The 143,263-nt window shown below is 44.1% G+C and overlaps 8 protein-coding genes and 1 long non-coding RNA gene across 12 annotated transcripts in view; 5 read left to right on the forward strand and 4 right to left on the reverse strand.

Annotated features, from left to right (window-relative positions):
- The first annotated feature begins 18,224 nt into the window (after positions 1-18,224).
- LOC115104246 (sphingosine 1-phosphate receptor 2-like) lies at positions 18,225-50,527 on the forward strand. 3 transcript variants are annotated; one of them, XM_029625575.2, is made up of 2 exons: positions 18,225-18,938; positions 47,002-50,527. In XM_029625575.2, the coding sequence occupies exon 2, from the start codon at positions 47,169-47,171 to the stop codon at positions 48,288-48,290; it is 1,122 nt and encodes a 373-aa protein (XP_029481435.1). In that variant the 5' UTR covers positions 18,225-18,938; positions 47,002-47,168; the 3' UTR covers positions 48,291-50,527. The 3 variants fall into 3 exon arrangements, with proteins under 3 accessions (XP_029481435.1, XP_029481436.1, XP_029481437.1); XM_029625576.2 differs by lacking the exon at positions 18,225-18,938 and adding an exon at positions 34,799-34,970; XM_029625577.2 differs by lacking the exon at positions 18,225-18,938 and adding an exon at positions 44,775-46,080.
- A 150-nt stretch (positions 50,528-50,677) lies between these two features.
- On the reverse strand, positions 50,678-63,386 carry LOC115104248 (uncharacterized). The gene is made up of 2 exons (XR_003859703.1): positions 63,170-63,386; positions 50,678-51,431 (listed from the first exon to the last, which is right to left on the reverse strand). It is a non-coding gene; the product is annotated as an uncharacterized LOC115104248 (long non-coding RNA).
- Positions 63,387-65,659: 2,273 nt separating this feature from the next.
- On the forward strand, positions 65,660-79,007 carry LOC115104249 (DNA (cytosine-5)-methyltransferase 1-like). Of its 2 annotated transcripts, XM_029625578.2 has the most exons (35): positions 65,660-65,848; positions 66,590-66,632; positions 67,214-67,321; positions 67,471-67,720; positions 67,970-68,045; positions 68,127-68,232; positions 68,324-68,364; positions 68,453-68,507; positions 68,596-68,679; positions 68,887-68,996; positions 69,104-69,222; positions 69,372-69,464; positions 69,596-69,747; positions 69,960-70,147; positions 70,508-70,522; positions 70,777-70,960; positions 71,935-72,032; positions 72,404-72,557; positions 72,698-72,813; positions 72,907-73,108; positions 73,276-73,412; positions 74,004-74,183; positions 74,895-75,119; positions 75,317-75,509; positions 75,643-75,733; positions 75,877-76,011; positions 76,152-76,434; positions 76,535-76,676; positions 76,787-76,953; positions 77,052-77,229; positions 77,505-77,700; positions 77,977-78,140; positions 78,318-78,434; positions 78,524-78,617; positions 78,754-79,007. In XM_029625578.2, the coding sequence occupies exons 1-35, from the start codon at positions 65,802-65,804 to the stop codon at positions 78,789-78,791; spliced, it is 4,581 nt and encodes a 1,526-aa protein (XP_029481438.1). In that variant the 5' UTR covers positions 65,660-65,801; the 3' UTR covers positions 78,792-79,007. The 2 variants fall into 2 exon arrangements, with proteins under 2 accessions (XP_029481438.1, XP_029481440.1); XM_029625580.2 differs by lacking the exon at positions 70,508-70,522.
- Positions 79,008-79,373: 366 nt separating this feature from the next.
- LOC115104250 (eukaryotic translation initiation factor 3 subunit G) lies at positions 79,374-83,529 on the reverse strand. The gene is made up of 10 exons (XM_029625581.2): positions 83,449-83,529; positions 83,319-83,365; positions 82,863-82,951; positions 82,671-82,730; positions 80,959-81,063; positions 80,577-80,769; positions 80,331-80,450; positions 79,838-79,974; positions 79,580-79,686; positions 79,374-79,462 (listed from the first exon to the last, which is right to left on the reverse strand). Exons 1-10 carry the CDS (start codon positions 83,469-83,471, stop codon positions 79,447-79,449), a joined length of 897 nt encoding a protein of 298 aa, XP_029481441.1. The 5' UTR covers positions 83,472-83,529; the 3' UTR covers positions 79,374-79,446.
- Positions 83,530-87,370: 3,841 nt separating this feature from the next.
- LOC115104252 (P2Y purinoceptor 11-like) lies at positions 87,371-91,056 on the reverse strand. The gene is made up of 2 exons (XM_029625583.2): positions 90,818-91,056; positions 87,371-90,235 (listed from the first exon to the last, which is right to left on the reverse strand). The coding sequence occupies exon 2, from the start codon at positions 90,142-90,144 to the stop codon at positions 89,203-89,205; it is 942 nt and encodes a 313-aa protein (XP_029481443.1). The 5' UTR covers positions 90,145-90,235; positions 90,818-91,056; the 3' UTR covers positions 87,371-89,202.
- A 96-nt stretch (positions 91,057-91,152) lies between these two features.
- On the reverse strand, positions 91,153-95,701 carry ppan (peter pan homolog). The gene is made up of 12 exons (XM_029625582.2): positions 95,550-95,701; positions 95,113-95,283; positions 94,809-94,910; positions 94,278-94,328; positions 93,922-94,092; positions 93,651-93,727; positions 93,320-93,427; positions 92,955-93,078; positions 92,558-92,636; positions 92,234-92,363; positions 91,991-92,151; positions 91,153-91,874 (listed from the first exon to the last, which is right to left on the reverse strand). Exons 1-12 carry the CDS (start codon positions 95,562-95,564, stop codon positions 91,426-91,428), a joined length of 1,638 nt encoding a protein of 545 aa, XP_029481442.1. The 5' UTR covers positions 95,565-95,701; the 3' UTR covers positions 91,153-91,425.
- Positions 95,702-106,276: 10,575 nt separating this feature from the next.
- Positions 106,277-112,566, forward strand: angptl6 (angiopoietin-like 6). Its single transcript, XM_065006501.1, has 7 exons — positions 106,277-107,321; positions 108,082-108,563; positions 108,763-108,903; positions 109,051-109,255; positions 110,676-110,869; positions 111,244-111,514; positions 111,637-112,566. The coding sequence occupies exons 2-7, from the start codon at positions 108,102-108,104 to the stop codon at positions 111,819-111,821; spliced, it is 1,458 nt and encodes a 485-aa protein (XP_064862573.1). The 5' UTR covers positions 106,277-107,321; positions 108,082-108,101; the 3' UTR covers positions 111,822-112,566.
- A 369-nt stretch (positions 112,567-112,935) lies between these two features.
- Positions 112,936-121,429, forward strand: LOC115104255 (vascular cell adhesion protein 1-like). Its single transcript, XM_065006502.1, has 11 exons — positions 112,936-113,171; positions 115,095-115,358; positions 115,454-115,783; positions 116,140-116,469; positions 116,594-116,857; positions 116,954-117,274; positions 117,643-117,993; positions 118,118-118,381; positions 118,478-118,807; positions 119,176-119,442; positions 119,696-121,429. The coding sequence occupies exons 1-11, from the start codon at positions 113,120-113,122 to the stop codon at positions 119,908-119,910; spliced, it is 2,988 nt and encodes a 995-aa protein (XP_064862574.1). The 5' UTR covers positions 112,936-113,119; the 3' UTR covers positions 119,911-121,429.
- A 75-nt stretch (positions 121,430-121,504) lies between these two features.
- The window catches only part of trip10a (thyroid hormone receptor interactor 10a), a 26,546-nt gene continuing 4,787 nt past the window's right edge, over positions 121,505-143,263 (forward strand). Inside the window, 11 exon segments of the mRNA XM_029625584.2 lie at positions 121,505-121,772; positions 135,510-135,625; positions 136,897-136,953; positions 137,380-137,527; positions 138,001-138,063; positions 138,703-138,807; positions 139,005-139,133; positions 139,337-139,483; positions 139,669-139,866; positions 141,743-141,785; positions 141,788-141,912. Coding sequence (XP_029481444.2) covers positions 121,749-121,772; positions 135,510-135,625; positions 136,897-136,953; positions 137,380-137,527; positions 138,001-138,063; positions 138,703-138,807; positions 139,005-139,133; positions 139,337-139,483; positions 139,669-139,866; positions 141,743-141,785; positions 141,788-141,912 — 1,155 coding nt within the window. The 5' untranslated portion in view covers positions 121,505-121,748.

Genomic DNA, 143,263 nt, shown 5'->3' on the forward strand with positions numbered 1-143,263 from the left:
AGCAACAGCCTCAGGCACAGAGGGATGAATGGAAGGCACCGCCGTTGATTGCGGCCTATGAAGGAGCAACAAGGACACTATGACGAACACGCAGCAGCGTTAATAGGTTAATAAGGCCTGTAGGGTCTGATTGGAGCAGCATGACTCTGACTCAACTATGGTGCAACAGACAGACGGGACCAGAAACAGTTGTGGTTAGAGCAGAGACAGAAGAGGAAGCAAGACATCCCACTCCCTCAATTTTCTGTTTCAATGTGATTCACTGAACTAGGCAGACCAGACCCAGCTGCTATCGAATTGGTGTCTATGGGAGAGCAAACCCTTAAGCTCCCGAGTGGCGCAGCGGTCTGAGGCACTGCATCTCAGTGCAAGAGGTGTCACTACAGTCCCTTGTTCAAATCCAGGCTGCATCAGATCTGGCTGTGATTGGGAGTCCCATAGGGTGGTGCTCAATTGACCCAGCGTCCAGGTTTGGCCGGGGTAGGTTGTCATTGTAAATATAAATTTGTTCTTAACTGACTTGCCTAGTTAAATAAAGGTTCAATAAAAAAAGTAGACCTGTACTGACCATTTTCTCCAATGGTAAACGGCCTGAGTGAACTATCTTTATTTATCCACCATCTTAGGTTAGAGTGTCTGAATCAACACTGAACAGACACCTGGTTAGGTTAGGGTTAAGGAGTGGTTGAGGAAATCGTCTCAACTGGAGCTCACTACAACGTCACATATGGTTGAACGGGGGAAAGTAGGGGGATGTGGAGGGAGTCGTGATGTTTCACTCCTGGTCCCACTGAAACAAGGTCCGGTTCGGTAATGTAGCACTGATTTTATAGAGCCCAGACCAGACCTTCACTCCAACTTTTCCTGGAATTGGAGGCCTTTTGGTGGGAGAGGGAGCAGGGTGTTAAGGGGGGGAGTGTGGTTCGAAGGCCAGGGAAGGAGCTATATGTCACCCGTGGCCGTTACATCAATTCTCCTCCAGATGGGTTTCAGGAGGTTGAAAGCTAATGAACGATCTCTTCCCCCTGCCTGTCCATTGCATTGAGTTACACACTTCACCCTGTCTATCCCTATAGGGTAGATCTGTTTCTCAAAGATGGAACCCTACAGTTCAACTTTGTTATTTGAGCTAAGGGGTCAACACTGCACATGATTAGGTAACTAGCATTTCCCTGGCTCAAGTAGTCAGCTGAAGACCGTAGAGGATAAGTGAACTGGTTTGTAACAGTCCAACTGATTACAATAGTTCAGACTGAACAGTAGGCACATTGAGACAGTGAATCAGCCACACTGTTGTTCTGTTGGCTGTGGATGCACATGCACGTAGAGACAAGCATGTGTAACCTTATACGTATATAGAGTCCGTTGAGCAACTGCATATGAGATTTTGTGTGTGTTGTGTGTATGACTTGTGTGTTTGTGTGTGTGCGTGTTTGTGCATGCACCTGTAGGTGTGTGTGTTAGTGTGATAATAAAAAGGACCCGTGTGTATCTCTATTACTGTACTGTTCTGCCCTTTGAACCAGTTTCTCAATGAGCCACACCAGCGGCCTAATAAGTTATTGTCAGCAACAATGCCTCTTATGCAACAGAAAGAGGACAAACCCTCCAGCAAGTTACCAACACCCACACAGACCCACAGCGTAATAGCATTATAAGCCTGTTGCTGTTATAGTTTCACCATCATCAGAACTATCTCAACCAATCTGCTTCAATTTAACATGATCACTGATAGCCCTGGAAGAAGGGTTCGTGTGAGCCTTTAATTTAAGCCTGCTCTCTTTTGTGTTAGCTAGCAGCGATGGTCGTCACTTTATGGAGCATTCTTCAGGACAGTTGCACTGTTGCCAAACGCTGACTTTCAAGATAAACACTGGATGTTTTCCAGCATTACAGCTCGGTCCATGGTCACAAAACACTTCCATACCACCACAGCTTGTTAATCTCTCTCTCTCACACACACACACACACACACACACACACACACACACACACATACACACACCTCCCGCTCATGGGGTAGTGTAGTAGGAATCTGAGGCTGAACAGGCTTGGTTCTAACAGGGATCTAATGTGGCCCCCGTCTCTTACATTTCCCATAGGCCACCCCTAATTCCTAGCGAGGGAAGATTCCATAATTCCTTGGAGGGACGACTGCTCTGCTTGGCCTGCCCTCCTCACAATGAACTCTGTCCCATGAGTCAACTCCTCTCTTCTCATTAACAAACCAGTCTTCCTGGTGTGTGTGTGTTGCAGTGAGTGTTCTATCTGTTGCCTTAGATTAGCTTTGACTTTTGTTTGCCATGGATAAAATGGCATGACTCCCATCATACTACCCAGTGAGTCCATCTGGCAGGCCTGGAGGCTGAAAGTGGGTTCACAAATGAAACTACTTACAGTCTTCATCATGTGGAAACCTCAGTCAGTCTCAGTGTATGCCAGTCAGGCAGCTGTGTTTGACACCGTGACTCCCATCATATTATTCAATAAGAAATCCAATATATGGCAACACACTCCACTCATCTGTCATCATCGACTTAAGCTGGAAAAGTGTCTGTCACGCCCTGACCTTAGAGAGACGTTTTATTTCTCTATTTGGTTAGGTCAGGGTGTGATGTGGGGTGGGTTTTGTTTTTCTATGATTTTGTATTTCTATGTTTTGGACGGGTATGGTTCTCAATCAGGGACAGCTGTCTATCGTTGTCTCTGATTGGGAACCATACTTAGGTAGCCCTTTCCCTCCTTTCTTTGTGGGAAGTTAACTTTGGTTGGGGCACATTGCCCTTAAGCTTCACGGGTGTTTTGGATTGTTTATTGTTTTTGTCGGCGTTATTTCTAAATAAAAGGAATATGTACGCTCACCACGCTACGTCTACTACATTCGACGGCCGTGACAGTGTCGGCTCGGTCTGGGCTTCAGCTGGGAAAAATCGACGTATTAATGCAATATGGCCAGAGTCAGGTTTCCTCATCAATGTTCAGTATGATTGTGAGACGGCCAGGGTGTTAGTTTTGATTATAAACTGGGTTGTTCGAGCCCTGAATGCTGATTGCCTGACAGCAGTGGTATATCAGACCATATATCACGGGTACGACAAAACATTTATTTTTACTGGTGGTTGATGCTTATTTATAAAACCCTCTCAGGCCTCACTCCCCCCTACCTGAGATATCTACTGCAGCCCTCATCCTCCACATACAACACCCGTTCTGCCAGTCATATTCTGTTAAAGGTCCCCAAAGCACACACAACCCTGGGTCGCTCGTCTTTTCAGTTCGCTGCAGTTAGCGACTGGAAGGAGCTACAACAAACACTCAAACTGGACAGTTTTATCTCAGTCTCTTCATTCAAAGACTCAATCATGGACCCTCTTACTGACAGTTGTGGTTGCTTTGTGGATGTATTGTTGTCTCTAGCTTTTTGCCCTTTGCCCTTTGTGCTGTTGTCTGTGCCCAATAATGTTTGTACCATGATTTGTGCTGCTACCATGTTGAGCTGCTACCATGTTGTTGTCATGTTGTGTTGCTACCATGCTGTGTTGTCATGTGTTGCTGCCTTGCTATGTTGTTGTCTTTATGTCTCTCTTTATGTAGTGTTGTGTTGTCTATCTTGTCGTGATGTGTGTTTTGTCCTATATTTATATTGTATTTATTTATTTTAATCCCAGGCCCCCGTCCCCGCAGGAGGCCTTTTGCCTTTTGGTAGGCCGTCATATTTAAATCAAAGTTAAATCAATACAAAAAATGTCTTGACTATATTTCCTATTAATTTTGCAACTCATTTCATGTGTGTTTTCATGGAAAACAAGGAAATATCTAAGTGATCCCAAACTTTTGAACGGTAGTGTATATAATTACGTTGGTTTATAAAAGCAATAAGGCACCTCGGGTGTTAATGGAATATGGCCAATATACCACGGCTAAGGGCTGTGTCCAGGCACTCCGAACAGCCCTTAGCATGGGATGTATATTGGCCATATATCACACCTCCTCGGGCCTTATTGCTTAAGTAGACCATGTGTGGGTGGAATCTTAGCTTTGAGGATTTAGAGCACACTGTGTAATAGGTGAGTGTTTACAGTTAACATAGTGTTTATACAGTGGTGTCTATAGTGTATTTAATAAGGGTGCTGGCGTTCAATTTTCTATTCTCTTTGGGCTCCTAGTCTTTCACTCCTTTTCTTTGAATTGCCAATGTGTTTGCCGTTTTGATTGGCTGTGGCCGCCGTGTTATTTCAGTTTTGATTGGATGTGACCGGTGAGGTCATAATGTAATTACGGCACAGCTGTATCAACATCACCAAACTCTGCCAAACTCTCCTTCCCCTCCTCCATCCATCCCCCTCATCCATCCTCCACTCTGGTCTCCCCTTCCATGGCCTGGCCTGTTCTGGTCTGCAGCCTTCCTGCTCCCTGCTCACTGGCTCAAAACCCAGTTACCAGGTCATGGGAACGAAAGAGGAGTGGAGGCAGCAGCAGGAACCAGAAGGAGAATTAACACAACAGACCCAACCTGATGACGACTGTGGAGATAAGGTGGAGAGAGAGAGAGAGTGCAGGAGAGAGAGAGGGGAGAGAGAGAGTACATGAGAGAGAGGGGGGGAGAGAGAGAGAGAGAGAGGGGGGGGAAGAGAGAAAGAGAGAGAGAGAGAGAGAGAAAAGAGTGCAGGAGAGAGAGAGGGGAGAGAGAGAGTACTGGAGAGAGAGTACATGAGAGAGAGAGGGAGGGAGAGAGAGAGATTGCAGGAGTGAGAGAGAGAGGGGAGAGAGAAAAAGAGAGAGGGGGAGAGACAGAGAGAGAGAGAGGGAGCGAGAGAGAGGGAGCGAGAGAGAGAGAAAGAGTGCAGGAGAGAGAGAGAGAGGAGAGAGTACTGGAGAGAGAGTACAGGAGAGAGAGAGAGAGAGAGAGAGATTGCAGGAGAGGGGAGACAGAGAGGGAGACAGAGAGAGAGAGAGAGGAGACAGAGAGAGAGAGGGAGACAGAGAGGGAGACAGAGAGAGAGAGAGAGAGCGAGAGAGAGAGAGAGCGAGAGAGAGAGAGGGAGACAGAAAGAGAGAGGGAGAGAGGGAGACAGAGAGGGAGACAGAGAGAGAGAGAGAGGGAGGGAGGGAGAAAGAGAGAGAGAGGGAGAGAGGGAGACAGAGAGAGAGGGAGAGAGGGAGACAGAGAGAGAGAGGGAGACAGAGAGAGAGGGAGTGAGGGAGACAGCGAGAGAGAGAGAGAGAGAGCGAGAGAGAGAGAGAGAGAGAGAGAGAGAGAGAGAGTGGGAGAAGGAGACAGAGAGAGAGAGAGGGAGAGAGGGAGAGAGAGAGAGAGAGAGAGAGAGAGAGAGAGAGAGAGAGAGAGAGAGGGAGAGAGGGGGAGAGGAAGAGAGAGAGAGAGAGAGAGAGAAAGAGTGCAGGAGAGAGAGAGGGGAGAGAGAGAGTACTGGAGAGAGAGAGTACAGGAGAGAGAGGGGGAGAGAGAGAGATTGCAGGAGTGAGAGAGAGAGGGGGAGAGAGAAAAAGAGAGAGGGGGAGACAGAGAGAGAGAGAGGGAGCGAGAGAGAGAGAGGAGCGAGAGAGAGAGAAAGAGTGCAGGAGAGAGAGAGAGAGGAGAGAGTACTGAAGAGAGAGTACAGGAGAGAGAGAGAGAGAGAGAGAGAGAGAGAGATTGCAGGAGAGAGGGAGAGGGGAGACAGAGAGGGAGACAGAGAGAGAGAGAGGGAGACAGAGAGAGAGAGGAAGACAGAGAGGGAGACAGAGAGACAGAGAGAGAGAGAGAGAGAGAGAGAGAGAGAGAGAGAGAGAGAGAGAGAGAGAGAGGGAGACAGAAAGAGAGAGGGAGACAGAGAGGGAGACAGAGAGAGAGAGAGAGAGAGGGAGGGAGGGAGAAGAGAGAGAGGGAGAGAGGGAGACAGAGAGAGAGGGAGACAGAGAGAGAGAGGGAGAGAGGGAGAGTGAGAGAGGGAGACAGAGAGAGAGAGAGACAGAGAGAGAGGGAGTGAGGGAAACAGCGAGACAGCGAGAGAGAGAGAGAGAGAGAGAGAGAGAGAGAGAGAGGGAGAGGGAGACAGAGAGAGAGAGAGGGAGAGAGGGAGACAGAGAGAGGGAGAGAGGGAGGGAGAGAGGGAGACAGAGAGAGGGAGACAGAGAGAGAGAGAGAGGGGGAGACAGAGAGAGAGAGAGAGAGAGAGAGAGGAGAGAGGGAGACAGAGAGAGAGGGAGAGAGGGAGGGAGAGAGGGAGACAGAGAGAGAGAGAGAGGGGGAGAGGGAGACAGAGAGAGAGAAGGGGGGGAGAGGGAGACAGAGAGAGAGGGAGAGAGGGAGACAGAGAGAGAGAGAGGGAGAGAGGGAGACAGAGAGAGGGAGAGAGGGAGAGAGAGAGATGATCTCCCACTGTCCCATGCTATAAAAACTCCTGACCTTCGTGCAACAAATAAACAGTGCCATTATTGACTATGAAAATAGCCACTATCTCATGTGAGCATTTACAATGCTGTGTGATGATTCCAATGTTGAGCAATACGTTCCCTCCTTCCCTCCCTCCTATGATTGTGTAAAGGAGTGAAATGAAAACGAGAGTCGGAAAAGATCATCACTTTTTTGGCCAACAGCAGCGGTGGTTTGTCAGGGTGACCGTTGTGGTGACCTTGGTGACCGTGAAGACAGAGGTCTGGGCAACTGGACCAGTGTTCAGTTCCTGTCTGCCAGCTCCTCATAAACATGGGAGAGGGAAGTGAAGTGACATGGGAGAAGGGAAGAATGTGTAGAGTGTGTAGGAGATCAAAGCACCAGACCTCAGGGTGGTAGTGATGGTGTGTTGTGGTGCAGAGGGGAGCTACCGCTGCACAGTCAGTAAATCTCTGCTCAATTTCCAGTGTGTTTCAACTGTGATTTACAATAACAACACCACTCCCAGATCCCTGCTGGAGTCTAGCTAACACCATGGTCCCTTTCATGGTAAACTGCTGAGTGCCGAGACCTGCACATCAAAAGACCAATCTGCACTGAAAAGAAGGCAAAATTGTATTTTATATATCAACTGATCATGAACATGGATGGTAAAACTGAAATAGCTGTGTCATGGATGAACTCAGCTGGAGAATTGGTGTCCTTTGTGGCCATTTTATTGTCTAGGTGATTGTGAATGTCTGGCGTTGTGTTCCGCCCCTGCAGTGTGTCTGAGCTGTCTGTAGACTGCACTGCTCCAGGCTGTCGGCAGAGTGTGAGATCTAGACCCTCACTGTCTCCCTGTCATCTCCTCTCACAGCCTTTGTTATTTTACGATACGCACATTCCACCACCCTGTCACTCTGTCTGTCACACAGGCAAACATAGACACACACACTCATAGATATCCCTTAGTCATCTTCACATTCATTTTCCCTCTTAACTGAAGTACTCTTTTTAACCTACTGAGCCGAGCTGTACTTCACTGGCCTGGTTACCATCCATCACAGTTGCTGGAACTGTGCTGGAACGGACAGAGTGGAAAGGAAATATCCGAGCCAGCACAGTGCAGGACGGCATAATAGTGTGAAAAGGACCAGGGTGTGAAGGAGAGTGCATGGGGGCCATAGAGGGGGTTTGTCTAGTCTGGACAGCAGAGAGAGAGAGAGATTAAAGCTGTGCTCTTGTTATGGCCTGACCCTGATCCTTGTTATCTGATGACCCCAACATTGACCCCTGCAGACAACCAGCCAATCCTGCCCGGAGAGAATAGAAGATAAGGAAGTGGAGAGGGGAGAGATGTGTGTGTTTGACACGTGTCGGGGCAAACACTCTTTTGTAAACTCACTTATATAAACAAATCCTGCATGCAGTCATCCCTGTCACATATGCACAAAGTGAGAAAGACACACACACACACACACACACACACACACACACACACACACACACACACACACACACACACACACACACACACACACACACACACACACACACACACACACACACACACACACACACACAGATCCTCTGCTCTATCTCTCAGGTAAACAACCCAGCAGTGTGCGTGTAATCTCCTAGAAGGGATATTCTAATAGGTCAAATAATCTTACTGGAAGCTTATTTTACACTCTACTGACCCACTTCTTTCAACTCCTCTGCATCCATCCATCCATCCATCCATCCTTCCTCTATTTCCTTACCCTATTTTCACCTTTTTCACCCAACTCCCTCAGCTCCCCCATTCTCACACATCATTTACTATCTTCCAAAACACCACCCTCCACCCTCTCCTTCCCAAAATCTTCAGGGTAGCAACAGTCTGCATGAGTGCATTTGGGAGCCCAAGCGTTTCTTTCTTCGGGTGTCCTGCTGAGCTGTGCCAATGCTGTGAAACCTCTGTGCTCCAATTTCTTTCTCTTTTATCTGAGTACGCATGTACAGTTGAAGTCAGAAGTTCACATACACTTAGGTTGGAGTCATTAAAACTAGTTTTTCAAACACTCCACAAAGTTCTTGTTAACAAACTATAGTTTTGGCAAGTCGGTTAGGACATATACTTTGTGCATGACACAAGTAATTTTTCCAACAATTGTTTACAGACAGACTATTTCACTTATAATTCACTGTATCACAATTCCAGTTGGTCAGACGTTTACATACACTAAGTTGACTGTGCCTTTAAACAGCTTGGAAAATTCCAGAAAATAATGTGATGGCTGTAGAAGCTTCTGATAGGCTAATTGTCATCATTTGAGTCAATTGGAGGTGTACCTGTGGATGTATTTCAAGGCCTACCTTCAGACTCAGTGTCTCTTTGGTGCTAAAATTGCAAATCAATCCCAGAACAACAGCAAAGGACCTTGTGAAGATGCTGGAGGAAACAGGTACAAAAGTATCTATATCCACAGTAAAACGAGTCCTATATCGACATAACCTGAAAGGCCACTCAGTAAAGAAGAAGCCACTGCTCCAAAACCGCCATAAAAAAGCCAGACTACCGTTTGCAACTGCACATGGGGACAAAGATCATAATTTTTGGAGAAATGTCCTCTGGTCTGATGAAACAAAAATAGAACTGTTTGGCCATAATGACCATCGTTATGTTTGGAGGAAAAAGGGGGAGGCTTGCAAGCCGAAGAACACCATCCCAACCGTGGTAGCATCATGTTGTGGGTGTGTTTTGCTGCAGGAGGGACTGGTGCATTTCACAAAATAGATGGCATCATGAGAAAATAAAATTATGTGGATATGTTGAAACAATATCTCAAGACATCAGTCAGGAAGTTAAAGCTTGGTCGCAAATGGGTCTTCCAAATGGACAATGACCCCAAGCATACTTCCAAAGTTGTGGCAAAATGGCTTAAGGACAACAAAGTCAAGGTATTGGAGTGGCCATCACAAAGCCCTGACCTCAATCCTATAGAACATTTGTGGGCAGAACTGAAAAAGCGTGTGTGAACAAGGAGGCATAAAAAACCTGACTCAGTTACACCAGCTCTGTCAGGAGGAATGGGCCAAAATTCACCCAACTTATTGTGGGAAGCTTGTGGAAGGCTACCCGAAACGTTTGACCCAAGTTAAACAATTTAAAGGCAATGCTACCAAATACTAATTGAGTGTATGTAAACTTCTGACCCACTGGGAATGTGATAAAATAAATAAACACACACACACACACAAACACACACCCACCCACACGTGCACAAACATACACACACCCACAGGGGAGAGAAAGGCACACCGCCATAACCATTGATCTAAACCGGCGAGTATATTAAGCATTTGAACTCACACACAGGTCAAATAATTAGCTGGAAATGTCAGTGTCGGGTTTCTCTACCAATGACAAGGGGAGACGCTGATGGCTGCCATGTGGTTTCAGATTTTGCCCTTGTCCTCTCTGATGCTTCGGAATATAATAGAGCCCCATCCATGACTGTCACCTCTCACACTTAACTGACTCCTAAACTCATTCTGTTGTTCCTGTTTATCTGTGCTTGCTGACTTGAGAAGTTGAGGAGGACAGGTGAAAATGACTGGGGAAATACATCTATTATTATTCCAGTTGTTAGGAATGATTTGTTTACATCTCGTACGTAAGGCCCTGGACCAGAGCTGGCTAGTAGATAGCTGACAAGCTCATGTGTGTATAGTGTCACCCCAATTAAAAACACAAAGGCTTGCCTTTTGGTAGTTCATTTAATAACTCTAATGTGAAACATGCTTGCTATAGCATCCTTAGCTGGCCTTGAAAATGTTAATCAGTTCTTCATTAAAATCTCCAGAATCACACATTCCTACAGTATGAGAGTTTATTTAATCCTTTGATTGGATGGGAAGAATGTCTATTGCTACTGCAAGATATCTGATTGGTTATCTGTTCATTTGTCCTATGTGGTATGCCATACTTATAGGCTGTCTATTGACGTTGTTTACAAAACAAAAAAAATTAAACAGAGCTGGGTGTGTTTTCTAGAGGAGGACTAAAAATAGCCGTCCTCACATGAGGGGGGTGCTATTGAGATTAGACCATTTCAGAACAGAGTTTTTAAACAGATATTTCTCATAGATGTATCTAAACATGTTAAATGTTTCCAATGACCAGCCTCCTCCGCTATGTACATTTACTTATGTTTCAACCAGACACACACAGAGAAGGAGAATCTAAGCTGATTGACAAGAGGTGTATGACAGCACAAATGACAGGTCCTGTTTTGGAAAACATTATCCCTGAGTTATCATGTTCATAGAGCCTAGTTTAATAATGTATGTGCGGATGAGAAGGTGTTTTCCTACTGGTACTTCCGCAAGGCTCTGTAAACACAGGGCCTAAGCTCCAGGAAGCCCCCAAAACCCATGCCCCCCAACCCCTACCTCATGTCCCTCATCTCCCAATCCCCATGTCCATACCGTCCCTCACCATGGAGCGCTCTGGACCTCCCTGCCCTCCTCGTTTCTTTCTCCACCCTGTCAGAGGGAGAGAGGTGATGGCAGAGTCACACACACTGAAATGGTTCCATAATAGATATGACCCAATACAACAGTAGAGTAACCAACACACAGACCCACAACAACACATCCACACACTCACACACATGAATAAAGTGGAACAATCTATTGAGTCCAGGCTATAATAATGGAGGTAACTCTATACTCCTGTGAGAGATTCCTGGGCAGAAGGGGTGGAGCCCTTTAACATTGACTACACACTGAGATCCACTGCACCACGGAAACATCTCACTCATACCCACAGAGAGCTCTGCTAGGAAAATAAATAGACAGATCATATACGTTCAGAGAGACTCCCCTCACACAGCCACACACAGAGAAAACACTAACAAAGGACACACAGGAGGCAAACAGACGATGGCTACAACAAGGCCTGGCAGTTGTCAAATATGTCTAATAATAATGTGGCTGTAATGACATCTGGTGTTATAAGTGGCTTCACATGGCTTCATGTACACATCATGTTTAATTTGATTTGATTTCACCTTTATTTAACCAGGTAGGCAAGTTGAGAACAAGTTCTCATTTACAATTGCGACCTGGCCAAGATAAAGCAAAGCAGTTCGACAGACACAACGACACAGAGTTACACATGGAGTAAAACAAAACATACAGTCAATAATACAGTATAAACAAGTCTATATACAATGTGAGCAAATGAGGTGAGAAGGAAGGTAAAGGCAAAAAAGGCCATGGTGGCAAAGTAAATACAATATAGCAAGTAAAACACTGGAATGGTAGTTTTGCAATGGAAGAATGTGCAAAGTAGAAATAAAAATAATGGGGTGCAAAGGAGCAAAATAAATAAATAAATAAAATACAGTTGGGAAAGAGGTTGTTGTTTGGGCTAAATTATAGGTGGGCTATGTACAGGTGCAGTAATCTGTGAGCTGCTCTGACAGTTGGTGCTTAAAGCTAGTGAGGGAGATAAGTGTTTCCAGTTTCAGAGATTTTTGTAGTTCGTTCCAGTCATTGGCAGCAGAGAACTGGAAGGAGAGGCGGCCAAAGAAAGAATTGGTTTTGGGGGTGACTAGAGAGATATACCTGCTGGAGCGTGTGCTACAGGTGGGAGATGCTATGGTGACCAGCGAGCTGAGATAAGGGGGGACTTTACCTAGCAGGGTCTTGTACATGACATGGAGCCAGTGGGTTTGGCGACGAGTATGAAGCGAGGGCCAGCCAACGAGAGCGTACAGGTCGCAATGGTGGGTAGTATATGGGGCTTTGGTGACAAAACGGATTGCACTGTGATAGACTGCATCCAATTTGTTGAGTAGGGTATTGGAGGCTATTTTGTAAATGACATCGCCAAAGTCGAGGATTGGTAGGATGGTCAGTTTTACAAGGGTATGTTTGGCAGCATGAGTGAAGGATGCTTTGTTGCGAAATAGGAAGCCAATTCTAGATTTAACTTTGGATTGGAGATGTTTGATATGGGTCTGGAAGGAGAGTTTACAGTCTAACCAGACACCTAAGTATTTGTAGTTGTCCACGTATTCTAAGTCAGAGCCGTCCAGAGTAGTGATGTTAGACAGGCGGGTAGGTGCAGGTAGCGATCGGTTGAAGAGCATGCATTTAGTTTTACTTGTATTTAAGAGCAATTGGAGGCCACAGAAGGAGAGTTGTATGGCATTGAAGCTTGCCTGGAGGGTTGTTAACACAGTGTCCAAAGAAGGGCCGGAAGTATACAGAATGGTGTCGTCTGCGTAGAGGTGGATCAGAGACTCACCAGCAGCAAGAGCGACCTCATTGATGTATACAGAGAAGAGAGTCGGTCCAAGAATTGAACCCTGTGGCACCCCCATAGAGACTGCCAGAGGTCCGGACAGCAGACCCTCCGATTTGACACACTGAACTCTATCAGAGAAGTAGTTGGTGAACCAGGCGAGGCAATCATTTGAGAAACCAAGGCTGTCGAGTCTGCCGATGAGGATGTGGTGATTGACAGAGTCGAAAGCCTTGGCCAGATCAATGAATACGGCTGCACAGTAATGTACACAATGTACACAACTAACAAAAGCACATACGGGTTCATGTGGGGGGAAACAAAGCGCCCTCCATGTGGTGTGGACAATGAGGTGAACCTCAACCCACAACGAAGAGATCAAATGTTTCTAACAACTACAAGTCTACTGTGTAGGTAAGAGAACACTAGATGCTCAGGTTCGAGATAAGAGGGGAAGTTAAACACTTGAGGTATTTATGGAGGAGGGGGAGCAGGGGGACCTGTTTTACCACATAACCTGTGAACAACAGACAGACAGAGACAGAGAGAGAGGGGGAGAGAGAGAGAGACATGTGGCATGACCAACACTTAAGCCGCTAATGGGTGATTTGGAGAAAGGAGAAGATCAGCAGATGTCCAACCGACAATGTTTACTCTGTCTGTTAAGGGGTATGGGGGAACAAAAACACCTGGCAATGACACACACACCTCCTCCACAACCAGCAGCACACACAGCCTGCTGTCTTTATTTTTCTTATTTAAGCTTTATTTAACTAGGCAAGTCAGTTCAGAACAAATTCTTATTTATATTGACGGCCTACCCCGGCCAAACCCGGACGACGCTGGGCCAATTGTGCGCCGCGCTATGGGACTCCCGATCACGGCCGGTTGTGATACAGCCGGGATCAAACCCGGGTCTGTAGTGACACCTCTAGCACTCGTGCCTTAGACTGCTGCGCCACTCGGTCCCATTGCTCCATTGATTGAATCACACAGCACCTCAGGATACTTACTGATGGTTAATGGCACAGGTTTTAGTGATTTTTCATAGAGGCTGGAAGCAGCTGTAGCTGAGGCCTCTGGCTGGGATGCCTGTTCATCTACAGTAACACTATTGATTTGAACATCCAGAACTCATATTGACAATTCTCAGAACATGCCCTATGCTGTATTCATAAAATAGAGTGTAGAATATGGCGCTGAACCACGATCACATGCAAGCATGCAAAACCCCTTCAGTTGTGTCCTGTTCTCTCATGTTCTGACTGTTTGCAGCACTACCCTAGTACCAAGGTAGAACCAAAAATAGGAGTATTGTATGTAGTATAACTGTTTTGTGGTAAAGCATATTTGCGCTAGAAAAGTTACTGGTGAACCTAAACTAAAATGAGGCCATGAGCTAAGACAAAAATTCCCACATCATTTGACCTGAATGTGAATACTCAGAGTATCATTATTCATGTCATTGTGACCATCAGGTCTCATTGTATCACAAGAATGGATTACAGATGTACATGACTTAAGGAACATTCACAGTGCTCAAAATATAAAGGCTAACTTTGGGTACTTTGGAGCATCTGTGGCAGAAAGAGGAAGGCTTTTGTCCAGGCTTTGTGGAGCTGCTCTCTGACTTCAGAAGAGGAAGTGATGTAAGAGATCCTTCCCCTGCATTTCTCTTTAGATCTCTATTTCAAATCAAAACAAGGTACTATTAACAGGAATATACAGTGGATTTCACCCAGCAATCCTCATGCAGAAAAGAACAGTAACGGAATATTTTCTTAGTATTGTCTCGCCTGCTCTTTGTGCAGACCAGTTTAACCCGAATTGAAATTCCCATGCACGATGTTGACAACATCCTTGCATCTGTAAACACCGTAGAAAATAGGTTCAATGTATATAATTTAGCCATGGAAAGTCCCCTTTCACTGAAATAGAGCATGAGAACAGTTACGCTTGACTGCTGTGATGACTTCCCTAGTGAAGGCTGGCCAGCATCTAAAAGTAGAAACAAAGGAAATTCAGATCATCAGATCCTCTAATACCACTCTGCCTTGTTGGGTCTGAGAGGAGGAATGGAGATGAGTTGAGGAGTCACAATATCTGCTCTTACTCAATGGGACATTTTGCTTGCTAGTTTTAAATATGCTAACTCCATTAATTAAGGCCTAATTCATTCATTTCAATTGACTGATTTCTTTATATAAACTAACTCAGTAAAATTGTTGGATGTTGCATTTATATTTTTGTTCAGTATACAGTTGAAGTCGGAAGTTTACATACAGTTCACCTTAGCCAAATACATTTAAACTCAGTTTTCACAATTCCTGACATTTAATCCAAGTAAAAATGCCCTGTTTTAGGTCAGCTAGATCACCACATTATTTTAAGAATGTGAAATGTCAGAATAATAGTTGAGAGAATGATTTATTTCAGCTTTTATTTCTTTCATCACATTCCCAGTGGGTCAGAAGTTTACATGCACTCAATTGGTATTTGGTAGCATTGCCTTTAAATTGTTTAACTTGGGTCAAACATTTTGGGTAGCCTTCCACAAGCTTCCCACAATAAGTTGGGTGAATTTTGGTCCATTCCTCCTGACAGAGCTGGTGTAACTGAGTCAGGTTTATAGGCCTCCTTGCTTGCACACGCTTTTTCAGTTCTGCCCACACATTTTCTATAAGATTGAGGTCAGGGCTTTGTGATGGCCACTCCAATACCTTGACTTTGTTGTCCTTAAGCCATTGTGCCACAACTTTGGAAGTATGCTTGGGGTCATTGTCCATTTGGAAGACCCATTTGCGACCAAGCTTTAACTTTCTGACTGATGTCTTGAGATGTTGCTTCAACATATCCACATAATTTTATTTTCTCATGATGCCATCTATTTTGTGAAGTGCACCAGTCCCTCCTGCAGCAAAGCACCGCCACAACATGATGCTGCCAGTCCCGTGCTTTACGGTTGGGATGGTGTTCTTCGGCTTGCAAGCCTCCCCCTTTTTCCTCCAAACATAACGATGGTCATTATGGCCAAACAGTTATATTTTTGTTTCATCAGACCAGAGGACATTTCTCCAAAAAGTATGATCTTTGTCCCCATGTGCAGTTGCAAACCGTAGTCTGTTTTTGTTATGGCGGTTTTGGAGCAGTGGCTCCTTCCTCGCTGAGTGGCCTTTCAGGTTATGTCGATATAGGACTTGTTTTACTGTGGATAAAGATACCTTTGTACCTGTTTCCTCCAGCATCTTCACAAGGTTGATTTGCACTTTTCGCACCAAAGTGCATTCATCTCGAGGAGACAGAACGCGTCTCATTTCTGAGTGGTATGACGGCTGCGTGGTCCCATGATGTTTATACTTGAGTACTATTGTTTGTACAGATGAATGTGGTACCTTCAGGCGTTTGGAAATTGCTCCCAAGGATGAACCAGACTTGTGGAGGTCTACAATTATTTTTCTGAGGTCTTGGCTGATTTCTTTTGATTTTCCCATAATGTCAAGCAAAGAGGCACTGAGTTTGAAGGTAGGCCTTGAAATACATCCACAGGTACACCTCCAATTGACTTAAATGATGTCAATTAGCCTATCAGAAGCTTTCTAAGCCATGACATCATTTTCTGGAATTTCCCAAGCTGTTTAAAGGCACAGTCAACGTAGTGTATGTAAACTTCTGACCCACTGGAATTGTGATACAATGAATTATAAGTGATATAATCTCTCTGTAAACAATTGTTGGAAAAATTACTTGTGTCATACACAAAGTAGATGTCCTAACCGACTTGCCAAAACTATAGTTTGTTAGCAATACATTTTGTGGAGTGGCTGAAAAACGAGTTTTAATGACTCCAACCTAAGTGTATGTAAACTTCCGACTTCAATTGTATATATTTTAATAACTTGCACATAAAATACCTTAAAATAGTATGTGTTTTTCTGAGAGGTATTCAAAATAGTTTCAAATGTGATTTGTTTTTCTGAGACCTATATTTGAATATCAAAGGAAATAATTGCCTGTATCTGACTACTGTTGGACTACCTCAAGTATTTGAAAAGTTGGTATTTTCTAGTAAACTACAAAATACAACTTTTTCTGCCCAGGTCTGCTTGCTAGACATTATGAGAAATGGTTTTGTTTCTCTAAATGACTGTCTGTCTCTCGCTCTCTCTCACTTTCACATAACTACATAGGTCTAGAGACAAGTCAGGTAACCACAGACTGCGTCACAACAATCCATGTTCACTTACCAGAAAGACACTTTATATTTACATTTATTTTGTCATTTAGCAGACATTCTTATCCAAAGTGACTTTCAGGAGAAATTAGGATTGAGCTTTGCTCAAGGGCACATCGACAGATGTTTCACCATGCTGGGGCCGTAATAACAGCTGCCAGATGTGGGGAGTCTCAAGATTCCACTCACATTCTCACAGACAATGGAATGCTTGTGAGTAGCCCCAACAGGAAGTGAGGTCAGGGCTCTTGACCACTACCTTGAGCTAAGTTGGGGGTTCCTCTCTCCTCTGTGAGGCTCTGCTGGGCACTCTCTCTCAAACATCTTGTCCCATCATAAACTCCCTGTCGATGTGCAGTCAGTCCATAATGAGTGCTTGCTAGACATCCAGCTTACTCTCGGCCCATTCAAACTGCCAACTCTTAAGTGGAGGACGTCATTGACATGGAGGTACGAAAAGTATTGGCACCTTAGAGGGTAGGTATGCCCACATGTTGAAGAACCTTTCTCAGTTTCCAGAGAAACAGAACGTTTACTTTGAGTTTCTTTTTGAATTCTCCCAAATATACAGTGTGTTTCTATTCAAGATAATGTCACAATTTCCCCAACTTCTGAGAGAACACCTCCCACGCAGCTGGTGGAGAAGGAGAGGTGGAAGGAAGAAAGGTAGGAAGGATGACTACAGTTGGTGGGTGGGGGGGTTGCCCAATCACTGCCTGTCTCCTCTTACTATGCAGCTCTATTCACTCTCAACTCACTCACCAACACAGGGAGAGAAAGCAGACAGTTTATGGACTATATGTTTAATCTGTGTGAGTTTCATTGCCTAATTTCATTTGCCACCAAGATGTGTGTAATGTGTCATGTGGTCTCTGGTCTGCCGTATATGACACCATTACATTGATGTCACTCTTCATCACCTTACAGTAGCTAGGCTAGACCTCTGGCTTGATAATGGCTGATAGAACATGCCCATACTCACCTCTCGCCTACCTTCTTGACTGACAGCAGACCAAATGTGTGATGTATTGATTCAAAACAAAAACAAGAATGAGTCAACATGTACAACTGACTCAACTCGTATTTACATGTTTTGCCATGAGACATATCAAAGTGGAAATGCAAATGCATTTCCCCCCAAAAACCTTCCCTTATAGTAAAATCGAATAAAAATAAATGTGCGGGAAACACTGAACTTCTTCAGTATATGAATAGGCTGTATGCCAGAGACAGTATTTCTAGTACTGTAGTCAGTCAGAAGACTCCTGCGATTTCAGGCTAGTTTAGATTTGGAGGAGCACTGGACTCACGTTCATCCAGGGTGCGTGAGGGCTCCGGAAGTGAGGTGGTGGAAGATTAAAGACTAAAACATCTGGACTTCATTTGTCCACTGGACAGAGAAAAATTCACAATGGAAATGCTATCTGATATCCTGTAAGTCTAATTAGTGACTATGAATAAAGGTAGAGGGTTTAGCTGAACATTACAAGTGTTAACCATTAGCCGAAAAACGGGACTGGTGTTCATATTATGTAGTAGGACGTTTCGACAGTGGTTTTGAGTTGGGAAATATGTGTGTGACCGGCGCGTAATGTGCGCGCGCCTCCCTGTTGTTCCATAGCCTGTGGAGCTGTTGTTCTCAGAGTTAGAGAAGGAACAACTACACGGACACTGGGAATAGAGCAACAAAGGAGAACGTATGAGCCTAACGAGAAGTCTCAGGCATTGTCTTTAAAGTATTTTGTATTGGGAATCATTCAGTCTTCGCAGTATATCATTTTTTTGAGACAGAGTAGTTCCAGCTATGGATTTATCTATGACCAGAAGAGCAACACTGTCCAGTCGTCATCCGAACTTTTGATTGTCCTCATTACCCTCGACCCAGAAGAAGACATCGCTCACAAATCAAGTGAACTTTTGAATATGCATTTGATTCGGAGATAGGTAGCCACATTATACAACTTTTGTCGACAACAGCCACAACTACATCGGCCTACGTTGGTTTCGCTGCACCCGCCGACTTCGCACATGGGGTAAGTGGTTTCATGTGTAGACCTACCAGTCAAATTGTACAATTGTGGCAAGTGTACACTCTAATCGTGCCGTTTGTTGAAAAACCAAGACACTATCAATCAATGAACAATGTGCAGCGAGTCTGCAACACACGAGGGCGGTTATGAACTTCGCCCACTTTGGGAAGATATAGCTTATTATTTTATATGAATAAACCTACCCAAAGACCAATTGCACGTATTTAGTGGCAACCACTGACGTCTAATCACACAGGATTGTTTAAGTAACCTTAATGACAGCATGAATGATTACCAGGATGCAGTCAAACGTGTTGAGAGGTATATCAGTATATAACGTAAAAGGAAACCACACACAACTTCTAAGAGAAGCGTATGGGTGTTTTGGGTGATACCTTATCTGTGTTCCTCAAGGTTGTACATTATATGGTTAATCAAACAACCAGAAAATGATCCGTCAATAAATGTATTGTTACTTAAACAGATGTTTTGTAACGTTCTGTTTAATGAGTAACATGATCCATTAAATATTAACAAGCCACGGTGCCCGCTGCTGGCGGATCCACTACTGCTCTATGTGTATTGTAGTTTGTCGAGGGGGTGGTGCTGTGGTCCCCTGGCTTTAGCTTCGCAGGGGGCTTCTATACGTCTTGTAGCGGTTCCGAGACCCGCTGTTCCCCCCTCGGGTGTTGTCAAGGTCCGCTCATCCGTCACTGTAAAGAGCGCATTGTCCTGAAAGGATGTTTTAATAAAACAAAAGGCTCCATTATACCATCTCACCGGAGCGGAGCTGCTTGGTGGGCATTCGCGGGATCGGGGACCCCAGCGCCTGGTGGATTCAACCTGATTTCCATTCGAACATGTTTTCAAGTGTTCCAAAATGACTTAACTGACTACAAAATCAAATCAAAGTTTATTTGTCACATGCTTTTTAAACGACAGGTGTATTCTACGGGCCCTTTCCAACAATGAAGAGAGAAACATGTCAAAATGATAGGAAAAAATGATAACACAAGGAAAAAATAGACAAGTTATCGATACTCATTGTCTATCTACACTGGGTACCAGGACTGAGTTGAGGTGCAGGGGTACGAGGTAATTGAGGTAGATATGTATTATAGGTAGTTGTGAAGTGACTAGGCAACAAGATAGATAATAAACAGTAGCAGCAGTGTGTGTAATGAGTCAGAAGAGAGGGGAAAAAGGTTCAATGTAGATATTTGTTTAAATATTTAGCCGTCTTATGGCTTGGGTGTAGAAGCTGTTTTGGTTCCGGACTTGGTGCATCGGTACTGCTTGCCGGGCGGTAGCAGAGAGAACAGTCTATGACTTGGGTGGCTGGAGTCTTTGACAGTTTTTAGGGCCTTCGTCAGACACTGCTTGACATTACAGTTCAGCGTGTTGAATATGTGGATTAAGATGTGTGGAACAGGATATGTCATAATTGTCTGGGTTGTATGGATTTAGGTGACTGCTGTGTTGTGTGTTTATGACCTTTCTGCACCTTGGCCAAGATGAATGAAATGGTGTTTGTTAGGGGCACAGTTTTGGGTCACACTGACAATGAAAAGCATAATGCACCCTGCATGTTTCTGCTCTTTCAAAGAATAGCATTATGCAAAAACACCTTATACAGACACACCCACACAGAATGAGGGTGTCGGTAATCTATTCATGGTAAGAGAAACACCAAGATAAGCTGATAAGGAGGAGGAACTAGTGTTTTATTACCTGATAAAAACACCCATCCATCATTCTCTCGCTCTCTCTCTCGCTCTCTCGCTCTCTCTCTCTCCTCAGCTCCCCCCCCCCCCCTCTCTCTTTCTTTCTTTCTTTTTTCAGTGTGCTGGTCATTAAGCCTCTCTAAAATGTTAAAAGCTCCTGATGACATTAGCTCATGCTTAACCAATGGCAACAGAGTGCAAAACTAACGGAATGCTCTGATGCACATGGGAGCCACTACAGACAAAAAGCCCCAAATAAAGACGAGCAAACATTTCTCCATGATAACATCATTTGAGAGGGGTGGTGGGTGGGAGAGGGACATACACTGAGTGTACGAAACGTTATGAACACCTGCTCTTTCCATGACATCGACTGACCAGGTGAATCCAGGTGAAAGCTATGATCCCTTATTGATGTCACTTGTTAAATGGCACTTCAATCAGTGTAGATGAAGGGGAGGAGACAGGTTAAAGATGAAGGGGAGGAGACAGGTTAAAGAAGGAATTTTCAGCCTTGAGACAGTTGAGACATGGATTGTGTATGTGTGCCATTCAGAGGGTGACTGGGAAAGACAAAAGATTGAAGTGCCTTTGAACAGGGTCTGGTAGTAGGTGCCAGACACACTGGTTTGTGTCAAAGAACGACAACACTGCTGGGTTTTTAAGGCTCAACAATTTCCTGTGTGTATCAAGAATGGTCCACCACCCAAAGGACATCCAGCCAACTTGACACAACTGTGGGAAGCAGTGGAGTCAACATGGGACAGCATCCCTGTGGAACACTTTCGACACCTTGTAGAGTCCATGCCCCGACGAATTGAGGCTGTTCTGAGGGTAAAGGTGGGGAAGTGTTCTTAATGTTTGGTATACTCAGTGTATGTAGGTGGAGAATAATATCAGGTGTGAGATGAGGATGTTGTGGTGGTGCTGTGGGTTGTTTCGGGTGTGGATGGGACGCCTGTGCTAGAGGGAGGGGGGGGGGGGCTGGCCGACAGGCTGGAGATAGATATAACCTGATCCAGGCGACTGGCCGTCTGCTTTGGGACCATGTGACCTCACGGCTCATTACACTAGAACAAAACCCGCCACGCCGCAGCCACCACTGACCTCTGCCAACCCTCTTCACACACGTTCACTTCACACACTCTCATCTCTGGCCCAAGTGACAGAGTCCTGGAGTGCTGCTGTTAACAGCTCCAACACACCGGCAGTCAACCATCCACACAGTGTAACCAGGCAGACATGAGAGCAGCAACCACACAGTGTAACCAGGCAGACATGACAGCAGCAACCACACAGTGTAACCAGGCAGACATCACAGCAGCAACCGCACAGTGTAACCAGGCAGACATCACAGCAGCAACCACACAGTGTAACCAGGCGGACATGACAGCAGCAACCGCACAGTGTAACCAGGCAGACATCACAGCAGCAACCACACAGTTTAACCAGGCAGACATCACAGCAGCAACCACACAGTGTAACCAGGCGGACATGACAGCAGCAACCGCACAGTGTAACCAGGCAGACATCATAGCAGCAACCACACAGTGTAACCAGGCAGACATCACAGCAGCAACCACACAGTGTAACCAGGCGGACATGACAGCAGCAACCGCACAGTGTAACCAGGCAGACATCATAGCAGCAACCACACAGTGTAACCAGGTGGACATGACAGCAGCAACCGCACAGTGTAACCAGGCGGACATGACAGCAGCAACCACACAGTGTAACCAGGTGGACATGACAGCAGCAACCGCACAGTGTAACCAGGTGGACATGACAGCAGCAACCGCACAGTGTAACCAGGCGGACATGACAGCAGCAACCGCACAGTGTAACCAGGCGGACATGACAGCAGCATCCACGCAGTGTAACCAGGTGGACATGACAGCAGCAACCGCACAGTGTAACCAGCAACCACACAGTGTAACCAGGCGGACTTACTGTTAAAGACCCCGTGAGCCCCAGGGTCACCAAAGCCTACTGAATGGAGGAAGACTGCGAGGAGCAGTAGCGCGTGAGAAATGCAAGTGAAATCAATGGACGAATAAATAAACCAATGTTGAAAGTAAACAGATGGATAAATAAATGGATGATAATTCAGCAGTGGGACCTGGATGTGTGGGTTTATTTCTAGGCCAGGTCGGAAGCCGGGTCACATGGGGGTTAAAGTCGGAGGGAGATGTGGGTGGGGTTGTCCCTAAAGGATGCTCATGTTTCAGCTCCAATCCTGGGAGAGCGAGGCCGCTAATACGAAGCAGTGAGAAGGCTTTATCCTTAGGGACGCTGAAGCCTCTTGTTGTCCACTACACACAACCACTTTACTTTAGTCAGCCATTTCTAAAGGGGTACGAACATCGGAAAGATCAGAGAAGGGAACAACGGGTGCAACAACGTTCTGGCTTGTACAGGCAGGGTTAAAAGGAAACAGTCACGTGTCAATCCCCTACTTACAGATAAGAGCTGCAGCACTGACTAACAATGTATCCTACAACCAATGTGTGTAATGCCTTTACAGGGGTGGATCCCCAAATAAATGTATAAAGTGATCAAAACAAATGTAGTTAGTGCAATATTCTAGATAAAAGGATAAGTAGCATATCATTTATAAATGTGTGCATGCTCTTCTCCTTCGGGAAAACATCAGCTGACTCAAAGGGGGTGTGGCGGTATTAAAACACTTCTGCGCTACCTGCCGTGAGGATCAGTGCAGGCTGCTGAGGGGAGGACGGCTCATAATAATGGCCGGAATGGAGCGAATGGAATGGCAACAAACACATGGAATCACCATGTGTTTGATGTATTTGAGACCATTCCCCTCCAGCCATTACGATTGCATCCTTCCCAATTAAGGTACCACCAACCTCCTGTGGTGTGGATACTCTTGTGCTTCCTCTGTCGAAGTTGGTAATCGAGGAGGGGAGCAGCCTTCTTCCTTCGCCTACTAACGAATTGACACTCGACTACTTATCGGTTTTACTGGGTCATGGAGGAGAGAGGAAGGTGAAGTCAATGAGAGGACGGTCTTTTGCCCAAATGAGAATCTCCGCTAGCCTGAAAAACACTTTTCCTGGGTGTGGCAGCTGTAGCAAAATAAGTGCCTTCTGTTCGCAGGCTGCAGAAGTACAAGCTGCAACAAACAGCTGACAGCATGTAGCTTTCTGATACACAGCCAAGAACTGGGAGTGTCTCCGATCAGGAAATATATGGCCTGCTCTGCTTTTTTCCCCCATTCCCAACATCTTACACAGACACATGAAACTATATCAAAACATAATATGTCTAACTCAGACGTGCCCTCGGGAATACTTTATAAATATTTAGTTGAGCTGACATTTGGAGGAGGGAAAAGGTTTGGTGTATTTCAGTCCAGGATGATGTTTAAACTCCTTAAGCAAATCCAACAGCTTTAAAAGGTCCTGTACATCTCCCGTCTTCTCTAGTCACTTAACCATAAAAGTATCCATGGCTACGCACCCTAATACCCTCACCAACATACCAGCATGCCTGACATATCATTAAAGGGATTTGGTTCAAATCATCCTTCACAGTTGTGATAAAGGCATGTCTGTATCATACAGTATTGTTAACTTGGACCACCCATATACTTAGAGAAACCTTCTGCCAGTCTAAGTAATTAGGCTAAGAAAGGTGATTGGATTGCAGTATTGGATCTTTCATCCATGGCACATGAAACCGTAACAAACCACCTCAACATTTTAATTTTGGCTTTGTGGCTTTCGAAGAAGGCGACAACTCTTTGAAAACTGTACAGTGTACGAACACTATTCTACTGTGATTTACGTTAGGGAGGGAGTATGGTTAATCAATGTGGTCAGATAGTGGATTCTTGGTGTCTGGTCAAACCCAGCCAGTGGTCATGTCTCAGTGATGTTGGAGCAGGTACACATGGAGATGTGTGGTTTGGACCCCTCCCCACCCCACCCTCCTCATCCCTCCATTCTGGCAGCCATTGTAATTCTGAGCTGGCTTTGTTTGTGCAGCTGGAAGAAAAGCTGGGCTTCTTCAACCCCCAGGGAAAAGGAGGGAGACAAGGAGTTGGAGTCAGGCCTCTCAGATTAAGGTTCTTCGAGCAGTGTTGGACCCGCTTACTGAGACTTAGAACTCTGAAAGAAGGTCTGTTCCATTAACAACATATTGGAGATACATCTCTAATGTGTGATTATGAATAAAGATGGATGTGGCAGACTGACAGACTCTGTATTGGCTGGCCTACTTCCTCTCATTATTAACAGACTGACATACTGAAATGGGATTTTAAGTGAACTGCACAAATTAAAACACACCACGAGTAACTGAACTGGATTGAGGTCATGCAACAGTTCAGAATGATTTATAGGAGTCGGCAGATCAATTGGAAATGGACGATGTTTGTCTCAACCAAATGTGACAACAGGTCAAATGTTGTAACTATTGTGAGATCTTCTCTCTGCTCCCGGTCAAAGTCAAGTAGCCGTTCTCTCACTGCCCTCAACCATACCCCCACAGCATGACAGAGTACTTTCAGACCTGCTCATAATATTATACCATGCATACACAAATGTATACACATACAACTGTTCCATCAAGGGACTTTTAGAGAGGTTGCAAGGCAGTGAAATAGTTGTAGCATGGCCCAAAATCCCCCAAACTCCCAAATATTTTCAGCTGTTATTGTGACTGCTGTATACATACCACCTCAGGCCAATCAAAATAATAAACTGGCGCTTAACAAACTGTACAAGGCTATAAACAAGCAGGAAACCCTACACCCAGCGGCCACCTTTCTGGTTTCCGGCGATTTTAATTCGACATCACTAAGACACGCGATGGCCCACTTCCATCAACACGTCTCCAACGCCACTAGGGGAGAAAGTCCTAGACCACTGCTATTCTACCCATAAGAAAGCATACAATGTCCTCCCTCGTCTGCCATTCGGCAAATCACATACTCTTGCTTCCTGTTTACAAGCGGAAGCTGAAACAGGAAGTACCCGTGATTTGCTCTGTTGATAAATAGTCACCAGAATCAGAAGATATGCTTCAGGACTGCTTTGCTAGCCCTGGTTGGAATGTGTTCTGAGACTCCACCGATTAACGTTGATGATCTTACCACCTCCGTCAATGGCTTCATTAGAAAATGCATCAGCAATGTTGTACCCACAGTCAGGGTTCGCTGCTTCCTCAATTAAAAGCCCTGGATTAACACTGGGGTTGGCGCTACTACACACAGCGCTATCGCAGACAACCCTGATGCTACGGCCGAAGACAGGCAACCCTGATGCTACGGCCGAAGACGGGCAACCCTGATGCTACGGCCGAAGACGGGCAACCCTGATGCTACGGCCGAAGACGGGCAACCCTGATGCTACGGCCGAAGACGGGCAACCCTGATGCTACGGCCGAAGACGGGCAACCCTGATGCTACGGCCGAAGACGGGCAACCCTGATGCTACGGCCGAAGACGGGCAACCCTGATGCTACGGCCGAAGACGGGCAACCCTGATGCTACGGCCGAAGACTGGAATAAGTACAAGAAGGCCCGCTATGACGTCCGCAGAGTCAAACGAGCAAAATGACAATATAGGAATAAGGTGGAATTATATTACATAGGCTCTGACGCCCGCCGCATGTGGCAAGGGCTACAGTCTATGACGGATTACAAAGGAAGACCCAACAGTGATCTGCTCAACAATGTCTTTCTACCAGATGAACTCAATGCATGTTATGCACGCTTTGACAACAACAACATTGACCCGGGAGTGAGGGCCGTCACCGACCCAGAGGACTGGTGGATCTCACTCTCTGAGGCCGACGTGAGAAGGGTTTTTAATCAGGTCAACACCCTCAAGTCCGCGGGCCCTGACGGTATTCCAGGGTTTGTTCTCAAGAGCATGCTCAGAAGAGCTGGCAGGCATGTTCACAGTCATTTTCAATCTCTCTTCGTCCCAGCCTGTAATTCCCCACGTTTTAATCATCCCTCTTCCTAAGAACTCTAAGGCTTCATGCTACAATGATTACCGCACTGTAGCACTCACTTCTGTAATCATTTGAGAGGATGGTTATGGCACACATTAACTGCACCATCCTAGACCCACTCCAATTGGCATCCTGCCCCAACAGATCCATAGATGACTCGATCTCAATTGCTCTCCACACTGCCCTCCCCCACCTAGATAAGAGGAATACCTACGTGAGAATGCGGTTCATTGACTACAGCTCAACACTATTATCCTCTACAAACTCGTCACCAAGCTTAGGACTCTGGGTCTGAACACTATTGCAACTGGATTGTTTCTGATTATTGAGGACACAACATCACCTCCATGTATTGTATATACACGTTGACCCTTCACTAGGACTGTATTCCCGGTTCAGCCACGACTGTGCGGTCACGCATGACTCCAACACCATTATCAGTTTGCTGATGACACGATGGTGGTAGGTCTGATGACCGCCGACGATGCGTCAGCATACAGGGAGGAGGTCATTGACTTGAGAGTGTGGTGTTTGAGCAACAATCTCTCCCTCAATGTCAGCAAGACCAAGGAGCTCATCGTGTACTACAGGAAATGGGAGGCAGGGTTGACCACGCCTCCATCCATATCGACAGGCCGGCAGTGGAGCAGGTAGACAGCTTTAAGTTCCTCATTGTCCAAATCACTAAAGACTTAAAATGGTCTAAACGCACAGTCGTGAAGAAGGCTCAACCTCGCCTCTGCCCCCTCAGGTGGTTTGAAAAAGTTTGGCATGGGCCCTCATCCTCAAAATGTTCTACAGGTGTACCATTGAGAGCATATTGAATGGCTGCATCACCGCTTGGTATAGTAATAGCACCATCCTCGATCGCATGGCACTACAGAGGGTTGTGCGGACAGCCTATTACATTACTGGCTCCGAGCTCCCTGCCATCCAGAACCTCTATATTAGGAAGTGTGAAAAGAAAGCCTGGAAAATCATCAAAGATCCCAACCTCCGAAGTCATAGACAATTGATAAGGGTATTTACATGCTTAAAGGTAATGATTAAAGAATTCCACCCTGAAACGTAACTATTAGTGATTATTAGTTTATGTAGCATGTATAATGAATCATTAAAGTACTAAACGTAAGTCCAATAAGGTTCGGTAGAGACATGTGAGGGAGAGAAATGTGTGAGTGTGTGTGTGACTAAGGAGATACCGAGAACAATTGAACTATGCATGACCCGACCTGGCTAGAACTCTGAGAAACTTACGATAGGACAGGGAGTCCTTTCAAGGTTCCTCTAATCTCGGGGGAATGGAACTGTCGGCTTGGTAGTGATAAACAATGGATACAACTCACCTACTGTTCGTATGTATGTGCGTAGGATATCTACTGTTTGTGTGGAGGTATGTGCGTAAGTAGGGAGTGAATTATAAAATGGACGTCTTTGTATAATGGTCTTCAGAGCGCTCTCATGAATAAACTGTACGAACCTTTTGCATAAGATGAGTCTTTGCCTAATTATCATTAAACCCAGGGTCTTACTAACCTCGGGGATTGGTCAAAGCTTGTTGATTGTTAGTTATTATCATTGGGATTGAAGATTCTCATGACAACAATTTTCTCAGCTGCCGCACGACATGAGGTACTGGAGTATCAAGTCTGACACCAACAGGCTCTTGAACAGCTTCTATGCCCAAGCAATACGACTGATAAATAGCTAACAAAATAGCTACACGGACCGAGTTTAACTTGTATCTTTATTTACCTTTTATTTCAGTATTTGCACTGTCTATGCACACTCACAGAGCCCTTCACACCCACTGTCACTCCAACACACACACACACAAACACTCACTCTATCATTCGCTCACTCACACATAATATGCACATACATTTATACTGACTCTACACACCCGCACACCCACTCACATGCAAGCTGCTCCGACTCTGTTGATCTTGTATCCTAGTCACCTTATCCCTATACATATCTACCTCCATCACTCCAGTGTCCCTGCACATGTAAATATGGTATTGGAATGGACTTTTTAAATATTTGCTGTATATAGAATGCTTGCTTACTTTATTGTGTATTTCATATTTATTATTCTTCTAGTAATAAATTGTTAGTGATTATTGCAAGAAAGGCATTTCACTGTACTTGTGCGTGTGCCTTGAAACTGAACCTCTTGGGTTGTTTCCGTACAGCTCACTGTGCCTCTGTATGTGGTCTGCTTTTATCATGTACTGTAACTGTATGTTACATGAGTACTTCAGTTCGTGTCCCGTCTCAGGGGGGGATTGGCTCTCTTTTTATGTCAGTGCTCGGGAGGTCTCTGGATGTCGAAATATCCTCGTTGTTTTTCAGGAGACACATTGGCTAGCTCTGGTTAGTTTTTTAAAGATCATCCTGTCTAAAACTTTGTTGAATGTTTGTAGAGTGTTCTCTCACTAGGCAACCATGTGTTTTTCTGACGTCAAAGCTCTGAATACAGGTCTGTGTTAATAAAATACGGAAGGTCTCAATGCAGCGTCTAAATAGAGGCTGAAAGCAATCAGAACCAATTTGTAAGTCGCTCTGGATAAGAGCGTCTGCTAAATGACTTAAATGTAAATGTAAATGTAACTGCGTTGTCCCCCTCTGTTCGCACCTATAGATGCTACCATATTCTTTTTAAATACATTTCACATCTCTTTCATTCGCACCATCCCCCTCCATTGTGGCCTCCCAGCTCTCTGTCCCGTGACAGTCTGCTGTTATTGATGCATAGAAAGACCACGGGAACATCAGAGGAACAAGCATGCAGTTTGTAGTGTCACAGTCACTGCTTGCACCCTCACCACCAATTTGTGTACACACACACACACACACACAAACACAACTAATATTGCACACACATACAGAGATGCCTCAAAGCATTTGGAATCCGCTTCTATAGTGCTTACATTCATTAACATGATGCATACACACACATGCAAGATCACACCTCCGGGCTGAGTGTAAATATTCCGAGCCTTGCCTCTGTGGTTTACCAGTAATGTGACTAGTGTGTACGTGTCTTAGTGCCGTGAGAACATTAGCATGCCGTTAGCTCTCACCACCACGCTTCCTTTGTGACACTAACCACGTTTCCGTCCACAGTTTTTATGCAAGCAAAGTCATACCTTTTATAAAAATAAATCACGACAGCTAGGATGGAAACAAAGTGTAGGTACATTTAAAAAAAAAATAAATGCAGACAGATCAATTGTTCCTTTGACATGGTGGGATCTTTTTGTGTCTGTAAAATGTATTATGCGAGAAATGGAGGTGGAAACACCTTTTTATGTGCAAATATTGATATAATAACCATCATATCGAAGTAAACTGAGTCACGCAATGATATGGTGTGTGGTCCTCCCATTAAGACTCAGGAAATCATTCAGTTTATTAGGCTACAGATGAAATAAGGTATGGCAAACTTCACAGGATGGTGAAAGTGCATGGTGATCTTGATGCTCCTTTCCAATAAATATCGAGGGTCTTATTCTGGTGACATGATTGATGATCGGTGCTTGACTGCCATTTGACAAATACAAATATTCTCTCTCTTGTCCATAATCTCATCATGTAGGCTACCTTACCCTCACTGTATCTGGGAGCTGTTGGCTAGAGTCCACGTGCCAAGACTAGAGTAGGAACATTTGCTATTTAACAAAACATTTTGTGACAAAACTATCGGTAGAGTTGAAAAATGTAATGGAAACCCATTTAACTGTTTGTTTTTTGCTTGTACCAAATAAAAATCTAATGTCATCGCACTGCTTTTTTTTTTATCCGCGACAAGTACGTTTGGTTGAAACACGCTACTGGTGAGAAAATGAACATATTTTCTTTATGCTGATGTTAGACTATTCGCATGAACATCTGTCACCAATTGGATGGAAACCTACGGTAGTTACTGTGATCTCTTGAGCAACGTAGAACTGCTCAGGTTGTTGCGAACTTTTCACGTGAAATGAGTGTTGGTAAGATGTGGGGTTAAGATAGCTCAGTGCGTCCAATTGAAACAGTTTCTGCATGGTGCTGCTGGTAAGACTCATGAACGGGCTCAAACCAGTGGTTCCTTTTAAATAGAATAAGGAGTAATGAGGCCTTAATACGTAACTATAAGAACATGTCTGCTCCAGATGTGTTCTAAATCAACCCTTCCTGATGGGGGTTTTAATCACCTCTTCGTGCCCTTGTGCTTTGATCTCTGTGGTAAGTGTAAAGTATACCAGAGGAGGAGGGGGAACACAGAGGGAAATGTGGTCCCTTTAAATCAGGACGCCGGATGAAAGAGAAATATGCAGAATAGTGCGACGTAAGAATATGAATAATTTTGGCAGTGTGCCCCGTGGGACAGGGGTTGACAGGAATGGTCTGAGGGTGAATGTATTACAGTAATTGCCTCAAAGGCACCACCCCCTCTGATGCCTGGCCCCTCCCGTTGGGCAGATTGGGGGGGCTGTCGATCATGTGGGTTACCAATCGCTGCCGGGGGGCTCCTCTGCACGATGCTCCTCTTCACTTGTCCCTTTGTTCCGAGGGAGCGAGCGAAAGCGCGAACGAATGCCTGGCATGATGCACACACCCAGTGAAAGTGAACATTGCTTCTTGACCGAACTGTGCAGACAGAAATTAGACCCCCAAAAGAGGCTGTGCTCAAACTGTCATCTGCTGATGAGGGGAAGGTTAATCCCTAATGACAAGATTATCCGTCATTCAGTGTTTTAAAAAAAAAGAATACAAAAATTACACTTCCTAAATAATCTGCCAGCTTCAGCAAGATTTTAACAAGCCTCCCAGAATGATGAAATCCCCACACCATACGACAAAGGGGGAGAGGAAGACACGTTCTGTCTTTGAAGCTAAAAAAACATGTGTGCCTTTCCAAGGAAGTAGTCAGCATCTCTGCAAATTTAGAGTTCTGTAACAAAAAAACAGAAGGGGGTGTCTAGTCACAGTATGTAACCAAATGTATTTCTGCATCAGTAGAAGTTATGCCTGTCTGACTCTGTACTACTATAGCTATATAGCTACGCAGTGATAACGCATTCATGTCAATATTGATTCAATGATCATTACTGGACTAATATTTCACTACAACTAATCTAAACAATACGTCCCAGTGAAGAGCCAGAGGAATGTGAATGTGTATGTCTGGGTCCTGGTTTGGCAAGTTTACACAAATCAAGCAACAAAGACATTTTTTCAGCATGTTTTTTTTTTTTTCATCTTTCTCCGAATGTGCATTAAGTTCCCCTGTGGAATTCCTCTTAACGCTTAAAACTGAGATATTGCAGGCTTCCATCTCATATCTCTGGTCCGTCCGGCCTCTCTACAATACAAGTCACAGTGTGACACAGAAACAGCCTCTCACCCCCCCCCCCACACACACACACATACACACAAAACCACCCCCTCTTTCTCCCCTTTCTGTTTTTTTTTAAATTTAGCTGCCTGCTGGTCATATGAACAGTGCAAGTCTCTCAACGACAGAGCCTCTTCTCTCTTGAGCCTGAGTTTCACTCCCCCACAATCAGTCAACCCACGTTGTAGCCAGCTCCACAAGGCCCAGTGCTACTGAACTGTATGTCAAAGGTCAAATCACAGACAGACCAAGTGATTCACTCTCCAGTCCAAAGTCCAGAGACTGCTCGTGGAGATTTCACCATAGCCATTTCCTTTGTTTAGGAAATTGAGCTCTAAACATTTGTGAATATCAGTGTCAAAGTGGTATGCATATAGATAAGATTATGCTGGTGTGTCTTTGCGAGTGATAGTATTGTTCTTTTGGCATTTTGTAGGTGTCTGTGTGTATCTCTGTCTGGTCCGCTAGCACACGTGTGTTGTTGTGTCGTTTCAGTTTTGCATCTGTGTTTTTTTCTCTTGGTGTGGCTTTCAGCCCTGTCTGCATGGCTGAGGGGTTGTGGGTATTATCAGCCTGCCTGTCAATACTGAGCCTATCTAGAGGAGAGAACACCAGACAGGAAGAAGGCCAGGGGAGGTTCACTGAAATCTCTCACTCACTCACTCACTCACTCACACTCACTCACTCACTCACTCACTCACTCACTCACTCACTCACTCACTCACTCACTCACTCACAGATCATCACTGATACCAACAACCGACCTCATGACTGTTGCCCTGAAGACTTACCCTGGGTTAATGCAGCAGTTAGTGTTATTTCATTTACGCCTCACAATTGGATTGTTAATGTTGTCTGTATTTTCCATATGGAACCCCCACCCCCTCGAGATAAAAACCCTTCTGTTTGTGACTGCAGATGGAACTCAAAGACCGATCTATCTATACAGTGACCGCGGTTAGGGTTTATGATGAGTCCTGCTCGTGTCTCTTCTGCTCTGTGTTATTTGGATAGTCCATCTGTACATGCTCTACGGAGGATCATACTATCTGTTGATAAGCGACTGCTTGCTAGGGTTAGGTTTAGAATAAGGGCTAGGGTTAGAATAAGGGCTAGGGTTAGGTTTAGAATAAGGGCTAGGGTTAGAATAAGGGCTAGGGTTAGGGTTAGAATAAGGGCTAGGGTTAGAATAAGGGCTAGGGTTAGGGTTAGAATAAGGGCTAGGGTTAGAATAAGGGCTAGGGTTAGAATAAGGGCTAGGGTTAGGGTTAGAATAAGGGCTAGGGTTAGAATAAGGGCTAGGGTTAGAATAAGGGCTAGGGTTAGAATAAGGGCTAGGGTTAGGGTTAGAATAAGGGCTAGGGTTAGAATAAGGGCTAGGGTTAGGGTTAGAATAAGGGTTAGGGTTAGAATAAGGGTTAGGGTTAGGTTTAGAATAAGGGTTAGGGTTAGAATAAGGGTTAGGGTTAGAATAAGGGCTAGGGTTAGGTTTAGAATAAGGGTTAGGGTTAGAATAAGGGCTAGGGTTAGGGTTAGAATAAGGGTTAGGGTTAGAATAAGGGCTAGGGTTAGGTTTAGAATAAGGGTTAGGGTTAGAATAAGGGCTAGGGTTAGGGTTAGAATAAGGGCTAGGGTTAGGGTTAGAATAAGGGCTAGGGTTATGGTTAGTAGATAGTTTAAATGTTGCTGATTGTCTGTAGAGCATCTACAGATAGACTATCCAAATAGTGTTTCTGCCCCCTTTGCCCCTGGTCCTGCTGGTTCTGTGAACTTGAATGCTCTGCCTCTGCTTCTGCCTTGCTCTGGGAACTGACTGAGGGTGATCAATGCTGCAGTGATGGCTGTGAAATCACTTCATGTCATGGATGGAGCCCTGGGGCTCAGGGATGTGGATAGAGAGCAGAGACACACTGCTGCCACCTACTATCAACAGCAAATTCAGTCCCACTATAGCCTGATTCAGTCCCACTATAGCCTGACTTCTTGATCACCTCCTTAACCAAGGCCCTTCTCCCCCCGGTTGCTCAGAAAGGTTCCAAACTTCTTCCTTTTAAGAATGATGGTGGCCACTGTGTTCTTGGGGACCTTCAATGCTGCATAAATGTTTTGGTACCCTTCCCCAGATCTGTGCCTCGACACAATCCTGTCTCGTAGCTCTACTGACAATTCCTTCGATCTCATGGCTTCTTGTTTTTTTCTCTGACATGCCTTTCCAAATCATGTCCAATCAATTGACTTTACCACAGATGGACTCCAATCAAGTTGTAGAAACATCTCATGGATGATCAATGGAAACAGGAAACACCTGAGCTCAATTTCGAGTCTCATAGCAAAGGGTCTGAATACTTGTGCAAATCAGGTATTTCTGTTTTTGCTGAGGAATTGTGTTTATTTCGTCCATTTTAGAATAAGGCTGTAACGTGACAAAATGTGGAAAAAGTCAAGGAGTCTGAATACTTTCCAAAGGCACTGTATGTTGTACGTCTGTTATCATGCATGTTTCAAGCCCTATTGCTTCTTGACTTTATACACTGCATTGTGTGTCACGGTGCTGCTGATGATGTAAATCTCTCTTCCTTCCTGCACTGACATCTTTAATGCTCAATCTCACTGCATTTGTGTTGATCCCTTCGAGACACTATGGCACTTGGCATCAAGAGTGAGAACCTGTGGTCAGGGACCGGGGTGGGGGAGGAGGCGTTAAGGGGAGGGAGTGCAGAATGGAACAGTCCTCCTGACAGCTAGCAGAGCTCTCAACGAGTATGCTCACAACACCATTAGACGGGCCAAAAATGGAACCCGACAAGGCATCCAATCACAGCAGAGAGCGTTCCTATCCAGCGTGGGACTATGATGGATAATGATAACCCATAACCCTCTGGCTGCTCTAAAAGTCTGAGAGAGATTAGCTAGGAGGAGGAGAGAGATTACTCTACCACAGAGGTAAGATTGCATCTGTCTGGTGCTTTGATGATAACACAACAGCTTTAATGTGATAGAGAGGTAGTGTGAAGTAGAGGTCATCTCAGATCTGGAAATGTAGATCCAAATCGAATTGGATTTGTGATATTCCCATCTGACATTTTTTCAAAATCAATTCCCCATCCGATTCGGATCCGAGGTGGACCAGATATGACCCAAAATATGTCAGAGAATGGGATCCAAATTGGGTCAGGTCTGTATCGGATGCAAATGGAGCCGAAAGATGAAAAGAATGCAGCTTTATTACTGCGATGCCAGCAGAATGTCTTTGACTTCACAGGCAGGCAGTGAACATTAACACTCGGCGTCATTCTGACCATTTGATATTTCAATTGTTTAAATATTCCAGAATAAATAATTAATTGCTAAATGAATGCATTTATTATGTTAAAATATCTCATAAGAAACATCAGGACACCAAATGCAAATTAGAATCAGAAAATGTATTTCTTGATCCAGAAGCACGTAGACTGTAAATACAACCAAAAAAAATGATAGTGTATTTTCTGACTGTAAGACAAGTTGCCTGCCCACTAGGCCCATCCAAACTAGACCTAAACTATATTGAAACTACACCATCTAGCCTACAGGAACATACACTAATGAAAATGTTATGTTCTTTCAAGTATTTACATTTTGTATTGTTACCGAACACCTTCATAAACACAACCATATTACATTTGCACGAAGGGGGGGTTCTATGAGGCCAGGCTTTTCTAGTTCAATGGATTTATTAGACTGGTGGCTATTGGTACTCCTAGAGGCCCCGCTATTCTACTGTTAAATATGATATGGTCATTTTGACCGTCATGGCGCTTTTAGGATGAGATGCTCAAAAGTTTTTGTCTTTTATGACATTTGCCTGTGAGTACTGCTCGAGTGTAAAATACACGTTTTGGAAGAGTCAAGTGTAAAAGGTTCATATTGAAATGATAAAACTGAAATGTTAATGTTTCACATGCATTTTCTGTTGTAGGCCTACATCTAAAAGAATTGAGTTGTGGTCTACACACTACAGCCTAGTATTTTCATAAATGACATCCCTAATTAAAAATGTCGACACAAGAAGGGAATGGGTTTGTGGCAAAAACGCACTATAGGCGCGTCCCCCTCTCCAGAATAAGCGCTCTGTTTCCCGTTAATTTGTGCGCATTCATTGTTTCATTATGTGACTTGTTTTTTATGTTTGTATATTTAGCTTGAACATGCGTAGAAGTACATGGCCTGTGCACAAATGTAGGCCTATAAAAGTTACCATTTGGGAATGTCTGATAGTAGGCCATTTCTGATTGTCTTAACTCGCCACGACTTATGAGCTGCGGAGCTTCTCAAAGTAGTTTTGTTCATCACCTCACACAGAAAGCCAACAGAGTGTTGTACATTCATTGGGAATGACCATAGTTCCTCACTATATTTGAAAATCTTTTCCAACACTCTCCTTCTTGAGCTTAAGTAACCTCGGTGTGAAATAGCAACATATTGCTGATCCCAGTGGCGGATTTAGGTATAGGCAACATGGGCAGCCGCCGGGGGCGCCACTTGGGTGGTCGCGCATAAAAATGAGGAATGGTGACATTTGCGTGATTGGTTTTCTATTGCTCATTTGCAAGGCACGTCAATGATATCATGTCACCGTGTGGGACTGTGGGTCAATTAACCTTGTCGGAGTGGGCGCCCTGATTCTAGTTTGTGAGCTAGGCAGGCTACTGCCTGGGTAGGTCTCCCACTCAGAAGTACGAGATGGGGAGGGAGGCGGGGGTAGGTTGACCTCAGGTCTCCCCATTGGAAGCCCGAGGTAGGGGGAGCAGGGGAATCTATCAAATAGAGCGCCTCTAACATTTTACACTACTAATGCAATTAGTCAAATCAGTCACACTACGAAATGCTACCAAATAAACCACAATTCATTCATAGTACTGTGAATATATAGTTTCACAGACATATTGTTGCATTTTTTGTCTGGTTTGTGTGAAATGGTTCAGAATAATATAAAACCAGTCTGCACACCACCAAGGTGAACTGGTTTAGTCTTGGTTGACAGTGTTGGGGGATGGGTGACGTATTGATGCTCGAGTGCCAAATCAACACACGTGTTTCTATTTGTCTTTATTACTTATTTTTGATATTTGAGTCATATTTTTATATTTATATAGTTTTAAATGTTATTATTATTTGTGTGTTTTTTTTTTTTTTGCTGGGGGGGGGCGGTTCGCCCTGTGAGCCATAAAAGCTAGAAGCGCCACTGGCTGATCCCATGAAATAGGCTACCTCTGTTGTGAAAATACAGCTGTTTCTATTCCAAGCTCATTGGTGAGGGCCCAGTTGAAACAAGTTAGTCAACATGTGTCAGCATCCCATTTCGACACCTTGTAGTCCTTGACCCGACGAACTGAGGAAGTTCTGGGGACAAATGGGGGTGCAACTCAATATTGGTGTTCCTAATGTTTTGACCCCTCAGGGTACTGTATATGTATGTACGTCTCCGTGTGTCCATGTGACTGAGTACAGTTATACAAGACAATGTTGTGTCTGAGGAATCTCAAACACTGATGTCTAGGTTCACTGGTTTCCCCTGCAGCAGGAGAAAGTGGAGCTGGGTAGCTGTGAGTGCTGCAGTGACAGCAGGTGGGTAATGGAACAGCTATCTGGGAGGGGAGCAGCAGGCACACACAGACACACTGCTAATTGGGGCTTATCAGGTGTTGCTGGGAAAGGGAAAACACCACCTGGGGCTTTTGTGAGAGCAGAGCAGGGAGCTATCAGTTGGTCACATGACCACAGTGTGAGGAGGGGGTTTGTCTCAGTGTGGGGTTAGGAACCACATAATTTTGTCTATCAGCCGGCTCTCTGTCGAACCGTCTGGTTTTACAGCGCCTCAGAACGGGTCTCGAAACAACCACTGGTTTTAATTGGCTGATCTCTCAGTAATAATTGGCGGATCTCTCTGTCCATCATCATCATTTGGATAACCCTTAGAACATCCCCTCTACATTGTGGACTTCAAAGTGTGAGCAACGCAGGTGAGTTTGGAAAATCTGAAAGTGCGCATCTTAGAAATAGTTTTCACATTTTTAAAATGTATGTGCCTGAACTCAGAATCACTTGGGCTGGTTAATGAGAGAGAACATTTATTTTTCTAAGTCCCATCTACTACAACCCCCTTTCAAGTCCCACTTTGTTGCACAGTGTTACCAGGCTCTATGTACCAGTCGAACCCGAGGTCCCAGAGGATAACGTTTCAGAAGATCTTTACTATTCGGACTCGTCAATATTCAGCATGGTTCATTTGAATATCGTACGAAATACACATTGCGTGATAAACTTTGAGCAGCTATGATTATGTAAAACAGATTTTTATCTGGTTGTTTTAGTTCTGATCATTTGTGGATGTAAAACAACCTTGGTGTTGGAGACAAACAAGATGGGCTACATGGTGACAATATAAACTCAGCAAAAAAAGAAATGTCCTCTTACTGTCAACTGCGTTTATTTTCAGCAAACAACGTGTAAATATTTGTATGTACATAAGATTCAACAACTGAGATATAAACTGAACAAGTTCCACAGACATGTGACTAACAGAAATGGAATAATGTGTCCCTGAACAAAGGGGGGGTCAAAATCAAAAGTAACAGTCAGTATCTGGTGTGGCCACCAGCTGCATTAAGTACTGCAGTGCATCTCCTCCTCATGGACTGCACCAGATTTGCCAGTTCTTGCTGTGAGATGTTACCCCACTCTTCCACCAAGGCACCTGAAAGTTCCCGGACATTTCAAGTGGGAATGGCCCTAGCCCTCACCCTCCAATCCAACAGGTCCCAGACGTGCTCAATGGGATTGAGATCCAGGCTGAACACTGACATTCCTGTCTTGCAGGAAATCATGCACAGAACGAGCAGTATGGCTGATGGCATTGTCATGCTGGAGGGTCATGGCAGGTTGAGCCTGCAGGAAGGGTACCACATGAGGGAGGAGGATGTCTTCCCTGTAACGCACAACGTTGAGATTGCCTGCAATGACAACAAGCTCAGTCCGATGATGCTGTGACACACCACCCCAGACCATGACGGACCCTCCACCTCCAAATCGATCCCTGCTCCAGAGTATAGGCCTCGGTGTAACGCTCATTCCTTCAACGATAAACCCGAATCCGACCATCACACCTGGTTGGCAACTGACAAAAGTCAGTGAAGAGCACTTTTTTCCAGTTCTTTTTTCCAGTACCGATCCTGTGCAGTTGTTGTTACACTTGGTCTGCCACTGCGAGGACGATCAGCTGTCCGTCTTGTCTCCCTGTAGCGCTGTCTTAGGCGTCTCACAGTATGGACATTTCAATTTATTGCCCTGGCCACATCTGCAGTCCTCATGCCTCCTTGCAGCATGCCTAAGGCACGTTCACACAGATGAGCAGGGACCCTGGGCATCTTCCTTTTGGTGTTTTTCAGAGTCAGTAGAAAGGCCTCTTTTAGTGTCAAGTTTTTGTAATTGTGGCCTTAATTGCCTACCATCTGTAAGCTGTTAGTGTCTTAACGACCGTTCAACAGGTGCATGTTCATTAATTGTTTATGGTTCATTGAATAATTCTCAAAATGGTGCCGGAAGAATTCTTTGTGTTATTTGTAACTTATTTTGTAGATAATGTTTCTGCAACCGTATCTTACGGGCAAAAAAGAGCTTTGGGATATCAGGACAGCGATCACTCGCCTCGGATTAGACAAAAAAAAAAATTCTACAACAAGCAGGACGCACAGGACATTCTCCAAGCACCCGACTGGGACTGGGTATTTGCAAGAGGAAGCGATGCAGGTACAGAGGACAAAGATCCGGATCCCTCTTCAGGACCCGCAGAAGGTGAGTGGGAAAGCTGCCGTTACCGTCAATACTACTCGCCAACGTGGAATCATTGGACAATAAATTAGACGAGGTACGATCACGAATATCCTACCAACTGGACATCAAAAACTGTAATATCCTTTTTCACGGAATCGTGGCTGAATGACGACATGGATATTAAGTTAGCAGGATATATTCTGCACCGGCAAGATAGAACAGCACACTCTGGTAAGACGAGGGTTGGGCGGTCTATGCATATTTGTAAACAGCTGGTGCACGAAATCTAAGGAAGTCTCTAGATTTTGCTCGCCTGAAGTAGAGTATATTGTGATAAATTGCAGGCCACACTACTTGCCTAGAGAGTTTTCAGCTATACTTTTCGTGGCTGTTTATTTACCACCACAGACGGATGATGGCACTAAGACCACACTCAGTCAGCTGTATAAGGAAATAAGCAAACAGGAAACCACTCACCCAGATGCAGGGAAACTTAAATCAGTTCTACCAAATGTTAAATGTGTTAAATGTGCAACCAGAGGGGGAACACTTCTAGATCACCTGTACTCCACGCATACAAAAATTCTAGATCACCTATACTTCACACACAAAGACGCGTACAAAGCTCTCCCTCATCCTCCATTTGGTAAATCTGACAAACTCTATCCTCCTGATTCCTGCTTACAAGCAAAAAATTAAAGCAGGAAGCACCAGTGACTCTGTGTATAAAAAAGTGGTCAGATGAAGCAGATGCTAAACTACAGGGCTGTTTTGCTATCACAGACTGGAACATGTTCCGGGACTCTTCCGATGGCATTGAGGAGTACACCACATCAGTCACTGGCTTTATCAATAAGTGCATTGAGGACGTCGTCCCCACAGTGACTGTACGTACATACCCCAACCAGAGGCCATGGATTACAGGCAACATTCGCACTGAGCTAAAGGGTAGAGCAGCCGCTTTCAAGGTGCAGGACTCTAACCCACAAGCTTAGAAGAACTCCCGCTATGCCCTGCGACGAACCATCAAACAGGCAAAGTGTCAATACAGGGCTAAGATTGAATCATACTACACCTGTTCCGACGCTCGTCTTATGTGTCAGGGCTTACAAACTATTACAGACTACAAAGGGATGCACAGCCGCGAGCTGTCCAGTGACACGAGCCTACCAGAAGAGCTAAGAACACATATATGCTCGCCTCGAGGCAAACAACACTGAGGCATGCATGAGAGCATCAGCTGTTCCGGACGACTGTGTGATCACGCTCTCCGTAGCTGACGTAAGTAAGACCTTTAAACAGGTCAACATACACAAGGCTGCGGGGCCAGACGGATTATCAGGACGTGTGCTCCAGGCATGTGCTGACCAACTGGCAGGTGTCTTCACTGACATTTTCAACGTGTCCCTGATTTGAGTCTGTAATACCAACATGTTTCAAGCAGACCACCATAGTCCCTGAGCCCAAGAACACAAAGGCAACCTGCCTAAATGACTACAGACCCTTAGCACTCACGTCCGTAGCCATGAAGTGCTTTGAAAGGCTGGTAATGGCTCACATCAACACAATTATCCTAGAAACCCTAGACCCACTCCAATTTGCATACCGCCCAAACAGATCCACAGATGATGCAATCTCTATTGCACTCCACACTGCCCTTTCCCACCTGGACAAAAGGAACACTTATGTGAGAATGCTATTCATTGACTACAGCTCAGCGTTCCATACCACAGTACCCTCAAAGCTCATCACTGAGCTAAGCATCCTGGGACTAAACACCTCCCTCTGCAACTGGATCCTGGACTTCCTGATGGGCCGTACCCAGGTGGTAAGGGTAGGTAGCAACACATCTGCCACGCTGATCCTCAACACTGGAGCTCCCCAGGTGTGCATGCTCAGTCCCCTCCTGTACTCCCTGTTCACCCATAACTGCATGGCCAGGCACGACTCCAACACCATCATTAAGTTTGCAGACGACACAACACAACAGCCTGATCACCAACAACGACGAGACAGCCTATAGGGAGGAGGTCAGAGACCTGGCCGGGTGGTGCCAGAATAACAACCTATCCCTCAACGTAACCAAGACTAAGGAGATGATTGTGGACTACAGGAAAATGAGGACCGACCATGCCCCCATTCTCATTGACGGGGCTGTAGTGGAGAAGGTTGAGAGCTTCAAGTTCCTTGGTGTCCACATCAACAACAAACTAGAATGGTCCAAACATACCTAGACAGTGGTGAAGAGGGCACAACAAAGCCTATTCCCCCTCAGGAAACTAAAAAGATTTGGCATGGGTCCTGAGATCCTCAAAAGGTTCTACAGCTGCAACATCGAGAGCATCCTGACTGGTTGCATCACTGCCTGGTACGGCAATTGCTCAGCCTCTGACCGCAAGGCACTACAGAGGGTAGTGCGTACGGCCCAGTACATCACTGGGGCTAAGCTGCCTGCCATCCAGGACCTCTACACCAGGTGGTGTCAGAGGAAGGCCCTAAAAATTGTCAAAGACCCCAGCCACCCCAGTCATAGACTGTTTCTCTACTACGGCATGGCAAGCGGTACCAGAATGCCAAGTCTAGGACAAAAAGGCTTCTCAACAGTTTTTACCCCCAAGCCATAAGACTCCTGAACAGGTAATCAAAATAGCTACCCGGACTATTTGCATTTTGTGCCCCCCACCCCTCTTTTTAAGCTGCTGCTACTCTCTGTTTATCATATATACATAGTCACTTTAACTATACATTCATGTACATACTACCTCAATTGGGCCGACCAACCAGTGCTCCCGCACATTGGCTATCTGCATTGTGTCCCACCCACCACCCGCCAACCCCTCTTTTACGCTACTGCTACTCTCTGTTCATCATATATGCATAGTCACTTTAACCATATCTACTGTATATGTACATACTACCTCAATCAGCCTGACTAACTGGTGTCTGTATGTAGCCTCGCTACTGTTATAGCCTCGCTACTGTATATAGCCTCGCTACTGTTATAGCCTCGCTACTGTATATAGCCTCACTACTGTATATAGCCTCGCTACTGTATATAGCCTCGCTACTGTTATAGCCTCGCTACTGTTATAGCCTCGCTACTGTATGTAGCCTCGCTACTGTTATTTTTCACTTTCTTTTTACTGTTGTTTTATTTCTTTACTTACCTATTGTTCACCTTCTTTGCACTATTGGTTAGAGCCTGTAAGTAAGCATTTCACTGTAAGGTCTACACCTGTTTTATTCGGCTCACGTGACAAATACACTTGGATTTGAAGCATGGGAATCAGTGTTTAAACCCTTTACAATGAAGATCTGTGAAGTTAGTTCGTAAAAATCCAAATATCTTAGAAAGACAGGGTCCTGAAAAAGGGACGTTTCTTTTTTTTGCTGAGTTTACATAGCTTTGATAATGACCCTATATCTAGGCTATGCAGAATGAGCATACACGTTTGGTGATTCGTCTTCGGCTCCTATCTTGATGTAAATGTGCTCCCTGAAGCGTTTTTTGATTTCCTGTCTCTCTGAATGACACCTGAGAAATGTATGTCTGGTGCTTGTCTTCCTGTCTCTCACTGCTGCCTTTTATCTCTTATTTCCTCTCACTCTTTCCATCCATCCATCTCTCCCTCTCTCTCTCTCTCTCTCTTGCTCTCGCTCTCTCTCTCTTGCTCTCGCTCTCTCGCTCTCTCTCTTGCTCTCTCGCTCTCTCTCTCTCTTGCTCTCTCGCTCGCTCTCTCTCTCTTGCTCTCTCTCGCTCTCTCTCGCTCTCTCTTTTTACACACTCACAATGGAGACACGATTCTCCAGCCTGTACTGTTTGACCAAGGTTCCTGGTCCTGCAGTAGACCATTGAACACTAATGTGGGTTAGAGTAGGGCCTTCAGCCATGGAAATACAGAAGCCTCAGGCTTTAGCTTCTTGCACCAGAGTAAAACCTGCCAGTGGAGCCACATGAATCTCACATGGCACACAGACTTGTTCTCTCATTGGATCTAGGCCTACCTCTGTGTAATCGATAAACTCATAGTCACTCTCATCACACCCTGTTGTTGAAGGTAGGGGAGAGAGGGAGGGAAGGAAGGTGTGTCTTGGTGCTGAGCATGTGTTTATCTGTTAGGGCTCCAGCAGCAGGGATATGACAGTGATGTGTGATGTATGAGGGGTCAACACAGTGCACAGCTTTGTCTCGTGCCATATGATGTTCGGGACTACAGAGCAGTGGAGCAGGAAGTCTGCTGCTCGCTTGTCCTGTCTGTCAGCTAGTTGCCTTGGAGACGTCTGGGCCTGTGTGGCACAGGGCAGATCAAGGGACGAGACAACAGCACTGCAGGTAAACCAGCCCATCAGGTTTCACACGCTGTCAAATCCCCTGATCACGGAGATGTCACGTGGCACGCCAAGGTCTCCACGGCGATGCACAGTCTGACGGGGACTTGAGCTGCTGTCTACGAGCCAAGTCGGAAAACAGTCTGGGAAACTCTCCTTAGAAATCTGAAGAGAACTAACTGAAAGATGAGCTGAGAGGAAAGAAGAAGCTGCTTCCAAAACACCACATGTCCTCTTTGCTCTGTTCAATCTCAGCCGTTTTTAGAGAGCTGGTTTATATTGACTCCTCCAATAACAACATCATTACCGTCTGCAGTAGTAATGTAACCTGATGTAATTACACTGGTGCGGCTGGCAGAGGCACTCAGCCTCAAGTCCTGATTTCTCTCTACTTATGGACACAGGAAACCGGGGGGGGGGGGGGGGGAGACCTGATGCTATGAATCCGATAAGGAAATAGGAATATATTAATTGAATTGAATCAACTGTATTGTTCCACAGAGGGGACATTGGATTTGACCCCAGCATAAAATGGGCATACATCAGCACACGTCCAACGGATAATACAGTTGCAGCAGCCCTATTGGGAGTAGTCTGACCGGGAGGGAGTGACTCCAGCATGGCTTGGTGTGGCTGTGTTATTCAGGCTGGAAGGCAGAGCTCTTCCACACCGAAGGAGACTATTGTTCTTTTGTTCCTGCTTGAGGAAACAGCAGAGCATGCTGGTTATTATTGGTAGCCAAGAGCAGCTGTGTGTGTGTTCAACCTATGTGTGTGTGTGCGCAGCTGGACTCGTGTGCTGCTCTCCTCCGCTCTCTGTGTCGAGTGTATATACTCTTAGGTGTGTATGTGAAAGAGTGTATAGGGCTATGTTCACATGACGTTGAAAGCCTTCCATGACGGCTTATATGTGGGGGACTGTGTGTGCTGGTATCAGTGTGTGTGTGGGTGTGTGTGCACGAGTGCATGAGGGTTTTGTATGCGTCACAGCGACGTCTCAGATTCCTGCCTTTGTGTCCAGATACCATTCCACATGGGCACGCCGCTCATTCCACTCTCCCCAGCCCCTCTCTCCACCCTCACTGAGGTTTGTCACAGCCCAGTAGACAGGACGGCAGTTAGACTACCTAGCTAGCTACCTAAACAGCAGTAAAACCGTTTAGATTAGGGAAATGAAGCAGGCAGCAGCAGCTCAGGCTGTAGAGAGGAGGCGTGCAGTGAAAGCATCAGGATCAGGTTACTATGAGCTGCTCTCCAGAGGCATCTTGTTACCGTCAACGTATTTAAGAGCTCAGACTCTAATCAGCTTTCCAGAACCTCTTTACTGCTGGACAGCTTCTTTTTTTTAAATTTTACAGACCCTCCTTTTGCTTTCAACACTGTTTTGACTTTTGACTACTGATTCCAAGCTTTCTTTGTGGACCAGTGTGTTATTTGCATGCATTTGTTTGAAAGTTATTTTTTAAACTGTACCATTCAAATGAACAAACGGCTTAATTTTTAATTAATTATTGAATGTAAATGTTTAAGGGTAGAGTGGATCTGAAAACCAGTGACACACATCTGCTAATTAAAATGTTATGACCCAACTGTGGCTTTTTACAACTATCTTAACCAATGATCATGAGAATAGATTTTTTCTTTCACTTTAGATTGGTTAATAATATACTTCCCACAAGTCTGGGAAGTCCCCATCTTTCTGTTGTTTACTTACTGGTAGGGTTGTGAGATGCCCTCCAGTGTTTTGGGGGACATCACGTTGCGGCCTGCCCCTGGCCCTAGTCTGGCTGATCCCACAATCTATGCTGCTATGCTGGTGTTAGAGAGGGACTTCAATGGAGTTAAATGTTGCTCAGTCCGGACAACGATGGTGTGACGGAGCAGAGTGTTGACAGCAAGGTGCTTAGAAATGGTGAGCGGAATATCCTCAGTAGACGGACAGACCTAGCTGCTGTCTGTTCTGGCCTGATGGACCATTAGGTTCTGAGGCTACAGCCTACAGGTGATCTCTGTCTAAGCTACTGTTCTGGAAGAAGAATCTCTGTTTCCTATGTTTCCTTGTACTGATTTTCCTAGGAATTACAGGTCAAAGAGTGTAACTCTTCATGATAGGTTATCATGATGACGTAAACCTTGCCCTTGAGTCTCTCAATGCTCAACACTAATACACTATCTCTCTACTGTCATTCCAATCCTGTTGCACAGACAAAAGCAGCAACTGTCTGCCTGTGTGGGTGCTTAGCTGGAGATGTAGCAAAGGGACAAAGTACACAGTGTATTTGCAGCAGTTGCACATGTGGTCACACACAGTCCTTTCTGTGTAATGCTCAGGGGAGAGTTGTGCCTGAGGGCAGATGCCAGATCTGTCCAGATTGGATCTATTTTTGAACCCTAAGAAATGTCTGATCACCCCAGGTTCACAGGCCAAAGCAGGCCCTATGGCAGTAAGAATCAGTCACACACACACATCTGCTCTGATTTGTGTCTTAAGCAAGTCTGACCTTAATAAACTATTTCACTGTAACACAGACCAACTCATTACTTTGTCTCCACTAGATGAGTCGACACTTGAATCAACCTTTTTCCCTCTTTTACAATGTCTATTTAAAGGGACATTTAAAAAAATACAAATAAATTCTGCTTCGTAGTCGTCATCTCCAGCACAACCCCAACATCAACATATGTGGAAATTGTGCTTTTCTATGTTTTGTAGTAAAAAAAGTGTTTCCAATGATATCATCAACCAATGCCTACTCATAATTGATTAAAATCACACAATGCACACTATATGCCCTGTTGGTAATCCTGACCATGTCTCTCTGATTCTCTGCAGGTGACCCAACCAGGCTTCCTGGGCCACTGAGACGTGATTCTGGGACGGGCACAGTCCCTCCCCTCAGCCTGCCTGCCCTGCGTCCTCCCCCTGTCTCCCAGACGGCTCCTCTTGAGAGAATGACCATCGGCCCAGACCAGCTCTACCGTCACCATACCACTGTGTGAATGACTCTTTGCCGAAAAGCCACCGTGCTCTGCCACCCCGTTGTTGCCATGAAGAGCAAGTATTCCCAGTACTACAACCGGACCCTGATCCATGCCTACTATGTGTTTGCCAAGGACATGACCTGGGAGGAGTTAGAGGAGCGCACCAACGGGAAGGCCCAGCTCAGTTCCCTCAACATCGTCTTCGTCATCATCTGCAGCATCATCATTCTGGAGAACTTGCTGCTGCTCATTGCCGTGTTCCGCAACAAGAAGTTCCACACCGCCATGTTCTTCTTCATCGGGAACCTAGCCTTCTCCGACCTGCTGGCCGGCTCAGCCTACATCGCCAACATCTTCCTATCAGGGCCGAGGACCTTTGAGTTGGTGCCGGTGCAGTGGTTCATCCGGGAGGGCACAGCCTTTATAGCGCTGGCCGCCTCCGTCTTCAGCCTGCTGGCCATCGCCATCGAGCGCTACATCGCCATCACCAAGGTCAGGGTTTACGGCTCTAACAGGACGTGTCGTATGTTCCTGCTGATCGGGACGTGCTGGGTCACCTCCATCCTCCTGGGGGGCCTGCCCATCATCGGCTGGAACTGCATCAACAACCTGCCTGAGTGCTCGGCCTTGCTGCCCCTCTATTCCAAGAAGTACATCCTGTTCGTGGTCACCATCTTCAGCATCATCCTGCTCTCTATCGGCATCCTTTACGTGCGCATCTACCTGATCGTGCGCTCCAGCCACCAGGAGGCCACCAACTCTCCGGCCTACGCCCTGCTGAAGACGGTCACCATCGTGCTGGGCGTCTTCATCGTGTGCTGGCTGCCCGCCTTCACCGTCCTCCTCCTGGACACCTCCTGCCGCAGGCTGGACTGCCCCGTCCTCTCCAAGGCAGACATCTTCTTCGGCATCGCCACGCTCAACTCGGCACTCAACCCGCTGATCTACACGCTACGCAGTAAGGACATGAGAAAAGAGTTCCTGCGTGTGCTGTGCTGCTGGGGGCTGCTGACCAGCGGGCGCCCCACTGACCGATGCCTGGTGCCCCTCAAGAGCTCCAGCTCTATGGAGCACTGTACCAACAAACACGAACACCAGACCACGCCCATCATGCAGGCAGAGTGCACCACCTGTGTCTGACTCAATGCTATAATTGCACAGTGTGTGTTTCTGAATGTGAAGGTGTGTGCATGTATGTCTGTTAGGCTGGGTGTGTGAGAGGGATAGTGTGTGTAATGGGGCTGTGTGCAGGTGAAGAGACTTAAAGAGGAAAGCACACCTGTGAACCCCCCCCATCCCCACTCCAGACCTGCCACATAGAAGACCGTCTGTCTGTTTGTCTGGAGAGATGTCACAACATCGTTGACTCTCATTACAATCATACCTGTGTGAATTCACAATCAGCATTCAACCGATTCACCACAAGAGCCTGATAACACAATCATCCTCGAGTGAATTCACTATTATTCAATGAATTCACAATCATAGCTGAGCCTTTTTTTCTTTCTTTTAAAAATGTTTTTAAACATTTTCTTAGGGACTTTCACAGAGTGGAGTCACAATCTTTGTTGAGGGAGTCTTGACTATAACGATACATGAATTCATGTTCTGCATGTCCGCTTGTTTTACATGTATGCGGACTCTCTTATGGAAAGCCAAATCCACAGACACCATATGCATAATACATAATCGTGATGCTGAGTTGTTGGGAGTGTTTTACTGCGCCCTGATAATGGTAAAGCTTTCACATATTGCACTTTGTAGACATGTAAGCGTTGTGTGGTTGTTTATGGCTGTCACCCTCTTGAAAGGTTCAACCACAGACGTTCCGGAGTGAATTATATATGTATCCATACATACAGTACTCATAGGCCATTGCTCATATAGAGAGACGTGAGGCACCCAGGCAGTGACTAGTCCTCACTCAGTACTGCACTCCATGCAGGCCAAAACCCTTACAAGTACCCCTCTAAACCAGGGCTATATATCCTCATATATTAACCTGCATAGATCCCTTTGATTAACTGCAAAAAAACAAAAGTACTCTGCTTACGTATATTGCATGACATTCTAACTCCTTTGTAAGAACTAATGTGTATTGGTGTACTCCAGTAAGTTCAGCTTGTTCATTAACATTCTGTCTCTCTCTCTCTCTCAAATCTGTCCCTCTCGCTTCTACTGTTGTCTTTTGTAACTAACGTTTCCTAAGAGGAAGGCCCAGTCAGAAAACACATTTCCTGAAGTGAGTTGGCCCTGATAAATTTCACTCAATGACAGCTACCCAGCAGCCCATAACCAACAGGGCTGTTGTCTTAACGACGTTATAGCAACGTAGTGGCAGAGTGTGCTTTCTGTTATTATTGGGCGTTGCTCCAGGGGAATGGGCCTGAATGTAAGTATGAAGTGTTTGGAGCGAGACCGCTCTATTTTTGACAGTATTATTGATCATTGACTTGTCATTGATGTGCAGAGAGTGGGATTAAACAGGGTAGGTCAATCTCACTGCGAAGTCTTAAAAACAGACCACAACAAAATAACAGGAATATCACCCCCCAAGCCAGTCCAGGTAGAATGGTTGAAAAATAGTAGTGTCCTGTTCAACACAGGAAGACATGGGATTCGTCTAGAGTAGACACATCTCATCTTCCCCAATCCCAATAATCCCTCTCCCCCTCCATAAACGAGAGAAGATCCCGTTTAAAGGGGAGCACGGGTGTCCATTCCCTTCACACGAGAGGTCGTCCTCTTTACTCTCTTAGATGCCTAAATAAACTCTACTTCCTCTAACGGCAGGAAGTCCTGTGTTTCATGAAGCGGTTCCTGTTGTTCGGGAAGAACCTCATCTGCCTTTGTACAGACACACACTCACTCTCACTTGGCCACGCTTCTGGTCCTCATCATATTTCCATGCAGGTTTTTACAGCCTGCTAGTTAGACAGCGAGCCCTAGCCTGGAATCCAAACTAATATGCTCTGTTACACAATTGTTTCACTTCACAATAAACTGAGCATATACATTTAGATTCCAGGCTAGGCCAGACCAGTAGGAATAGTGAAAGCACTTTGGCAGATTCCATATTGCCTGACTGCCTGCTCTCTCCTGGGTTTCTTCAAAGACAGCGCAAACATACCTATCACTTCATTCATGTGTTGCCTAACCCTGTATTATTTGTATAAATATATGAATGACTATGTATGTAAGTATGTACAGTATGTATGTATGTATGTAAGAACTGTGTTCATGTATGGAATGTCGTGTGTCCAGTAGCACGATGCCTGTGTCAAAACGGTACAGCTTAAACACTAATAGTGGTACATATTTTTTTTTTTTTAATGCATTCCTTTTTATAAAATAAATGAAATATCTGAAGAATCCAATGCGTTTTGTGTGTGTGTTTTTAAACGAGTGAATGTGTGCACACAAAAGTTCATATTTGTGCATATATTGTATGTAGAAAAACATGTCCTGATACGTTTCACTTTCCAGGCCTATTGCCATCTTTCAAAATCCCACATGGCTGCATGAGGTGTAATTGAAAACTGATATTTAATCCAAACATGCTCTAACAAAGTCTAAAAAAATACTTGTTTCAACATGATAAAGCTCTATTCAAATGTTGCCATTATACTTTCTCCATTTAACCTTGGCCTTCACATCTAACAGCATGGTTTTAACTGCTTCCAGACTAACATGAGAAAGAGTTCTGTTGTGTGAAATGTTAGGGGTGACCATGGGGGGAGAGAGAGGTCAGGGAGGGAGAGAAAGAAAATGGGGTGTGGCAGGCTTAGTTTTGAGTAATTGTCATTTAATAGAGTGGCTGTTTCTCTGGGAGCTCCAGGAAGATGGGAGACAGCCTTTTGAGGGAGAGGTTCCTGGCTGGCCTCGGGGGCAGACTCTGGGCCACAGCCCGGGAGAGGCTGACGGAGTGTGGCCTTGAAAGAGAGTCTGGCCTGGTTGCTGTCAGAAGTCCTGGATTCCTGGGTGGGAACATTAGCTAAATCAGCCCCAGGAGGCTGCGGTGCGGTCATGGCTAGAAGGGATCCAGCTTTTGTCAAATTAAAGTCCGATTTGACTTTTCGTAGCAGGTTAGAATAATTAACGTAGCAGGTTATGAGACTTTTAGGTTAAGGTTAGGAAAAGGGTTTGGTAAAATGCGAAAATGTACTTTTGAAGTTAATTTGACAAAAGCGGGATCCCTTTTAGCCATGACCTTGCGCTGCTGGGAACGTGGCCAAGAATTTCCAGCTCGCTCAGCAGGAAGATATGACAGAGTCCAGAAACCTGTAGGTGAAGAACACAAAAGGCATAAAGGGTTACGCTGTGCATTAAGCTCAACTGAAAGCTGCATATGCTTAAAAATACATGAACACACTCATGTCAGCCACACCCACAAACAGGCATCCACATTGGGAAAAACAAGACTGCACACTTGCGAGTTTAAAACATACAGGCACTTGGAGTCAGCTGCACATTCCTGTATAGATATAGCACAGAAAAAGAAAGCACACACACAAACAAAGGAGCTCATATGCGCTCAGCCTCAAGAAATTCACTGTACATCAACCGTAATGAACTAGTGCCATCTTGTGGTGAAAGACTAATTTGACTTGTACATTTCACTTTAATTCACATCACTAATTTGTCATATGTTGAGTATGTATTAATGTAATTATTTTTTATTTTATTAATGGATAATTTATTTCTACACATTCATTATTGACTTTATTTTTCGGTTGCATAATGCAAATAATATAGATCTATATCTATCTATTCGTTCCATTTGTCCTACCCAAAATAAATATGAAGAGATGCTGGCTTATGTTTTGTGCTCAATGGTTCTGTGATGATTTTAATTACATTTTACTGCACACACCTGCAATTATTTAGGTTTGTTTTTCGACAAAATACAATGTTGCTATTGTGTACTGGTCGTTCCACTAAATGAGTCCCTTTTGCGTCCCTTTGATATTTTAAGTAGAAATTGTGCACCAATATTACATTTTAAAAGCCTGTTATATTAAACGAAGTACCCTTTAATATAGAACACGTTTTTAATATCAACAAATACACTATGTACCAGAGGTGTGGACTCGAATCAGACTCAAGTCACAAATATGATGACTTGCAACTCAACTTTGACACCAATGACTCGTGACTTAACTTGGACTTGAGCCTTATGACTCGACCTGACGTGATACCCTCCCCAAGCCCAAATATAAAAAATGATACTATTTTTAAAAAGTGCACAGCGCATCAACTCTTCATTTAACGGATTACATTGACATTACATTTAAGTCATTTAGCAGACGCTCTTATCCAGAGCGACTTACAAATTGGTGCATTCACCTTATGACATCCAGTGGAACAGTAGTGCATCTAAATCTTTTAAGGGGGTGAGAGGGATTACTTTATCCTATCCTAGGTATTCCTTAGAGAGGTGGGGTTTCAGGTGTCTCCGGAAGGTGGTGATTGACTCCGCTGTCCTGGCGTCGTGAGGGAGTTTGTTCCACCATTGGGGGGCCAGAGCAGCGAACAGTTTTGACTGGGCTGAGCGGGAACTGTACTTCCTCAGTGGTAGGGAGGCGAGCAGGCCAGAGGTGGATGAACGCAGTGCCCTTGTTTGGGTGTAGGGCCTGATCAGAGCCTGGAGGTACCGTTCCCCTCACAGCTCCGTAGGCAAGCACCATGGTCTTGTAGCGGATGCGAGCTTCAACTGGAAGCCAGTGGAGAGCGGAGGAGCGGGGTGACGTGAGAGAACTTGGGAAGGTTGAACACCAGACGGGCTGCGGCGTTCTGGATGAGTTGTAGGGGTTTAATGGCACAGGCAGGGAGCCCAGCCAACAGCGAGTTGCAGTAATCCAGACGGGAGATGACAAGTGCCTGGATTAGGACCTGCGCCGCTTCCTGTGTGAGGCAGGGTCGTACTCTGCGGATGTTGTAGAGCATGAACCTACAGGAACGGGCCACCGCCTTGATGTTAGTTGAGAACGACAGGGTGTTGTCCAGGATCACGCCAAGATTCTTAGCGCTCTGGGAGGAGGACACAATGGAGTTGTCAACCGTGATGGCGAGATCATGGAACGGGCAGTCCTTCCCCGGGAGGAAGAGCAGCTCCGTCTTGCCGAGGTTCAGCTTGAGGTGGTGATCCGTCATCCACACTGATATGTCTGCCAGACATGCAGAGATGCGATTCGCCACCTGGTCATCAGAAGGGGGAAAGGAGAAGATTAATTGTGTGTCGTCTGCATAGCAATGATAGGAGAGACCATGTGAGGTTATGAAAGAGCCAAGTGACTTGGTGTATAGCGAGAATAGGAGAGGGCCTAGAACAGAGCCCTGGGGGACGCCAGTGGTGAGAGAGCGTGGTGAGGAGACAGATTCTCGCCACGCCACCTGGTAGGAGCGACCTGTCAGGTAGGACGCAATCCAAGCGTGGGCCGCGCCGGAGATGCCCAACTCGGAGAGGGTGGAGAGGAGGATCTGATGGTTCACAGTATCGAAGGCAGCCGATAGGTCTAGAAGGATGAGAGCAGAGGAGAGAGAGTTAGCTTTAGCAGTGCGGAGCGCCTCCGTGATACAGAGAAGAGCAGTCTCAGTTGAATGACTAGTCTTGAAACCTGACTGATTTGGATCAAGAAGGTCATTCTGAGAGAGATAGCGGGAGAGCTGGCCAAGGACGACACGTTCAAGAGTTTTGGAGAGAAAAGAAAGAAGGGATACTGGTCTGTAGTTGTTGACATCGGAGGGATCGAGTGTAGGTTTTTTCAGAAGGGGTGCAACTCTCGCTCTCTTGAAGACGGAAGGGACGTAGCCAGCGGTCAGGGATGAGTTGATGAGCGAGGTGAGGTAAGGGAGAAGGTCTCCGGAAATGGTCTGGAGAAGAGAGAGGGGATAGGGTCAAGCGGGCAGGTTGTTGGGCGGCCGGCCGTCACAAGACGCGAGATTTCATCTGGAGAGAGAGGGAGAAAGAGGTCAGAGCACAGGGTAGGGCAGTGTGAGCAGAACCAGCGGTGTCGTTTGACTTAGCAAACGAGGATCGGATGTCGTCGACCTTCTTTTCAAAATGGTTGACGAAGTCATCTGCAGAGAGGGAGGAGGGGGAGGAGGATTCAGGAGGGAGGAGAAGGTGGCAAAGAGCTTCCTAGGGTTAGAGGCAGATGCTTGGAATTTAGAGTGGTAGAAAGTGGATTTAGCAGCAGAGAGAGAAGAGGAAAATGTAGAGAGGAGGGAGAGAAAGGATGCCAGGTCTGCAGGGAGGCGAGTTTTCCTCCATTTCCGCTCGGCTGCCCGGAGCCCTGTTCTGTGAGCTCGCAATGAGTCGTCGAGCCACGGAGCGGGAGGGAGGACCGAGCCGGCCTGGAGGATAGGGGACATAGAGAGTCAAAGGATGCAGAAAGGGAGGAGAGGAGGGTTGAGGAGGCAGAATCAGGAGATAGGTTGGAGAAGGTTTGAGCAGAGGGAAGAGATGATAGGATGGAAGAGGAGAGAGTAGCGGGGAGAGAGAGCGAAGGTTGGGACGGCGCGATACCATCCGAGTAGGGGCAGTGTGGGAAGTGTTGGATGAGAGCGAGAGGAAAAGGATACAAGGTAGTGGTCGGAGACTTGGAGGGGAGTTGCAATGAGGTTAGTGGAAGAACAGCATCTAGTAAAGAGGAGGTCGAGCGTATTTCCTGCCTTGTGAGTAGGGGGAAGGTGAGAGGGTGAGGTCAAAAGAGGAGAGGAGTGGAAAGAAGGAGGCAGAGAGGAATGAGTCAAAGGTAGACGTGGGGAGGTTAAAGTCGCCCAGAACTGTGAGAGGTGAGCCGTCCTCAGGAAAGGAGCTTATCAAGGCATCAAGCTCATTGATGAACTCTCCGAGGAACCTGGAGGGCGATAAATGATAAGGATGTTAAGCTTGAAAGGGCTGGTAACTGTGACAGCATGGAATTCAAAGGATGCGATAGACAGATGGGTAAGGGGAGAAAGAGAGAATGACCACTTGGGAGAGATGAGGAACCCGGTGCCACCACCCCGCTGACCAGAAGCTCTCGGGGTGTGCGAGAACACGTGGGCAGACGAAGAGAGAGCAGTAGGAGTAGCAGTGTTGTCTGTGGTGATCCATGTTTCCATCAGTGCCAAGAAGTCGAGGGACTGGAGGGAGGCATAGGCTGAGATGAACTCTGCCTTGTTGGCCGCAGATCGGCAGTTCCAGAGGCTACCGGAGACCTGGAACTCCACGTGGGTCGTGCGCGCTAGGACCACCAGATTAGGGTGGCCGCGGCCACGCGGTGTGGAGCGTTTGTATGGTCTGTGCAGAGAGGAGAGAACAGGGATAGACAGACACATAGTTGACAGGCTACACAAGAGGCTACGCTAATGCAAAGGAGATTGGAATGACAAGTGGACTACACGTCTCGAGAGTTCAGAAAGTTAAGCTTACGTAGCAAGAATCTTATTGACTAAAATGATTAAAATGATACAGTACTGCTGAAGTAGGCTAGCTGGCAGAGGCTGCGTTGTTGACTATGTAGGCTAGCTGGCAGTGGCTGCGTTGTTGACTATGTAGGCTAGCTGGCAGTGGCTGCGTTGTTGACACTACACTAATCAAGTCGTTCCGTTGAGTGTAATAGTTCCTACTGTGCTGCTATTCGGGGCTAGCTGGCTAGCTAGCAGTGTTGATTACGTTACGTTGCGTTAAAAGAACGACAATAGCTGGCTAGCTAACCTAGGAAATCGCTCTAGACTACACAATTATCTTTGATACAAAGACGGCTATGTAGCTAGCTATGTAGCTAGCTACGATCAAACAAATCAAGCCGTTGTACTGTAATGAAATTAAATGAAAAATGTGATACTACCTGTGGAGCGAAGCGAAATGCGACCGGGTTGTTGAGTGCGGAAGTTCTGTTCGGTGGACGTTGGCTAGCTGTTGGCTAGCTAGCAGTGTCTCCTACGTTAAGGACGACAAATAGCTGGCTAGCTAACCTCGGTAAATTAAGATAATCACTCTAAAACTACACACTCTAAACTACACAATTATCTTGGATACGAAGACAGCAAAGACAACTATGTAGCTAGCTAACACTACACTAATCAAGTCGTTCAGTTGAGTGTAATAGTTGTGCTGCTAATCGGTAGACTGTGGACGTTAGCTAGCTGGCTAGCTGCAGGGCAGATAGCAGTGTAGACTGCGTTAGGACGACGAAATACGATAATTACGCAATTATCTATGATACAATTATCTATGATACAAAGACGGCTATGTAGCTAGCTAAGAAGAAATTGCTAAGATTAGACAAATCAAACCGTTGTACTATAATGAAATGTAATGATTACAGTGTGAATCGGACAGCAGCCAATCAAATTGTGTGTGGCAGTGCAGAGGAACGCCAGCGGGTTAATTCAGATGGAGCCCTTGGAATGATGATACCCAAAATTATTATTTTCGGGTATAAAGACGACGCTGTATCAACAAAATACGGATTGCAATTTGCAAAACATGCGGGAAGAAAATTACAGACGGAGGTGCAACAATTTCCAATTTTGTTCGACATTTGTAGCTGCACAAAGAACGGTAAATCGTGGCTAATATATCCGACAGCTATCCATCACACGAGGTTGTGTGTTTTTTGCTGGTTTGTGATGTCTGGAGCCTGTATTGTTATGTGCGCTCCTCACTACTTGGCTAGATTAGATTATATTAGATTGACTCGCCACCACGCTGTTTGGAGCTGGAAAAGATCAAATGAGCACATTTGTGGCAGAGTGCTTCCTAGAATGGTTGTGTACTCTTCGTAACCTGCTGATTACGGCGAGTGCTTAAACTTGTGATTGTGTTAATGCTTCACACAAATCCCACCATCCCCCTCTCTGCTGTCCTCCGCAGTTTTGAGCTTTCTCCATTGATAATGAATGAAGAACGGCGTCTTATTTCATCTGCGGCACCGCATTCAGATACACTATTCCAGATAGAAATTCGTATTCTAAAATAGTTTAAATTGTTTTTCCCCTACATAAATCTACACACAATATCCCATTATGACAAAGCAAAAACAGGTTAAGATTGTTTTGCTTATGAAAAAAAAATACAAAACTGAAATTACTTTTACTTAAGTTTTCAGATCCTTTACTAGGTACTTTGTTGAAGCACCTTTGGCAGTGATTACAGTGTTGAGTCTTCTTGGCACATCTGTATTTGGGAAGTTTCTCCCATTCTTCTCTGCAGATCCTCTCAAGCTATGTCAGGTTGGATGGGGAGTGTCACTCCAGGTCTCTTCAGAGATGTTTGATCGGGTTCAAGTCCGGGCTCTGGCTGGGTCACTCAAGGACATTCAGAGACTTGTCCCGAAGCCACTCTGCGTTGTCTTGGCTGTGTGCTTTGGGTCGTTGTCCTGTTGGAAGGTTATCCTTCACCCCTGTCTGTAGTCCTGAGCTCTAGGGAGCATGTTTTCATCAAGGATTTCTCTGTACTTTGCGCGGTTCATCTTCCCCTCAATCCTGACTAGTCTCCCAGTCCCTAGTGCTGAACAAAATCCCTACAGCATAATGCTACCACCACCATGCTTCACCGTAGGGAGGGTGCCAGGGTTCCTCCAAATGTGACGCTTGGTGTTCAGGCCCAATAGTTATATCTTGGTTTAATCAGACCAGAGGATCTGGTTTCTCATCGTCTGAGTCTTTAGATGCCTTTTGGCAAACACCAAGCAGGATTTCATGTGCCTTTTACTGAGGAGTGGCTTCCATCTGGCCACTCTACCACAAAGGCCTAATTGGTGGATTGCTGCAGAGATGGTTGTCCTTCTGGAATTTTCTCCCATCTCCACAGAGGAACTCTAGAGCTCTGTCAGAGTGACCATCGGGTTCTTGGTCACCTCCCTGACCAAGGCCCTTCCCCCAATTGCTCAGTTTCCAGGCACCCAGCTCTAGGAAGAGTCTTGGTGGTTCCAAACTTCCATGTAAGAACAATGAAGGCCACTGTGTTCTTGGGGACCTTCAATGTTGCAGAAATGTTTTGGTACCCTTCCCCAGATCTGTGCCTCGACACAATCCTGTCTCGGAGCTCTACGGACAATTCCTTTGACGTCATGGCTTGGTTTTTGCTCTGAGATGCACTGTCAACTGTGGGACCTTATATAGAGAAGTGTGTTCCTTTCCAAATCATGTCCAATCAATTGAATTTACCACAGGTGGACTCCAATCAAGTTGTAGAAACATCTCAATGATGATCAATGGATCAGCATGCACCTGAACTCAATTTTGAGTCTCGTAGCAAATGGTCTGAATACTTATGTAATTCATGTTTTTTGGGGTTTAAAAATAAATAAATTTGCAAAAATGTCTAAACCTGTTTTCGCTTTGTCATTGTGGGGTAGTGTGTGTAGATTGATTAGATTTAAAAAATATATATATATGTTATACATTTTAGAATAAGTCTGTAACATCAAAGGGTCTGAATACTTTCGAATGCACTGTATTCAACTTCTCAGATGCATTCAGATTCAAAACCAGAGACATCATCCTGGGCCCTCAAACAACAAGAGGCAAGGTACAACCAAGCCCACACACACACCAGAACAACAGTGGAGCGCACCATAGGCCTGCTGAAAGGACGTTAGCTGTGCTTGTCTGGGACAAGAGGCACACTGCAATACAAATACCAATTTCATATGCCTATGAAATGACATATCTTCAAATTACATTACATTAATGTAATACAATGTGCAAATTCCTTTTTAGGTTTTCTACATTGTCAAGGCTTGCAGTGTGCGCCACAACATTGCAATCAAAAATGTAATTCCACTGAATGACCAACTGAGACCTGATGAGCCCATGCCTGAAAGGGAGTGTTTCCCACCACCCATAGCCCTGGCACTGAGGACCAGAGTCAATATCCTACACCGGGTTTAGGTATCTGTTCTTCCAAATATTGTAATCAAATCGACAAGGTAAACACATTTACATTGTGCCAGAATTTGTCTCACATGTTTGACACAATCAACAAGTTCTTTCAATGATTGATTTCTATATCAGGCCGTTGCATACATCCCCCAGCTGCTGTTTGAGTACTATAATTGATGTGTTGATGTCTTCTTGTTGTTTCAGGACTGCATCACAGGCTGACTACATTGATCGCGTACGTGTAGCAAAATAAATTTAGAAATCTATATTATTCAATTATTGCACCCACACTGCTCGCGCGTGCCAATGAGTGTCTGCGTTGCCAAGGGCTAAAATAGAAGTCAGTTCTATTTGTGACACAGATCGCGCTGCAAATCCTGCCTCTCCCATCTCCTCATTGGTTTATAGAAGCAGGTACCCCCGTGCCAACTCCTTATTGGTTATACCCACGTGGGGGACAAAGACGAACGAGGTCGTTGACCCGGGAGTGAGGGCCGTCACCGACCCAGAGGACTGGTGGATCTCACTCTCTGAGGCCGACGTGAGAAGGGTTTTTAATCAGGTCAACACCCTCAAGTCCGCGGGCCCTGACGGTATTCCAGGGTTTGTTCTCAAGAGCATGCTCAGAAGAGCTGGCAGGCATGTTCACAGTCATTTTCAATCTCTCTTCGTCCCAGCCTGTAATTCCCCACGTTTTAATCATCCCTCTTCCTAAGAACTCTAAGGCTTCATGCTACAATGATTACCGCACTGTAGCACTCACTTCTGTAATCATTTGAGAGGATGGTTATGGCACACATTAACTGCACCATCCTAGACCCACTCCAATTGGCATCCTGCCCCAACAGATCCATAGATGACTCGATCTCAATTGCTCTCCACACTGCCCTCCCCCACCTAGATAAGAGGAATACCTACGTGAGAATGCGGTTCATTGACTACAGCTCAGCGTTCAACACTATTATCCTCTACAAACTCGTCACCAAGCTTAGGACTCTGGGTCTGAACACCTCTCTCTGCAACTGGATCCTGGACTTTCTGATGGGCCGACCCCAGGTGGTGAGGATAGGCAACATCACCTCCATCACGTTGACCCTTCACTCAGGGGCCCCACAGGGGTGTATGCTTAGTCTCCTCCTGTATTCCCGGTTCAGCCACGACTGTGCGGTCACGCATGACTCCAACACCATTATCAGTTTGCTGATGACACGATGGTGGTAGGTCTGATGACCGCCGACGATGCGTCAGCATACAGGGAGGAGGTCATTGACTTGAGAGTGTGGTGTTTGAGCAACAATCTCTCCCTCAATGTCAGCAAGACCAAGGAGCTCATCGTGTACTACAGGAAATGGGAGGCAGGGTTGACCACGCCTCCATCCATATCGACAGGCCGGCAGTGGAGCAGGTAGACAGCTTTAAGTTCCTCATTGTCCAAATCACTAAAGACTTAAAATGGTCTAAACGCACAGTCGTGAAGAAGGCTCAACCTCGCCTCTGCCCCTCAGGTGGTTTGAAAAGTTTGGCATGGGCCCTCATCCTCAAAATGTTCTACAGGTGTACCATTGAGAGCATATTGAATGGCTGCATCACCGCTTGGTATAGTAATAGCACCATCCTCGATCGCATGGCACTACAGAGGGTTGTGCGGACAGCCTATTACATTACTGGCTCCGAGCTCCCTGCCATCCAGAACCTCTATATTAGGAAGTGTGAAAAGAAAGCCTGGAAAATCATCAAAGATCCCAACCTCCGAAGTCATAGACAATTGATAAGGGTATTTACATGCTTAAAGGTAATGATTAAAGAATTCCACCCTGAAACGTAACTATTAGTGATTATTAGTTTATGTAGCATGTATAATGAATCATTAAAGTACTAAACGTAAGTCCAATAAGGTTCGGTAGAGACATGTGAGGGAGAGAAATGTGTGAGTGTGTGTGTGACTAAGGAGATACCGAGAACAATTGAACTATGCATGACCCGACCTGGCTAGAACTCTGAGAAACTTACGATAGGACAGGAGTCCTTTCAAGGTTCCTCTAATCTCGGGGGAATGGAACTGTCGGCTTGGTAGTGATAAACAATGGATACAACTCACCTACTGTTCGTATGTATGTGCGTAGGATATCTACTGTTTGTGTGGAGGTATGTGCGTAAGTAGGGAGTGAATTATAAAATGGACGTCTTTGTATAATGGTCTTCAGAGCGCTCTCATGAATAAACTGTACGAACCTTTTGCATAAGATGAGTCTTTGCCTAATTATCATTAAACCCAGGGTCTTACTAACCTCGGGGATTGGTCAAAGCTTGTTGATTGTTAGTTATTATCATTGGGATTGAAGATTCTCATGACAACAATTTTCTCAGCTGCCGCACGACATGAGGTACTGGAGTATCAAGTCTGACACCAACAGGCTCTTGAACAGCTTCTATGCCCAAGCAATACGACTGATAAATAGCTAACAAAATAGCTACACGGACCGAGTTTAACTTGTATCTTTATTTACCTTTATTTCAGTATTTGCACTGTCTATGCACACTCACAGAGCCCTTCACACCCACTGTCACTCCAACACACACACACACAAACACTCACTCTATCATTCGCTCACTCACACATAATATGCACATACATTTATACTGACTCTACACACCCGCACACCCACTCACATGCAAGCTGCTCCGACTCTGTTGATCTTGTATCCTAGTCACCTTATCCCTATACATATCTACCTCCATCACTCCAGTGTCCCTGCACATGTAAATATGGTATTGGAATGGACTTTTTAAATATTTGCTGTATATAGAATGCTTGCTTACTTTATTGTGTATTTCATATTTATTATTCTTCTAGTAATAAATTGTTAGTGATTATTGCAAGAAAGGCATTTCACTGTACTTGTGCGTGTGCCTTGAAACTGAACCTCTTGGGTTGTTTCCGTACAGCTCACTGTGCCTCTGTATGTGGTCTGCTTTTATCATGTACTGTAACTGTATGTTACATGAGTACTTCAGTTCGTGTCCCGTCTCAGGGGGGGATTGGCTCTCTTTTTATGTCAGTGCTCGGGAGGTCTCTGGATGTCGAAATATCCTCGTTGTTTTTCAGGAGACACATTGGCTAGCTCTGGTTAGTTTTTTAAAGATCATCCTGTCTAAAACTTTGTTGAATGTTTGTAGAGTGTTCTCTCACTAGGCAACCATGTGTTTTTCTGACGTCAAAGCTCTGAATACAGGTCTGTGTTAATAAAATACGGAAGGTCTCAATGCAGCGTCTAAATAGAGGCTGAAAGCAATCAGAACCAATTTGTAAGTCGCTCTGGATAAGAGCGTCTGCTAAATGACTTAAATGTAAATGTAAATGTCAGTGGCGATAATGCACCTAATTTATGAAAGTTGCCAATCACAATATAAAGTCAAGAGAAGAAAAAGCCTGGAAGGAGGAGATGACTAGAAACGATTCGATGGCCGTTTTATGTGTGGATTAATTGTCGGAGTAGAGGACCTTGTGCATTTCAGGTAAACTAACAACTCAATGTTTATATCCCAGGACAAATTAGCTAGCAACAGCAAGCTAGCTAAATAGCCATAAAGGTTTAATGCTTTTCGTAATGTAATTGGTTCAGAGTTTGTTTTGATATTTTAACATGCGTTTGGCAACAAAATACATTTATGAAGGATGGCAACCGGTTTGGGTTCCATGTGAGACCTCTCCAATTATGCTGCCAATGTGCTGGTCCATAGCAGACAGTGAAGAGTCACTCTGCCCTCCTCCTGTTGCACTTATATCCCTTTTTTGGATCATAATATTTTTTTGGCATATGTTTTTAAATCAAACCATTTCTTTTTAATTTCATTAACTTCATACTACACCCCCCGCCCTGACTACAGCCTCAAGCTCATTACCATGACGCAACGTTAGCGATTTCTAAAAATCGCAAATGAAATGAAATAAATATGCCTGCTCTCAAGCTTATCCTTTTCTTAACAATCCTGTCATCTCAGATTTTCAAAATATGCTTTTGAACCAGAGAAAATCAATCATTTGTGTAAGAGTGTTGATAGCTAGCTTAGCATTTAGCGTTAGCATTTAGCACGCAACATATTCACAAAAACCAGCAAAGGAATCAAATAAAATAATTTACCTTTGAAGAACTTCAGATGTTATTTACCACAGCACTAACCTGCTCCCAAGCAATATTTTTTATCTTATTTGTCAAGCCATTGCGGAGTGCTCTAAAAAGTATGGCTTGTTTTGCTTCCACTTTGGTGATCAAAGGTTCTATTTCTGCGTCTGAAAAGTTTTATTTTCTTTGATTTCTCCATGTTGGCGAACAGAAATGATTTGCATTCCTTGCAGCTTTAAAGGGAAGGTTTGTGACCATAAATGGACATTTAGGGTGGTTCTTTATGTAAATGTGACTTCACGTGCACTAGCTCAGTGTTTTAGAACGTGTCTGATTTATCAAGGCAAAATACTTACAGGTGTGTGTAAATCAAGTATACGAGCAATTGCTAAATACCAACCTTTTTGTACTTGCGAACTTATAAAAAATTAGAAGCTTTTCTTCGCAACATCGATAAATGAGGGCCCCGGTACTTTAAGCGGTACTTGATAACCAAGCAGGGTGCAGTCCTTTTGAACTTCTTGAATTTATCCATAGAGTACCAGTGTGAGTCATAATACCCATTAAAAACCTAGTGGTCAAAATGGGAAAATGGTTCTTATCGTTTTCCACTGTTCATTTTCTCCATAGGGGATTTTTAGAAACACTTAAAATAAGGGCTACGTTTTGTGTAGGTTTACCCTGGTGTGACGTTTTGATAACTGTAAATCACCATAGGACAAGGTGACTTTTATCAATATATTTGCCTGTATTTAATCCCCCAAAATGAAATACTAATGACCTACAAATGCCATGATGATCTGGATGAGACTGCATAATCGAGGCAAAGCTAAGAATCTCTAGATTAACTACCATGTAGTAATGAATAATTTGGCAACATGTCATTAAATTAACAATTCTGCGAACTGTCTTGTGCAAGTTTTAAATTGATGTAATACCTGTTAGCAAAGGTGTCCGATAGAGATGATGTGCAGGAGCTTGCAGGGATTTGTAGTCTTTCATGATGTCTACTTTGATGCAAATTGTTGTAATCTGAGAGTAAATGGAGACTAATATATTGATAAAAGTCACCTTCTCCGAGAGAGATTTAAATGGTTATCAAAACGTCACGCCAGGGTAAGCCTACACAAAACACAGCCCTTATTTTGAAGTGTTTCTAAAAATCCCCTATGAAAAAAATGAATGGTGGAAAAACGATTGGAACCGTTTCCGTTTGACTGCTAGGTTTTATGGGTATTATGACACTTCCAAATGTGGGTCTCTATAGGCTTTAGCTAAGTGTGCTAACACAGTCTTTAATCTGTCCTCCTCTACCTTTCCTGGCTGGCAAAATTGCAGCGCTTGACTTGGGCAGGAGCGCACCAGAGCTGAATACCAGCATTTCAAATGTTCTACTGCTTGAGCTCCTGTTACTTTAGAAAATATTAGCTCAAAAGTATTGTGGAGCTTCTGGACCTAAATATAAACAGTACCTGCACCCAAATTGAGTACGGTACCTATTTCAGACCAAGTCAAGCACTGTAAAACACCAGGATGTTGTCTCTGGTTTTCAATCTGAATTTGAAATCTGAATGCATCTGAGAAGTTTAATATATGAATTTATATCAACTCTAAATTATAGTTTGCAAACCAGGTACACAGACAGTGAATGCAATATCTACAACATTGAAACTAAATATATAAATATTTAATTGTAATATTCAATTGAATTTTAAAACTGAATGCAATATTAATTCAATTCCGTTTGAAATCATTAAATAAGTTCAATTTATGAATAAAATGTGTGCGTTACAAAATAAAATAATATTCAATTTCAAGATACAAATAAAAAAATATGGAATTCAAATACAATTTCTGTTGCCACTGAAATGATCCATAAATAAACAAACCACTCCCCCGCGTGCGTTTGCCAAGTTGCCCCATGTCCACCAGATGCATATGCGTTTTGAAAATATTGAACGCATGGTACACAGAACACACCACCACCTAGTGCGGCATCCCTAACGTAGCGTGCGTACTGCTCCTTTGACATTGAATGACTTCAATGTCAAAGAGTTTGCGGCATCTCGTGGACATGAGGCGTTAGTTGTACAGCAGGTAATAAGATATACATTTATAAAGCCAGCTATGTCTCTGATAAGTAAAAATATATATATATCAACCATTATCACTATCAATCCGATTGCATTTGTGTCGTTCCTTGATTTCCCTCGAAAAATCATGTACATTGTGGTGAACGAAGTTTTGTAGTATGCAAATCAATGGGGGTGTCAACAATGTAAAATATTCCATAGAGAGGTGAAAACATACTATGAAACAAACAGCCAATGCTAATGTATCATTTAATTGAACTATCAATGTAACATTTGTTCAAAACCTTAATCGATACATGTATTAATGAAATTTGATCCCATATTCTCCATGCGTTTCACCTATACATGAACGTAATGGTAAAGCCCAAAATGCCCGGGTTTCCGCGCGAAAAGACGGCCCGCGCGCCTGAACTGCATATAGCCTACATCAGATGCCACACACGTTGTTTTTTCAGAGAGCTCTGATTTTAGCACATAGTTTTAACGATTCTTTGTTGTCTTTTCTTGTTTTTATCTAAACGAGTTTTATATTTTAGTCTATCACGCTCACACTTGAAATGCCAGCCAATACCTCCTTGTTTCTGCCAGTGGATGTCAGGAAAAGGTAACGTTACAAGCTAGCTAGCGCAAATGTAATGTTGCAGTGCTGTCATGTTCGGCTAGCTAGCTTGCAGCACACTGCGTTCAGTTCACCCTTTGTCCTGTCAAATAAGCACACATGCATGGCATGGGGTATTCTAATTCTCACCGCATCACACGATCCACCATTCCATGCACAATACTGCGAATGAATTTTGCCACGCTGAAACGGCTCTACTAACTGGATGGATAGCTAGCTAGCTAGCATCTTCCACGGTTGTCCTATGCCATGTCTAGCTATTTAACTGTACCAAAGATGCGTTGTGCTTGGGAATAGATTTGGCGCCAAATAAAACATTTTGGCTCATGTCAGCTGTTGCCTCTCACTTCAATATTGGATACATGTATGTTTTTATTTCCTAGTTGGCTAACTAATGTTAACGTTCGCATTAATTGTTAGCTTGCTAGCTATCATCGACTATTTGTGAAATGTTAGCAACTCAAAACGGCTAACTATCTACATTGTTATCATGCTGTAAACAGACATTAACTAGCTGGCTTCTTGTTTGATGCTTTGGTACAGTAGCTAGGATGGGAATTCAAAATAAAGTCAGGTTCACAATTAAGTGTCCAGCTAGATGTCGTTAACATTTAGCGTTAGCGACCTGTCAACAAGTTGTGTTCCATGCTAATATGCTGGATTTGACTATGTTAATGTTTAGCTCATTGTAGCGAGTGGGTAACACTTTGTTTTTTTTGTTTACAGGCTGGAGGTGTTGGAAAAAGATGAAGATGGGATCTCCGATGAGGTGAGTGACCTGAACTACCAAGTTGGACATTTTGGTTTCGAATGCTGAAGACTTATTTACGTTTTCTATGTTATTTCATCGTTGATTAATGTCCAGAAAGCCGATCATGACTATCCCTTTGTGAAGTTGTTAGTCGTATGTACAAGATACACATGGTATACATCGTCCAACGAAATGCTTACTTGCAGGTTCCTTCTCGACAATAAGAAATAATATAAGCGAAAGTAAATGGCTCAGACTAGAATTAACTTTTTAACATAAGTATAATACAAGAATGCACAATCTGCAGTCTAATATTTACACCTGTTTTGGGGATTGGGGGGCAAGTGTTTACGTTGTGCATTATTTAGTGTGTGGCATAAAATCGTGTGGATGAGTGCATATGTGTGTGGAGGGCTGCTTAGTGCTCAGCATTCTGATGGCTTGTAGCTACAAACTGTCTTGGAGTTTCTTATAAGACCTCATGCTCGATTGTCTTCCTCACCGTAGGTGAGTGAACAGCTTGTGGCTAAGCACTTAAAATAACTTAGATGGGTAGCATCTTCCAAAGCATGTCTAAAACCAGTTTATTTAACTCATAGGACCGTGTCAAAGAAAAGGTCAAGTTGGTGCAGGACTTCCTGCATCCGGATGCCCAGGACCAGCTCAGCAGCCTGAAAGCCAAGATGAAGAGTTCAGAGATCTCAATGGTGAGTTGTGGCTGCATCCTGTCAATCTAATGAATCCACTCACTCTGGCCAATCTCTCACTCCATAGAAATAGTATCTTTGGGTTTGTCCAAAATGGCACCTTATTTCCTGTACAGTGCTTTTGACCAGGGCCTACATGTTCCCCTCAGGATGGCTACCTCTCTAAGGTGAAGGCCCTTTTGGGACGTGAGCTGTGTGTGGAGAATGGCTCACATGGTGATGTTGTGGCACAGAATTGCAAGAATGGCAAAACAAATGGCTCTGCAGCAAATGGTGACTCTCACAAGGAAGAGGATGAAGAAGTAATCATGGACACCACAGAGGCTGATGCCATGAAGTCTCCTTCTGCCCCCAAAGGCAAGGGAGGACGGAAGAGCAAGTCAGACTCTGAGCCCAAGAGTGAGTAGGAGTGGCTGGGAACATCAATTTCTCCCTGGATTAATCTATACAGTATCCATTTTCTGTGATGTCTCATGCTCTGAAAGATTGGTTCTGATGTCCATCTAATTGTTTTACCAAGCAACTTGTAAAACCCCAAACATCTTAGAGAACTGTACATTTTGGGAAATGACCAAGTGTTGAGGCACATGGATGCAAATGCTTCCAAATTCTTAAATATTAAAACATGGTTTCTTTACTGTTGTCCAGAATCTCCTGGTTCCCGAGTCACAAGAAACTCTGTCTCCGGGAAACAACCCACCATCTTATCAATGTTCTCCAAAGTGTGAGTAGGAACTCATCTATGTTTCCCTTAACCTTTCAAGGTCTTATGCATTCTGCTCATGAATAAACTTTTCCCCTGCAGTCAGAAGCGCAAGTCTGACGAGGTGAACGGAGAGGTTACGAATGGAGAGGTTACAAATAGAGAAGTGGAAGAGAAGGAGAAAGTAGACCGGGACACTGAGGAAGAGGTGAGGATCTTATTGTGTGGCACCTGTCACTCAGACATGTGATTTACTCTTATTAATCAATGCACCTCCTAATCAGTTCTTTCTGTTGTAGACACAAGAAGAGAAGCGTTTTAAAGTGGAGCCAGACAATAAGTAAGACCATTCACCTTTTAACCTTCCCCTTCAATTGGCCACACCCTTCCTTCAATTTGCATTGACTGTCTCCATCCTCTCTTCTCAGGCCAGTTGCAGAGGACGCCACTAGTGAGAAAATAAAGGCAGTGGCTGCAGCTAAGGTGAGGCCCATTCCTGTGCTCAAGCTGTTATATAATTTCAGAGCAGAGTTGCCATGTCAGTGTCACTGATGCTCATCTCCTGTTTCAGACTCCACCCCCTAAATGTCCAGACTGCAGGCAGTATCTGGATGACTCGGACCTCAAGTTATTTCAGGGAGATCCTGATAATGCGGTGAGAAACTCGAGGCTGTAATACTAAAGAAAATGTGATTAGGTGCCATTTTAACATGTCATTAGGGCCAACTGGATATTTGTTGAATGATGACTTGTACTAAATAGGATTTCATAGAGTAAAACCATATGGATTTATTCTAGTTATGGTTTCATTGATTGACTGGTTAAACAATAACTTTTCTTGATTATGTTTGTATACTTACAGCTGGATGAGCCAGAAATGTTAACAGACGAGCGCCTCTCTCTGTTTGACTCGAACGAAGACGGCTTTGAGAACTACGAGGAACTACCCCAGCACAAGATTACCAACTTCTGGTGAGTGGTTCCTCCATGCTGTCCCTTCAAAATTGAATACCGCATCAGCCTTTTAGTGCATGTTTTTTGTTGTCACCTTGGTGAAGGTGAACTGTTCTTTGTTGCAGTGTTTATGACAAGCGTGGCCACCTGTGTCCATTTGACTCTGGGCTCATTGAGAAGAACGTTGAGCTGTACTTCAGCTGTGCAGTCAAGCCTATCTATGATGACAACCCCTGCATGGATGGTATGGCCCTGACCTTTTTCACACTAACAATGTTTATATATTTGTTTTCCTCCAACCATAGTTTATTTACAGTCTTTACTAAACAATTTTATGTAAGATATACTTGAGTGGTGTACCTATGGCTAACTACTGTACTGCTATTTTTCTAGGTGGGGTTCCTGCCAAAAAGCTTGGACCCATCAACGCCTGGTGGATCACTGGTTTTGACGGAGGAGAGAAAGCCTTAATTGGATTCACTACAGGTAATCTAATCAAGAGCTTCCTTTAGGTTTATTTAAGTGGATTGAACGTTAAAACATTAGCCTAATGCCTATACTCGTGTGTGTATATAGTGACTCAGACCTCTAACCCATGACGTCTTCTCTATCTCCAGCCTTTGCGGACTACATCCTGATGGATCCCAGGGAGGAGTATGCCCCCATCTTCGCTGTGATGCAGGAGAAGATCTACATGAGCAAGATGGTGGTGGAGTTCCTGCAGAAGAACCCTGACGTCAGCTATGAGGACCTCCTCAACAAGATTGAGGTGAAATACTAAGATCGTTTGGTGTAGATGCTTGACTAGGGTCTTGTTTATTAGTGCAAAATGTTCAGTGTTGCCACTACAGTTTATTATTGGATAAGTGCAGGTAGTTATTTTTCTGTTTGGTGTCTCTCGAAAATTGCCCAAATCTTCACACATGGCAACATCAGCTTCAGCACTGACTTGACTCGCCAGCTCTCCTCTTTGCCCCTAAGACCACAGTGCCTCCTGCTGGGCTGAACTTCAACCGCTTCACAGAGGACACGCTGCTGCGCCACGCCCAGTTTGTGGTGGAGCAGGTGGAGAGCTACGACGAGGCCGGGGACTCTGACGAGCAGCCCATCATCGTCACCCCCTGCATGAGGGACCTGATCAAGCTGGCTGGGGTCACCCTGGGAAAGAGGTAATGATAGGACCTGGTATTGTCTGATGTTGCAACAGACTTGCTGTTTATAAGCACCCCCCCCGTAGTGCTGTCTGCTTCTCACTAGGCTGTGTGGCTGGAAGAGAATCTTAACTCTCTTAGCATGAAGTTAAAATGGCAGACTGTCGGTCAATAGCTGGATTGAAGATGCACTTCAGTCTTAATTGGCTGTGGTTTATTTTATGTTCAAACCGTAAAGTTAAAGGTCCAGCCACCAGAGCTGTGTATGTTCACATGTGGATTTGTGTTGGACAATAAAGGGGGTTATGTTTGTCTCCCTGCTGTTTGTTCCCTCTGATCCCTGGTGTTTAACACTCCTCTTGACATTCCCTAATGCAGCATGCTGTTGTACTGGTAGGTATTCTACAGCCCTTCGGTCTGAAAATATCCTTGGCTTGTTTGGTGTGCATTGCAACAAATGTGTTGTCATAGAGCAATTTGGTGAACTGTATAGCTCATCTCAATTTGTGCTGTTAATCATTAAAAGAAATCTGCATGGCTGCTTTGGCTGTCGAGAGCTTGAACACAGCATTACTACATTTTATACTAATATTATAATAATATTGCATTGGGCCAACACCCAACCACCTGCTTCTTTGCCTTCATAGGAGAGCTGCTAGAAGACAGGCCATCCGCCATCCCACCAAGATTGAGAGGGACAGCAAAGGAGGGCCCACTAGAGCGACTACCACCAAGCTGGTCTACAAGATCTTTGACACTTTCTTCTCTGACCAGATTGATCAGAATGAGAAGGATGGCGGAATCAAACGCCAGCGCTGCGGTGTCTGTGAGGTAACTTACTAAGTGCCGATCTGAATGAGGTTGAGCCAAGACTTGGAGGAGCCTTATTTAATTGCACTTTGAATAAGTGCAAACCTTCTGCCAAGCGAACTAGTTCAACTCTTATGCAACTAATTGGTTTCCTGTTCGTAATTGAAGCATTTATTTAACCAGGCAAATCGGTTAAGAACAAATTATTATTTACAATGACGGCCTACCAAAAGGCCTCCTACGAGGGCTGGGATTAAAAATGAATTACATAAAAATATAGGACAAAACACACATCACGACAAGCGAACACTACATAAAGAGACTTAAGACAACACAGCATGGCAGCAAAACATGGTACAGACATTGGGCACAGACAACAGCACAAAGGGCAAGAGGGTAGAGACAACAATACACCATGCAAAGCAGCCACAACTGTCAGCAAGTGTCCATATTGTCATTGAATGAAGAGATTGAGGTAAAAATGTCCAGTTTGAGTGTTTGTTGCAGCTCGTTCCAGTCACTAGCTGCAGCGAACTGAAAAGAGGAGCGACCCAGGGATATGTGTGCTTTGGGGACCTTTAACAGAATGTGACTGGCAGAACGGGTGTTGTATGTGGAGGATGAGGGCTGCAGTAGATATCTCAGATAGGGGGGAGTGAGGCTTTAGAGGGTTTTATAAATAAATATCAACCAGTGGGTCTTGCAACAGGTTTACAGAGGAGTATAGAGTGCAGTGATGTGTCCTATAAGGAGCATTGGCGGCAAATCTGATGGCCGAATGGTAAAGAACATCTAGCCGCTCAAGAGCACCCGTACCTGCCGAGCTGTAAGTTACAACTCTGTATTCTAGCATGGGTAGGATGGTCATCTGAATCGGGGTTAGTTTGGCAGCTGGGGGTGAAAGAGGAGTGGCTACGATAGAGGAAACCAAGTCTAGATGTAGCTTTGGTATGCCCTAGTTTAAAACACTCATGTTCTCATTCCTCTGTCTACAGGTTTGCCTCGTTCCAGACTGTGGCAAGTGTTCAGCCTGCAAGGACATGATCAAGTTTGGGGGTAGTGGTCGCAGCAAGCAGGCTTGTCAGAAGAGGAGGTAAGTTGGCTGATCTTTAGTGCCCCTTAGTTGCCTAGGTAAATGGTTTATGCCATGGCTGTTTCTGAACACTCATAACATTTTGTTCCAGAACACTGTTCCTTCCCATGAACTCATTCTGGAAAAACACTAAACAGTTCTGAGACTGTTAAAACAAACTCCACTCTCTATAAAAATAAAAATAAATTGAACTGCCACTAAGTGTGAACTGGGCCATGGGGTGGAACTGGGGATGGGGCTACACTAGCCAGCTAATGAACTTCCTTGAGAGCCCTTTATTTCAAATTGGGAGCTTATGTTGTGTAGGTATGGTGGCTTGAACTCATTGGCTAATGTGATCTGCTCTCTTATCAATGTAATTACCCCACCAGATGCCCCAACCTGGCAGTCAAGGAAGCTGAGGATGATGAGAACATAGAGGAGGAAGAGTTATTGCCTGTAAAGGCCCCTTCAAAGAAGGTGTCCAAGGCCAAGACTAAGAAGCAGAGCAATGGCAAGCTGACCTGGGTTGGAGACTCTATCAAAGTATGTACTCCTTCGTGTTGTAGGAAGTTCTTAACCTCAAACTGGTCAAAATATCCCTTAGTACACTAGACTTGTAATATCAAAAATGTGTATGTAATTTGACTGACTTGGGATAAAGGTTCTCTCCCTCCTATGTTCAGACTGAGGGGAAGAAGCAGTACTACATGAAGGTGCGTATGGACAATGAGGTGCTAGAAGTGGGAGACTGTGTTTCTGTCAGCTCTGATGACCCATCAATCCTGCTCTACCTGGCCAGGTAGGTTTTATAGCAGTTTAAGAATCTTGACTTGGCCTTTTCTATTGGTTTCTGTATGGCTCAGGGGTTGACAGTCTTGTCTTGGGTCTCCAGAATCACATCTCTGTGGGAGGATAACAATGGGAAGTGGTTCCATGCCCACTGGTTTTGCCGTGGTACAGATACTGTACTGGGGGAGTCCTCTGACCCTCTGGAGCTGTTCCTGGTTGAGGACTGTGAAGACATGCAGCTGAGCTACATAGAGGGCAAGGTCAACGTCATGTACAAGGCCCCCTCAGACAACTGGTTCATGGAGGTAAGAATTCATTGGCTTTATCGCTCTTTAAGCGGAGTTGCCAGCCTGGTCCCAGATCTGTGCATGCTGTCTTTCCAACTCCTACAGTCCTTGTCATGCCAATTATCTATACAGCTACTACTCCATGCACCTCATCACTGATGTATTTCGTACCACTGTGTTTCCAGGGTGGCATGGTAGAGGACATCAAGGTGATTGACGATAACAATGGGAAGAATTTCTTCTACCAGCTGTGGTATGAAGGAGACTGTGCCCGCTTTGAGACCCCGCCCACCTTCACACCCCAAGAGGACTGCAAGTACAAGTGAGTCAAAATTGACATTTAAAGCGCTGATAAGGCTGTCAAGTACTTACATTTGGAGCTCTGAAAATCTAGTACTGGAATACCTTAAAGCTGACATTTCCTCCGTGTGGTTCTTGAAAAGTAATTTTGAAATTAGTTGTAGCCAAGGTTTTTAAATAAGCTCTTCTGCTCCAATGATTTAATTTCTGAGTAGTTTGATGTGGACTTTCATTTCTTTCCTGCAGTTTCAATTAACTGGTGTTTTTAAAACCATTATTAACCGGTTATTTTGACATCAAATGTTGTCTCGAATGTGGCTTGCCATACAAAGGGATATTTAGGGTGTTTTTTGTTTGAGAAACATGATACAATACCCTACATCTCAAATGGCAAAATGTTGAATTCCAATGCATAGTGCCTTTGGAAAGGCTTGTCAAGTGGTAATGCTGTTTTTCTTCTATACTGCAATTCAATACAAATTGAGGTCTTCAAATTACAATTCAGTGCTTGAAAGTCCTTGAATTTGACTTTGCAACGTCTGAACCTTAAGTGTATGACATTTGATAGGAGGACTAATAAGTGTCTTGGGTTACCGTGTCCCCTGTATTTCAGCTTCTGTGCCAGCTGTAGTAGGGTTGAGGAGAGGGAAGAGAAGGAGACTCCTCGGGTGTTTGAACCCATAAAGGACGAGGACCACGACTCCAAGGCCTTACATGCTCTGGCCTGCCTGAAGGGAGAGCAGTTCAGAGTGGGAGACAGCTGCTACCTGCCCCCTGATGCATACAACTTCAGGTGAGTGGAACATCCAGGAATACTGAAGCGTATACATGGCATTGTTGAATACTTGTTTCTGATTGGTATGTTTGGTTTGCAAAACTAGCAAGTCTGTTTGTTTAGTCACCAAGGCAACTAATGTAGTGATCTCGTAAACTTGCTATCTACTTCAGTGGATGTTGAAAACATTTCTAGTGGCAAATGTGTTCATTTATAGCCTTGGTATAACGGGCATAAATAACTCTGGATTCTCTGGACAATAATGCAACTCAGTGGCACTTTAGTTTGGCTCCGCTAGCACATCGTAGAACACCTTCCAAGTTCATGATTTGCATAGGATGCAAAGCCCCTTGTTGATTCTCTTACATCAGTGATATTCAAAGTCGGAGTCACGGGGTAATTGCGGTGGGGTCGCGACAACACAAATTATTGTAACAAATTAAGAGGACAGGTTATTGTATGGGACAGTATGCAAATGTTTTTGGGAAAGATCTGTTAATAAGGGATAAATCTTGTGAATTGAAGATAATTTGATGTAAATCTAAATGTATTGAGTTTGTCGTTAGATTTGGAGGGGTGGGTCCCTAGAGATTCTGGTGCAAAATTGGGGTCCCTGCTGAAAGATTCAATACCACAGGCAAATCCTAGTGTTGGCAAATTCAACATCAGCTTTTGAAAAACTTTTTTATATATACATCTCCCCTTACCATAACATTTTCCTGTGCTCAGTGTGAAGGCAGCCTGTCCAGTGAAGCGTCCTCACAGGAAGGAGGACGTGGATGAGGAGTTGTACCCAGAGTACTACAGGAAGCATTCAGACTACATCAAGGGCTCCAACCTGGATGCCCCTGAGCCCTTCAGAGTGGGACGCATCAAGGAGATCTTCTGCCACAGACGCAGCAATGGGAAGGCTGACGTGTCTGAAGTCAAACTGCGCTTGTACAAGTTCTACAGGTGAGCACCCAAGTCAAATGTCATTGTAGAACTGCAAAGAACCCCTTGGATCCATGTCAAATTTAGTGACTTTTGTACAATAAGTATTTTGGCCTAAAATGCATTTCTTCACTGTGAGGTGAACTGGTGCCAATATATGCATGTCTATAATTTTGTATTCTGTGGTTTTACTTTACTCTTAATGTTCACCCTCTCAGGCCTGAGAACACTCACAAGGGGGTGAAGGCAGGTTACCACACAGACATCAACCAGTTGTACTGGAGTGATGAGGAAGTGACAGTCAACATGTCGGAGGTGCTGGGCCGGTGTCGTGTGGAGTACGGAGAGGACCTGAATGAGACCGTTCAGGACTTCTCCTCAGGCGGACCTGACCGATTCTACTTCCTTGAGGTGAGGCTGGACTAGATGAGAAGCAATTGAGCAACTTTAACTTCCCATATTAATCTTGCATGCTAAGTAGCTGAGATGCTCATTTGAGGAAGTTTGCTCAAGATGGTAATATCGGTCTCCTTCTCACCCAAAGGCTTATAATGCCAAGTCTAAGAGCTTTGAGGACCCACCCAACCATGCCCGCTCTGCTGTGAACAAGGGCAAGGGGAAAGGGAAGGGCAAAGGTAACTACTCTCCTCTGGTACTTATTGCCAGTCACATAGTTCTCTCCTTTTGAAATGTCCTCTTGCCTATTACAGGTTTAGGCTTGTCATGCGGCTTCTCTGACTACTGTTGTAACTGTGGCTCCAAACCCCCTGCCCTCCAGGTAAAGGCAAAGGGAAGTCGTCTTCTGTTCAGGAGCCTCCAGACCAGGAGCCTCAGGACCCCAAGGTGCCCAAGCTTCGTACCCTGGATGTGTTCTCTGGCTGCGGTGGGCTCTCTGAAGGCTTCCACCAAGCTGGTTAGTAGTTTCTTTACTTCAACAGCTTGGGAAATGTTTTGAACTTTTTTAATATACAGGTAGAACTTGTTACAAGAGTAATGTTAAGTGTTTGTCAGGCCACATAGTGACTGCAATTTGTTGTTGCTCCTACCTGTCAGGTATCGCCGAGACTCTGTGGGCTATCGAGATGTGGGACCCAGCAGCCCAGGCCTTCAGACTGAACAACCCGGGCACCACAGTGTTTACAGAGGACTGCAATGTGCTGTTAAAGCTGGTGATGTCTGGAGAGAAGACCAACTCCCTGGGCCAGCGGCTGCCCCAGAAGGGAGACGTGGAGATGCTGTGTGGAGGCCCTCCCTGTCAAGGCTTCAGCGGCATGAACCGCTTCAACTCCAGAACCTACTCCAAATTCAAAAACTCTCTGGTGGTGTCTTATCTCAGGTCAGTTAAACATATTATTGATCTGTCCAAGTACAGAAGCTCCAGTCTAAGTGGTTGCGGTGTAGTTGTATACTTTCCCCTAACGTGTATTCTCCTATAGTTACTGCGACTACTACAGACCCAAGTTCTTCCTGCTTGAGAACGTGAGGAACTTTGTCTCCTTCAAAAGTTCCATGGTCCTGAAACTGACTCTCCGCTGTCTTGTCCGCATGGGCTATCAGTGCACATTCGGAGTCCTTCAGGTGAGTTCACTTAAGCTGACGTGTTTCTGATTGATTGAACGCAATGTTTTTAGTTATTGTGAAAGTCATTCATGGGATATGCTTGACCTCTGCTGTCCACTCCTCCCAAGGCTGGGCAGTACGGTGTAGCTCAGACGCGGCGCAGGGCCATCATCCTGGCGGCCGCGCCTGGGGAGAAGCTCCCTCGCTACCCAGAGCCCCTACATGTGTTCGCTCCCCGGGCATGCTCTCTCAACGTGGTGGTGGACGACAAGAAATATTTCAGCAACGTCACACGGTAACCAGCCACCAGTCAATGTAAAAGCGTGTGGTTGTATAGCTTGTGATGTGAAGGATGAGGGTTGTCTAGTTTCTGATTGCTCCTTCCTGTTTCAGAGGTAATGGCGGCGTGTACAGGACCATCACAGTCAGGGACACCATGTCTGACCTGCCAGAGATCCGCAATGGAGCGTCTGCTCTGGAGATCTCCTACAACGGAGAGCCCCAGTCCTGGTTCCAGAGGCAGATCAGAGGCACACAGTACCAGCCCATCCTCAAAGACCACATCTGCAAGGTACAGCTGCTGCCTCATAGTTACAATCAACTGGTGGCTCAGCAGTAACTTGTTTGAACAGCCATAGGTGTGGCTCGGTCTTTGGAGTCTCTTGGACGCCTCAGTGCAGCTTAGTGAAAAGCTGTTTGGTTTTTACAGGAGCAAAGAGCACCACACCTGGGGAGCAGATTTTTAGTGCCTGTTATGCTTGCGACATTGGTTAAATGAGAACTGTCACAAGGATGGGTGGATGATGGCTTTCCCTGAAACCAACTAAGTCCCTCTTTGGTTCCCAGGACTTGAGTGCCCTTGTAGCGGCCCGCATGAGGCACATCCCCCTAGCACCTGGCTCTGACTGGAGGGACCTGCCCAACATGGAGGTCCGGCTGAGGGACGGGACCTCATCCAAGAAGCTCCGCTACACCCACCCTGACAAAAAGAATGGCCGCAGCAGCTCTGGAGCGCTGAGGGGTGTTTGTACTTGTTCAGGAGGTACTCAATTTTATGGATATTTAGGCCATACAAATGTTATTAAATGCTTAATGATTTAATTTGTTTCCATTTTAAATACAATAGCAACCTTCAACACCTAGCAACCTAATCAAGTTAGCCTCTTTGCTAAAACAGTGGGTGCTTGGAGTGTTCATAACTCTGACAAATAGTCTTAACCTGTTCATTTTTATAGCACTTTTCAGGTCAGATGGCCAATCCAATGGTTTGTTGTAATGTTTGTAGACGACATGTTCTGATTGTCGTCCTGTCCTCTAGGGGTTCCCTGTGACCCTGCTGACAGGCAGTTCAACACTCTGATCCCCTGGTGTTTACCCCACACGGGGAACCGCCACAACCACTGGGCCGGCCTCTACGGCAGGCTGGAGTGGGATGGCTTCTTCAGCACCACCGTTACCAACCCTGAGCCCATGGGCAAGCAGGTAAAATCTAATACTGTACCAGCTCTAGCAGAATTGATGAATGGCTAGGACCATTTCACCTCAGGACACAGCGGTTGTAGTTTGTAAATACTAGTATACAGAAATGTATTGGGGTCTCCCTCCTGCAGAGCTGTAATGTTGGGTGCTTTGGGTACTAAATGTCCTGTCATGTTTTAGGGTCGTGTCCTGCATCCAGAGCAGCACAGAGTGGTCAGTGTGAGGGAGTGTGCGCGGTCTCAGGGCTTCCCTGATACCTACCGCTTCTTTGGAAATGTTCTAGACAAACACAGACAGGTACTGGACTTGGGTCTCTGTTCTCCATCAAGAATTCAATCCCCTCCTAGAAAATGCCTTGAGTGACACTGTTTTTGCGCCCCCTTCAGGTTGGCAACGCTGTTCCTCCACCACTCTCCAGAGCCATTGGACTAGAGATCAAGAAGTGTGTCTTAGAGCGGATCAAGGAAGAGAGTGAGAAAGGTTAGGCCTGCTCAAAGTTCATCCTGTGGTAGTTACTGCTATTTGGGCATTTTGATGAATTACTTATAGTGGCTTTAATGTGGATGGGAAGCGTGTCATCGGTATCCATATTATGAATGTCATTTTCCTCCCTCAGAGAATGGGAAGCAGGAGAAGATGGAGGTGTCGGACTAGTGCCCGGCCCTATTCCAATCCCCTTTCCACTGAGATTCTGAAGCCCACCAAGCCACAGGAGCTCCTCATATTTTTTAAATGAGCTGGCCAGTCTGCAGTACCATTCCATGTTTATGATTTTTAAATGTGATTTTAACCGTGTTTGGAAAGTGAAAATAAATTGTATGTAGTTTTTATATGTTGTAATATTTCAAATAAAGCTCTTATTAAATGGCAGTTCCTTCTCCTTGTAACAATGTCTTGGCATCAATGTCAGAACACAGGATACTCGATACCATCACTCATTCATATCTTTATACAGTGTAAGGGGATAAAGAATATGTACATAAGACAGTTTTGGAATTAAGATTACTGCATTCGCATGTGACAAATAAAATTTGATTTGAGATTTTTAAAACAGTATCTGCAATGTGATCAATTGAAGTGTATGTTGTGCCCTGACCTCGAACATACTCTTAGGGATAAACTATTTAGTGGGTCATGCTCATTTTACAATATTGATGGCCGTAATTACCTCGAGCCTGACCCCCAATTGAATTAATAGGTTCCATGACAATTTACCTACAAACAAGTGATACGCAGTCAGAATGACAAGTCTTTATTCAGAGCCACATCTTACATGAACAAAATCTGGCATTCCTCCTGAAATGTCATCTCAGTTGTTTGATGGTCTGCGAGGGGAGAAAAGATGCAATTTAGTGAAGCATCTAGATTTTAAACAGCCACTGAATAGGCATACGAGTGCTCCATCTAACATGAATTTCCCATAAGTCTAAAACCATACTCACTTGGCCCATTCCACATTGAGGATAAGATGATCGTATCCAAATCCTGACACTCCTGCGATGGCTCTGGCTGCATCCTCCCTGCGGTGGAAACTGATGAAGGCAAAGCCCTGAAGGACAATCAGAGGACGTTAGAAGGCAAACTATTCCAACACGACAACCAGTTGAACTTCTGAAAGACCCGTATTTTTACCCTGCACAAGCAAGTTAATGGTTATCATACACTACTTCTAAACTAGTAACTGTTTGAACTTCTCTCACCTTGGACTGGCCTGTGTTTTTGTCCTTTGCCAGGTAGATCCTGGAGATGGAGCCGAAAGGCCTGAAGAGCTCCTGCAGATCCGTCTCGCGTGTGTCCTCAGACAGGTTGGTCACACGGATGGTGGCGTTGTCATCAGCTGTGGAAGGATAGACACACTTGGTTACAGTTTAGGTTTGTGTTATGCCTGGCTTTGTTGGAATTCCCCCAATGAAATCAAGAGAAATGTTGTTTTAAATCTCTCTGATTGGACTGCTCCATGCTGAACCTGGACCACGAGTGTAGTCCAGACATCAAGATACTTCTCAAACGAGACTACGGTGTTGAGGTCTATAGACTCGTATGCCCCTTATTATCCGGGCTGCGTCACATCCAGCCGTGATTGAGCATCCGATAGGGCGTCATTGTAAATAAGAATTTGTTCTTAACTGACTTACCCAAAACAAAAACAAATCTTTTTTTTATAGAAAACAGGAAGAGTCAAATCATACGTACATGCACCACGGCGATTGGGTTGCATGGACTCTCCTCGACGTGTGCTGCCGTCCCTCAGGCTGGGGGGCACATACTTCCCAGTTTTGCTCCCTGCAGCTGGTGCGGCAGGCTCAGGCTCGTCTGAAACAAAGTTAAAAAAAAATATCCATCAGTGATGTCCATTTAACAAAAATGTTAAACACAATCATGACTGTGTACATTTACAGCACAATATAACTTCTAAGCTATGGGCAATTATGACAATACCTCCTGCAGTCTTTGTCGGGTCTCCAGTGGACAGGCCCAGCTGCTCGGCCAGCTCCTTCTGCATGGGACCCAGAGTGTCCTTGTAGGGGCAGCGGGTGGTCCAATGGTCTCCTTTACAGATTCGACAGGACACTATCTTCTGTCCCTTCAGCTTGTTCATGGGGTCCTCTTCCACATCTTGGGCATTCAGGTCCTGAGAGAAGGATTCAGGTTATTACATATCACTGATTTATACCAGAACTAAAAAGGTGACGATGAACTAGGATCATATAAAAACAAATGAACTGGTGGATTGTTGCGACTGAAGATATGAAGAGGCAATTCCTTCCCAGGAGATCTCTGATGGCTCAAAGAGAACAATACTAGGTCAGCTTCTCCTCACCTCTTTGCTAGAGATGAACACCATGAAGACATCATCACTGACTGTGGTATCAGCAACATTGGGACCTGGTGGGTCATACTCGGAGTTGCCAAACTTCTTCCAGTTCTGATTGGCGGGGATAGAAAAGCAATGTTAAATCAAAATACCATCATATTTTAACCCCTTACACTCGTGGGAATTGGCCTATATGGATAGGGCTAAATTGAAATGTGAATAAGGATATGCATGACCATGGCAGCAACTGAAAGAACACTTTGGAGATGATACACACGACTTAATCCAAACATTACACTGTTGATTTTATGTGCATTTTACATTTACTGTACTTTGACGCATTTGTTAATAACGAAATCTGAACTTTTTCTGGATACATTCAGTAACAAAGAATGTGTGTGGAAAACTTGGGGTACGTGCAACAAAATAACAAAAAAAATGACGAGTGTTTGAGTGAGGACTAACTGGTGTTTTCAAGTGGCCACACCTCTCTAAAGTGTGAACAGTTCCCAAGCAATTTTAATGCAATTTTATGACTCAAAGATTCTTTGACTATAAGGTGGATTTTTGAGCTCTCTTATCTGTGCAGTTGAGGAACTAGAGGAAGCACACGTGCAGTTACTTTGTTTGGAACAACGCCCTGCATCCCTGCCTTTACCCAATTACTGTTGATGTTTACGCAATACAAAACTGTTCCATTATAAATCACTATCTGGGTCAGATGGGCATCATTTGAAAGCTTGTTCTATTGCCAACATAACTAGCTAAATTTACATTTACATTTTTACATTACATTTAAGTCATTTAGCAGACGATCAAATATGATCTTAATGTTAGGCTTTTACAAGGCAACTCAGAGAAGTCGATCGTAGTTTTGGTGTCATGAGTGCAATTCAGAAGCCTATTCAGCGGCAAATCATCTTCACAATACCAAACAAACACACCCAGGTATAGCTGTTAAGAAGCCTTTTTGACCTAGACTCCGGTACCACTTGCCGTGCGGTAGCAGAGAGAACAACCTATGACTAGGGTGGTTGGAGCCCCTGGCCATTTTTGGGGCCTTCCTCTGACAAGCCCAAAAAATTGCCAAGGGTTCTAGCCACCCTAGTCATAGACTGTTCTCCTCTCTGCTACCGCACGGCAAGCATTACCGGAGCACCAAGTCTAGGTCAAAAAGGCTTCTTAACAGCTTCTACCCCCAAACCATAAGACTCTTGAACAGTTAATCAAATGGCTACCTGGACTGTTTGCATTATCCCTACCCCACCCCCATTTTTAAGCTGCTGCTCTGTTTATTATACATGCAGTCACTTTACCTACATGTACATATTACCTCGACTAACTGTTGCCCCCGTACATTGACTCTGTACCAGAACCCGCTGTTTACAGCATCGCTACTGTTATTTTATTGTTGCGCCTTAATTATTTGTTATATTTATTTTTTCCCCTTAATACTGCACTATTGGTTAAGGGCTTGTAAGTAAGCATTTCACTGTAAGGTCTACAGCTGTTGTATTTGGCGCATGTGACAAATAACCCTGAGCTCTGACGTCGTGCATAGCATATTATTGTACAGCCACTGCCTCCATATCTGCCATTTCTCACCCATATACAGGTACGAGTGTAAAAGGTTAATGTACAATCCTATCAAACTCAATACTGGGGTGTTGTGCAACCAAAGGTTAAGATTGTGCTAAATTCCAAAAGAAAACACTGACCTTTCTCCTGGCAACAGCTTTGGAGGCCTTCCTAGTCTCAATCTTGAAGGTGCGAATAATCTATAACACAAATGACAAATGTTCATTTCTTGGTTAGTTACATCTGATTCAGACATCAGGGGCAATAGACTATCTGGGAAGGAATCAAGAAACCCACTCTCCTATTTGGATGAGTATTATAACAAAAAGTACCTTGAACTTCTTTCCATCCTCATCGATCTTGTATTCCGTGATGGTTTTGATATTTCCTTTGACGGTTTCTTTTGGAGGGGGTAAGGTACCTGGTGGTGGGGATGACAACACACAAATGAGGCCCTGATAGTTAACAATAATATCGATGCTGTCTGTTAGTGGATTGTTAGCTGCCTACCACCAACTAAGGCAAGCCAACTACAGCATGACGAGTAGACTTTGTTTTCCTGACAGACAAACGTTATTTAGCTACCAAGGTTACTTACTAGCTAGCCAACTAACTTTACAGGGGGGTAGTCTTCTCCCTGACAAATCACAAAAATTGTCTTACTGACTACGAAGTGTGACAGAGAAACTAACGACTATAATGGAAGTCAAAAATACACGTGGAAATCGCCCGGTTTAGCTAGCAAGTTAACGTCAATGCTAGCAAGCTAATGTTAGCCCGCTTCTTACCTTCGTCCCCCTCCTCTTCAACCTGATCGGCCCAACTGGGCTTGGAACTATAAAGAAAGATTAACACACAGTTGAGAATTCAAACACATGATATATACGATAATCATTATATATGTATTGAAGAACTCACTCGTCGTATTCAATCGACGGCATTCTGTCTATGCGCGCAGTGGCTATAGAGAACAAGGAAAAATACACGAACGACAAACTGAAAAACCTACCAAATAGGATAGCTAGAGCGCCACCAATGGGTAAGGAGGCTACTTAATGCAACTTAAACGATAGGGCACAACATCTTATTCGATGAGGTTTAAAGGCGGTTGGCAACCAATTAATGTTGAATTACCGCCACCTAGTAGACTGGAGTATAACTACCTTATTTGTTTGAATTTGTTTTGGCCTATCCCTCTTAAAACTTCCGGCGCGGACAGAGATGGCCGCCTCGCTTCGCGTTCCATGTTTACATACCCTACATTACTCATCTCATATGTATATACTGTACTCTATACCATCTACTGCATGTTGCCGATGACGTTCGGCCATCGCTCATTCATATATTTTGATGTAAATATTCTTATTCATTCCTTTACACTTGTGTGTATAAGGTAGTTGTTGTGAAATTGTTATGTTATATTACTACATGGTCGGAACTAGAAGCACAAGCATTTCGCTACACTCGCATTAACATCTGCTAACAATGCATATGTGACCAAGACAATTTGATTTTTGATTTGAATTTGAAATCAACAAATACCCTACCATCTAAACCTACACTTGACAAAAAAAGTATATAATAATAATATTAAACAATATAAAAATAAACCACCACCCTGCTCCACTTTTTAAATATATTTAGTCCTACCAACAGCCTGAAAAGATGAGACACAACCACTTAACATACTGTAACTCTTCTGACGTCAAGTCTCGCACAACAAAATAAACCTCTCTGCAGTTGCCACCACAACCTCAATTTTCTGCGATTTACATTACATCCCTGCAGTTCAGTTGATAACCATTGCTATAATTGCTAAAAAATACAATCTTACTGAAACATATATCACTTGTTGGCCTCTCCCTCTGTACTGGTACAGATCTACTACTTACACCACTCCTCTCAGGATCCCTCCCTCTGTACTGGTACAGATCTACTACACACACCACTCCTCTCAGGATCCCTCCCTCTGTACTGGTACAGATCTACTACACACACCACTCCTCTCAGGATCCCTCCTTCTGTACTGGTACAGATCTACTACTTACACCACTCCTCTCAGGATCCCTCCCTCTGTACTGGTACAGATCTACTACTTACACCACTCCTCCCTCTGTAGTGGTACAGATCTACTACTTACACCACTCCTCTCGGGATCTCTCCCCCTGTACTGGTACATATCTACTACTTACACCACTCCTCCCTCTGTACTGGTACAGATCTACTACTTACACCACTCCTCTCAGGATCCCTCCCTCTGTACTGGTACAGATCTACTACTTACACCACTCCTCTCAGGATCTCTCCCCCTGTACTGGTACAGACAGATCTACTACTTACACCACTCCTCCCTCTGTACTGGTACAGATCTACTACTTACACCACTCCTCTCAGGATCCCTCCCTCTGTACTGGTACAGATCTACTACTTATACCACTCCTCTCAGGATTTCTCCCTCTGTACTGGTACAGATCTACTACTTTACACCACTCCTCTCAGGATCCCTCCCCCTTGACCCATATTCCTTCACTGCCTCAGCACATAACTACTGTAACATCAACCTGCCTCTCTTGCACCAGACATGTCTGATCCCCAGCCCCATCGGCACCCCTACAATTAACACATACCACGACTTTCCCCAATGCTATACATTTCTTTGTCTAATGCCCCATTCTGCACACATCTCACACCTAGGAACCTCCCTCCTACACACTGGGGTCACATGCCCGTAAGCAGGGTTCATCAACTAGATCACGGGCCAATTTTTTTCTGGAGAGGAAGGTTGGGGGCCAGAACATAATTACAAATAATTTGTAGATTTTTTTAAAATCCATTATTTTACCAGGTAAGTTGACTGAGAACACATTCTCATTTGCAGCAACGACCTGGGGAATAGTTACAGGAGGGGAATGAATGAGCCAATTGTAAACTGGGGATTATTAGATGACAGTGATGGTTTGAGGACCAGATTGGGAATTTAGCCAGGACACCGGGGTTAACACCCCTACTCTTACGATAAGTGCCATGGGATCTTTTAATGACCTCAGAGAGTCAGGACACCCATTTAATGTTCCATCCGAAAGACGGCACTCTACACAGGGCAATCACTGCCCTGGGGCATTGGGATATTTTTTTTAGACCAGAGGAAAGAGTGCCTCCTACTGGCCCTCCAACACTACGTCCAGCAGCATCTGGTCTTCCATTCAGGAACTGACTAGGACCAACCCTGCTTAGCTTCAGATGCAAGCCAGCAGTGGTATGCAGGGTGCTATGCTGCTGGCAAAATCGACCGCAAGATAGGGGTGGTATACAGAAGATAGCCCTATTTGGTAAAAGACCAAGTCCATATTATGGCAAGAACAGCTAAAATAAGCAAAGAGAAACGACAGTCTGTCATTACTTTAATACATGAAGGTCAGTCAATCCGGAAAATGTCAAGAACCTTTAAACTGTCTTCAAGGGCATTCGCAAAAACCAGGCCATGGTGAAACTGGCTCTCATGATGACCACCACAGGAAAGGAAGACCCATAGTTACATCTGCTGTAGAGGATAAGTTCATTAGAGTTACCAGCCTCAGAAATTGCAGCCCAAATAAATGCTTCACAAAGTAACAGACATATCTCAACATCAACTGTTCAGAGGAGACTGCATGAATCAGGTCTTTATGGTCGAATTACTGCCAAGAAACCACTACTAAAGTACACCAATAAGAAGAAGAGACTTGCTTGGGCCAAGAAACACGAGCAGTGAACAAGACCGGTGGCAAATCTGTCCTTTGGTCTGATGAGTCCAAATTGGAGATTTTTGGTTCCAACCGCGGTGTCTTTGTGAGACGCAGAGTAGGTGAACGGATGATCTGTGCATGTGTGGTTCCCACCGTGAAGCCTGGAGGGGGAGGTGTGATGGTGTGGGGGTGCTTTGCTGGTGACACTGCCAGTGATTTATTTAGAATTCAAGGCACACTTAACCAGCATGGCTACCACAGCATTCTCCAGCGATACGCCAACCCATCTGGTATGCGCTTAGTGGGGACTTATCATTTGTTTTTCAACAGGACAATGACCCCATAAAAAGCTATTTGTATTCGTAGAAAAAAAGGTTTGTACCCGTTGAAAGCGATTTCCATAAATCGCTGGCAGCCTCTCATTCGGCCATGTTGATGCCTGCCTTACAAGGCTGCAGAAATTATAGTACGTAACCACCATCGCTTTCTAGGGGTACTACAAATCGCTTTCTACACGTGAGAACTTTTAGTCTTTTTCTTGTTGTCAAAACCCTGCCAAAAGTCAGGTGACATTTGAAATGGAAGTTATGGGGAAAAAGTCCACTATGAAACTGACATTAAATGTGGAGAATGATAGATTACATTTGCCTCTGTTGGCCCTCAAGTAGGCTATTCATTTCTATGCCATTCTAGGCTACTGTGACCTACCATTTGACACAGTACAATAAATATTTTGAAATGACGATATCATTGGAGTCATTGCAAATCAATTTGTGCCACATGTGTAGCCTACCTGGAGCTGGCAAACGGCTTTAATTAATATAACTGCATTTTTTGTTGTAGCCTTGTGTTATTATGCAAATCTTAATGGCCATGTTTAGTTAATTAAATTGGAAGTTATCAATTGTGATCATGGTCACAGCTCTATCGCGTAGGTATCATTCTCCATATTTAATGTCAGTTTCATTGTGGACTTTCCCCTGAAATTAGATGATGGCCTTTCAGGGGCCGTAGGATACCTGCATCTAGCTCAGCAAACAATGGCAAAGTTGAATTGCAACTTTAAACCCAGATTTTAGTCAGTAGCATATGTCTATTGAAATAACAAGTCAATCTTGCAAGTAGGCCATTTATTTGTAGTCTTAACATCTGGCACATAAAGAAGGCACAATTATCAGAAAATAGCCTAACATTAGTTTTTTGAAGTTCGTCCAAGTGTTTCTTGCACATATTGAGATCATCTGTCCAACTTTCATCACTTCATATCTATAGTTATGCACATGCACATGGGATTTTTAAAAGAAAATAAGGCCCAAGGGTGGTGTGGTATATGGCCAACATACCATGGCTAAGGGCTGTTCTATTGCACCACGCAATGCAGAGTGCTAGAAAACAGTCCCTGTGGTAATTAGAGCAGTATAAATAAATGTTTTGTCATACCCATGGTATACGGTCTGATACATACAGTTAAAGTCGGAAGTTTACATACACCTTAGCCAAATACATTTAAACTCAGTTTTTCACAATTCCTGACATTTAATCCTAGTAAAAATTTCCTGTTTTAGGTCAGTTAGGATCACCACTTTATTTTAAGAATGTGAAATGTCAGAATAATAGTAGAGAGAATGATTCGATTCAAATTTGATTTTTTTCATCACATTCCCAGTGGGTCAGAAGTTCACATACACTCCATTAGTATTTGGTAGCATTGCCTTTAAATTGTTTAACTTGGGTCAAACGTTTCGGGTAGCCTTCCACAACCTTCCCACAATAAGTTAGGTGAATTTTGGCCCATTCCTCCTGAAAGAGCTGGTGTAACTGAGTCAGGTTTATAGGCCTCCTCGCTCGCACACACTTTTTCAGTTCTGCCCACAACTTTTCTATAGGATTGAGGTAAGGGCTTTGTGATGGCCACTCCAATACCTTGACTTTGTTGTCCTTAAGCCATTTTGCAACAACTTTGGAAGTATGCTTGGGGTCATTGTCCATAGACTGCTGCGCCAGTAGGAGCCAATCAGCATTCAGGGCTCGACCCACCCAGTTTACAATTATTAACTTTACTAACAAAATGTTTGTTTGAAATGTAAACTGATATGACACATAAATGTCAAAATAACATGCAAAACGTATATATTTGTTTTACTAAACAGGTGGGGCTACTTGTCTGAATGACAGGTCGCCACTGCACCTACGATACTTCGCTCTGATTCACTTCTATTTCTCCTCCCGTCTTCGACCCTGCATACAGCTCACTCTACCATTCTTATTTAACAAACCATCTCCCTTTCCCCCGCCATTTTAACCGATTCAAGCTCACTCTATTTCTTCCTCTCTCTTAAGACCTCCTCTGCCTCACTTGTTCCCTCCTTATAATACTGCACTTCTCCTCACATACATCTTGTTCTTGCCCTCTCGAGGGATGACATTTATCCGGCTGTCACAATCTCCATACAACCAGCACGAACCCCTCGGGATGTAACGCTCAACAGTGCATCCCACTTCTAAAGCAGCTGCATCGTCTTGATGTTCCTCTTTATCAATAGCTACAGCGACTCTTTTTCATTTCTAACTAGCGCGCTTTTCCATCCACCGTCTCCTAGGGCACAAAATGGCGGTTATATTAACTTTATCCTGTGCTTTTGGTGTTCACGTTTTTCTCCTGTTCTGTAAGCTCATCAGGTGAAAACTGTAAGCAATGTAGAAATGTAGCTACATTTGAAATAGCTATTTTTTACGTGTTCAATTTCTATTATCCGATACTGTAATAATGAATATAGAAGAGGGCATAGTTTAGACTTTATGAAAGGAAACATGACCATCAGAACATTGGAAGGAAGTGCATATAGCTGCAGTTATTTACAGATAAGTCATCAACTGTGTGTAACACTTGCTTATCAGAAACACCATAAGTGTAAGCTTCCAAGGACCAGAGAGAGCATTGTTTAATTCATGTATTATTCATTGCCATATCAGCTGAGCTCCTTCCACAGCAGGCCACTCTGATGTTATCAAACACAGCCATGTAGAGCAGTGGATGGATGCACATGTTCAGTGTAGCCAGTCCCTTGGACACTTGGTAGGCCTTGTACACCCAGTCGCAGACCGAGCCACGTTTGTGAACCTTCTGGTAGAAATAGTAGCTCTGGAGGAGGTGATAAGGCACAAAGGAAATGGCATACAGCACAACCACTGCAAACACCATCAGGGCCACCTTCCGTTTCTCCAGGGAGGTTATATTCACATTCCTCCACACCACCCTCAACACTGCGCAGTATGATGCAAATGTGACCAGGAAGGGAATAAAACACCCAACCACAGACAGAAAGAATTTGTAAAACAAGTGAGTGTATGCAACTGCATCACTGATGGTGCAATAGGAGTAGGATACACAACAGGTTTTGTTGCTTCCCTCTGGACATGTGGAGGCAAACTTCAACACAGGAGAGGAGATGGCGGTCACAAAGATCCAGATGGCGACACTAGCAGCCTTGGCTTTGGCGGGGTTCACATGGTTCCGGCTGAAGAAGGGATACACAATGGCCACATAGCGGTTCACACTGATACACATGATGAAGTAGATGCTAACATATAGATTGCAGGTGAAGAGGAAGCGTTCTATCTTACAGACCGCCACCCCAAACAGCCAGTTCTTGTCCTGCATGTAGTAGACTATGAGCAGGGGCAGGGTGAGGACATAGAGCAGGTCACTGATGGCCAGGTTACAGGACAGCACCACACCAGTGTGCCAGCTGTTCCTATCCCTGGTAGACAGGAGTCTCAGGGCAAACAGGTTACCAACCAACGCCACGCAGAACTCAACACCGTACACTGAAGGCAATAATTGCACTTGGAACTTGTCACCATGACAAGAAGAGTTGTGATCCATCATGTTTGTTGTGTATTGATTTCTGTGGGAGATTAGAAAATAGGAGGGGAAAAGGCTGTGCAAACTGGCTCCCAAAAGTGGTATTTGTTAATCTCTGTGGAAGAAAAAGGATAAAGATATTCATTATATTCTGTTCTGAAGTGGAGAACCATTCTTTTACGCAGTTCATCCTGATCCCCTAAGAAGAACTTTGCATTGTGCCAGCCAATACATCAGTCACAACAGTTCATAAAATCAATCAGTATCATTGTCACAATACATGTAATAAATTGATAGTATTAGGTTTAAGATATCTTCAGAGCTGTTGTCTTATCAGAAATATACATCTGTGGTCAAAAATAAATAAAAACACACTGCAGTTCTCCATACTAATTTATGCAATGGATAGCAAATAATAATCTAAAGTACCATGGACCAAGGTGGTGTAAATCTTAAACCAACAGAATGTCTGTACAAAACACCCCACGGAGCCATAAACATGTTAAATATAATTTTCTCTTTAAGAAAATCCACAAGACCGTTTGATGTCTGTCTACTCAACAGACACAAAAACCTGAAGTATGCACCAGTACTCAAAAACAGGCGGGTCAATTATAAAAAGTACAAAATGTACACTTTACAGATATTTAAATGTATGACGGCAATGACCTCAGAATAAAGCCAGATTAGTACTTACTCATTGACAGATAAGGCTACAGTTCCTGGGGTAGATGTTCACAGAGACCAGTAGAACTTCCATGATTGGTTCGTTACATGTAAAGGTTTAAAGCAGTCACTTCCCTTTTTGACCTTCCGCCACCCTCACAAATCAACCCCTTCGTAGGCATTTTCAAGAAGTGTGACTAACACTGCATGCCCCTTGTTCTATTTGTAGCACAGTACCAAATGAAAATGTCACAACTCAAGTCGCATGCTCACCAGCCTCGGCTCCAGTTAACGCTCACACTTTGAGGTGAAAGCCTGTGGCAGAGACGACACGAGCCAGCCCCAAGAAAAAAAGGCTACACACAATTGAGCTGTACTTTGCATCCAGCAATTTATTTGCCAACGCTTATAACATTTATATAAACATGTTCACAAGGTACAAAATTACATCATTGCATTTTCATCCAGTCCTCCAGCTGACTTGTAGCAATAACGAAGTCCTATCATGAAGGAATACGTTCCTGTTCATGTTGATCAGAAACTGCAGACCACAATAGTGAGTCAATACTGCCATCTGGTGTTCTACCAGGGTAGAGCGCTCAGCATGCATCAGTCCAGGCGTTCAAAGGGTTATGAAGCTCAGCTCTTCCCCTTCCTCTGTTTGAAGCCCCCCTTCGCCCCTCCCGGACCCTTCTTGAAACCACCAGGACGAGGTTTGCCCTTAAACTTAGAACCCCCATCACCCCCAAATTTCTTTCCCCGCTCAGACTTTCCTCCAAATCTTTTATCCCTATCACCAAATTTCTTCCCTCCCAACTGTTTGCCCCCATCCCCAAATTTCTTTCCTGCAAACCTCTTGCCCCCAGGTGACATCTTTCCAAAAGATTTGCCCCCATCCCCAAATTTCTTTCCCTCTTTCCTGTCACCCTCCATTCGGTCTCTGGGTTTCCCTCCTGGACCAGACCTATGAGGTGACTTGGAACCATATTTGTTTTTTCTGTCGTCACCAGAGAACGGTTTCCTCTTCTTGAAGGGTCCTCCTGAGGGCCTTTCAGGCCTTTGCCTCCTCTTGGCTGCAGGGAACATATCTAGATGGGGGAGGGAGAACAATATAGAATGTGCTTTTGTCGGTCAAAGTAGCACAAAAATATAGTACAACAAAACAAACTATAGAGACTTGGTTCAGTACTGAAAGAGTACTTACCTTCATCTGGCTCCTCCCCTACAGCCTGTCTGTAGTACTCTGCCTCGTCGTCAGATTCAACAACCGGAGGCCTGTTATCCTGGTTCCCAGGATCCTCCACTTCAGGGTCATGCTCTTCCTCCTCCTGGCGCTTCCTCTTGATGCCTGCCATGCTTCTTTTCCTGCCATTACAGAAACAAACATCACTGTTCCACTCCAACTCAGGTAGAATGAATAGCAGTTCCAATGTGCTATAACGCTCACTTGTTCTCCTCCCGTAACGCTTTCTTTTGGGCAACATCCTGCTCTTGTTTTTTCTTCCGTTCCTGCTTTTCTTTCATCTGCGCCTCTTTTCGGACCAGGATCTCCTGAAGCTCTTCCTCAGTCTTGGCGACTATCAGAAAATACATTGAGGGCCTGTATCAGTATTTTACCATGACCAATCAACAGAAACAACCATTCTCAGTGGATGTGTCAGTAAGCGTTTACTTTTATGTTGTTGAAATATCACAGGTAATCATTGTTATCTTTTCATCATGTTCATCCCATAGACATCTAAATCAACAGGAAACTGACAGGTGTACTTACTGACTGCATGGTAGAGTATGTTCCCCTCTCCCATTCCCTCCTCGATCTTCACCAGCTGCATGGTGATGCGTGGGCCAATCTGAAGAGAAAACAAACTGACGCTGTAGAAACCTACCAGAACTGCTTACAATGTCACATCAGTAGGATCAACTGCTGAAGGCACCATGGTGATAAATGTCAGGATGTGTCAGTAAGCGTTTACTTTTGTGAAATATCACAGGTAATCATAGAAATCTTTTCATCATGTACATCCCATGGACAGAAAATGACAAGACAAACTGATGCTATAAACCTAGCATTTATAGTCACTGCCAGCACAGGAGTAGACAATTCTATTGAAATGCTAGTTACAATGTAATATCATTAAGATCAGCCATTAAGTCACCATGGTAATCACCTCAGTCAGTCTCACAGCGCTCTGTTGAGACGCCATGTTACCACGCCCGGAGTAGATCTGTGGCAGTTCCGTTATGTTGTGATCTCCATCTTGCTCTGCTTCACTTTCTGAAAGATTAGCACCTCTGAAAGAAAGTTAGCAGGGTAAGAGAACACATAACAGCTGGCCAAATCAGAATTACTTTGTAGGTCGCTCACGTCACAGCCAACATAAACAAGGAAGTATCACCCAAATAACTTTATGATACAGCTCAAATTCATCAAAGCAATACTGAGAACCCAAACACATGCAGATAGACCAGGTAGATCAAGTACAGCAGGAGATACTCTGCAGTCTGATAGGACTACAACAACCAGGGCTCTTACTTCATCAGCAGCTCACTGATGTCCTCAAACTTGCTCATGTTGGGGAACTTTTCCTGCATCAGCTTCTTCACTCCTCTACTCATGCCCACAGGGACTACTTTCAGGCTGCTGCAGAGGGGGACAGGGAGAAGGACATGGTTGAGTGTGGTCTGAACCATTTAGTCAGCTACAGGATCCTGCATGATGGGCGCATCAGTGCGTTTACTTTGAATATACATCACTAAACAGTCAATTCACAACGTGTCATCCTCTGAGCCCAAGCAGTCTTCCTATAGAGTAACCAAGCCACACTTGAATTAAAATGAGTGCACAAAACATCTTGTATACGTACTAATGGCGAAATTCAATTTCTTGAGACACTGGATCGTAGTTCACCAAAACACATCTCTTTATGGCGTTGAGGGCTACCTACAAGAAGCAAACCTGTTAAAATGCATACTAACCCAATTCTCGTCAATATAATAAAGGATAAAAGGATTGTGGGATATCAGAAAGCGTTTACTTTTGAGTGATCGTCACAGATAATCAGAAGACTATACTATCATCATATTTCACAAATCCTCAATCCAGCAAAAATCCAGGTACTGGTGCCTTTGACATACCTTGTGCACATTGATGGAAGGGAACATGTTTTGGAACATGGTGGCCATAAGTTTGACATGCATGCCCTCCGAGCCAAAGTTATTGAGGACCAGCAGTGCATGATGTGTGAACTGCTGTTCATGCATTCTGTGCCTCTTCAGTGACGAGACCACATCTTTAATAAGGGAGTACTGAAAATGAGAAAGACCATATTCAGGAAAAGCAATTGAAGCCCAAAACCCCATATTTGCTTGTTTCTAGTATTGGGGCTCATCAGTGCGTTTACTTTGAACATATATCACCAAACAGTCACGTCAAAATCTGTCATCCTTTGAGCCCATTTCTCCCAGTAAGTCATTTGGGTTTGTGTACTCACTTTGGTCACCCGGAAATGGAGCATAGGGCCTTTGGGCAGCCGAGCAAGCCTCTGGAAGAAAGAAAAAAATCTCAAACACCCACTCATTTACCATTAGGAGCTGGTAAACAGCACAACTCTAGATATTGATGCATCAGTGATAAAACATCTTAATCATGAATTCAGATATTCTCATAACTCAATCATCTGCATCAGCAATTGGATAACCAAGGAGGTATCAATAGTGATAAATCATAAAGACATTCCCTTTGAAAGGCCAAGGGTTTAGAGAGCAGCTGTAAAAATAGGGACTGTGTCTACTGTTAAAGCCCCTCATAGTACAGTAAAGCAACATGAGTGTATTCATTACGCCGATTCTGTTGCAAAATAAAGTTTACTCCAAACATAAAAAAATAAAAAGTACCCCTCAAGACAAAAAAACGAGTTTCTACTGGACAAATTCAAGTATGTCCCTCCCAGTTTAGTTTGGTTCTTAAACAGTCAAACGGTTTCAGAGATTAATATACCCTTGGAGTTGACAGACTTATTTACCATGTTGACACTACTGGGAGTCTTGGTGAAGATCATGAAGTGTGTCACTCCCAGTGGCCCTGCTACAGCCACAAAGTCCTTCAGCACATTCTTCTTCCTCACCTGTCAATCACACGTAGGCAAGCCATCAAATCCATTATGAGCACATGTACAGGCTCAGAGCAGTGCAAGATCACAGAATTATGATTCGTTTCATAAATTCAAAAAATATATTAAGTAACAAAATCTGGATTGCAGTAACTTCACTCTGATTCAAGTCAGTTATAAATACTAGTTTAGCGTTTCATGACATGAACAAACGGACCTTAAGGGATTCTGCAGTGAAGGGCTCCATGACCCGCCGCATGTCCTCAACTAGCTGACCGACATTCTTGCCGACTTGGCCACGGTGAAACACGAAGGAGTGAGGGACCGCACCGAACACCTCTTCCGCCACATGGTTCGCACTCAAACGTGACTTCTTCTGGTTTTTGGTCTGAAATTGAATTAACACGTTAGTTTTGCTGGCCAAGATACTTTTCTACGTTACAAGCTAACGCCGGTACTGTAGCCGTTGTGGATGTAATCAGTTACAAATATTTTAATCATTGTTCAGATATTCTCATAAAAACATCATTTTATCCACCTAGCTACACGTCCACATGCCGATAAGACGACCCCCAATATAATTACAATAATCTGAATCGTGTCAATAACTAGATACTATAGCTAACGTTAGCCAACAACTACTTAACCGCTTACCTTGGACTTCCCCATACTGGCAGTTTAAGTTTGACAAAATACTATTATAAAACGTCGTTGATGAACCTAGCTATGTAAAAATCTAGCATATTCCGCTATGCCTCTCCGTGTCCTCCATTTCAATCAGATACTGCTTTTCAACCACGTGGATCTCACTGCGCCGGCGCGGTGTCACATTGAAAAACGTTCGTCTTATTCAAATGCCCAACCAAATTTTTGTTCTCACCTTCCAGCATGTGTATTTGGCAACCAACCTGGTGTTGCTAGAGGAATTTAAAGAACATTTGCAATATGAAGTCTAAAAGGTAAAACTTCATTTTAAGGGGTTCTTATTACAGTGTAATTACATGTAACAGGTGTCGTAGTTAATTGTAATTACTCAGTTACATTGTAATAACATGTAACTGGTGGCAATTGCAGTCTGTAATTACAGAGGTTTAACAAATGCTTGTACCATGTTTGTTACAAAGGGGCAAGTTTCCACTAAATTCACCAATTTAGTGTTTAAATTCACCAATTTAGTGTTTAGTTTCTTCTCAGCTGCATCTGATTCAGTAATAACTGTCACAAGATTGTAATCTCCTGTGGACAGATACACTGGGTTTCTGAGATTACAACGGTTGGAGGCTCAATAGGCTCTAATTACCAACCCTTCAATCTGCACCCTTCAAAATCTCCAAATCAGATTTGATTGGTCACATGCTCATGTTTAGCAGATGTTATTGCGGATGTAGTGAAATGCTTATGTTTCTAGCTCCAACAGTGATGTAATATCTAACAATACACACAAACCTAAAAGTAAAAACCCCAGTCAAAACTGTTCGCTGCTCTGGCCCCCCAATGGTGGAACAAACTCCCTCACGACGCCAGGACAGCGGAGTCAATCACCACCTTCCGGAGACACCTGAAACCCCACCTCTTTCAGGAATACCTAGGATAGGATAAAGTAATCCTTCTCACCCCCCCCCTTAAAAGATTTAGATGCACTATTGTAAAGTGGCTGTTCCACTGGATGTCTTAAGGTGAACGCACCAATTTGTAAGTCGCTCTGGATAAGAGCGTCTGCTAAATGACTTAAATGTAAATGTAAAATAATGGAATTAAGGAATATATAAATATTAGGATGAGCAATGTCGGAGTGGCATTGACTAAAATACAGTAGAATAGAATACAGTATATACATATGAGAGGAGTAAAGCAAAAATATGTAAACATAATTAAAGTGACTACAAGTGTTCCATTATTAAAGTGACCTGTGATTTCAAGTCTATGTACAGTATATAGGGCAGCAGCCTCTAAGGTACAAGGTTACATAACCGGGCGGAAGCAACCTAGTGATGGCTATTGAACAGTCTGATGGCATTGAGATAGAAGCTGCTCCACTCAATGGTGTTGCTTGCACTTGCCCCCAAAGTGTACCATCTGGGTTAACTTGGTTGAGTTTATAAAAACATGTTATGTATCATGGCTCAGGCTAAGACCCAGATGCAGACACAGGAGGCAGATAGTACGAGTATCAGAGTTTATTACAGAACAAGGGGCAGGCAAAGAGTCATAATCCATATCAGAGTCAGTCAGGTACATGACGGCAGGCAGGATCAGGACGGCAGGCAGGCACAGGACGGCAGGCAGGTACAGGACGGCAGGCAGGCAGGATCAGGACGGCAGGCAGGATCAGGACGGCAGGATCAGGACGGCAGGCAGGATCAGGACGGCAGGCAGGATCAGGACGGCAGGCAGGCAGGATCAGGACGGCAGGCAGGATCAGGACGGCAGGCAGGCAGGATCAGGACGGCAGGCAGGCAGGATCAGGACGGCAGGCAGGCAGGATCAGGACGGCAGGCAGGTACAGGACGGCAGGCAGGATCAGGACGGCAGGCAGGTACAGGACGGCAGGCAGGTACAGGACGGCAGGCAGGTACAGGACGGCAGGCAGGATCAGGACGGCAGGCAGGATCAGGACGGCAGGCAGGATCAGGACGGCAGGCAGGATCAGGACGGCAGGCAGGTACAGGACGGCAGGCAGGATCAGGACGGCAGGCAGCAGGCAGGATCAGGACGGCAGGCAGGATCAGGACGGCAGGCAGGATCAGGACGGCAGGCAGGATCAGGACGGCAGGCAGGTACAGGACGGCAGGCAGGTACAGGACGGCAGGCAGGTACAGGACGGCAGGCAGGTACAGGACGGCCAGAACTGGGAAGACTAGAAAAAACTAGAGCACAGGAATATGCTGGAAGGACTTGATGGGACAAGACGAACTGGCAACAGACAAACAGAAAACACAGGTATAAATACACAGAAGATAATGGGGACAAATGGGAGACACCTGGTAGGGGGTGGAAACAAGCACAAGACAGGTGAAACAGATCAGGGTGTGACAGCTATATATAAATCAACCTCACTGACTGGGGTCTACCATACGGGTGTCGTCCCAGATTATAATACAAAAATAATGTATAATTCATGTTTACGCTACCCATTATGAAAACCTGAATCTCCTTGCCATTCAAGTAAGAAGATAAACCCACAAGTACACCAACAGAATAACACAATCCAATTACTAGGTGTTAGACAGGATTTAGCTAGTTGAAATGAAGTGTATCTTTAGCAGGGGTGTAAAGTACTTAAGTAAAAATACTTTCAAGTACTACTACTGGTGGTATCTGTACTTTACTTTACTATTTATATTTTTATGACTTTTACTTTACTACATTCTTAAAGAAAATAATGTACTTTTTACTCCATACATTTTCCCTGACACCCAAAAGTACTCATTACATTTTGAATGCTTAGCAGGACAGGAAAATAGTCCAATTCACACACTTGTAAAGATAACATCCCTGGCTATCCCTACTGCCTCTGATCAGGCGGACTTACTAAACACAAATGCTTCATTTGTAAAGATGTCTGAGTGTTGGAGTGTGTCCCTGGCTATCCGTACATTAAAAAAACCAAGAAAATGGTGCCGTGTGGTTTGCTTAATATAAGGAATTTGAAATGATTTATACTTTTACTTTTGATACTTAAGTATATTTAAAACCAAATACTTCTAGACTTTTACTCATGTAGTATTTTACTGGCTGACTTTCACTTTTACTTGAGTCATTTCTATTAAGATATCTTTACTTTTACTCAAGTATAACAATTGGCTACTTTTTCCACCACTGATCTTGAGGGGTACTTACTTGTAATTAATGTGTACTTATATAGTACGTTGCCCATCCTGACAACCTGGCCCTAATTTTAAAGCTTCTGGAAGCACCATCCAAGTGAAAAAATGAACACACTAGTACTCCACAGAGTACATGTAATATCTGTATAAGTACAATGTAATTACTATGTGTTACACATGATTTAGCCAGTTAAAATGAAGTGTATCTTAAGGTGTACTTACTTTTAATTATGGTGTACCTACAAAGTACGTTACCCATTCTGACAATCTAATCGTTACCCAAGTGGGACAATAAACACACTAATACACCACAGAGTATAACTATATCTGTAATATCTGCATAAGTACAAGGTTGTTGCTATTTGTTACACAGGATTGAGCTTTTTAAAGTGATGTGTAACTTTATAGTTACCTATGAGCAATTTCGATATTACGTATTACTCATTACCAAGTGAAAATACCTACAAACAAAAGATGAGCTTCTACTTTAGTCAACTTTATTGCAACATGTAAAAAGACCTTACATTTCTTACAAAATAATAAGGATTTCTATTGTTAGATTCATAATTTGATTAATTATATTAAACAAAGATATAGGCCTACTCAATAACATAAAAATATATATTCTAGTGGTGACTTGGTCGCATACACATACACTATACACTACCATTCAAAGTTTGGGGTCACTTAAAAATGTCCTTGTTTTTGAAAGAAAAGCACATTTTTTGTCCATTACAATAACATCAAATTGATCAGAAATACATTGTAGACATTGTTAATGTGGTAAATGACTACTGTAGCTGGAAATGGAAGATGTTTTTATGGAATATCTACATAGGTGTACAGAGGCCCACAGAGGCCCATTACCAGTAACCATCACTCCTGTGTTCCAATGGTACGCTGTGTTAGTAGCTTCATTAAATAGTACCCGCAAAACACCAGTCTCAACGTCAACAGTGAAGAGGCAACTCCAGGATACTGGCCTTCTAGGCATAGTTGCAAAGAAAAAGCCATATCTCAGACTGGCCAATAAAAATAAAAGATTAAGAACGGCAAAAGAACACAGACACTGGACAGAGGAACTCTGCCTAGAAGGCCAGCATCCCGGAGTCGCCTCTTCACTGTTGACGTTGAGACTGGTGTTTTGCGGGTACTATTTAATGAAGTTGCCAGTTGAGGACTTGTGAGGTGTCTGTTTCTCAAACTAGACACTCTAATGTACTTGTCCTCTTGCTCAGTTGTGCACTGGGGCCTCGCACTCCTCTTTCTATTCTGGTTAGGGCCAGTTTGCGCTGTTCTGTGAAGGGAGTAGTACACAGCGTTGTACGAGATCTTCCGTTTCTTGGCAATTTCTCGCATGGAATAGCCTTCATTTCTCAGAACAATAATAGAAGAAATTTCTTTGTTTCTGGCCATTTTGAGCCTGTAATCGAACCCACGAATGCTGATGCACCAGATACTCAACAAGTCTAACATGTGGAGACCATTCGTTCACCTACTCTGCGTCTCACAAAGACACGGCGGTTGAAACCAAACATTTCCAATTTGGACTCATCAGACCAAAGGACAGATTTCCACCGGTCTAATATCCATTGTTCGTGTTTCTTGGCCAAAGCAAGTCTCTTCTTATTATTGGTGTACTTTAGTAGTGGTTTCTTTGCAGCAATTCGACCATGAAGACCTGATTCACGCTGTCTCCTCTGAACAGTTGATGTTGAGATGTGTCTATTACTTGAACTCTGTGAAGCATTTATTCGGGCTGCAATTCCTGAGGCTGGTAACTCTATGGCGGTCCTCATGAGAGCCAGTTTCTTGATGATCTTCTTGGCCTTCCTGTGACACCGGGTACTGTAGATATCCTGGAGGGCAGGCAGTGTGCCCCCGGTGATACGTTGGGCATACTGCACCACCTTCTGGAGACTGGAGAGCCCTGTGGTTGCGGACGGTGGAGTTGCCATACCAGGCGGTGATATAGCCCGACAGGATGCTCTCAATGGTTCATCTGTAAAAGTTTTTGAGGGTCTTAGGGGCCAAGACACATGTATTCAGCCTCCTGAGGTTGAAGATGTGCTGTTGCACCTTCTTCGCCACACTGTCTGTGTGGGTGGACAATTTCAGTTTGTCCGTGATGTGTATGCTGAGGAACTTAAAGCTTTTCACCTTCTCCACTGCGTCCCCATCGATGTGGATGGGGGCGTATTCCCTCTGCTGTCTCCTGAAGTCCACGATCAGCTCCTTCATTTTGTTGACATTGTGGGAGAGGTCATTTTCCTGGCGCCACTCCGCCAGGGCCCTAACCTCCTCCGTGTAGGCTGTCTCATCGTTGTTGGTAATCAGGCCTACTACTGTTGTGTAATCTGCAAACTTGATGATTGAGTTGGAGACGTGCAGGAAGGAGCTGACTCAGATTTTTCACTAGAAAATGTATGCCAAACAGAAAACATTGATTACAAGTTTAACAAACCATACAACTCTGACAACTTTGAACAATTTCCTTGAACAAATATCTGCTCTGAATGAAGATTCAAAGATGTCTGCAGAAAGAATGGGAGGTCAGGAAAAACAAACAGCACATCCTCATTTAAGTAGTCTTTACCAAGTCATGTATGTTTCCTGGGGCAGGAGGTAGAGTGTGGCTTCGGCGATGGCATCCAATAGTGAGTCCGATAGTGAAAGTGATGTAGATACTAATGGGTATGCCTATCCAAGATCGAGGATGATGGATGAAGATGTCGAGTTTGAATCCGATGACGCCGGCAACAATGGGAAAGAAGTTGATGAGAATATTGGATTGACTACTGTCGCTAAAGGTCGGATAAAGAACGCAACATTTACAGTTAAGATGCCGTCTAGTAGGCCTACTGCTCATTCCACCACTCTCTTTATGGATATGAATATGATCATCTTCATGGTGATGTATATACAGTGGGGCTAAAAATTTAGTTAGCCACCAATTGTGCAACTTCTCCCACTTAAAAAGATGAGAGAGGCCTGTAATTTTCATCATAGGTACACTTCAACTATGACAGACAAAATGAGAAAAAAAATCCAGATAATCACATTGTAGGATTTTTAATTTATTTATTTGCAAGCTATGGTGGAAAATAAGTATTTGGTCACCTACAAACAAGCAACATTTCTGGCTCTCACAGACCTGTAACTTCTTATTTAAGAGGCTCCTCTGTCCTCCACTTGTAACCTGTATAAATGGCACCTGTTTGAACTTGTTATCAGTACAAAAGACACCTGTCCACAACCTCAAACAGTCACACTCCAAACTCCACTATGGCCAAGACCAAAGAGCTGTCAAAGGACACCAGAAACAAAATTGTATACCTGCACCAGACTGGGAAGACTGAATCTGCAATAGGTAAGCAGCTTGGTTTGAAGAAATCAACTGTGGGAGCAATTATTTGGAAATGGAAGACATACAAGACCACTGATAATCTCCCTCGATCTGGGGCTCCACGCAAAAGATCTCACCCCGTGGGGTCAAAATGGTCACAAGAACTGTCACGCCTTGGTCATTATATTTTGTGTTTTGTTTATAGTTTGGGTAGGCCAGGGTGTGACATGGGTATATATGTTGTGTTTCGTATTGGGGTTTGTATTATTTGGGATTGCGGCTGATTGGGGTGTGGTATAGGTTTGGCTGCCTGAGGCGGTTCTCAATGAGAGGCAGGTGCTTCTCTTTGTCTCTGATTGGGAACCGTATTTAGGTAGCTTGAGTTCGCGTTGTATTTCGTGGGTGATTGTACCTGTCTTTGTGTATTCACCAGATAGGCTGTATAGTTTCACGTTCCGTTTGTTGTTTTGTATTCTCACAGTTATTTCATGTATCGCTATTTCCTTTATTAAAGCACATGAGTAACCTACACGCTGCATTTCGGTCCGACTCTCTTCTTTCTACAAACGAAGAACGCCGTTACAAGAACGGTGAGCAAAAATCCCAGAACCACACGGGGGGACCTAGTGAATGACCTGCAGAGAGCTGGGACCAAAGTAACAAAGCCTACCATCAGCAAGGGCATTGAAGATGAAACGTGGGTGGGTCTTTCAGCATGACAATGATCCCAAACACACCGCCCTGGCAACGAAGGAGTGGCTTCGTAAGAAGCATTTCAAGGTCCTGGAGTGGCCTAGCCAGTCTCCAGATCTCAATCCCATAGAAAATCTTTGGAGGGAGTTGAAAGTCCGTGTTGCCCAGCAACAGCTCCAAAACATCACGGCTCTATAGGAGATCTGCATGGAGGAATGGGCCAAAATACCAGCAACAGTGTGTGAAAACCTTGTGAAAACTTACAGAAAACGTTTGACCTCTGTCATTGCCAACAAAGGGTATATAACAAAGTATTGAGATAAACTTTTGTTATTGACCAAATACTTATTTTCCACCATAATTTGCAAATAAATTCATTAAAAATCCTACAATGTGATTTTCTGGATTGTTTTTCTCATTTTGTCTGTCATAGTTGAAGTGTACCTATGATGAAAATTGCAGGCCTCTCTCATATTTTTAAGTGGGATAACTTGCACAATTGGTGGCTGACTAAATACGTTTTTTGCCCCACTGTAAATGAATAGAGGATATATCACCATAAAGGTAGAAATATTACTTTTCCTTATTTACCAGATTTGGGTATTCTACACATGGGCTATTACTGTACTGAACTCTGGCCCAAAGAAGACCACATTTGGTTGGTCCCAACTGTGGTTTGTGACAACTATGATCACCCGTTGTAGCCAATTGAATTGCAGTAATTCCGTTACAGATTTTTCAGTAATTACATGACCAATTTCAGAACAGAATTAAATCAGATTTTATTTGTCACATGCTTCGGAAACAACAAGTGTAGACTAACTGTGAAATGTTTACTTTTCCAACAATGCAGAGTTAAAGATGAAAATAGAAATAGTGACACAAGGAATAAATACACTGTGAATAAAGAATAAATATAATGAGTAAAAGCCTATTCCCCCTCAGGAAACTAAAAAGATACGGGTCCTGAGATCCTCGAAAGGTTCTACAGCTGCAACACCGAGAGCATCCTGAACGGTTGCATCACTGCCTTGTACGGTAATTGCTCGGCCTCCGACCGCAAGGCACTTCAGAGGGTAGTGCGTACGGCCCAGTACATCACTGGGGCAAAGCTGCCTGCCATCCAGGACCTCTACACCAGGCGGTGCCAGAGGAAGGCCACCCCAGACATAGACTGTTCTCTCTACTACCGCATGGCAAGCGGTACCAAAGTGCCAAGTCTAGGATAAAAAGGCTTCTCAACTGTTTTTACCCCCAAGCCATAAGACTTCTGAACAGGTAACCAAATGGTTACCCGGACTATTTGCATTGTGTGCCTCCCCCAACCCCTCTTTTTACACTGCTGCTACTCTGTTCATCATATATGCATAGTCACTTTAACCATACCTACATACTACCTCAATCTACCTGACTAACCGGTGTATATAGCCTTGCTACTCTTATTTTCAAATGTCTTTTTACTGTTGTTTTATTTATTTTCTTTACTTACTTCTTTACTAGTCAGTGTAAATATATGTGAGTGTGTGGATAAAGTCTAGTGTGTGCATAGAGTCAGTGTAAATATATGTGAGTGTGTGGGTAGAGTCTAGTGTGTGTGCATAGAGTCAGTGTAAATATATGTGAGTGTGTGGGTAGAGTCTAGTGTGTGTGCATAGAGTCAGTGTAAATATATGTGAGTGTGTGGGTAGAGTCTAGTGTGTGTGCATAGAGTCAGTGTAAATATATGTGAGTGTGTGGGTAGAGTCTAGTGTGTGTGCATAGAGTCAGTGTAAATATATGTGAGTGTGTGGGTAGAGTCTAGTGTGTGTGCATAGAGTCAGTGTAAATATATGTGAGTGTGTGGGTAGAGTCTAGTGTGTGTGCATAGAGTCAGTGTAAATATATGTGAATGTGTGGGTAGAGTCTAGTGTGTGTGCATAGAGTCAGTGTAAATATATGTGAGTGTGTGGGTAGAGTGAAGTGTGTGTGCATAGAGTCAGTGTAAATATATGTGAGTGTGTGGGAAGAGTCTAGTGTGTGTGCATAGAGTCAGTGTAAATATATGTGAGTGTGTGGATAGAGTCTAGTGTGTGTGCATAGAGTCAGTGTAAATATATGTGAGTGTGTGGGTAGAGTCTAGTGTGTGTGCATAGAGTCAGTGTAAATATATGTGAGTGTGTGGGTAGAGTCTAGTGTGTGTGCATAGAGTCAGTGTAAATATATGTGAGTGTGTGGATAGAGTCTAGTGTGTGTGCATAGAGTCAGTGTAAATGTATGTGAGTGTGTGGGTAGAGTCTAGTGTGTGTGCATAGAGTCAGTGTAAATGTATGTGAGTGTGTGGGTAGAGTCTAGTGTGTGTGCATAGAGTCAGTGTAAATATATGTGAGTGTGTGGGTAGAGTCTAGTGTGTGTGCATAGAGTCAGTGTAAATATATGTGAGTGTGTGGGTATAGTCTAGTGTGTGTGCATAGAGTCAGTGTAAATATATGTGAGTGTGTGGGTAGAGTCTAGTGTGTGTGCATAGAGTCAGTGTAAATATATGTGAGTGTGTGGATAGAATCTAGTGTGTGTGCATAGAGTCAGTGTAAATGTATGTGAGTGTGTGGGTAGAGTCTAGTGTGTGTGCATAGAGTCAGTGTAAATGTATGTGAGTGTGTGGGTAGAGTCTAGTGTGTGTGCATAGAGTCAGTGTAAATGTATGTGAGTGTGTGGGTAGAGTCTAGTGTGTGTGCATAGAGTCAGTGTAAATATATGTGAGTGTGTGGGTAGAGTCTAGTGTGTGTGCATAGAGTCAGTGTAAATATATGTGAGTGTGTGGGTAGAGTCTAGTGTGTGTGCATAGAGTCAGTGTAAATATATGTGAGTGTGTGGGTAGAGTCTAGTGTGTGTGCATAGAGTCAGTGTAAATATATGTGAGTGTGTGGGTAGAGTCTAGTGTGTGTGCATAGAGTCAGTGTAAATATATGTGAGTGTGTGGGTAGAGTCTAGTGTGTGTGCATAGAGTCAGTGTAAATATATGTGAGTGTGTGGGTAGAGTCTAGTGTGTGTGCATAGAGTCAGTGCAAGAGAGTTGGTGCAACAAGGGTTAATGCAGGTAGTCCGGGTAGCCATTTGACTAGCTATTTAGCAGTCTTGTTTAGAAGTCTTATGGGTTGGGGGTGGAAGCTTTTCAGGCTCCTGGTGGTTCCTGACTTGCATCGGTACCGTTTGCTGTGCGGTAGCAGAGAGATCAGTCTGTGGCTTGGGTGGCTGAAGATTTTGATAATTTCTTGGGCCTTCCTCTGACACCGCCTGGTATAGTTTTAATCACTTAATAATTCATAAACAAACTTGATCTCAGTAAAAACACTGTAACTAATTGGTAGGTCTACCTTTACTTGTTACGTCTGTGACCTTTCATTATCCTCCCTCCTCATGAGTGAGAGAAATGAGAGGTTTTTGGTAAGGGAATTACAAGGCAGAAGGAATGTAATCTAAACAACAAAATATAAGTGTTGATATTCGTAGGCAGAGGTCTTTACATTATTGTTGTTTTGATGTATTTCTAAAACATTTTAATACTTTTTCTTGTAGATGATTTCTAAGACCCATTTTCCATCTGTTTGACCAGAAATGAAAATCTTTGCTTATTCCACATTTTTAGGATGAAAATGGTTGGAAAATGTATATATGCCTTAATTTGTAAAACCATAGACTCTTAACTTTCATTTGACACCACATTTGACATGTTCCTGTGAACTTCACATGTTGCGCTCATGGGTCCTTTTCAGATGAAATGCCGTCTGTACCGTATCTACTAGCACACAGCAGTTGAAAGAGACTATCCAGGATGACTAACAGAATTATTCCTTGTCTTAACGGTGGATATTCACCTTCATCTGCATCTTATCCATATTATAACCCTCAATGTATTTTTTTTTAATGTTTTATGTTTGGCATGGTTCAATAAATGATATTGATTACTCATAGGCTACCTTTTCAAGCTGAACTACAGTAAACAGATGGACCGCCTGGGAGTAGGCCTCAGTGAGAGAACAGCAGGCTGAAGGGAGGCAACGGGCCGAGACAAAGAGAGGGCTCCTGCCTCCTGCACTGAGGGCCAGAGGCAGCTGAGCTGAGAGGATGGGAGGAGAGAGAGGGGGGTTGTCATTAGGGTAGTTTGTAATTATGTCTCTCTTTGTTTAGAGGGCCTGTGACAGGGATGAAGTGAGGGGGAGGTCTTGCTGCTGAAAATATGTTGTGTATCAGTGTTGTGTGTAGTTATCTTTCTCCCTTGAGTATTTCTTACCCTAGCTCAGTCTCTCTGGTCTGCCTGTCTCTGTGAGGCTCAGACACACCAGGAAAAAGGGTTGCCGCTACAGCCACAGCAGTGGACTTTCTCATTGGAGGCAATTCTGAGGCAGTAGACCATTCTGAGGCAATGCTAAGGAAAGGTCCAATAGTCCTGACATCTGGATTCTGGATGAGGATGCTTTAAAGAAGTCCATTCTCTACCCATTGGAGCTCAGTATTCTGGGATACACACAGGAACACAGCTGACAGAGTTTGCCAACAGATTCTATACCTCTGAACAGGACTGAGGTAAGTCATGCTCCCTCACTTTGAAAGTTACAAAGATAGGATCCCCTTTCAGATTGAATAAGAATAGTGCTGCTATTATAATGATAGATGATCAATGGTTAATGTTTGGCGATATGGTACAGGGCTTCTGACACTACCATTTGTCAATCATGTGATGTATTCTTTTTCTTTGGTATTCCAGTTTACTTACAGACACTTGTTGGTACCAATAATGTGTTTCACTGAGGTTGAGGAGTAGTGACCCCTGCAAATATAGTGTGTTGTGTCAATGTTGAGGTGATAATGGTGTTTACGGTGTTGACAATGGTGGTAGCCAGAGTTGACCCTGAAAGGATTGTGTTGACCAATGGGATGGAAGTGTGAGTTGACTCTGTCTGGGTTTTGTTGACCATTGTCACCCCAGTGCTGACTTGCTAATAAACTCCAGCCAGGCAGACAGTGTTAAGGGTACTTTCACCTTCCAGGGGAACATCTGGTGGCCTGTCAAGGCTTGAGAGACAGTCTGAGCTGCATCTTAGATATTGTGGTGCCACTTTTACATGCTCTGCTTTCCACTGAAAATGCCTGTATGGAATTTTGCATCTGTGTGGCCACTGTCTGACTGTGATGTACTTGTTGGTGTACAATTATAGTTGTTTGAAATGGGGAAAAGCTATTTTTACTGAATGAATACATCTCTACATGTTCTAGATATAGAGTATCATGTTTTATTGGGGAAATCTGCTAATGAATCTCTATCACTGCTTATGTCCATGGACAGAAGAGCAGTTGAACAGGTAGATGGAGAAGCAGCTGACTATTGGCCTGTCTCTGTTGCTGGGGCTCCTCCTAGTCATGCCTGAGGTGGGGGGGCGGAAGGAAGAGTCCCAAAAGCGCCTTTCCCGCTCCTCAGAGCTCAAAGCAGGCCGCTGCTCCTACACATTCATTGTTCCCCAGCAAAAACTGAAGGGGGCGCTGTGCGTGAGCACCGAGTCCACCACCGGCGCCGCCAACCACTCAGAGGTAACGGCTCTGCGGGGGGAGTTGAACCGTCAGCAGGAACAGCTGGAGAAGCTGAGAGGCCAGCTGGAGCAGGAGGGCGCCCTGGTTACGGAGGTACGGGCGCTACGGAAAGAGAGCGGCAGCATGAACTCCCGCATCGCCCAGCTCTACGCCCAGCTGCTGCACGAGGTTATGTACAAGAAGGACCAGGTGGTCAAACAGAGGCGGGTCGAGAACCTACTGCTCAACGCCACCGCACAGGTAATCAGACAGAGAGCATTGTGGGAACAGCCGTGTTCATAAGGAGGGAAGTTAGAATAATATAACTGTATACCTGCTTCTACTACTGCTCTTTACCGTCTTAGTATCCTTTACCTATTGATGACAGGCATGTAGCACCTTGATACATCCCTGATTGGCCCGTTGTCTGTTGCTCGGTCATGGTGGACCAACATCCCAGATGCTGCAGATCTCCACTAGTTACAGGGAGCTGGAGAAGAAGTATGGAGCCCTCACCTCCATGATGAGCAACCAGAGTCAGCTCATCGCCCGGCTGGAGAAGCTGTGCCAGGCCACCAAGAACACTACCCCACCTCCACAGGTAGGGGGAGCTCTGTATTTATCAAACCACTGGCATTGTTCTCAAGCACTGACCCTGACTCATGAAGCTAAAGTGGTACCATAACATACTACAGTACCCACAATGCTCTGTACAAAATTCTTTATATATTTATGTTGTATTGGACAGATGAGTATCCAGTCCAGTGGGCCCCTGAATGACAGCTCAGAGTCCAAGGAGATGGCTAATGATGTTCAGAGAGACCAGGGCGCCCCTCCACTACAGCCACAGGAGGAGAGAGAACCCCTGCAGGGGACAAAGGTGCTCCCCACCACCAAGGCTGACACCCCTACCGACGCCCCCTTCATAAGCTTCCCTGTCACTAAGACCCCAGGTAAATTAAGGCACCCTCAGAGCTTACAACTGCCAACGGCGCTTTCAGCTTAACCAACACTGTCTATGTAGGAATGAAAGTCTGTCTTTGTAAGACCGTGTGAAAGAGTAACACTATGTATCTTTCCCGGGCAGCGTTATCACACATTATAACACCTTGTTTCTATTTCAGTCATCGCATATCTCATTGGTTCCTGCTTTGTTTCGATATTGTTTTTCACTGACACGTCTGACAACAATCATCAACATTAAGCTGTTTTCTTTTGGCCCTTCAAATGCTTCATTGTTTGCTGTTCAGACCTTGAGTTTGTGTTTTGAAACAGCGTCGGTATTTTGTCAGTGTTATTTACACTCCAGAAGACACTGTGCAGAAGCTTGGGGACTCACTGACCCGCTGATAGGACTTTATCTCTCTGGGAATGACTAAACAATGTCTAATAACTGCCAGCTGTTCTCATCAGAGTAGAGAAGGGGCTTTGTTAATGAGTAACACACACACAAGGTTTGACTTTGATATAACATTTGCAAATTCATCAATAATAGTTGTTATAAATAACAATTAAATGGGCCAAAATATAATCCTCTCTTTTAGGAAATAAACCATAAAAAGTAGCTAATCCAGAACTTGGCACCAATAATCGGATTTGTCAGCACCTCCTCTTTAGAAAGAGCGATTAGGATAAATTCCAAATTAAAATATATTTGAATCTAAAAAAAATCTAATTTACCAGCAGTACACACACACACACACACACGCACGCACGCACGCACGCACGCACACACACACACACACACACACACACACACACACACACACACACACACACACACACACACACACACACACACACACACACACACACATCAAGCCACCCTAGCAAACACACACCCTAATCACAGCCCTCTTTAGGACACTGATATGTAACCTTGAATTACAAGGCGATACCCCCATACAATGCACGGTGTGCGCACAACTGGAATGTGTAAGATTACAAGGCAGAGCATTCAGATGGGTGACACCACCTTGTGTGGACAGGCTTTCTGTGTCCGTTCCTGCGGGGTATGCTTATCTCTCCCAGTGTGACATAAGACATACAACATGTGTGGTGAAAGAATGTCTTCGGGCAGTAAAGAGATAAGCTGAAGCAAAGCGAGAAAACATGTATCTGTGACCCTGTTGGCTCTAACACAAACACAATTCCAGACCACTCTCCCCATTACATGTCTCACTCACTCCCTCATTTCCAGCAGTTGGTTGAGCCTGGCAGGTGGGCGGAGTTTGGACATTCTGGACTCCCATTAGTTCCATTGCACCAGACAGGCTCAATCGAGCACAATTATGACTATTTGAACCCAGGTATGTTTCCCGAAATCCTAACTGCCTTTGTGAGCCACATACCTACACCATCTCTGTCCCTCAGGACCCTGGAGGGACTGCCAGCATGTGCTGGACTCGGGCGAGACCACCAATGGGATCTACCTGCTGCGTCCACAGAGCGCCAACCGGCTTCTGCAGGCCTGGTGTGAACAGACCAAGGCCCAGGGAGGCTGGACCGTCATCCAGAGGAGACAGGACGGATCAGTCAACTTCTTCAGGACCTGGGAGCAGTACAAGGTGCTCTCACCTCCAGTGTGCAGTGAGCCACTAAAAGTGAAGCGTTCAAGAGCTTGTTATGACGTCAGACAGTGTGCTATTACCATTGAAATACAAAACACACAGTGAGTGTGTGCACTGAAGACCCATAATCCTTTCCCCTCCTCCATTTGCCTTTCATTTCAGCTGATTATATGTGATGAAACATGAGCTGTATAGTTACTGTAATTGGCAACCACCACAGTGGGCTATAAAACCAGAAAAACAGCTGATATTACAGCTCAGAGACTCAAGAGTATCCTTCAGTTGAGGACGGTTTAACACCACAGAAATCATGAAAACTATTGCTACAGTGAACATAACCCTAAACTATCTGTCGTACCCCTCCACCACAGCAAGGCTTTGGGAACCTGGATGGAGAGTACTGGCTGGGTCTGGAGCACCTCTACTGGCTGACCAAGCAGGCCCACTACAAGCTTCGGGTGGCCATGGAGGACTGGCAGGGCCGGCAGGTGTTTGCAGAGTACGACAGCTTCCGCCTGGAGCCTGAGAGCGACTGGTACCGTCTGAGGCTGGGGGAATACCAAGGCAACGCCGGAGACTCAATGTCCTGGCACAATGACAAAGCCTTTACAACCCTGGACAAGGATAAGGATGCTTATTCAGGTGAATCGTCTCTCACTCTCTACTACCCTCTCTCTTTTCATTTCTGCCTATTTTCATGGCTGCCTGTTTGAACACCCAGGTTTGGCTTGATGAGTTGGTTTCTCTCTCCATTTCCTCACTAGGGAACTGTGCCCACTTCCAGAAGGGGGGCTGGTGGTACCACATGTGTGCCCACTCCAACTTAAACGGCGTGTGGTATCGAGGGGGTCACTACCGCAGCCGCTACCAGGACGGGGTTTACTGGGCAGAGTTCCACGGGGGCTCCTACTCCCTCAAGACGGTCACCATGATGATCAAACCCACCTAACCCTCTCCCCATTGGTGGCACCTTAATTGGGGAGGACGGGTTCGTGGTAATGGCTGGAGTGGAATAGTTTCAAATACATCAAACATGGTTTCCTTGTGTTTGATGCCATTCCATTCACTCCGTTCCAGCCATTATTATGAGCCGTCCTCCCCTCAGCAGCCTCCTGTGTTAAACACACATGTCCATCAGGCATCAGGGTAATATTATGGTTCCGTCATGGATAAGGAAGGATGTTAATGAAGTTCTTATATGTTAAACAGGTATGTTAATGAGACAGCGTTAGACTGACATGCCAACACAACATGTGGAATTGGTTTCTAACTGCAATGTATTTATTTAATAAAAAATTGCAAAACAATGTTTGAACATTACTTTTTGATATTATCTATCCTCTCACACACATACACACACATACACTTGCATACACACACATACACACACATACACACACCACAAGGTGAGTTAGGAGTCCGTTTATTTTGCTTATGAGAACTGACTTTGTGGTTTGATGCAGTGGTGTAAAGTACTTAAAGTAAACATACTTTAAAGTATGACGTACGTCGATTTATGGGGTATCTGTACTTTACTATTTAGATTTTTGATGACTTTTACTTTATTACATTCTTGAAGAAAAGAATGTACTTTTTTAATCCATACGTGTTGGAGTGTGCCCCTGGCTATCTGTACATTTAAATTAAAAAACAAGAACATTGTGCCTTCTGGTTTGCTTAATAAAAGGAATTTGAAATGATTTATACTTTTACTTTTGATACTTAAATATATTTCAAACCAAATGCTTTTTTACTTATACTCAAGTAGGACTTTACTGGGTGACTTTCACTTGAGTCATTTTCTATAAGGGTACCTTTACATTTTCTATCAGGGTACCTTTACATTTTCTACAAGGGTACCTTTACATTTTCTACCAGGGTACCTTTACATTTTCTATCAGGGTACCTTTACATTTTCTACAAGGGTACCTTTACATTTTCTATAAGGGTACCTTTACTTTTACTCAAGTATGACAGTTGGGTACTTTTTCAACCACGATGTCATGTTTCCGTTTTAGCAGTTTCCTCTTTGCTCAGCATCAGGGCAGGGTTTGAATTTCCTCTTCGAAACACTTGCTTCACACAGTAAGCTCTCTGCCTGAGATACAGTAACTGGCATTAGCACAGTGTTAAGACCGAGCCTGGACCAACGGGTGGACCATCAGTCAGGGCATCCTCTCTTACGACATCCCCCATCCCCCTCACCTTGCTCAGCATCACCCCCACCTTGCTCAGCAGAGAACTACCATGATCTCACTCCAGAGGATGTTGGGCCTCATGCTCATGCTGTTACATGGAGGTGAGTGTTTAATTTGTTCCATACCTATCTATTAATATCTATTGTTGTGATATCTGTGTGGATTATGTTTATGTTGACCGTAGTTATTATCTACTCTGGTGATATAGTAACTGTTTGCTGTCTCCCAGGGTGGTACTTAAACATGTGCTCGCCTCCCACTAACCGAACTTGAACGGAAGTTGGTTGTTGATAAAGGAAATTAGTTTTAACCCCACAATGGTCAATTTGAAGACTAATATTTGAGAGCAATTAAAGTCAAGAAATTAAAGTATTTCATGAGCAATAAAAATAATAATATTGATATGTAGCAATAATGCAATAAGGTAACAGTCATCAGTAGACAGGGCCTTTAGACAGTAGACAGAGTTTTTCCTGGTCAGGTCACATGGATAGGAACAACTCATGACCCTAATTAAATAATACAATTATATAATAACATAAAATCACAAGAAATACACTTACACTCACTCAGGTAAAACACAGACACTGTTGATGTCATTGAGTGATATGACATTGTCTAAACGGGTGTGGTGGGTGTGAATGTCCATGCTGTGCAACACTGAGAGCAATGTAAATGACTTCTGAAAACCACTGATGGTGGGTGTGGTGCATTGTTGTTAGTATGGTAGTTTGTCTTGTATGTGCTAACCTATGGATGCTCCATATTCGACAGATCCACCATTGTCAAAAATAAGAATCCTTTGACCTTCATTTTGGAACACATAGGGATGGACTATGTGCTTTCCAGTGCCCTTTTAAGCAATTGTGAACAACAATGATGTATCGTGGGTATTTTATTAGGATCCCCATTTAGCTGCTGCTTTTGCAAAAGACATGACATTATACAGAACATTAATAGACAAGAACAGCTCAAGTTCTTTGTCCCAGGGCATAGGCATATCTGATATTGGCAGAAAGCTTAAATTCTTGTTGATCTAACTGTACTGTCCAATTTACAGTAGCTATTACAGTGAAAGAATACCATTGCTATTGTCTGAGGAGAGTGCACAATTTTTAACATGAAAAGTTATTAATAAACAAATTAGGCACATTTGGGCAGTCTTGAGACAACATTTTGAACAGAAATGCAATGCTTAATTGGTTCAGTCTAAAACTTTGCACATCACTGCTGCCATCTAGTGGCCAATCTAAATTGCACCTGGGCTGGAATAATACATTATGGCCTTTCTCTAGCATTTCAAAGATAATGGAACATAAAAATACAAAATAACAGTTTTTTTTATTGTATAAGCTTTTACCAGAACTATTGTGTTATATTCTCCTACATTCCTTTCACATTAACACAAACTTCAAAGTGTTTCCTTTCAAATGGTACCAATAATATGCATATCCTTGCTTCAGGGCCTGAGCTACAGGCAGTTAGACTTGGGTATGTCATTTTAGACATAAATTGAAAACAAGAGCACACACAGCCTAAATATCAATACATATACACACAAACTATCAAGGTCAAATAGGGGGGAGGCGTTGTGCAGTGAGATGTGCTCTGTCTGTTTTTTTAAACCAGGTTTGCTGTTTATTTCAGTAATATGAGAAGGAACGGAGTTCCATGCCATAATGGCTCTATATAATACTGTACGCTTTCTTGAATTTGTTCTGGATTTGGGGACTGTGCTTGCACAATAGGAAATAACATCTGAATATTTTGGGCAAGGCGATTCCCCTTTCAACACATTTGAGAAGAGATGAGATCATCAACAACATAATGTAATATTTTCCTCACAGCACCCTCAACTCCAGAAACTATGACCACCCTCCAGCAACAGCCAAGTCAAAAGCTATTTTCCAGCTCATCTCTGTGCTCACATTATTTAATTCACCCTCACTTACCTCACAAGGCAGAACAGTTTATATTTGATGTGGATTTCACATTGATGTCTTCATTCTTGTATGTTTTTACAGTAGTTACCTTTCCTCTTGAGCTCAACCCTCCCAGAGTGGTGGTGAGATATGGAGACTCAGTCTCAGTCAACTGCAGCACATCATCCACAGACCATGATGGGATGGGCTGGGAGGCCACATTCGAAGGTACAAGTGTAGAACAAGATGTCAACGTTGTCACCTGGACTGTGGATAACCTTACTGATTGGAAAATAGAACCCAAATGCTACATCAATCTCAATGATGGCAAACAACACTCAATAGTACTTCCAGTCATTCTCTACAGTGAGTATTTTCCTCCTTGTGAATGTGAAAGGTATGTTTCTATTTAACTGTATATCAGCATTGAGGGTTTTTTACATTGTTGACCTCATCTACAGAGACTCCAGACAGAGTCTCCATCTCTGTTCTGAACCCCTCTGGTCCCATGGTGGAGGGGACACAGTACCAGCTGCAGTGTGACATTCAGAACATCGCTCCTCTACAGAACCTGGTTGTGAAGTGGTACAAAGGGAATGAACCCTTAGATAATGTAACTTACAGTAACGTCAGTAAGACACCAGAGGATGTGTCAGCTACTCTGATGATCAGCCCCAGTAGAGATGATGATGGAGCTCAGTATAGATGTAGAGCAGAACTGGACCTGGGACCAGAGGGACCACAACCCCATCCTACAGTGACATCAGAACCTCTCAGCATTACTGTGCACTGTGAGTTGGCTATTAATCTTGATCTTTTTCATGATCATAAATAAAAAAACATGGACAAGCCTCTCACAAGCTTGTTATTGACGTCTTGTGTAAGTCATGTTTCTATCCTTCAAGTATGTTATTATTGGACTATTTTACTAACGTTTAACTAATTCTAGCGACACGTGCTATCAGCTTTACGCTGTTCTAACCAATCTTAAAGGTAGAATAGGCCTAATAGGGATTGAGACAGGTTTTACATAATTGTTTACCACCTTTTAAGTTGCTGTATTTTAGTCTCAACTGAACTGCATGGCAACCCATAAGTTGCATCGTTTTGAGTGGTCTACTCTAAAAGTACCTCCTTTTCTTCTAAGACGCTCCTGAGTTCCTTCCAGGAAATGACACAGTGGAGGTGAGTGCAGGCAGTGATGTGTCTCTGAACTGCAGTGCTGAGGGGAACCCTCCTCCTGAGCTGAGGTGGAATGCCAATGAGACCACTGTGGGGCGCCTGCGTACTCTCAATATCTCCAGAGTAACAGCTAATGCAACTTACAACTGCACAGTCACAAATAGACTGGGCTCCATCACCAAGCAGATACATGTCTTAGTAGATGTACCTCCACAACAACACCCAACAATGTTCTCCACAGCACCCTCAACTCCAGACACTATTACCACCCTTCCAGCAACAGCCAAGCCAAAAGGTATTTTCCAGCTCATCTCTGTGCTCACATTATTTAATTCACCCTCACTTACCTCACAAGGCAGAACAGTTTATATTTGATGTGGATTTCACATTGATGTCTTCATTCTTGTATGTTTTTACAGTAGTTACCTTTCCTCTTGAACTCAACCCTCCCAGAGTGGTGGTGAGATATGGAGACTCAGTCTCAGTCAACTGCAGCACATCATCCACAGACCATGATGGGATGGGCTGGGAGGCCACATCCGGAGGTACAAGTTTAGAACAAGATGTCAACTTTGTCACCTGGACTGTGGATAACCTTACTGATTGGACAATAGAACCCAAATGCTACATCAATCTCAATGATGGCGAACAACCCTCAAAAGTACTTCCAGTCATTCTCTACAGTGAGTATTTTCCTCCTTGTGAATGTGAAAGGTATGTTTCTATTTAACTGTATATCAGCATTGAGTTTTTTTTTACATTGTTGACCTCGTCTACAGAGACTCCAGACAGAGTCTCCATCTCTGTTCTGAACCACTCTGGTCCCATGGTGGAGGGGACACAGTACCAGCTGCAGTGTGACATTCAGAACATCGCTCCTCTACAGAACCTGGTTGTGAAGTGGTACGAAGGGGATGAACCCTTAGATAATGTAACTTACAGTAACGTCAGTAAGACACCAGAGGATGTGTCAGCTACTCTGATGATCAGCCCCAGTAGAGATGATGATGGAGCTCAGTATAGATGTAGAGCAGAACTGGACCTGGGACCACAACCCCATCCTACAGTGTCATCAGAACCTCTCAGCATTACTGTTCACTGTGAGTTGGCTATTAATCTTGATCTTTTTCATGGTCATAAATCAAAAACATGGACAAGCCTCTCACAAGCTTGTTATTGACGTCTTGTGTAAGTCATGTTTCTATCCTTCAAGTATGTTATTATTGGACTATTTTACTAACGTTTAACTAATTCTAGCGACACGTGCTATCAGCTTTACGCTGTTCTAACCAATCTTAAAGGTAGAATAGGCCTAATAGTGATTGAGACAGGTTTTACATAATTGTTTACCACCTTTTTAAGTTGCTGTATTTTAGTCTCAACTGAACTGCATGGCAACCCATCTGACATCCCATAAGTTGCATAGTTTTGAGTGGTCTACTCTAAAAGCACCTCCTTTTCTCCTCAGACGCTCCTGAGTTCCTTCCAGGAAATGACACAGTGGAGGTGAGTGCAGGCAGTGATGTGTCTCTGGACTGCAGTGCTGAGGGGAACCCTCCTCCTGAGCTGAGGTGGACCAACAACACTGCAGAGGGAAATGCCAATGAGACCACTGTGGGGCGCCTGCGTACTCTCAATATCTCCAGAGTAACAGCTAATGCAACTTACAACTGCACAGTCACAAATAGACTGGGCTCCATCACCAAGCAGATACATGTCTTAGTAGATGTACCTCCACAACAACACCCAATGATGTTCTCCACAGCACCCTCAACTCCAGGAACTATGACCACCCTTCCAGGAACAGCCAAGCCAAAAGGTATTTTCCAGCTCATCTCTGTGCTCACATTATTTAATTCACCCTCACTTACCTCACAAAGCAGAACAGTTTATATTTGATGTGGATTTCACATTGATGTCTTCATTCTTGTATGTTTTTACAGTAGTTACCTTTCCTCTTGAGCTCAACCCTCCCAGAGTGGTGGTGAGATATGGAGACTCAGTCTCAGTCAACTGCAGCACATCATCCACAGACCATGATGGGATGGGCTGGGAGGCCACATCCGGAGGTACAAGTTTAGAACAAGATGTCAACTTTGTCACCTGGACTGTGGATAACCTTACTGATTGGACAATAGAACCCAAATGCTACATCAATCTCAATGATGGCGAACAACCCTCAAAAGTACTTCCAGTCATTCTCTACAGTGAGTATTTTCCTCCTTGTGAATGTGAAAGGTATGTTTCTATTTAACTGTATATCAGCATTGAGTTTTTTTTAACATTGTTGACCTCGTCTACAGAGACTCCAGACAGAGTCTCCATCTCTGTTCTGAACCACTCTGGTCCCATGGTGGAGGGGACACAGTACCAGCTGCAGTGTGACATTCAGAACATCGCTCCTCTACAGAACCTGGTTGTGAAGTGGTACGAAGGGGATGAACCCTTAGATAATGTAACTTACAGTAACGTCAGTAAGACACCAGAGGATGTGTCAGCTACTCTGATGATCAGCCCCAGTAGAGATGATGATGGAGCTCAGTATAGATGTAGAGCAGAACTGGACCTGGGACCAGAGGGACCACAACCCCATCCTACAGTGACATCAGAACCTCTCAGCATTACTGTTCACTGTGAGTTGGCTATTAATCTTGATCTTTTTCATGGTCATAAATCAAAAACATGGACAAGCCTCTCACAAGCTTGTTATTGACGTCTTGTGTAAGTCATGTTTCTATCCTTCAAGTATGTTATTATTGGACTATTTTACTAACGTTTAACTAATTCTAGCGACACATGCTATCAGCTTTACGCTGTTCTAACCAATCTTAAAGGTAGAATAGGCCTAATAGTGATTGAGACAGGTTTTTACATAATTGTTTACAACCTTTTAAGTTACTGTATTTTAGTCTCAACTGAACTGCATGGCAACCCATCTGACATCCCATGAGTTGCATCGTTTTGAGTGGTCTACTCTAAAAGCACCTCCTTTTCTCCTCAGACGCTCCTGAGTTCCTTCTAGGGAATGACACAGTGGAGGTGAGTGCAGGCAGTGATGTGTCTCTGAACTGCAGTGCTGAGGGGAACCCTCCTCCTGAGATGAAGTGGAACTACACCGCTGCACGCAATGTGAAGTTGTCCACTGAGGGGCGCCAGAGGACTGTTAGAATCACCACAGCTACGTCTACCAACGCTGGGATCTACATCTGCACTGCCACGAATATAGTTGGGACGGCCACCAGAACAACAACATTATTAACTATGAAAGGTATTATACCTGACCGACTGTGGGACATGTTATGGTAGAAACGTAGCTAACCCTGATGTAGTGATTCATGTTGTCATAAGACATACTTCATATTCTTTCAGTAAAATGAATGAATGGATCGCATTCAATTCCACAGAGCTGAATTGCGAAACACGAATCCTAGATCACGAGCTAGCCTGAATCAATTCATAAACAGAATTGGTCTGAATCATGTCTAAACTCTCCTGTTCTTCTTCTATTTCCTCCCCTTCAGGTGGCTCCTCGAGTATAATTTATATAATTTGGGTGATTGTATTTGTTTCCCTGGTCATTGTCCTGGTAGTCCTGATAGTCTTCTGTATGATGAAGAAAAGACAAGGACATTATGATTTCATACCAGTCAACCAGACAAACAACGTTCCAATGATGCCAATGTCTACAACAGGGGAAGGCAACCATGATCCAGAGGGGTATCCTACGAAGGTTTGAGGAGTTACCTCAGTAAATTAGATCAACTCTTGAGTTCAACTCGGGATAGCCAGTCATAGGAAAGTGTCTCACCCTTTAGCCAGGTACATTTCAGAACTAATCTGCTCCTGGGCAGGCTAACTCCAGTCCAGTAGAGGTTACTGAGGGGAGGACGGTCCATAATAATGGCTGGAACGGAGCGTGGATACCATTCCACTGATTGCGCTCCAGCCATTACCACGAGCCCGTATTCTCCCGATTAATGTGCCAACAATCTCCTGTGAACTCCACTTACTGAAGTGACTGAGCCACGAGTTGAAGACCAATTAAATATGAATCCCTCCCGCTTGTAAAGATTGCGTCATCATCTACTGCATTTGAGGAAGACTATATTTTATTCATGAGATGTTTTTTTTGGGGGGTTCAAATATATAACATTCCAAATTTTGTAATGACAGAATGCATTTTAAACTTCACGCACAGTAACACTTTTGTACAACATTAAAATGATTTGGTCTACATGCAACACTGGGATTTAATAAATAAAATCCTTAAAAATACATTTAATCCACATCATTGAACAATTCATTCTGAATGAAAAACTAAATTTATTTATTTCAAACAACAATGAGACTGCGTGATCTGCAAAAGTATTTAAAATGTAAGATTAGGGTGGCGATTCAATCGGAGTAATGTATTTTACTTGACTTTGAATGTGACTTTGAGTAACAAATCTATGTGCGTTTACTGTTAATACACTTGTATAGGATTTGGAGTCAATGTCAACTATGTGTAGTCTAGACTAGGGCCGCAACTTTGGTTCAAGTAGTGGGGGGACATAATATTATCATTTGTTTTAAAATATCCAGTCCGATAAACACTAAAAACAGCCTTTGCGACCGCTCGGAGACATCCGCGTGGTCTTAAAGCACACAGCGCCTAGTTTTGTATCACATTCCAATGGTAAAACTGGGGAGGACAAAATTGAATTTCAGAATGTGGGGGGGACATGCCTCCGTCTCCAGTGAAAGTTGTGTCCTTGCTAGGATTTGCACTGTATAAGAAAAATAACAACATGAAATGTATTCCTGCCATGTGCTGGCTGCCCTCTTGAACAAATAGTGTTGTAAAATTTGAGGATTTATGTAAGTATGAAGTAGCTATGTGTGTGTGCTTACCTTAGTCTAGAAAATGAATCAGAATACTGTTGATACATAGGCCTTGATTCAGTGGTACAGTTTGTTGAATTGTGTTTACACAACCTAACTATGAGCTTTTTTAGTGTGACTAGCGTTTTTTAAATGCTTTTGTAGATTTTTGCCTGTTCAAGTGTCTTGCATCTGACAACATACAAAGGAATTGAATAAGAATGTTCATATTTCTATATCAATAGTTAATTGTATTGCTTGCTGTAGTCTAATTACAATAGAATCTGAACATTAATTTTCCTTTATAAAACTATTTTCAAATATGTTTTTAAAAGTGACTTGTGTATGCCCATAAATAAACCAGATTCACTGATTATGACATGCCACTGCCAGTCTGTCGCCAGTGAACATTTTATTGAAGGAAAATACATTAGGGAACTGTCCCTTTAAGAATTAGGATTTGGGAGTGACGCGGATATGAAAGCTAGTTTATCCCTCTTTCCTTTGCAACGAATATTGTTTAGATGAACTAGATTAGTTTGCTAAATCATAGGGAGAAATGATTCTCACTGTTTAGAAACGGAAAGGATACAGAAGGGGTATTTGAGCGTCCTCGGAATTCATCTCCCAGGATTGAGGCGTCCTCCAAATTGGGATAACTTTGAGGAAGTTCTTTGTATTCAGGGATCCGCTGATTAGAAGACGTTAAACATGGACTGGGGAACGGATCTCTGGGTGAGTATGCGAACAGTCTGGGATCTGCCAAGGGCTTTAGCTCTCGTGAAGTTTTGCAAAAGTATTGTTTTTGCCACTTTTAATGTGATGTAGCATGTATGTTCTTCTACGACTATGAGCATACCAAGAGACTGGGTTTGATGGAGGTAGTCAAACTATGCTGAGATTTCTTTCCCTCTCAGAACATCTGTCCCAGCCATACTCAACTGGACCCAGAACAGGGTCAAAATTGACCGCGTGTCCCAAGTGTACATTTTTTGGAACTCATTTGGGCCTCGTCCTCTGGTATCATATAAACATACATACGATATCGTACAATTGCAAGGAAATACGCTTTAAAAATACATATTGGAGCGGAGATTTGCGTGTGAATTTCATTGCCCCCTGGCACAACCCCTAGATGGGACCCTGGAGATCTTCCTTCAAGAAAATGTTACTGTTTTTTAAAACAAATTTCCAGCAATTCTATGTATTTTGATATGACGTAGGCCTATGACCGGGGTGGAAAAACAAAACAAATTAAACCACAGGTTATGTGTATTGAGGATGCTTTGAACATGAAATGAACACTCAATTTGACGACTTCGTTACTTTGAGATTTTTTTGGGGGGTGATGTATTTTTGTTTTTGTGGTTTGACACTTTCAGACAGGAATGAAATGGAGATGGGGACACAGGCAAATACTAGAAACAGTGGGAAGGTTGGAAGCAGGGATTTGATCCTTGTTCTCGGGTGGAATGTTGTATGCAACACATGCCGTGGAGTGTCACCAGTACACCAATGCTCTGCACAGGAATATTTAATATTAGTGGGTAACTCTTTAAATAGGGCTGGAAGAAAATCCTGCTTGCTCTCCGGGAGAGTTGGCCACACCTGATTTATGTTTTTCAAGTGCTGGGTGTTTTGAAAATGTTCTCGTTATAACAATATTTGATTTAAATCACCCAAACTTGATGAAAAATCGAATACATATCAATATTCAGGTGGTTTGTACCTACTCAGGAGATAGATTGGAGGTAAGGCTCTGGAATAGACTAGCGTCTTATCCGGGGGGTGTACTTTACATCAAGCTGCCTCACGCTACAGAAACAAGAGTTGGGCTCCTGCCCTGTGAGCCGTTCCGACTCGTGCGAGACTACCTACTTACTTGCTTACTATATAGTTGAAGATCCTTGCTGTCATCTTACTCTACCATCGCTGCCTAGCTTGTGCACAATACTAAAATATTTGATTCCTGGAGCATTTAATATCAATGCTTATTTGTATAATTTATTCAAAACTGTCCATGAATGGCTGCAAAGACACAAGTAGCCATATCAGACTTCAAATGTGTGATTAATACTGGCAAAATCTGGAAGAAGTGGAATAATAAAATGTGTGGGGAATACCTGTAGTGTTCTTGCCGACAAGCATAGTTATTACCCTATATTTTAGCCCATTGTTAAGAATGAGAATTGTTCCACAGATCAGACTAAAGTAAATACATAATAAAATCTCCTGAAGACAAGATGACATATCTTCCCCTACACCCTTAACCAAACAATTGTTCTATTCATTGTCCCCCCCTCTAGAATCAAACATACAGTTTTCGGGTTCACAATCTGTTTGACAAAATGATTGATCACCAAACGAGGGGACTAATGCAAGTGTGGATGAAATCGACTTTAGTACATGCTGTCTAAAGGCTGCATTCTATGAAGCTGATTCCTACTCTAATATGTGATAGATGCTGTTTGAACACTAATGCACATGTTTTGGGAATGTCCTGTCACGTCCTAGTTCTGGTCACATGTTTTAAATTGCCTTACTAAAGTTATGGGTTTCCCTGTGAACAAAGATCCACCTTTTAATTTTTTTTTTGAATGATGACTCTGCATTTGTACTGCAACTGGTTCAGAAAATGAATCATTTATGTGGGGTTGACATCAGCAAAAAAAGGTTATCCTTAGTGCTTGGATTACCCCTGCAATCCTCTCACCTCAAACATTTTCTAGATATTGTTCGTATAGAGTGATCAGTGGCCGTGATAAATAAAGCTCGGGCAAACCCAGTTGAGGCATGGGATGTATTATGCAAAACTCTATCAGATATCAACTCTTGACTGAGCAATGGACCTACATGTTAAGGGCCAATGTGTGAGAGTAGGCAGCTCTGAGTCTGCTTTAAGATTGCTTTAAAACCCCCTAGAGTTGATGTCTGCGCCCTGCAGAACTCTAATTATCATAATAATACAAATCTGTCAATTCAAGCAAGAGATCAGTTTTTTTTGCATTGGATGTGTCTCAATCCACCGCATCTGTTGATGTCGCAGTTCTGCATCTGCGGTGGAAGGTGGCAGAACTAGAGCAGGGTTTGTCAGACCATGAGACAGCTTTTCGAGGGATGTCTTCTCACAAAATCGTATGTAGCATCGGAACGGTGTGGCCTACGAACTATTATCACTCCTCTATGGAAAGATTACTCTCACGAACACCATGGGATGCGTCTGAAGTTGGTACAGCCAATCTGCCAACTTCTGTCTGTAGCATCCAAACAGTCTGGGCTACACTAATATGACCCCTCTGTGGAAAGGTTAGACTCACAAACATGTACATGTCAGGTTGTTTTGCTCTAGGATGCCCACGGGCCTCACAAGACTCATCTGAACGTCCCCCGGTACCAGTTGAAAAAATGTATGGAAGCAGATACTCAAAGTATTCAGACCCCTTCCTTTTTTCACATTTTGTTACATTACAGCCTTATTCTAAAATGGATTAAATGGCATTTTTTTCTCATCAATCTACACACGCTACCCCATAATGACAAAGCAAAAACAGTTTTTACTTTTTTATTTTTTTTTTACTTTTATTTTTTACCTTATTTACATAAGTATTCAGACCCTTTGCTATGAGACTCGAAATTGAGCTCAGGTGCATCCTGTTTCCATTTATCATCCTTGAGATGTTTCTACAAGTTGATTGGAGTCCACCTGTGGTAAAATAAATTGATTGGACATGATTTGGAAAGGCACACACCTGTCTATTTAAGTTCCCACAGTTGACCTTGCATGTCAGAGCAAAAATCCGGGCATGAGGTTGAAGGAATTCTCCGTAGAGCTCAGAGACAGGATTGTGTCGAGGCACAGATCTGGGGAAGGGTACCAACACATTTCTGCAGCATTGAAGGTCCCCAAGAACACAGTGGCCTCCATCATTCTTAAATGGAAGAAGTTTAGAACCACCTAGCCTCTTCCTTGAGCTGGCTGCCCAGCCAAACTGAGCAATCGGGGGAAATGGGCCATGGTCAGGGAGGTGACCAAGAACCCGATGGTCACTCTCACAGATCTCAACCTCTGTGGAAATGGGATAACCTTTCAGAAGGGCAAACATCAATCAGGCCTTTATGGTAGAGTGGCCAGACAGAAGCCACTCCTCAGTAAAAGACACTTGACAGCCCACTTCCAAGAGGCACCTAAAGGGCTCTCAGACCATGAGAAACAAGATTCCCTGGTCTGATGAAACCAAGATTTAACTCTTTGGCCTGAATACCAAGCATCACGCCTGGATGAAACCTGGTACTATCCCTACGGTGAAGCGTGTTGGCAGCATCATGCTGTGGGAATGTTTTTCAGTGGCAGGGACTGGGAGACTAGTCAGGATCGAGGGAAAGATTAACGGAGCAAAGTACAGAGATCCTTGATGAAAACCTGCTCCAGAGCGCTCAGCTCCTCCAGACTGGGGTGGCGGTTCAGCTTTCAATAGGACAACGACCCTAATCACACAGCCAAGACAACACGAGTGGCTTTGGGACAAGTCTTTGTGACCCAGCCAGAGCCCGGACATGAACCCGATCGAACATCTCTGGAGAAACCTGAAAATAACTGTGCAGCAACGCTCCCCATCCAAATCAAATCAAATCAAATGTATTTGTCACATACACATGGTTAGCAGATGTTAATGCGAGTGTAGCGAAATGCTTGTTCTTCTAGTTCCGACAATGCAGTAATAACCAACAAGTAATCTAACTAACAATTCCAAAACTACTGTCTTATGCACAGTGTAAGGGGATAAGAATATGTACATAAAGATATATGAATGAGTGATGGTACAGAGCAGCATAGGCAAGATACAGTAGATGGTATCGAGTACAGTATATACATATGAGATGAGTATGTAAACAAAGTGGCATAGTTAAAGTGGCTAGTGATACATGTATTACATAAGGATGCAGTAGATGATAGAGTACAGTATATACATATTCATATGAGATGAATAATGTAGGGTATGTAAACATTATATTAGGTAGCATTGTTTAAAGTGGCTAGTGATATATTTTACATCATTTCCCATCAATTCCCGTTATTAAAGTGGCTGGAGTTGAGTCAGTGTGTTGACAGCGGCCACTCAGTGTTAGTGGTTGCTGTTTAACAGTCTGATGGCCTTGAGATAGAAGCTGTTTTTCAGTCTCTTGGTCCCAGCTTTGATGCACCTGTACTGACCTCCCCTTCTGGATGATAGCGGGGTGAACAGGCAGTGGCTCGGGTGGTTGTTGTCCTTGATGATCTTTATGCCCTTCCTGTAACATCGGGTGGTGTAGGTGTCCTGGAGGGCAGGTAGTTTGCCCCCGGTGATGCGTTCTGCAGACCTCACTACCCTCTGGAGAGCCTTACGGTTGTGGGCGGAGCAGTTGCCGTACCAGGCGGTGATACAGCCCGCCAGGATGCTCTCGATTGTGCATCTGTAGAAGTTTGTGAGTGCTTTCGGTGACAAGCCGAATTTCTTCAACCTCCTGAGGTTGAAGAGGCGCTGCTGCGCCTTCACGATGCTGTCTGTGTGAGTGGACCAATTCAGTTTGTCTGTGATGTGTATGCCGAGGAACTTAAAACCTGACTGAGCCTGAGAGGATCTGCAAAGAAGAATGGGAGAAACTCCCCTAGGTGTGCCAAGCTTGTAGCGTCATACCCAATAAGACCCCAGGGTAATACTTATATAAATGTGAGATTTAAAAAAAAGAAATTAGCAACATTTTCTAAAAACCTGTTTTTGTTTGTGATTGTTTATTTTCCTTATCAATGTAATACATTTTTTAATAAGACTGTAACGCAACACAATGTGGAAAACGTCAAGGGGTCTGAATACTTTGTATACAATGTACACATACGCATGCATACTGAACAAAAATATATAAACGCATACTGAACAAAAATATCTAAACGCATACGGAATAAAAATATATAAACGCAACGTGCGTTTATAAGCGTTTCAAACATTTTACTGAGTTACAGTTCATATAAGGAAATCAGTCAATTGAAATAAATTCATTAGGCCCAAATCTATGGATTTCACATGACTCGGAATACAGAATGCACCTTAACTAAGGTAAGGCCATGGATCAGAAAACCAGGCATTATCTAGTGTGACCATTTAAAAAAAAAAAAAAAAAAAATGTAAGCTTTATTTAAATAGGCAATGTGCCTCATGCAGCGTAACATATCTCCGTCGCATAGAGTTGTCAGGCTGTTGATTGTGGCCTGTGGAATGTTGTCCCACTCTTTCAATGGTTGTGCGAAGTTGCTTGATACTCCCCTGTAGTAATTTTGTGGCCTTATATTGTCCCCAGCACAAGGTGCACCTGTGTAATGATCATGCTGTTTAATCAGCTTCTTGATATGCCACACCTGTCAGGTGGATGGATTATCTTGGCAAATGAGAAAAGCTCACTTACAGGGATGTAAACACATTTGTGTACAACCAGAATCAAGCTGTTAAAATATGAATCTCATACTGTGGACACGGAAGCCATTGCATGCAATTCCCTGGTGCATTTAGTGCTCAAATCTCTGACAGCTGAACCGTGAGGTGGACAATTGTTTTAGGAAAGTAGCCTCAAAATAGTCTATAAAGTTTTGCATATGCTACACATCGAAACACAAGGAATAGTGTTTTTGTCATTTGTTTAAGGGTGGTTTTTAAGGACTCGTAAATGTGGCTAATTTGGCCAATATCCCTCATTTATTGATGCTGTTGGCTGTGCCAGGTTGGATCTGAATGCATATGGATGTCCATAAAATTTCTCAATTGTCTGGTCAATAAAAATGTTCCCTGTTGTCCGGCGCCAGATTGTCCTGAAATGACTATTATTTTTTAATTTTCACATGAAAATCTGTTGCCAATTGGATGGGTCCATATCATTTTTTTGACACCTTGATTTGGACCAGCATGTCACTCTCTGAACAGATACAAATGTTACACTGTTTACAGGCAGTCCAATTCTGATATTTTTCACTAATTTGTCCTTTGTTCAATCAGATCAGTGTGTTTTGCCCATAAATGTAATAGTGTGTAATTGCTACACGCAATTTGTGACGTTCTTGCACGTGGGCATTCCTGAATCTGCATATAAGCCCCCCCCCTCCATAAATGGACAAAAGAGCAGAATTGTCTGTCTGTGTAAACGCAGCCATTGTAGCAGGTACATAAGTTGTAGCACGATTCGTAACTCAAATCAAAGTGCTGTCATTTGGGACCCTGAAGAACAAAGCAGCTTGTGCTGGTGTCTTGTCTCTCAGATCATTATGCTATTAGCTAGCTAGCCAAGTTCAAGTCTATGTTTAATTCCTCAAGAAAAAGCCTATGACCCAGATGGTTGTGCACAAACTGCCAGACATTCAGAATGTCTAGGGCCTAGAGGCCTTTGATGTTTTGAGCTTGAGTGAATTTAATTGACATTCCTTGCCCCAAGACTAGTTTTGTCCTAAGGAAGGATCCACTTTTGGGAGGGCCATGCCCGCAACAAGTTGTCACACATTTGGGCGCTACTTGATTCCCAGAAATAGGACACTTTTGCCTCCTGCTACCCACTGTGCACATGGATGGAGTCTCACACAGTCTCACACACACAGTCTCACACACACAGTCGACATATTGAATGATATCAGTTACATGATGGCACATTTACTCCAGATCCTTCAATGTTTTCAACAGTGCACTGTACTGAGCATGCCAGTGGTCACCAACCCAACTCTAGTCCTGGAGAGAGGGTTTGCCAACCAGGCTAATTACTGACCACCAATACCTTTTTATTGAGGAATTTAAAATAGCCTGGAAAAACACTGTAGTGAACACTTGCTTTCCAGGACCAGGATTGGTGCCCACTAGAGTACCGTGTGACAACAAGCAATAGCTCACTTTTTAACATAGATGGCTGGATGGATCTTTGCTCTCGCTCATCGATCTCACATGGTTATAATGAGTATACTGAGTTGATTTCAACCTCTGTTGACTGCCACTGGTTGTCATGGATTCCCCAGCCAATGTGCACAAGAGTGAGTTACAGTAGGAGCTGGTAGGCGACACAATGGACAAGACAAACAGAGAAACAAGCAGTCTTTTCACTAGAAAATCAGGCCGAGAACACACTGCCTCTCAATGTTGCTACACGGTTTATCTGAGAGCTAGGCTATGGCTACTCCACCACCCACCCAGTGATCTGACCTCCTACACACACACACACACCCCGTATAGTGAATATGTAAATGGTGTGTTACAGAGAGGAGGGTGGGATGGTAGGTTCTGACCTCATTACCCATGTTCCCCCCCCCCTGGGCCTCTCTCTCTTCCTCCTGTCCCCTTTCCATCCTCAGTGCTGTGCTGCATGGAGCACCAGCAACCTAATTAGGTTTGACCTCGTTTAATGAACTCAAAACATCTCATCTATCCATGCTCTTGTATGTATGTATGTATGTATGTATTTATTTGCCACATCTGTTTCCCTTTTTAACCCAAGAGACATTTCTTCAAACCTCTACTTTTCTCTGAAAACATGTAAACTCAAACAGGTTTTATTAGCTGGTAGTTTACTGTACCTTCTATCAGGTGTTATTAGCTGGTAGTTTACTGTACCTTCTATCAGGTGTTATTAGCTGGTAGTTTACTGTACCTTCTATCAGGTGTTATTAGCTGGTAGTTTACTGTACCTTCTATCAGGTGTTATTAGCTGGTAGTTTACTGTACCTTCTATCAGGTGTTATTAGCTGGTAGTTTACTGTACCTTCTATCAGGTGTGATTAGCTGGTAGTTTACTGTACCTTCTATCAGGTGTGATTAGCTGGTAGTTTACTGTTTATCAGGTGTTATTAGCTGGTAGTTTACTGTACCTTCTATCAGGTGTTATTAGCTGGTAGTTTACTGTACCTTCTATCAGGTGTTATTAGCTGGTAGTTTACTGTACCTTCTATCAGGTGTTATTAGCTGGTAGTTTACTGTACCTTCTATCAGGTGTTATTAGCTGGTAGTTTACTGTACCTTCTATCAGGTGTTATTAGCTGGTAATTTAGAGAATGACTTCAATTTGCACACAGATCTAACCGTGTTTTCATATGTTTGTATTTGTGTGAGGGAGACTATTGGAAAACATTCATTCAACATTCGTTCTTTCTCTCGCCACAATGTCCAGACTGCCTAATTGGTTGTGATTGTGTTTGGCCAGTAACGTTCGAGGCCAACTGTGCTGCCTGCTCTGTGGCATCTGTCCCTTGCTTTCCTTGCCGTTAATCCAGCAGTTATTTTAGGCACCTAGTGTTCAGTGTGTAAGATCAGTGTATGGGCATTAGCCCTGGCTGCTAGTGTGACTGAGTGAGGACAGGCTCTGTGTGTGTGTGTGTGTGTTCCACACAGAGCCTGTAAAGAAATGTAGCATGGCAGACGGTCCCTTTATAATGTTCATGAAAGATAGTGACTAAGGTAGGAAACCCTCTCTGTGGTCATGGAGTAGGATACTTAAGTCATTTTTGGAGGTATCTGTACTTTACTATTTATATTTTTGACCGCTTTTACTTCACTACATTCCTAAAGAAAATATGTACTTTTTACTCCACACATTTTCCCAGACACACAAAAGTACTAAAAAAATAAATGGCATAATTTACACATTTATCAAAAGAACATTCCTGGTCATCCCTACTGCCTCTGATCAGGCGGACTCACTAAACACATTCTTGGCTTGTAAATGATGTCTGAGTGTTGGAGTGTGCCCCTGGCTATCCGTATATAATAATAATAATAATACAAAAAAACGAAAATGGTGCCACCTGGTTTGCTTTATATAAGGAATTTGACATGACATTTTTTACTTTTACTTTTGATACTTAAGTATATTTTAAACCAAGTACTTTTGGACTTTTACTCAAGTAGTATTTTACTGGGTGACTTTCACTTTTACTTAAGTAATTTTCTATTAAAGTATCTTTTACTTTTACTCAAGTATGACAATTGGGAACTTGTTCCACCACTGAGCAGGAAGACTTCCCATGCCTAGGGTGATGCCTTTACAAGTGAATCTGTCTGGAGTTGGGGGGGGTGGAGGTAGAAGACTGCTGGGTTGAGGCAGGGCCAACATGGATGGATGGGCCTACAGTCATTGGAATATTACGGTCCTTTGATGTGTCCGTGTGTCCTAAATTCTATCATGAAGCCAACAGTATGCTCATGAAAAACCCAACTGAATGTCCTAGCTTACTGAAACTTTAAATTGGAACCAATTTCTAAACAAAATTGTCTTATGGAGAGGGCAAACCAAGGTTATGTTTGTGCGGTGGAAGACATCCACCCCAGCCAGTAGGCCGAATGGTTGTGAAACAACAATCAGCTTGGTTTATTTACAACTTAACCTCGAAGACAGGAGGACTCTGTAAAACTGGAATGAAAACCAACCAGTTTGTGTGTTCTCTCTGCGTCTCTTGGTGGTGTTTCGGGTGAACACAAAAAGAGCACACTGTGTGCTGTGGCCCTCCATTTTCCTGCCCCGAAACATTTGATCAGACTTCTAAAAATGTAGTCCTCTGTGTTCTACACATGCACACATACAGCAACTCGCTCGCAATGTCTCATACAAGCCCGCATGTTCACGTGCTCTTCTCAAATCAAAGGCCTTAGGTGTTATTTGTTCACTCTCTTTTTATCGTGTGCCCTTTGAAGGGGTAGGATGGGTCAAGAACATGGCCCAACATGATAGGAATCTCTTCCCATTGAATGGCCCTCCTCTATACTGTAACTACAGAGTTCCTTGATATCATCCTCACTCTCTAACAGGCTTGTCTGTGCTTGAAGTGGCCATAAAGCACCCAGCCAAAAAAGGAACTAAAGAGACTAGAAGAGTCCTCACTGCATATCAAAGTGTGGGAATTTCTGTTCATGATACGTGTGGTAGCAAACCTATTTAGTTTTTCTTGTGCGAGTTGACGATACGTTTGCTTATGAAGTGTAGGGAAATCAAATGACGATGCGTTACGTTTGTAGTTTCTTTAGTTTGGCCCATCCACCACCCTCTTCGGAGGACAAAATAAACATTTCTTTAGTTTGGCCCATCCACCACCCTCTTCGGAGGACAAAAATAAACGTTTCTTTAGTTTGGCCCATCCACCACCCTCTTCGGAGGACAAAAAAACGTTTCTTTAAACGTTTCTTTAGTTTGGCCCATCCACCACCCTCTTCGGAGGACAAAAAGAAACGTTTCTTTAGTTTGGCCCATCCACCACCCTCTTCGGAGGACAAAAATAAACGTTTCTTTAGTTTGGCCCATCCACCACCCTCTTCGGAGGACAAAAAGAAACGTTTCTTTAGTTTGGCCCATCCACCACCCTCTTCGGAGGACAAAAATAAACGTTTCTTTAGTTTGGCCCATCCACCACCCTCTTCGGAGGACAAAAGAAACGCTTCTTTAGTTTGGCCCATCCACCACCCTCCACCACCCTTCGGAGGACAAAAATAAACGTTTCTTTAGTTTGGCCCATCCACCACCCTCTTCGGAGGACAAAAAAAACGTTTCTTTAGTTTGGCCCATCTACCACCCTCTTCGGAGGACAAAAAAACGTTTCTTTAAACGCTTTTTAGTTTGGCCCATCCACCACCCTCTTCGGAGGACAAAAATAAACGTTTCTTTAGTTTGGCCCATCCACCACCCTCTTCGGAGGACAAAAGAAACGTTTCTTTAGTTTGGCCCATCCACCACCCTCTTCGGAGGACAAAAATAAACGTTTCTTTAGTTTGGCCCATCCACCACCCTCTTCGGAGGACAAAAAGAAACGTTTCTTTAGTTTGGCCCATCCACCACCCTCTTCGGAGGACAAAAATAAACGTTTTTAGTTTGGCTTTAGTTTGGCCCATCCACCACCCTCTTCGGAGGACAAAAATAAACGTTTCTTTAAACGTAAACGTTTCTTTAGTTTGGCCCATCCACCACCCTCTTCGTTTGGCCCATCCACCACCCTCTTCGGAGGACAAAAAGAAACGTTTCTTTAGTTTGGCCCATCCACCACCCTCTTCGGAGGACAAAAATAAACGTTTCTTTAGTTTGGCCCATCCACCACCCTCTTCGGAGGACAAAAATAAACGTTTCTTTAGTTTGGCCCATCCACCACCCTCTTCGTTTGGCCCAGGACAAAAGAAACGTTTCTTTAGTTTGGCCCATCCACCACCCTCTTCGGAGGACAAAAAGAAACGTTTCTTTAGTTTGGCCCATCCACCACCCTTCGGAGGACAAAAAGAAACGTCGGAGGACAAAAAGAAACGCTTTCTTTAGTTTGGCCCATCCACCACCCTCTTCGGAGGACAAAAATAAACGTTTCTTTAGTTTGGCCCATCCACCACCCTCTTCGGGAGGTTTGGCAAAAGGACAAAATAAACGTTTCTTTAGTTTGGCCCATCCACCACCCTCTTCGGAGGACAAAAAGAAACGTTTCTTTAGTTTGGCCCATCCACCACCCTCTTCGGAGGACAAAAATAATAAACGTTTTTTTTTTATTTCTTTGTACATTATATACACAGTTTACATGCATGGTACTTTTCTTTTCTTCACAGTAGTTACACAGCAAGAATATACACCGATGAACACAAAATATTAACTCAACATGCAACAATTTCAAAGATTTGATGGAGTTACAGTTCATGTAAGGAAGTCAGTCAACTGAAATAAATTCATTAGGCTCTAATCTATGGATTTCACATGACTGGGCAGGGGTACAGCCATGGGTGGTACTGGGAGGGCATCAAATCAAACTTCATTTGTTACATGGGCCGAATACAACAGGTGTAGTAGACATTACCGTGAAATGCTTACTTACAAGCCCGTAACTAACAGTGCAGTTCAAGAAGAGTTAAGAGAATATGTAGTAAACTAAAGTAAAACATAATAACAAGTAACACAATAAAATAACGAGGCTATATACAGGGGGGTACCAAGTCAATGTGCAGGGGTACAGGTTAGTCGAGGTAATTTGTACATGTAGGTAGGGGTGAAGTGACTATGCTGCTACTCGCTGTTTATTTTCTATGCAATGTACAAACAAATGGAGAGGGGGGGGGGGATTTTAAATAGTCAGGTGGCCATTTTGATCACCCACTGGGGAGCCAGGCCCAGCCAATCAGAATGAGTATTTTCAAACAAAAGGGCTTTATTACAGACAGAAATACTCCTCAGCACCCCCTCCTCACCACCCATTGGACAATCCTGCAGGTGAAGAAGCTGGATGTGGAGGTCCTGGACTGACGTGGTTGGACGTACTGCCAAATTCTCTAAAATGATGTTGTAGGCAGCTTATGGTAGAGAAATGAACATTAAATTCTCTGGCAACAGCTCTGGTGGACATTCCTGCAGTCAGCATGCTAATTGCACGCTCCCTCAACTTGATTTCAACTGTGTTGTGATGTTTCACATAGATTCTGAACCTTCCTAATCCCATAGTATCTATAGACTGTAAATTAAAGATTAATATTTTTATTGAAACTATCATATTGTTGATTGATTGACTATGGCTTTCCAAATCTCCCAACAGTCCTATTTGTAGGGTAAATTTGAGGTAAATGTTGTGATTTTTCAGCCATTCCTGAACCTGTGACCAGAAACAAGCTACATAAGGGCAATAGCAGATTAAATGATCTAATGATACTGTCTCTTCGCAGCAAAATCTGCAGTGCTGAGATGGCTGTATGCCCTATAAACATAACATTCTGTTGGTGGCAAGAATTTTATACAACATTTTTTTATTGAAAAACTCAAGTTGTTTTGTATCAGTTCATAAACCATGTGCCATAGAATCAGTACATCAAATCTCTCTATTTTACAATCTGTATGACACCGCTGTCAACATTTTGGTCCTCCAATGAAACTGGTATGTTTTTCAATTTATGACGATTTCTTTTAGCCAATTTTGGCCTTTAAAGGGTAGACAAACAAGTTCCCTACCTTTGCTCCCTTCCACTTGCCTCCAATTTTTCAGTTTTGCGGTAATCAGTTGGTTATTTAGTGTTCTATGCAATTCATATGTGGGGTGTTTCTACGGAGTCCATGTACCACAGGAAGAGTGGGGCGCTTCCTATTTCCTGTCGGTAGAAGGTCGTCCTCCTCCCTGTGGCCTCTCGCTCTCTCTCTGGCCCTGTTCCAACTTTCTCTCCCCCTCTCTTTAGTAGCAGAATGCAGCATGATTTAGCACCTCAAGGCTGGGGGTCAATGGTTGTGTATATATGGAGAATTCTTGGAAGGCATAACATTTGGGTAGATATGGTGACTTGAGATTCAGTATCAACAGTCTGTAAACTAAATGTTGCCTCAGACTGATTTAATATCCAGCATTTCCTTAGATGACGTCACTCACCCAATGGAACGCGCCCTGTCATTCTTATCGAATGGGGACGAGCTTTTCATGCATCTCGTGTGTATCGTCCGTAATATCTCTTTCTCTTTTTTCATGTTCCTTCTCCCCAGGACCAATATGACATCATCGACAAGCACACGCAATCCGGGCTGGAACTGGTAGAGAAGTATGTCAAGTTTGTGAAGGAGAGGACAGAGATAGAGCAGAACTATGCCAAGCAGCTGAGGTAGGCCTCATTCTTCATGGTTCCTCATTCCTCAGGCCTCATTCCTGCCTGTGTGCCCACAGCAGTTGATGTTTGTGCTCAAAAGCTGTTTTATGAAATGTATGTGGTGTCTTATGACTAGTTTGGGGCAGAGTTGAACTTGTCTCCCCCTGTTGGCATTGCCCCAGCCCAGACAGTCCCAGAAACACGGCCCTCATTCTCAAGCTTGAGCCTGCATTACTGCCTCCCCTTTTCTCTGTTCCTCACTCTCACTCCGCGTGTGTCTGTCAGTATCTGCTGCTGTGCTCTGGTGGAGAGGAGAGGAAGTGGGAGCAGACTGGCACATGACGGACAGGATGTGGTCAGAGAGAGCTCTAATGAAAGAAGGAAGAATAGGAGAAGTGGCTGTGTTTTAACATAGATGTTATTCTTGACTGTAGTTTTGCATTGGATTTCGCTTAAAGGGGCAGTGCAGTCAGAAACATGATATTCTTTGTTTTTTTAATATATCTCCATACTGAGGTTGGAATCATACAGTGAAATTGTGACAATTATGATAATGCCCTTTTAGTGTAAGAGCTGCCTGAATTTTCAGCTTGTTTGGCTGGGTGGGTTTTTTAGACCTAGATGATAATAGAAGATCAATAACTGCTAGCTTTCAGGTTACACATCCTTCCCATTAGGCTCCTCACTGACCACTCCCAGACTGACCACTCCCAGACTGACCACTCCCAGACTGACCACTCCCAGACTGACCCACTCCCAGACTGTCCCACTCCCAGACTGTCCCACTCCCAGACTGTCCCACTCCCAGACTGTCCCACTCCCAGACTGTCCCACTCCCAGACTGTCCCAATCCCAGACTGTCCCACTCACAGTCTTAGTAGAATTCTTGCTTGAGCTTTTTTTGTTTCTTTTTGACCATTTGAATTCAAAACCATTTACAGTAAAAGGTAATTAATTGTTACCTTTGATATTGAGATAAAAATGGCAAAATGGGAAGATCAACTGTGCCAGTGGACCTTGGTAGGCTTGCCTACAAGAAGCAAATATTTGTGTGTGTTGTTTCTTAGAGGTGTGGATTGATTTTTAAATATAAATCATTTCTATTAAATGCAAACTGTAACCAATTTAGGTTAGTAGAACGTGTTCATTGAGATTTGAAAAGACACCCTAATTTGATACGATGTGTTTTCCTCTCATTTAGGATAATTAAGTTTGCATCTGTGCTTTTGACATATTCTATCTTCCAGACTACTTACCATATCTTCCCCCTCTCCTAATATTGACAGAAATCTAACAAAGAAATACAATCCTAAACGAGGCTGTAAAGAGGAACAGGAATGCAGGTGGGCTTTTGTGTGTGCGAATGAATGTGTGTGCGAATGAATGTGTGTGCATAAAATAAATGTTCTGTATTTGTACCTGCCCAGGCCAGCTGTGATCTTCAACATGACTTTCAGTTCCTAATCAGACATAGAGAAGGAAAACAAAGCTTGACTAAAATAATACACCAACAATACATGACGTAATTTCAATGATGTCTTTTCAAACTGCTTTCCTGTCTATAGTACTGTAGTTGGAGAGGCTATGCCAGCACCTGCAGAGCAATGCAAATGACTGCTACTATACCCCCTGAGAGGGAAACGGGAATAAGGAAGTAATGGACCTATCATTACCTGGCTAACACAGCTATTTAAGCAACAGTGTATGTAACTTCCTGTCAACGCCCAAATCCATTACAGATCTCATCTCTTCTCTACCCCCCCCCATAGGTTTTCCAACCACCAGTCCTTCCTGGACATCCTGAATGAGATGAACGACTACGCAGGACAGAGGGAGCTGATTGCTGAGAACATGATGATGAACATCTGCATCGAAATCACCAAGTACCTGCAGGAGCTCAAGATGGAGCGCAAGACGGTGAGAGAGAGAGAGATCCACACTGAGAGGGAAGGATGGAAGATTATTATAGTGAGGGCGAGTGAAGATGGGTGGGATCTAGGGAAAAGGAGGGAGATTGTGAAGGAGACAGGAAGGACCATCAGATATTTGTAGGTTCCTCTGTTATGGCACGACGGTAGCCTTGATTGGGTTGTCTCGTAGGGGGATGGTCACTGTCGTGTTGTCGTCCTCTGAAAGCAGAGGAATGCCTTGGCCCAACCCCAATGGAATATAGAACACACACAAACACTAAAAAGTCTCCCAGGAGACATGACCCACAGACAGACAGACTGCTATTTGTTTACCATCTGTTTTGTTCAGTGGTTTTTGGTGGCTGTTGTTTATTCTGTACCCAATGCCAATGGCCCTGTCTAAGTAGGGACCGTCATGTCATCATCCTAGTGTTCTTGGTGTCTCATGTGTCCTCTCTCTCTCTATTTTTCTGTTTGCAGCATCTGTCGGAGGCCAAGAAATCCCAGCAGAGTTTGGAGAGCACCTACAAGCAGCTCGACAGTGTACGTTTGTTTACATGTCAGGCCGTCTGCCAATAACTCCTCTCTTCCAAAGGGAAAATCTACGTTGTTGGTAGAATACTAATGTATACATCCTCTCTATACAGTCGGCCTGTACTTTGCTTGTCAGTGAACAACTGTTTATTCTTTCTGTTCAGTCAAAGGCCAATGTTTTTGTCCAGTCACTGTCCTCCATTGTCTATAGTGGTGAAAGCTGTCAAATGTTTCTGAATGCTCTCTCATATTGTCTGCTTTTTGTCTGCTGTAAGTGGGGTCATTGTTACATCGGTGAAAGGGACGTTTGTTCACTAGTTGTGAGTGCATGTGTGTGTGGTGACTCAGGTGACCAGTATTTGTAATATACAGGAAAAAGAGACGAGGAGCTCTTTTTAAAAGCAGGGGTAGGGAACCAAAATGAGACCAGAAACCAGCAGCACTCCTGCCCATTGCTCATCACTGTATGGGTCAGCACCACTTCAGTAAAGTCAGGTGCAAGTGTTCACTACCCTTGGGTGAAGCAGAGGTCTCGCTTGTACACAATAGTAGAGTCTATTCTCTTCCATTCAAAAAATGCCCACTGAGCACAGTATTGGGTTTAGCTAAGATCAACATGGTGTGTTTCTGTCTCTCTCTGTGTTTTAGAGTAAGAAACGTTTTGAGAGGGAGTGGCGGGAAGCGGACAAAGCTGCTCAATATGCCGAGAAAACTGACCAGGACATCAACGCCACAAAGGCCGACGTCGAGAAGGTTAGAGGACACCAACGCAGAATAAAAAGAACACAGGTTTTCATTTTCCGTTGCAGAACGTTTTCCTACGGTGTGCCCTACTGAACACATTCCAGCTGTCCTACTTGTCCTGTTTCCCCTTTAAACAGTGGAATGTGAGCCACCATACCGGCCTGTGTGTGTGAGACCTGTGTGTTTGTTTTGTTACCGGTGTCCAGGCCAAACAGCAGGCCAACATGAGGACACACATAGCGGAGGAGTGTAAGAACGACTACGCAGCCCAGCTGCAGAAATACAACAAGGAGCAGAGCCAGTTCTACTTCAGCGACATGCCTCTCATCTTCAACGTAAGGCAGAGCCTCTCACCCGTCCATCCTGACCTTAACCTAGCTTTCCTTCCTTCTGCTGGAGCTATTTCAAATGCTAACGTTGGGTTCAACAGACACTAAAAACACATCTGACCTTTTTGAGATGGTTACTCTGTAATCAGGCACCAAGACATGGCAGATCTGATTGGGTGACGTCCCGTATGTGCCTCCTTGCCCTATAGAAACTCCAGGATATGGATGAGAGGCGGGTGAGGAAGCTGGCGCAGGGCTACGTCTTGTTCTCAGACACGGAGAGGCACGTGATGCCCATTATCGGGAAGTGTCTGGAGGGCGTCACTAAAGCGGGCACTAATGTCAACGAGAGGAATGTGAGTCGGCCGTATTGTACTGCATGTATACAACAGATCCAGACGTAACGTACGTAGATGCATGTGGGTCCAATGAAGTTTGACAGAATTTTGAGGGAAATGGGTATGAAACACAAATGCTTTGAAACGTTTCGGTATTGTTGGTCTGTGTTTCACTGTCATAATGTAACCTACTGTCCCTGCAGGACTCCATAGCTCTTATAGAGCAGTACAAGTCAGGCTTTGAGCGTCCTGGGGACCTGGACTTTGAGGACTACAGTCAGGGCATCAACCGTGCCTCCTCAGACAGCAGCCTGGGCACCCTCAGTACACCCAAAGGCCCCCTGGAGCTGCTGGGCAAGAACAGGAGCAAACCGTTCTGGCTGTTTAGCAAGAAGAGTAAGGTAGGCTGCTAGTACCATGCCTCCTCGCAGACACAATGACTAGTTTACACTCCCTGGTACATCCCACTCCCATGACTCAGTTCTGACTAACTGAGTGGCTTTCTGAGTTAGGAAGAGACATTTATTATCCTAATCTACAATTCATGCCCACATCAGGTTATTTCCCTCCTATGAAAGAGTGGATTTCTTAGTGTTTGAAATGATCAGTGCTCCAAGGTGCAGGTAGATCAACCGTGAGCAGTGTGTGTCAGTGTTGAGGCAGAGGGGCTGAATCAGGGAGACAAGAGTCTGGGAACGTCCCTCTGGGGACCGCCTCTATCACTATGGTCCTGAAGCTGTGGTCTCCGCACACAATCTTTCCTGTTCCCAGAGCTCTGCATGTACATACTGCATGGCTCCCCTCTCTCTCACACACACACACACACACACACACACACACACACACCTTTCTAGAACTGGTATGTGCATGGCTGTGTCCCTGGTCTGTCTGGGAATAAGCCCCCTCTGAATTTCTGTAGCGTGTGACTGATGTGGTTTCCAATAGGTCAACTCTACTAGCAGGCAACGTTCTGCAGAGCTTGTTCTTTCATCAGCACAGACGGGCACAAACGCATTGAATTTTCCGCTACAAACACACTGCTATTATACTGTATTATACTGGCCCAGACTATAACATTAGCAGTCAAACCACCAAATGACACCTTTGGGAAATACCAACCATTAGGGATGATACTGGGACAGGGAGGGATGACTAGTTCTGGGACAGGGAGGGATGACTAGTTCCAGGTGAACTCATTTTTTCTGTGTTCTCTCTACACCATCATTGGAGATCATAGATGACGTTGGACCTCTAGAGGCCGTCTAGATCTAGAATATATCGGATGTCCCTTAAACAGGCCTCCTGAGCCAGTCTGAAATGACTGAAAATAAACTAGACAGGAATGTTGAGAGTACAGCAACCCAACACCGAGCTAACCTACATCATGGCCGGCCTCTACCCACTGCTGTGTCTCTCTCTCCTCCCTCCAGTCTCTTCCAGCACTTTCCTTCTGCTGCATGTCTGATTGGCTTACCCTGCTGACTGCTGTCCGATCCTGTTCCTCTAATACACCCAGCCTACCTCCCGTCCTGTCTATGTGATGCACCGCTCTGTGTCATCGCTCCTGCTCTCCCCAAAGTGGTGGATCAGTAATGATCAGAGTTAACTTTCATATTGGCCTGTGAGAAAGAGCTTTGGATGTCATTTGTAAAAAGTCTCCCCACTGCACAACACTGACTCAAACAGCTCCTAGTTAAAGTGTTTTTTATTCCAGGACTCCTGTAGGTCTAGGCTGATCTGTGACTGAGAAACCAGCCTGTAGAGTTTGACTATATTCTCCCTCGCTGCTGGTTACACCATCATGCCAACGTTCAGTAGTTCCCACTAGCTTAGAGACCTGCCATGCGTCTTATTACAAGCACGTATACCAGGTCCAGACCTATAGAGTGTCATTTCTACAATGTTCAGTCTACCTGTGTATCTGTGTCCAGATTGAGGTTAACCAATGGAACCTCTCTGCTCCAATCTGTCAACCTTGTTCCTCACGTAGGCTCACTCTACTCTACCCTTCATCGTGGCTTGTGTTTTGTTGCTGTTGGGGCTGTGGTGCTGTACTGGTGTTTCATTGCTGGTGTTGTGGCGCTATGTGAATGATCCGGTGACTGTGGGCTTCTGCAGGAGTAACTGCTGCAGTGTCGTCTTCTCTGTGTGGTGTGCTTAAGGTGTTGATGGTGTCTCTCTCTCTTTCCCTTGTCATCTGTTTTGTTTTTGTCCTCCCCTCCCTCTCTCCCTCCATGCCACCCCCTCCCCGGGTGTCTGTGCTTCACCCCGCCCCAGCTCTCTCCCTCCCCCTCCTCACTCACCCCCTTGTCCACGCCGCCCGCCCCTCGCCCGCTAACGGAACCCCCTCCCCCAAGTTCGGCCGGGACCCATTGTCGTACTGTTTGAAGGAGATCAATAAGACAGTCAAACCCAGAATATCCTCCTTCCGGACCCTCGGGCGAATGGTGAGTCATCAGGGTCAGGGGCCACAACGTCTCCTCACAAAGGCCTCCGCTAACCTGTTTGGTGGATCAACCTGTTCTGTCTTATTGTTCCATGAAATGACTGAATACGTCCAATCAAAACGGACTAAATTAATGAGCAAAATGTTTCATGTTTCAGGTGTTGACCTTTCAGAGTGGAAAGACCGACTCTTTGAAGGTGTCATACACTGAATACACCAAACATTAAGAACACCTTCCTAATATTGAGTTGCACCCCCCCCGGGCGTCCCCTTTTTTCGCCCTCAGAATAACCTCAATTTGTCTGGGCATAGACCTTCTAAGGTGTTTAAAGTGTTCCACAGGGATGCTGGCCCATGTTGACTCCAATGTTTCCCACAGTTGTGTTAAGTTGGCTGGATGTCCCTTGGGTGGTGGACCATTCTTGATACACACAGGAAACTGTTGACTGTGAAAAACCCAGCAGTGTTGTCGTTCTTGACACAAACCAGTGTGCCTGGCACCTACTACCAGACCCTGTTCAAACACACTTCAATCTGTTGTCTTTCCCAGTCACCCTCTGAATGGCACACATACACAATCCATGTCTCAAAGCTTAAACATCCTTCTTTAACCCTTAGAGCAGGTTTCCTTCATGTTTTTTGTACTCTGGATACACAGTGAATTCAAAGTATTTAGACCCCTTGACTTTTTCCACATTTTGTTATGTTGCAGCCTTTATTCTAAAATTAATTACGTTTTGTTTTTTCCCTCATCAATCTACACCCAAATATGACATTTACATAAGTATTCAGACCCTTTACTCAGTACTTTGTTGAAGCACCTTTGGCAGCGATTACAGCCTCAGGTCTTCTTGGATATGACGCTGAAAGCTTGGCACACCTGTATTTAGGGAATTTCTCCCATTCTTCTCTGAAGATTCTCTCAAGCTCTTTCAGGTTGGATGGGGAGCGTCGCTGCACATCTATTTTCAGGTCTCTCCAGAGATGTTCAAGTCCGGGCTCTGGCTGGGCCACTCAAGGACATTCAGAGACTTGTCCTGAAGCTACTCCTGCGTTGTCTTGGCTGTGTGCTTTGGGTCTTTGTCCTGTTGGAAGGTGAACCTTCACCCCAGTCTGAGGTGCTGAGCGCTCTGGAGACGGTTTTCATCAAGGATCTCTCTGTAATTTGCTCCATTCATCTTTCCCTCAATCCTGACTAGTCTCCCAGTCCCTGCCACTGAAAAACATCCCCACAGCATGATGCTGCCACCACCAAGCTTCACTGTAGGGATGGTGCCAGATATCCTCTAGACGTGACGCTTTGCATTAGGCCAAAGAGTTTAAATCTTGTTCTCATAAACCAGAGAGTCCTT

Source organism: Oncorhynchus nerka, linkage group LG21, assembly GCF_034236695.1.
Source record: "Oncorhynchus nerka isolate Pitt River linkage group LG21, Oner_Uvic_2.0, whole genome shotgun sequence".
NCBI lineage: Eukaryota > Metazoa > Chordata > Actinopteri > Salmoniformes > Salmonidae > Oncorhynchus > Oncorhynchus nerka.

Excerpts from the sequence above, each read along its gene's own strand:
- LOC115104255 (XM_065006502.1), top strand. The coding sequence starts at position 113,120 with ATGATCTCACTCCAGAGGATGTTGGGCCTCATGCTCATGCTGTTACAT. Across the intron at positions 115,359-115,453 it reads ACTTCCAGTCATTCTCTACA|AGACTCCAGACAGAGTCTCC; the intron begins GTGAGTATTTTC and ends CCTCATCTACAG. Across the intron at positions 119,443-119,695 it reads AACATTATTAACTATGAAAG|GTGGCTCCTCGAGTATAATT; the intron begins GTATTATACCTG and ends CCTCCCCTTCAG.
- LOC115104249 (XM_029625578.2), top strand. The coding sequence starts at position 65,802 with ATGCCAGCCAATACCTCCTTGTTTCTGCCAGTGGATGTCAGGAAAAG. Across the intron at positions 65,849-66,589 it reads CCAGTGGATGTCAGGAAAAG|GCTGGAGGTGTTGGAAAAAG; the intron begins GTAACGTTACAA and ends TTTTGTTTACAG. Across the intron at positions 76,677-76,786 it reads GCACATTCGGAGTCCTTCAG|GCTGGGCAGTACGGTGTAGC; the intron begins GTGAGTTCACTT and ends ACTCCTCCCAAG.
- angptl6 (XM_065006501.1), top strand. The coding sequence starts at position 108,102 with ATGGAGAAGCAGCTGACTATTGGCCTGTCTCTGTTGCTGGGGCTCCTC. Across the intron at positions 110,870-111,243 it reads GGACCTGGGAGCAGTACAAG|CAAGGCTTTGGGAACCTGGA; the intron begins GTGCTCTCACCT and ends CCTCCACCACAG. Across the intron at positions 111,515-111,636 it reads GGATAAGGATGCTTATTCAG|GGAACTGTGCCCACTTCCAG; the intron begins GTGAATCGTCTC and ends TTTCCTCACTAG.
- LOC115104250 (XM_029625581.2), bottom strand. The coding sequence starts at position 83,471 with ATGCCGTCGATTGAATACGACGA. Across the intron at positions 83,366-83,448 it reads CCGTCGATTGAATACGACGA|TTCCAAGCCCAGTTGGGCCG; the intron begins GTGAGTTCTTCA and ends CTTTCTTTATAG. Across the intron at positions 80,451-80,576 it reads CCCGACAAAGACTGCAGGAG|ACGAGCCTGAGCCTGCCGCA; the intron begins GTATTGTCATAA and ends ACTTTGTTTCAG.
- LOC115104252 (XM_029625583.2), bottom strand. The coding sequence starts at position 90,144 with ATGATGGATCACAACTCTTCTTGTCATGGTGACAAGTTCCAAGTGCAA.
- LOC115104246 (XM_029625575.2), top strand. The coding sequence starts at position 47,169 with ATGACTCTTTGCCGAAAAGCCACCGTGCTCTGCCACCCCGTTGTTGCC.
- ppan (XM_029625582.2), bottom strand. Across the intron at positions 94,329-94,808 it reads CTCCCAGTAGTGTCAACATG|AGGCTTGCTCGGCTGCCCAA; the intron begins GTAAATAAGTCT and ends TCTTTCTTCCAG. Across the intron at positions 92,364-92,557 it reads CATACTCTACCATGCAGTCA|TCGCCAAGACTGAGGAAGAG; the intron begins GTAAGTACACCT and ends ATTTTCTGATAG.